This window comes from Limanda limanda, chromosome 2, assembly GCF_963576545.1.
Source record: "Limanda limanda chromosome 2, fLimLim1.1, whole genome shotgun sequence".
NCBI lineage: Eukaryota > Metazoa > Chordata > Actinopteri > Pleuronectiformes > Pleuronectidae > Limanda > Limanda limanda.
Window position 1 is genome coordinate 1,360,001 of NC_083637.1, and position 138,940 is coordinate 1,498,940.

Consider the following 138,940-nt stretch of genomic DNA (forward strand, 5'->3'; position numbering starts at 1 on the left):
TTAAAAAAACATATGGAATTGGGTGAAATAATTCAAATTAAAATAGAATAAAATACTCGATGGTAAAACCGTGTCAAAGAGTTAAGTTCCTTGGTTTATTTACTTCTTAGCATCAAAAGACAAAACTATTAAGAAGCCAAAGAGAATTAGAATAAATAAACCTTTTCATAGAAGAAAAACAAAGAAACTTCAGGACCGTAACTCTGCTAAATCGTTAATAAAGAACAGGTTAGTTTCAAGAAAAAAAAAAAAAAAAAGAAGAAAATATCGATTTGCAGGAGGCCTTTGTATATATGGTTGTATGATGGGTATACTGTCTGTTGATGCTGTTATAAATATTGTTTTTTGAGTTTTATTGTATGTTTTTATATACATGAATAAATTAAAAAAAACTTTAATGACAAAAAAATAAAGAACAGGTTAATGTGTGCATAATTATTAAAACGATTTCAAATCAAAAACATCTCTGCTCACTGGGTTTTCTCCCTTGTGGCTCCGCTGCTCAGGGAGATGGGGAGCAACGTGGACGCCGACCTGCCAGATGTAAGTATCCGGTTCACGATCAGCCAGTCGATCCACCGTCGGTTCTCCTGTACCGACCCGGTTCTCCTGTACCGACCCTGTGTTCTCTCCTCCAGCCGCCCATGCCCAGCGACCCAGAGGACGAGTCCGACGAGGAGAAAGGCCTGAGGAGGCTGTTCGAGCAGCTGGCCGGTGACGTAAGAGCCCCCCCCCCCCCCTGGAGACAACTGCTTGATAATATTGTACTTTATAAAATGATTGGAGGTGTTTCACCTGGTTTTATTCTGCCCCCTAGTGGCCAGAAACGTGTGAATCCAGCTTTAATATTGAATTGAATAACTTCCTACAAACTAAGTATTGTTTTCACCTTGAAGGAAAATGTGAACGTGAACCTTGGAGCTTTTTACTTGAGGCATCATATACTTATGATATTCACACAATAATAAGTCAGAGTGGTTTATTAACAGGACGAGGCGATCTCTGTGAACGAGCTGCAGCAGATGCTCAACGGAGTTCTCAGCAGACGTAAGTAAATTCAAAGTTTGTTTTTATTATAGGTCCGTATTGATTCTGCGTGGACATCTACTGTATGAATGCTCAGTATGTTTTTAATTAATGGAATTATACATGTGATTATTTCCAATTGTCGAAAATAATTAAGTAGCAGCTTTACATAATCTGTATTCTATTCTACTCTTAAACATGTTTCATAATTGTATTTGTTGGTTTGACTAAATAACTTCTGTCTTTGACTGTTATTTAGTTGAAGTATAATTTTCTGTTTCAAACCTTTGTTTTCAGGAAAAGAGATTAAATTCGACGGCCTGAGTCTCAGCACCTGCCACAGTATCATCAACCTGATGGACGTATCCTGCAAAACTACTGACCACAATATTAACTCAATAAACTGGGACACTTTTAAATTTCATGTTTATGTTTTAAATGTAAGAGATCCAGATGTTCTAGCACCAACACGAAGTTGGATGGAGATTCCGAAGAATTTCATTTTAAAACATCATCCAGAATTAACAAATCTTTTCTCCTGGACTTAACATGGATAGGTTGCTGTTATTTAAAAGTCAATTTTGTCTTAAAATCTATTTTTGTGTTAAACATTTCACTTCATGTAAAAGAAGCATGATGTTGAGTTAAAGCATCAGTGGAACGTTTGTGTTCAAGTTGAAGCAGCTTCACAGTTTTTACAGTGAAATGACCGCGTTGCTTCTCGAGTGTTTTTTTCTTAACGCAGTAAAACAGGTCGACAACACCGGCAAACTGGAGTTCCAGGAGTTCAAGGTCTTCTGGGAAAAGATGAAGAAGTGGATTGTACGTGTTCATTAATGCAATAAAAAGAGAAGTGACTGGAGGTGTTGGAGTGTGAGGTTGAACCTGTGTTGTCGTTGCAGATGCTCTTCTTGTCGTTCGACACCGACCGCTCGGGGAAGATGTCGTCGTACGAGCTCCGCATCGCGCTCAAAGCTGCAGGTGAGAGGCCACTGAGAACCAGAGAACTCTGTGTTCCACTGAGAACCAGAGAACTCTGTGTTCCACTGAGAACTCGTCCTCATAGAACCAGAGAACTTTATGTTCCACTGAGAACCAGAGAACTCTGTGTTCCACTGAGAACTCGTCCTCATAGAACCAGAGAACTTTATGTTCCACTGAGAACCAGAGAACTCTATGTTCCACTGAGAACCAGAGAACTCTATGTTCCTCTGAGAACTCGTCCTCATAGAACCAGAGAACTTTATGTTCCACTGAGAACCAGAGAACTCTGTGTTCCACTGAGAACCAGAGAACTCTGTGTTCCACTGAGAACCAGAGAACTCTGTGTTCCACTGAGAACCAGAGAACTCTGTGTTCCTCTGAGAACCAGAGAACTCTGTGTTCCTCTAAGAACCAGAGAACTCTATGTTCCACTGAGAACCAGAGAACTCTGTGTTCCACTGAGAACCAGAGAACTCAATGTTCCTCTGAGAACCAGAGAACTCTGTGTTCCACTGAGAACCAGAGAACTCTATGTTCCACTGAGAACTCGTCCTCACAGAACCAGAGAACTCTGTGTTCCACTGAGAACCAGAGAACTCTATGTTCCACTGAGAACCAGAGAACTCTGTGTTCCACTGAGAACCAGAGAACTCTGTGTTCCACTGAGAACCAGAGAACTCTGTGTTCCTCTGAGAACCAGAGAACTCTGTGTTCCACTGAGAACCAGAGAACTCTATGTTCCATTGAGAACCAGAGAACTCTGTGTTCCACTGAGAACCAGAGAACTCTGTGTTCCACTGAGAACCAGAGAACTCTGTGTTCCACTGAGAACCAGAGAACTCTGTGTTCCACTGAGAACCAGAGAACTCTGTGTTCCACTGAGAACCAGAGAACTCTGTGTTCCACTGAGAACCAGAGAACTCTGTGTTCCACTGAGAACCAGAGAACTCTGTGTTCCTCTGAGAACTCGTCCTCACAGAACCAGAGAACTCTATGTTCCTCTGAGAACTCATCCACTTTGAACTCGTCCGCACAGAAACAGAGAACTCTGTGTTCCACTGAGAACCAGAGAACTCTATGTTCCACTGAGAAACAGAGAACTCTATGTTCCTCTGAGAACCAGAGATGTCTATGTTCCACTGAGAACTCGTCCACTGAGAACTCGTCCTCATAGAACCAGAGATCTCTATGTTCCACTGAGAACCAGAGAACTCTGTGTTCCACTGAGAACTCGTCCACTGAGAACTCGTCCTCATAGAACCAGAGAACTCTGTGTTCCACTGAGAACCAGAGAACTCTATGTTCCACTGAGAACTCGTCCTCACAGAAACAGAGACGCACTTTATGTTTCTCACCACAAAACGTTTGACATTTCTTACAAGAGTTTGTGTTTGAATTCCTTCACCTAATAGACAGCTGTTCTTTATACATGTAGGTTTTCTCATATAGACATTTATTGAAGATATGAATAAATTGACTAATTCAATATATTTAATTTAAGAAGAACATCCAATCGAATATATTCAAATGTGTTTTTGAATATATTTGATTTCCAGTGTCAATATGTTTGTTTCACATGTTTGTTGTGAAGCAGTTTGATTATTCAGTTTAATTATTTTATTATAATTTAGCAGCAGCAGAATGGTTACGTCTAATGAAAATAATAATAAAGAAAATAATAGACTCAACATGGTTTGGGCCTAAATCTTGCATCTTTGAGTCTTTGAGTCTTTGTGTCTTTGGTTTGAAGGTATGCATCTGAACAACCAGCTCCTGCAGCTGATCGGCTTGAGGTTTGCTGACGACAAGTTCGACATTGACTTCGACGACTACCTCACCTGCATCGTGCGCCTGGAGAACATGTTCAGTACGTTGGAAACAACACATTTAAATACGACCTCTGAGTTTACAGTCAGCTCAGAACGATTTGTGGTAAAATGTCTTTCACTGACTGAATCTCTCTGAAACAGGAGTTTTCCAGGCTGTGGACAAATTCAAGAGGGGCCGTGTGAAGATGAACATGATGCAGGTAAAACAACTTCGACGTCATGTTGATGATCTGCATATGAGAGAGTTGGTTTCAGATTATAATGTTGTGATGTTGTGCGACTCCATTTTAACCCAGTTCTTTTGTGATTTAATAACACAGTTCCTGATGTTGTCGATGAACGTCTGAGGAGAAGCTGGGACCAAACACGAGCCACAGGAAGAACAAAACCATTTTAAATGGTTGTTGCTGACTTTTGCTTTTGGAAAATATTTGTTTTTTTCTCCTCTAAATTTAATGGAAATAAATTTTGAATAAAAATGTTGTCTCAAAATCAAAGACAAAGAAGTGTTTGTCTGTTTTTAATCCACCTGTATAATACATTGCCTGTAAATAAAGATGGACGACATGTCTTCACCTCCACCCACTGGACAAAGTGATGCACTCGACCAATCAGGAGTCAGTCTCAGCCGTGACATCACAGTCCAGTTTTATATTATCGAATAAGCAAACCAAACTAATTTTGTTTTATTTGGTCCAAGTCCCATCTGCTAACATGGAGGAGGATGAGGTTTATTATTCATACTGCAGCCAGCCACCAGGGGGCGATCCTCACTTACAACATATCTGTTCCATGGGACCGTCCTGGTTAAATAAATAAGATATACAATTTATGGTTAAATTTTTAATAATTAAATAAATCACAAATAATAAGAAAAGTATAAATCGGAATACACTTTCTCTGGATAATAATGAATGAGCACATTAATGTTCTGTATGTTTGTCTGTTCACTGCGCTGTTTGCTAATAAAGTTAATTCAAGAAAAGGTCGGTTTGGACTAAACCAATGGAGGGAATACAGGCGTGTGACATGAATTATATCATCACTATGCGACACATTAATCTGTTGTAGATAACCTGTTAATCATGGAAATATCCATACACATAAATATCAGTTTGTGCTCGTGTTAGCTCATTAGCATAGTTCTAACCACCCCTGTTGTTTCTCCGGCATGGCTCCTCCCTGTCATGGCCGCACCATGAGCATCGTGGTGGGTGAAACCATCTGAACGGGTCCGGGGGTGAAACGCTCTCCTGCTCGGTGACCTGCGGATCAGCTGCTGGACCTGAGAGACTCTTCAGGGAACTGGTTCCGATCCACTGATCCAACATGGTGAGCGACATGCACAGAGCTAACGCTGCTAGCTAACCCTACTGTTAGCTAACGCTGCTAGCTAACACGGCTAACTAACCCTACTGTTAGCTAATGCTAGCTAACACTGCTAACTAACCCTACTGTTAGCTAATGCTGCTGCTAGCTAACACGGCTAACTAACCCTGCTAGCCAACGCTGCTAACTTACCTAGCTAGCCAACACGGTTAGCTAACCCTACTGTCAGCTAACCCTGCTAGCCAACCCTGCTAGCTGACTAACGCTGCTAGCTAACCCTACTGTTAGCCAACGCTGCTAGCTTATCGCTGCTAGCTAACGTCCTCCCTGTTTATCCGATGTAAACAACGTGCTGTGAAGTTTGTGGTTTTAAAACTCGACTCGATAAACTTCTTAACTTTTTTTGGGGGGGGGGGGGGTGACGGGTTCGAGTCCACGAACCACGTGTGGAGTCTCCAGGGTAAACAGCGTCAGAGCCGAATGCAAAACAACGGAAGCAGCTTGGGGACAGATTCCTCTTGCTGCTGTGGGTTCGTCCAGGTGTCCACAGGTTGTCTACCTTCATGTCTCTGGAGACACATGAGGACAGGACAGGACGAGCCTCTAACACAGGGGTCTTCCACTGGTTCTGTCCCAGGGACCATTCTGACTAGAGAGTGATCCGCGGTCCACTGATGTGCCGACGTGTGTGTGTGTGAGTGCATGTGGATAGAAGGGAGCTTTAACATTTGGTTTTCCATGTTGGTTTTATTTAAAAACCTCAAACAAATCTAGAAAAATCTGTGTAAAAAACAACAAAAACGGTTGATTTTCAGTGCTTAAGAATTGGAAACAAAATTAAAATGCAGTTTGTAGTTGTACTGCATCTCAGAACCATATTTACATCAATATATAACGTTCATGACTTAAATGTGCAGACATGTAGCTGACATGTTGAGAGAAGGTTAAAGTAACGTTGATCAATAATAATCATCACAAACTGGGGCTACAACTGAAGAGAGAAGACGACAAAGTAATGCAGAATATGTCACAAATGATAATCATACAATATCACACAAACAATTGAGGCCTACTTAAGTTTAACCTCATGATCACCAGCACCTTTATATTATTTTAGACATATTTTTCTTATTTTAGAGTAATCTGGAAATGTGTTGAAATATCAAAGCGAATTTTGCGGACCCCCTGCAATGCTGTCGCGGACCACCAGGGGGCCGCGTACCCCCGTTGAAAACCCCTGCTCTAACAGTCCCAAGTGATCACATCTACACCGGGTTGAAGACTCGAGCTCCATATCTCAGCTCCACTGGAGAAACCCCAGGTCGCTGCCTTGCTCAAGGGCAGCTCAGCCAGCGGAATGAGGATCTGCCCCGGAGCTCAACCCCCAGTCCTCACTGTTGTGTTATCCTCAGCGAGTGTGTGTCCTAACCTCTGTGTTGTGTTGTGTCTCCCGCAGCCTCATCGAAAGAAGAAGTCGTTCATCGAGAAGAAGAAGGCGGTGACCTTTCACCTCGTCCACAGGAGCCAGAGGGATCCGCTGGCCGCTGATGAGACGGCGCCGCAGCACGTCCTCCTGCCCGCCGCCACGGTACAGCCCGACCACGCCGTCTGTTTCTCCAGCGACAGGAAACGAGCGGGACGACTGGTTTAATTAATGATCACCTCATCGTTTCCTTCTCGTAACTGAGAAGAGCCGAGAAACAAATCTGAGCCAACGATGAGAAGAGTTGTCCTGGTTTTTATAAATGTCCCGTGTAGACGTGACATGAGGATTGACCTCCGGTTCTTAAACCCTCATGTGACCCATTTAGTAAAAGTCAGAAAGATAAACCTGTTGGTTCCTGAATTAGTTTAATGAACTTGAAATTCCTTCTTTTCTTTTTTTACGTTGTCCAGGCGGAGGCGGAGAAGAGGCGTGAGGAGCAGAGGGATTTTGGTGTTTTCTATGACGACAACTACAATTACCTGCAGCACCTGAAGGAGGCGGTGGGCCCTACTGAGCTGGTGGTGACCAACCCCCCCCACTCCAACAGACGTCCTGTGCCCCTCCATGATGAAGAGGAGGAGATGGAGGAGGAGGAGGGTGACACGGACAAGGCACTTCCTGTGAGTTTAAAGCTGCATCCACTCCACTACGTTTTAACGCTCATCCCTGTTGCTACGGTTACGCCTGCAGTCAGAACTACTCGACAAAAACGTGATGTACATGATGAGGCCCAGGTCCTCTTCCTGATTGGTTGTTATCCGTCACATGACTCCACTCCCAGCGATACCCAGGATATGTGAGCTGACACTTTGCAGCATAGATATATATATAAAGACTAGATGTCTCGTCCGTTTTGCCGGCCAACGGAGTCAAACGTCTGCACATGGCGGCCATCTTGCCACAGGCATCTCGCTCACACATAACATTGTGTTGTAGTGGTAAATAACCATAACTTACTCAATTTTCAACCAATTTTTAAACGGTTTGGTTTGTTATAAAAGTCAGAGATGTAGTTATGACACTGCATAAATTATTCAATTTTTTAGAAAATAACTTGATTATTCATTCATATGCAGTGTCATGACTGCGTCTCTGACGTTTATAACAAACAAGATCGTTTAAAAATCGGTTGAAAATTGAGCAAGTTATGGTTATTTAAAAAGAACGCACCACTACAACACAATGTTGTGGGCGAGCGAGCTGACTGTAGCAAGATGGCCGCCATGTGCGGACGTTCGACTCCGTTGACTGAGACATCTAGCCTTATATATATATATATATATCTATGCTTTGCAGGACATAATTTGTGTGTTTCTTCTGTGGTTGTTCTGAAAGTGGAGACAGGGGACAGTTTCTTTAGTGGGTGGCGCCATCAAGTGGTAATTTATGAAACATTTTGTCTTGCATGTTTTTCTGTCTATGATTAAGAAGCAAAATAATACATGTCTTGAGTTCTTCAGTGCAGCTGGTCACTGATTTCTCTCTCATGTATTTTATTGTTAATGATTTGAAAACGGTCTCTGAAGTGATTTTTGTTTTTCAGGCCGCCAGCATCCACCTGCCGTCGTCTGTGTTCGCCTCCGAGTTCGAGGAGGAGGTCGGACTCCTCAACAAAGCTGCTCCCATCTCAGGTAGGAGAGGAGAGGGGGCGTGTCCACACCAGTGAGAGACTGATCCAGAACCACAACACTCTGACACAGTTAGAACCCGTCCTTGTGTGGATGAAGCCTGAGATCTGCTGTTTGTAAACCAGAGGACAAAATCCTCATGTCCTCAGAAACCATCGGATCAGACAACAAGCCTGGCTCCGCTCCACCAAGCTCCAGGTTCAGTTTGACCTCCGGCCTCTGTGTGATGTCACATCCTGTTTCCCTCGTTGCTCCTTCAGGACCTCGTCTGGACATGGACCCCGACATCGTGGCGGCTCTGGACGAAGACTTCGACTACGAGGACCCCGACAACATCCTGGACGATGACTTCATGGCCAAAGCAAACACAGCCAGCGCAGCAGTGGACGCAAAGTGAGAAATCTTAATATATTGTGACCTGCGTGGAAGGAGGTTGTGTTTTCCTTGTATTTGTTGGTTTGTGAGTCGGATCAGATTCAAACTACAGATCCGATGCCATGAAATGTTTTTGGAGGCCACGAGCCGAGGAACCAGACGATTGAATTTAGGTTTGGCTCCGGATCAGGAGACAGATCCAGGAGATCTCACTTCAGTTTCTTTAACATTGAGAGATGTGGATGTTTTCTCAGTGAATAATTCATAGAGGTCTGATATTCATGAGTGTGATCTGGTGCAGATCCAAATAAACATCTGGATCTCTCTGAGACTGTTGGACCTGGGTGCAGGTCTGAGCTCTGCTGAGACACTCGAGTTGTTTTTAATGAGTTATCTGATTTGTTTTCACTATAAATCAGAATCAGAATTCTTTTATTTGCCAGATAGGTTTGCACATACAGGAAATTGCCTTGGTGTCATTGGTGCACTGAGCATAAAACAACAATATGAAAAACAACAATATATAAGAAATAAAATAAAATAGAATAAAGTATATACAGTAACAGAGTTAGTAACAGTAATGTTCTGAACAGTTTCATTTTCTACATGAATACATAGAAATTAAATTCTGAATATTATTCCAGTTAATTGTTTAATTTTCTTTTTTGAGGACAAATCATAAATGTACATCAACGTAATGCAAGTTAACCACATATTAGTCTTTTAGTGAATTTTAAAACCTACTCAGCAAAGTTTTGCAATGATAATAATAACTTTTGAAGACATTTTCTCGCTCTGTGGCAAAATATAACCAATGATTTTATAGGATTGAACAGACAAATCTGTTTTCAAAAATATAACAACTGCTTTATTTATTGATCATGAAAGTTTCTGTTAGTATCGGCCCTAATGTTGATTTCCTGTTTGTGTGCGACCTGTGACAGAGGGGACAAGGATGAAGACGATGAAGACGAGTGGGAGGACACGGACGAGGACGGAGACTGTGACTCTGAAGGAGGATTTTCGGGCGACGGCGCCGGGCGAGAGTTTCTGTTCATGGACGAGGAGACGAAGAGTCGCTTCACGGAGTACTCCATGACCTCGTCTGTGATGAGGAGGAACGAGCAGCTCTCCCTCCTGGACGACCGCTTCGAGAAGGTGAGCTCCAGCCTCCGGGCTTTCTCCAGAGTTTCCCCTGGAGATCCGCTGCAGGAAGGCCGAGTGGGAGAGTTGGTGATGAGAATTAAAACGTTCCATCCTGCCTCTTAGCCACGCCCCCTCCCCTCACCTCTGGAGATTAGTGTTGTTGTCCCATCGGAGGACAACATGTTCATGTGTGAAAGACGAACTCTGGGGAAAGTTTGGACCCGATTGTGTGAACGTTCTCCAGAGTCTCTGTCTCTCTTTTTGTTATTTGTCTGTTTCTATTTCAAACCCATCATCTGTATTTTGTTGTTTTAGTTTTACGAACAGTTTGACGATGACGAGATCGGAGCTCTGGACAACGCGGAGCTGGAGGGCTTCATCAACCCGGACAGCGCTCGACTGGAGGAAGTCATCAAAGACTATTTCAAACAGAAGCAGAACGAGTGAGTGACGTTTGTTTCTCTGTCGTCTGGTTGTTCTGACGAAATTGAACCTGGTGCTGAAGCTGTGTCTTGGTCCTGGTTCAGCTTCCTGAGGCCTGATGACTTGGGTCCAAAGGAGCTTCCTGCCGTGAGAGAGGAGGAAGAGGAAGAGGAGGAAGAGGAGATGGAGACTTTCGTTGTCCAGGCTCCAGAGGAGAAATGGGACTGTGAAACCATCATCAGTGAGTTTCATTTTCTTTGCTGTACGCTCTGAAGTCTGAGAAGCTCTTTAGTGGAGAGGAGTAAGATCTGATGTTTGTGTTCTTCTGCAGGTACGTACTCCAACATCTACAACAGACCCAAACTCATCGAAGATCCACCAAAGGTATGAGAACCCTTCAAAGGGCAAAGGTCACTGTGATTTCACTAAACGACCACAAGGCGGTGAGTGCAGTTTTCCTTCTGTCCTCAGCCGAAGACCATCCGTGTGTCCAGCAAGACGGGCATCCCTCTGGACGTCCTTCCGGCCAGAGGCCTGACCGCCAAGCAGGCCGAGCGCATGACCATGATCAACGACTCGGACCTCCCCCGGGTCTCCACCCAGCCCCGGAGCAAAGAGGAGAGCAAGGAGGAGAGGAAGACCAGGAAGCAAGGCATCAAGGAAGAGCGCAAGGTGAGAGACAGAGCAGCTACTGGTCCGAGGTGTGACCTGCTCGTCTGGACCCGAGGCCTGGTTTGATCCCATGTAGGGTGGCAAAGTTCTGGGAATATTCAAAGTTAACGGGAATATACGGGAATTAACGGGAATTAACGGGAATAAACTGGGAATGTTGTTGGTAATTTATACTAACTGTATTTACCTTGTCATATACAGACATAAATATAAACATTTTGTTTTGTCATAGGCTGATTTGAGCCCTGAGGAAACTTTGGGCACTTGACTATATGCTTCTGCATCGTTGTGTCATTCTTAACATAGGTCTTTGCACAGTATTTGCAAATGTACACAGCCTTTCCTTCTACATTGGATGAGGTGAAATGTCTCCACACATGAGAGAGTGCACGTGGCATTGTTCTGTAGAATAAGATGAGAAACAAGTTTGTAAAAAAACACTAATGCAATGCCAGAGATATAAATAGTTAGCCAAACAATTGGAATCGTCTGTAAACATATTTTACAATTGATGGATAAATGAATGGAAATAGTCTAGATGAACAGATGAACAATCCTCAATCAGCATGCTAATATATTTTCCCCAGTAATATCATGGAAACTTACCTGACTAGTCCTTCACACTACAGCAGGCCTCAATAGCCCTGCTGTAGAGTGAAGCATGCTGGGAGTTATCTGTGCATGTGATGGAAGAATGCACAGTGGAGGGTTGAAACTCAACGTTCCATACATCTTTAAAATAGAGTTTTGAATGATGTTTTTATTGCTCAGCGTTTAATTTGCGTATTTTTTTTTTCAAAATTCCCGAGCTAAACTTCCCATAAAAAGTTTCAGGAAAGTTTCCGGTTCCCAGTGGGGGGGGGGGGTGCATTCTTCTCTATTGGTTGATAGTGTGTGTATCAGCAGGACCTTAATACTGTGGCAGCCCATGTACCCTGGATGATATATCATATTGCGTGTGATATCATGTGACCTGGACGTTGTGTTGAACTGTGTGTTGTGTGTTTGTTCAGGAGCGGCGAGCGGAGAAGAAAGCCAACACGGTGGCGTTCAAGGAAGAGAAGCTCCGACAGACGAAGCAGATGCTGAACCTGAGGACTAACATTCAAGGCCTGAAGCTTTAGACACGGACGGGCGGAGCTCCGCCCACACAGACTCTTAACCCGTCGATGATGATGTCATCAGTGGACAAGATGGCGAACACCCGCCCAAACAGGACAGGGGGGGGCGCTGTGAGGCTCTGGATTTATCGACTGGAGTGGAGGAGTTTTCTCAAATCACCGCGAGATGAAGTTAATTTACCTTCATATAAAAACCAGCTGAGGTGAAACGTGACTGTTTGAAAAGCAGGATTAATAAAACGCTTCGTGTCCAGCTCATGTTTTGTTCTTATGATACAAAGATAAGTTTTGTTTTTTTGGTTGATCCTGTTTGTCCGGTTTCTTTCTTGGCTCTCGTCACAACCTGTCCCTCAGTGTCTCTGCCAACAGTCTCCTTATGAAACCACATTTACATTCAATAGATCCACATTTTAACATATCAGTCCTTTACTGTATTTACATCAACATCCATGACTTATTAGCTGAGAAGTCAACAAGGGCAAAAACCGTTTTCTCACGTTAATAAAGAAAGAGAAGAGAGGAATCCTGGATTCTGATCTGGATCATGTTCCGTCCGTCCACGAAGGTTCAGGGACAGTCGTTCAGTAGAAACACTAAAGTATGATTTGTGCAATTCTCCTGTTAACCTTCAGGGGGAGTTGATCTACCTGAGCGTCGGGTGCAGTGGAGAAATGATTCAAAACTCAAAATCTATCAACGTGTTTAATAAAAAAAGATAAAAAATGTATTAAACCAAGAAACAAATTTCACATTTACTTTAGAATTAATTTATTTAGATCAAAGAATTCATAAAAACAAGCGATGATGCAAATATTAAAAATAAGAACCTGAGCATTTAAGTTAACAAACACACGATCTTCACGACCTGTTTATCAAGTCGCGATATGGAATTTATGACGCCTGCAGAAGTCAAAGTCCAGGAATGTTGAGGTGCTCAGTTTAATGTACGACATTATGAAAGCACTTCAGTTCTCAACCACGTAGGCGGTTCAGATTTATTTACCTGGCTCCTGAGAACAATGAGGTTTTAAATGCTGTTCTGTGTTTGCTCTGGAAAACCCACAGGCATCAGGTGTCATAACAAGGTTTTAGATTTGGGACGAAACCTGAGAAGTGAATTACATTCGGGCAAATAGAAGGACGACTGCATCTGGGTGAACTGTCCCTTTAAGAGAGAAAAGAGCCATAACTACTGCCAGCTCTAAAATGATCCTGAGATCCTTTGAGATGTAAAAACCTCTCTGACTGTAAACGTCCGTCTGATCGTCTCCGTGGTGACGGATCAGCTGGAGTCCAACGAACCGGCCACACTCGTAAACATGACGCGTTAGAAACGTAGGGTTCGGTGACAGAAGATGGCAGAAGAGGGGGGGGGGGAACACCCACCTCCAGCTGTCCTCCGGTGTCTCTCGGCCTGGTTTGGACCGGCCTGGGTCGTCGGTTATTAAAACAGTCATCGAACCAACTTCAGTCCTGAACCTCGGACAGTTTGTTCTATCCCTCTCTGTAAGCATCGGTCATTTCTCCGTCCCCTAAGTCGACCTTCACATCTAAGAGGACGTGGAGGCGGTCATAGTTCCCCACAGCTGCAGGCTCCTGGTCTTCAGGCTCCTGGTCTTCAGGCTCCTCCAGGTCCCCTCTCACTGGCCGTCCCTCATACTCCGAGCTGACCGACGAGCTGCAGCCGGGTTTCACGCCCTCAACCGGGCTGAAGACTGCTTCAACGTTTTGCAACAGTGCAGGCTCCTGGTCTTCAGGCTCCTGGTCTTCAGGCTCCTGGTCTTCAGGCTCCTGGTCTTCAGGCTCCTGGTCTTCAGGCTCCTGGTCTTCAGGCTCCTGGTCTTCAGGCTCCTGGTCTTCAGGCTCCTGGTCGGCGTCCTCCGAGCTGACCGACGAGCTGCAGCCGGGTTCCAGGACCACAGCCTGGCTGAAGACTTCTTCATTGTTTTTCAGCAGTCCATACTTTTCGTGGTTTGGATCAATATCCTGGTGGACGAGAAGCCGAGGACACGCGTCAGGTTTCACAATAAGATGGAAGTCGAGGTTAATTACATTTGTTTTTTTGTCTAAAGCAGAAAAGTTACCAGAGCTTCCGCCTTTGCCTGCTTTATCGTCAGTGTCCAGGCTCTCACTTTGTAGATGGCAATTGATAACCCACTGATTATGAGGACGAGGGCGATCAGCAGGAAGACGAACGTGAACACACGTGCGTCTGCAGAACAAGAAGAAACAAACCTGCGGTCAGTAGAGCTCACACCTCCGCACGACTTTAAATCACAGTGAAACCATCAGTCCCCTAAACGTGTAAAACCCGTCTACTGAGTAGATGTTGCCTTCCAGGTCACAAGATCACAGGTCACACTTAACAGGTACTTACTACACATGTATTCATATTATTTAATTTAATATTCCCCACTCCTTCACCCACCAGCTCCTCCCAGCAGAGCAGGACACAACAAGAAGGATTCAAAGCCCGACGCACACGAGTCCTGGGACACGTTGGCCCAGCCATAGACAGATATAAAGACTAGATGTCTCGTTCGACGGAGCCGGACGTCACCACATGGCGGCCATCTTGCTAGGGGGCAGCTCGCTCACCCATAACATTGTGTTGGTAAATAACCATAACTTGCTCAATTTTCAACCGATTTTGAAACGGTCTGGTTTGTTATAAACGTCAGAGATGTAGATATGACACTGTGTACTTATGAATAATTATGTTCTTTTCTAAAAAAATGTAATAATGTATGCAGTGTCATAACTACATCTCTGACGTTTATAACAAACCAGACCGTTTCAAAATCGGTTTAAAAATGTAGTAAGTTATGGTTATTTACCACTACCAACACAATGTTATGGGTGAGCGAGCTGCCCCCTAGCAAGATGGCCGCCATGTGGTGACGTCCGGCTCCGTTGGCCGGCAACGCAGACGAGACATCTAGTCTTTATATATGTCTATGGGCCCAGCGGTCAACAGGAACCTGGGTTCTCTGAGATGAAAGGAAGCATCGGACAGCTTTTTAAGTGGAAGACTGACCGCTGGTGTTACTGGGGCAGATGAGGCCGGTCCGTATGAAGTCCACTCTCTCGACTTTGTTCCCGCCGTCCAGCCATCCCCCGACCCGGACACACGCCTCCTCGCCGGGCGGGAGGTCGAACCTGCACTCGCGGACACTCTGACTGCACTCGGTGGAGGTGTAGTTACGCTGGAAGTCAGACAAACATAGAGATAAGGAATTCTCTTCTGATTCAGTTTAACTTTATTCTCAAAGTATTCTTGACATGACGCCAATAAAGAACAACACAACAATTCTACATATTCTCGAGTTGCAAAACTAGAATAAAATCTCCTCGGTATTTAGTTTGAATACAAATATCTTCTCAGTTTTCTGATGCCTTCTGAATCTCTGAGATGTTCTTCACCTGATCTGAGGAGACGTTGAATGTGAAGGAGGCCTCCTTCTTGGGCTTCAGCTTTGTGTAGAAGTGGTAAGGATTCGGGAAACGGACGATGTTTCCAGAGTCTCCAGCCACGACCTCGACAGGAGGGAAGTCTAACAAACCTGTGGACGAGAGATGGGTTTGAGTCTGTGAGGGAAACGTCCGACCGGAGTCACGGAGCAGGAAGTGACGGAGCAGGAAGTGACGTGCTACTCACACTGTTTATCGACCATCTTTCCCTTGTTAAAGCTGAAGCTCTCAGACGGGACCGGGGTGGACTCCGCCCCCTCCTGTAGAGCTGTCACTTTGACTGCGTGGAAATTCATGTATTGATCCTGAGACTCCCAGATGAACCCACTCAGATCAAACTGGTGCTCGGTGGTTACATTCAGAAGATGCCTTCACACAGGAAACAGCACTTTTTAGACATAAATACAAATATACACAAACCTACTAATTCCAAAAACTGTGTGAGAAGCGTTCATCTCAACAATTGTTCATCTGATCATCTTCACAACGTGTGGGTTGTTAATTATTGATGATTATTACTAGTTCATCATATCGGATGCTGATGTCTACAGTCCCTGACAAAAGTCTTGTCGCTTGGGTACAAGTTGACCTTAAGTGCCCCCCAAATATATTAGTTATCAATTTTTTTTTACAAGAAATGGCTAATTTCAATCCCAACAGCTTTTGAAATAATGTTTTGGTGCCAAACGAAACTGCTGAAAAGAATTCTAACGTTCACAGTTTGGTAAAGCCCACTGAGTCAGTTTTTGCAAAGACAAAAGTCTTGTCTCCTTGTCATATGATGCACCCAATCCTAGATTACAGCCTCACCTGTGATCAATAATTGATCAATCAATTAGTGGGGGTGTATAAAAAGAACCCCAGCACACCAGACCTTCACATCAACTGCAACTTGACCTCTGACAACATGCCTAAGATTCACCCTGAGACCAAAGCGTTGATTATCAAGAGGCTGAAGACCAGATCCACTGCTGAGGGGGCTGACACCTTCAATGTTTCTCAGCATCAAGTACAAAGAATAAGAACAAGATTTGAGGAGACTGGAGATGTTTTTGACAAGCCCAAGTCCGGCAGACCCCTTCTCCACTGCAGCAGAGCTCCACCAGGCCTGGTCACCTCAAGTCCCTGTGTCAACCAGGACAGTTTGTAGAATTCTGTCTCGAAATGGCCTCCATGGTCGAATCAGTGCCCAGAAACCAGCACGAAACAAAAGGAAATTAAAAAAACGTGTGGCCCACAGCCTGCTGAAAGGATGGACGCTGGAAAAGTGGCAGAAGGTGGATTCCTCAGATGAATCATCGGTTCAATTACATCACAGCCGCCGCAAATATTGCAGGAGACCTACTGGAGCCCGCATGGATCCGAGATTCACCCAGAAAAGAGTTAAGTTTGGTGGCGGAAAAATCATGGTCTGGGGTTACATCCAGTGTGGGGGTGTGCGAGAGATTTGCAGGGTGGAAGGCAATATCAATAGCCTGAAATATCAAGAAGTATTAGCTACCTCTTACATTCCCAACCATACAAGGGGTCAAATTTTGCAGCAGGATGGTGCTCCATCGCATACTTCCATCTCTACGTCAAAGTTCCTCAAGATGAAGAAGATCAAGGTGCTCCAGGACTGGCCGGCCCAGTCACCAGACATGAACATCACTGAGCAGGTCTGGGGTCGAATGAAAGAGGAAGCATGGAAGACCAAACCAAAGAATCCTGATGAACTCTGGGAGGCATGTGAGCTTTCTTTGCTATTCCTGATGACTCCATCAATAAATTGTATGAATCATTGTCGAACCGCATGGATGCAGTCCTTCAAGCTCATGGAAGTCATACAAGATATTAAATATGGATCTCACAGCACCACTACTTAATTCACTGATGTTATGCAACATATTTTTGTATTTGAAGTAAATTATTTGTCCAATTTTCACATTACTCTTCTGTAGGCGACAAAACTTTTGTCTTGCCAAAATCTGACCTTTCTGTGTTCATTAAATGATCAATCTTTCTTCAGTGAGGCAAATTTATTTTAGTATATTAAACATAATTTGGAAGGGTTTTAGCTTTCATATGAGCCATTTCTAAAACCAATGGATTAATAAAAAGTCAGGTTATAGGCTGTTGTTTCTACAAAATAGATAAGTGACAAGACTTTTGTCAGGGTCTGTATATCTTCAAAGTAAAAGCACAATGTTTGTTCTGTTGCTGTAATGCTTAATATCGAGCTGAACTACTTTTATTTTTGAAAAGTTGTGAACCACGGTCCGAGGGTTGTGTCGTCGTTTAACAGACTCGGAAACAGTCGACATTAAAAAGAATAACTTCAGTGATTCATTCAAACTTATGTGATAAAGAAAATTCAGTTTCATGTGATGAGCACGATCACATCTTCAGTTCTATAACTTCACAGAAGAGTTTGAGGACGACTCACTAATGACAAGGAAGAATTCAACACAACATTACAAACATACACATTTACTATATAATCTAATAAGAGAACACAACATGGCAAACACAAGGGCTGTACTCGTATATATACTAGTGTCAGGGTTCATACACATTTTGACCAATGGATTTCCATGACTTTTCAATAACTTTAAACCAAATTTCCATGACCGAACATCTTGTGAAATCTCGGTGTATACGCGAAAAAGTGACAAAATGTAGTATTCAAACTAACAATGAGAATTCCAAGGCATACAGTATACCTTAAATGACACAAACCCAAGTATGCCTGCTTATATTTTGAGCGTATTTCTTTAGAAGCATATGAATTATTTAAAACTCAGCGTAACGACATAAAAATATGAATATAACAAAATTCCATGACTTTTCCAAAACTTTTGGGAGATTCTTTTTTTCCATGACTTTTCCAGGCCTGGAAAAACACATTTTAAAATTCCATGACTTTTCCAGGTTTTCCATGACCGTACAAACCCTGTAGTGTATATAAATATGTGTCTGTCCAACTTATAACAATACAATCAAACAACACATATTTAAGATACTTTTTGGATGAATGAGTGTAGCTGAGCAGGAGGAGCCTCACCCGTCGTTGCTTTTTGATTCCACTCTGAAGCTGGTGTGTGGCTGCTGGTCGCTGAACTCCCAGTTCACCACGACTCTCAGATTCTTGCAGGTCACCTTCACGTTGGTCGGAGGCGGAACTGAAACAAACCCGAGAGCAGAGTTAATAACCGTTAGTGCTGAGCCAATGAGAGAGAGAGACGATGGGAGGGAGACTCCACAACCTGAGCTGGGTTCTAGACCAGGGGGGGGGCAAACTGTTTGACTCGCGGGCCACAATGGGTTCTAAAATTTGACAGAGGGGCGGGGCCAGGAACAGATGGATGGAGTGTTTTTGTGAACTAATATAAATGACATGGAAAAATCATTACATGAAAGGATTTGGCCTTTACCAAGTAGCAAAGCACTTATTTGCAAGAACATTTAACAAAAACCCGCCTTCAGAGAAAGGCTTGCTAGCCTTTGCTATTTCGAATGCCCCCAAAAAACATGCCTTGGTAGATGAGTCTTTAATCGCAGTTTGTCTGTGAAAAAAAATGTTGCTGAGTCTGTAAATTAGTCGCCAACCTCTGAGCTGCAGCAACCCGCGATGACTGCTTGCTAGCGTAGTTAGCATGCTTCGTAGCAAAGTGACGGCTGATGTTGTACTCCAGGCAAACAGCCTTCGATTGGACTTCAGTGAAAAAGTATTTTGTTGTCGACTCCGTGTTAAACACTCGGCACTCATTGTCCACTTTTCGTTTCCTTGATCCTCTCATTTTACAGAAGGGCTCACAGGGCAAAGGGACGCACTTATTGTAAGTCGCTTTTATCCAAAGCGACTTACATTAAGTTCTTCAACCCCGAGGGTTCAAACCCAGAACAACAAGAATCAAGAAAGTACGATTTCTTAAAAAATAAAGCAAAACTACAAAGTGCTATAAGTACGTGCCATTTAAGTGCTACTAAATTGTTCTTTTTTTTAATTATTTGGACAAGTTCAACGGGCCGTACTTGTCCCATGTCTGTTCTTGCCCCAAACTGGAGTTTGTCAGTTTATTAGGTACACCTGACTCAAACTAACCCTCAGGGGACGGATCCTGGATTTTTAAAATCTCGTTCATTCTGATGGTTTTAAAACATTTTCCTTGATTTCCCAGAGAATGATTCATGGATTGGGATGGAACACACGCAGACATGTTCAGAGGACGAGGTCCATGACATCCTGGAGTTTGGTGCAGATCCAAATAAAGATCTGGAGGTGGTGAATTTAAATGTGGTTTCTTGAGGAGACTAGTTTTAAATACAGCAGGATAATCAGGGATTAATAAAGAGGGATCAATAACTGATCATAATCACAGTCTCACTTCAGAATGTTGCAGCTCATTCATGGCGTGAGGATGGAAACACTGAGGGAAGAGGGAAGTGATGAAGAGGAAGTGATGAAGATCTAAAGAGACACGACTCGTGTGCAGGTGAACGAATCCCACGTGCTTCAGTGAACTCTGTCAGGACAGAAGACAGTGGGAGGAGTGTTTGAGGGCGAGGTGCATTCTTTTCAACAGAGCCGCTCCTGCTACGCATGTCTCTGACGCTTCACGCCCCCTCCGGCCCCCCCCGGCCCCCCCCCCTGACAGCACCATGGTCACCGGAAGCAGCGAGGGAGCAACTCTACGACGACAACAGGTTCAAACAAACCGAAGACGAGCTCCGGCTGCTCGGCAACATTCCAGACAGCACCTGCCTCAGCAGCTGGATTCTGTGGAAGAAGCAGGAGTCACTGCTCCTGTCTCCACTCACACACTCATCAACCCACATTAAATTCACTAGATCCAGGTTTTTATTTGGACCTGCACCAAATTCCACACACTCATAGACCTCCGTCTCTCAACAGGTCTGTGCGTGTCTCTTCAAAATCCAGGAATTGTTCTCAGAAAATTCGACGGAAATGTTTGTTTTTTTAAATCCTGGCTCCGTCCTCTGATCCGGATCAAACTTCCAGGAGGTCTCTGTTGTGTCATACCCAAGGAATTGTGTGTTCTTTATTAGTCAATATCCACAAACTCACAATTAAAAACAGAGTCAGGCTCCACTAACATGATCGTGGTTGTTGATGTGTTAACGCTCCCTGTGGCGTTGGAACTGGAACAAGTCCGAGAATAGACTTTCTCCAAATTGAAAACGGAAATTAAACTTGAACACGTCCTGCAGGACGGACAGGTTGGACTGCTTTAGTTAGAGTCAGGTGTACCTAATAAACTGACAAGCTCCAACTTTGGGGTGAGAAACAATCAAATCTAAATATGTTGGATTCTTGAATCCACCAGTTATCGGTTTGTCAGCAGGATCGTACGAGAACTAGTGGACTGGATCAGTCTCCATGTTCACAGAACACAAACCACAACGAATCCTCCTGATGCTTCACAACTCAGACGCACAACTAAAGAGGATACGACACAATCAAGAGACGACACAAAGAAACGTCCTGTAACCTCCAATGAAATCGTCTGAGCTTACTTGGAAACATTCAAGTCAACAAAGTGTCCAGTTGTTTTCAGACATTTCAATGGAGAATTCTCACCTGTTATATCTTTTGAAGGGAATGTTTTCTCTATGCACTCATTGTGTAGCTGTTGTGTTTCTATATAATATCGTCATAATACAGGATGTGATTTGGTTCCATGCAAATAAAACTGAATTCGATGGAATGTTTTGCCTCCTGTGAGAAACACAGGTTTCTAACATGATACAGGTTTAGTAAGTTATAGAGAGGAGATGGTTCTGCTTCCGGGTTAAATTAGATTAGATTAGATTAGATCAAATCCTTCATTCAGTTAAAGTTCATATGGATCTTTGTTTATAAATCAGTGACATGACTTAAAGCAACGAGACACTTGAACCCGAAACCCAGGACGTGAATGGAATGAACTTCAGTTCCTCAAGATCTGGAATAAAAAACTGTCACCGACCAGACAGTTCAATTTATTTTCAACATCTGCACAGAAAAACTCTCCACTATTAATACTTTAAAGCCTCCAGATGTAGAAATACTGTGCGGTCGGTTACTGATTAAACTGAACAAATAAATGCAAACAACCAGAGCAATAACTCATCCTGCACCTTGACCCCGAGATATGTTATCACAGTCACACACCCGAAGATTATCAAAGATTAAACGTGTTTGTAGCAGAAACCAAACAGCTACTGTCATCACTTCGGAATCCACCTGTTTATCATTTTATATGAATTCTATAAGTTCCCAGAGGTGAACAGGTGTAGAGGTGTAGTCAGTAATAATACGTCAGTTGGATTATTCTTTATCTAAACTACTAGTTTTAAATTTACACTTGGAATTAATTTCACTACAGGAAATTGATAACTTATTGATCTCTTATTGATTTTCTTTAGATGTATTTTCATACGATTTAAAAGAGTCCGGCTGCTGCTTTCAGAGTATTGTTAGTATTGTTAGTATTGTTAGTAGTGTTAGTATTAGTAGTAGTATGTGTAACTCACCAGTCAGAGCTGTCACTGAGCTGATCAGCAGCAGGACCCTGAACGCACCGTCCGGCCACATGACTCCAACCTGGACCTCCTGCCGGACCCTGGGAGCCCAGAACCGACCGGAACCGACGAGGATCACAACCTCGCACCGCTTCACTTCCGGCTTCTGCGTCTCACCTGCACAGGAGCCGGGGGTCACGTGACTCGCCTCCCGCCGGGGGGAGGAGCCGAGCATGTTGGGAAACACCTGGAAGACGTCGGCGGATGTGACACAGACCACGCCTTTTGTTTTTAATGCACAAAACTCCCACAGGGTTTATTGGAAATGTTGCAATCACCTGCAAGAGAGAGAGAGATAGAGAGAGAGAGAGAGAGAGAGAGAGAGAGAGAGAGGGGGGGGGGTGGAGGGATGGATGGATGGATGGATGGATGGATGGATGGATGGATAGATAGATAGATAGATAGATAGATAGATAGATAGATAGATAGATAGATAGATAGATAGATAGATAGATAGATAGATAGATAGATAGATAGATAGATAGATAGATAGATAGATAGATAGATAGATAGATAGATAGATAGATAGATAGATAGATAGATAGATAGATAGAAGGATGGATAGATGGATGGATGGATGGATGGATGGATGGATGGATGGATGGATGGATAGATGGATGGATGGATAGATAGATAGATAGATAGATAGGGAGAGAGATTGAGAGAGAGAGAGAGAGAGAGAGAGAGAGAGAGAGAGAGAGAGAGAGAGAGAGAGAGAGAGAGAGAGAGAGAGAGAGAGAGATGACTGCAGCTTTTATTGTGAAGCCATATTCAGTGGACCTTCACAGGTGAATCAGGCCAGGAAAGGTGGTCAATGTCGCCACCTACAGTTCACTTTGTGACATTACCACATGACAGAATCTATAAATAATATTCATCAGTAATTACTTCCTCTCCTCTCCTCCCCTCCTCTCTCCTCTCTCCTCTCTCCTCTCTCCTCTCTCCTCTCTCCTCTCTCCTCTCTCCTCTCTCCTCTCCTCCTCTCTCCTCTCTCCTCTCTCCTCTCTCCTCTCTCCTCTCTCCTCTCTCCTCTCTCCTCTCTCCTCTCTCCTCTCTCCTCTCTCCTCTCACCTCTCTCCTCTCTCCTCTCTCCTCTCTCCTCTCTCCTCCTCCTCTCCTCCTCTCCTCCTCTCCTCCTCTCCTCTCCTCTCCTCTCCTCTCAGTAAAAGTCTGCAGCTGTAATCTGATAAGAGGCTTTAGCCTTTAACTCTGAAGTTGGATGATTGTTGTCACGGTGACACACTTTATCAGTAAGTTACATAACTGAAAGTTACTTTATCGATTTACTCTGATGCCTGAATGAAGAAGAAGATGATGATGATGATGATGATGATGATGATGATGATGATGATGATGATGATGATGATGATGATGATGATGATGATGATGATGATGATGATGATGATGATGATGATGATGATGATGATGATGATGATGATGATGATGATGACGACGATGATGATGATGATGATGATGATGATGATGATGATGATGATGATGATGATGATGATTTAAACTCCTCTGAACTGCAATAACTCCACCAAACCAGCACCCTGGCATATCTGCATATTTGCACCAGCACCGTAATAAGCATATTTGAATATTTGCACTACTGCACAAATTTAACTATTGTTGCTCTATTTTTCTCTTCATCTGTAAAGATATATATTTAGATATATTTTTTTTGATTTTCTATTTTAAATTTTTGATATTCAATTTTATTGTTATTCTATTTTATTCTTTTTTATTCTATTTTATACTATTTTTATTTTTATTTTATTTTTTTGGGTTGAAATGACTGAGCATTGCTAAGAGAGAGCCTGTGACCCAAGTATTTCATTGACAGTGACTGCTTCATGTTATCTCTGTGCATTTGAAAATAAAAAAAATCTGGAATCTTGAATCTTGATGAAGATGAATCCAGTGAGAAGTAGAATCATTTCTCAGACTCTTTAAACCCCTGCTGGTCATTTGAGATATTACAGGTTTCACTTCTGCTTTGGCTTTTCTTTTTGGATTCACAGTCTACAACACTTTTATAAACACTCTATGTTTAGAATCACACACACACACACACACACACACACACACACACACACACACACACACACACACACACACACACCCACAAGGTCCTGAAGAGGAAACACAAATGAGTACACACGCACAATGAAAATACAGATATTGAATTCCTCGGTGTCTCACTGTGCTGACACCAAATCCTCTGGAATCATAAATGTGTGGTGGTGACGTGGCTCCGTCTCTTTTCACACACAACACCTCTGTTTTACACACACACACAGACACACACACCACTCTGTTTTACACACACGCACCAGGAGGAACACACACTTTTCTTACAAACGTTTTCAGACAAACAGCAGGATTCACTGTTTATTCTACTTGAAGGCAGGAACTTCACATTCCAATATTATCACAGACAAAAACGTGCTGCAATGAGTGAAACATGTTTTGCTTCATATTGGTGATCAATCCGGTTGCTAAGCTGGGAAACACTCAGAGAAGTACTCGCTGGGTGTCTTCTCGATGCACTCCGGTTGGTACATGATCATTTTGGCCCTGCAGAGAAACAAGAGAGATGAGCCGACTGCACTGATCAGGACGAAGAGCAAACTGATGAAGATGCTCAGGAACTTACATCTTTCCCACCTCCTCCCAGTGCGGCGCCAGGAATCCCAGTTTACTGTGGAAATATTTTGATAAACACTTTTAATTTGAGCTGGAGAGACATTCACTTCACATGATTAATCTTTTTGAAATCCACAATATTCGCATTTTGATAAATCCACGGCGGGAGAAGCAGTATGGGAATTTTTTCGGGAAAATCTAAAAGGAGGAGGAGAGGAGGGGAGGAGGAGAGGAGGGGAGGAGAGGAGAGGAGAGGAGGAGAGGAGAGGAAGTAATTACTGATGAATATTATTTATAGATTCTGTCATGTGGTAATGTCACAAAGTGAACTGTAGGTGGCGACATTGACCACCTTTCCTGGCCTGATTAACCTTATATACTATCTTTATACTTTATACTATCTTGTAGTATTATTTATATTATGGTCACTTACTTTTAATTATTTTTTCTGTATCATGGTCACTACTGTTGCAATATTACTTATAATACTTTTGTTTTCATTACAATAACACTTACATCACTCCACTTTCTCCCCAGTACCTGCTTTTGCACAGTGTCTGTTTTGCAGGTTGTTTTTGTTTTCTGTATATTTTTACTCTCATTATGTGTAGTTTAGTAGTGTATATATTTTGATCTTTCTTTTTTATTGTTGCTTCGGCACTGTTATTTAAATTCTGTTTTTCTCTTTTTTGCTGTAACAAGTGAATTTCCCCGTTGTGTGGATAAATAAAGAAATCTAATCTAACCCGTGAAGGTCCACTGAATATGGCTTCACAATAAAAGCTGCAGTCCTCTCTCTCTCTCTCTCTCTCTCTCTCTCTTCCTCTCTCTCTCTCTCTCTCTCTCTCTCTCTCTCTCTCTCTCTCTATCTATCTATCTAAAAGAGAATCCGTCCTGTCCATGTATGTTCATTGGTTTAAAAATCATGCATGTACATTTAAAAACAGCGTGATAGACGATGGAAACACAAAAGAGAAATAGAAAAGCTGTCGATTAGAAAGTGAACTCACATGAGGTCGAGCAAGGTCTCCAGCAAACAGTCGATGTCATCGCTGATGTCGCTGTCCAGCAAGTCTGCGGAGACAAGGGAACAGTTCCCCGGTTGAGGACACAAAAGGTTTTTACTTTAAGTCACGTTTCTCCTGCAAGTTTCACATTGACAAACACAGAGGTGTAAAAAGTACTGAAATATTGTACTCAAGTAAAAGTACCTTTACTTTGATGAAATTTTACTTAAGTACAAGTAAAAGTACCCATCTAAAAATCTTCTCAAGTAAAAGTAAAAAGTAGTCCATTTAAAATGTACTTTAAGTAAAAGTTACTTAGTTACTTCCAACAACTTGATGGGGGCCGCTCCTATACAGAGCCAAAAAGGACAAGGGGTCATAAATCCAATCCAAAAACAGTTATTTTTAATCTGGATCTTTACAAATATAATTACAATGACATTAAAGATGTCAAACATTAAACATTTAACATGTCAACACAACATTTAAGAACTTTTGGGAGGACACGTCAAGACATGAACCACATGACCTTGCGCCTTTTTTTTTTTTACTCAGTAACGAATGTAATTTCCAATGTAGCGAAGTACAATACTTCAGTCAAAATCTTCTTAAGTAAAAGTAAAATTACCCATTTCAAAAGCTACAAAGTACACAAAAAAACTACTCAATTACAGTAACGTGAGTAAATGTAATTCGTTACTTTACACCTCTGGACAAACACAGTGAGGACGTTAGAATCTGAGTTGAGCTGACGTCTGTAGAACGGGTCCTTCAGGCTGTTTGGGGCGAGTGGGTTAGGGTTAGGATTAGGGTTAGGGTTAGGATTAGGGTTAGGGTTAGGTTTAGGTTTAGGGTTAGGGTTAGGGTTAGGGTTAGGGTTAGGGTTAGGGTAAGGGTTAGGGTTAGGGTTAGGTTTAGGTTTAGGGTTAGGGTTAGGGTTAGGGTTAGGGTTAGGTTTAGGGTTAGGGTTAGGGTTAGGGTTAGGGTTAGGGTTAGGGTTAGGGTTTGGGTTAACCCTGGACCCACGAACACTGGCTTGAGTCTGAGAGTCGAACACGAAACTCACCCGTGCAGCCTTTGCTACATTTGTTGAGAGATGGAGTTTTGCCGTCGCTGCAGATCAGGTGATCGCTGAGCTGGAAGATCCCGTACAACGTCCAGGTTTCGCTCCCGACCTTCTTCTCCTTCACGGCACTGGTGTTGAATCCAGACGTCTGCTCCACATAGCAGACGACTGAGGGCGAAGCAGAGGCCACACATGTCAAAGTCGTCTTTGATTTAAACAGCGGAGGACATTCGAGGTCCCCAGAGGATAATTCCTCATGATTTTTCCGACTCGCTAACATTTCTTCATGGCTACTAAATAACTAAAATAAAATAAAATATGTAAAATAAGAATAAAGCAATACAATAAAATACAAATAATCACATAAAATATGAATTCTAGACTAAAATAAAATATATTAGTGAATAGAAAGATGAGGTTTCTAACTCGTGACCGACGTGAAACTGGAAGATACAAATATCTCAGGATGAAGAAGACGAACCCACTTGAGAGAATCAGATGTTGTTTCACCGTGTCACTTAGGTTGATTAAGTTTATTAATATTGGACATATCACGTTTCATTAACGACACACAGTTTATTGTTAATGCTCCAAGGAAGTCAAAACATCTTGATCCCCCCACTCTGGTGTTCTTATCCAATGTTTCTTTATACTTTAATTTATCCAAGAAATGACATAACATACATCAACACCTGTAATATTAAAGTAGAAGTATTGGATTACATTAAAATAAGATCTGAGCTTCTGATGTGCAGCTCTTACTTTTGGCTTGTATCTCCAGGCTGTCTCCCAGACCCGGATCTCCCAGTTTGTCGATGGCCTCCTTCAGTTGCTCCTTCAGTTGACACTTTGTCAGGATGGTGCATCGGGCCAGACCGCAGCCGACCAGCAGGAAGACCAGCAGCTCCTTCATCTTCACTCGTCTCTGAGAGGACGCCCGGTGTGTGTGTGTGTGTGTGTGTGTGTGTGTCTGCCGAGCTGACACATCACAGAGGAACCTGCGTGTTTTGTGCTGCTGGGATAAAGGCCGCTCCCCTGGCGCCGGGAGCCTGGCATCACCTGGGTTCAGGTTCCTGAGCCGGGAGGAGGTCGAGAGGCCGGATGCAGGCAAATGATCCGTCAACATGAAAACATCTTTTCTCATTTCCAGGCGACGCCTCGGTCCCGGTGAAAAGAGACGGAGCCACGTCACCACCACACCTTTATGATTCCAGAGGATCTGGTGTCAGCACAGTGAGACACCGAGGAATTCAATATCTGTGTTTTCAATGTGTGTGTGTACTCGTTTGTGTTTCCTCTTCAGGACCTTTTGTGTGTGTGTGTGTGTGTGTGTGTGTGTGTGTGTGTGTGTGTGTGTGTGTGAGGCCAGTGGCTATCATGTTAAAGCCAACACAAAAAGAAGCACAGCAAGGGAACAGGAAGATGAAAGCTGAGCTGGAGAAAACATCCTTTTTATTCAGGGTTTAATACAAAAACTGTTGCAGAGATTGAAAAAAGGAGAAGAAACCAAAATTAAAAAAGGTTATTGTCATCGCAGAAATGCAAAATACCATCATTTGTAGGTACTGCTGAATAAATATTGTGAAGTGCCCCGTTGTAAACTATTCTTAATTGTCACCTGAAGTAAAGACCTGCTGCTGGACTCCTCAGAACCTGAAGTGAAGACCTGCTGCTGGACTCCTCAGAACCTGAAGTGAAGACCTGCTGCTGGACTCCTCAGAACCTGAAGTGAAGACCTGCTGCTGGACTCAGTCCTCAGAACCTGAAGTAAAGACCTGCTGCTTGACTCCTCAGAACCTGAAGTAAAGACCTGCTGCTGGACTCAGTCCTCAGAACCTGAAGTAAAGACCTGCTGCTTGACTCCTCAGAACCTGAAGTAAAGACCTGCTGCTGGACTCCTCAGAACCTGAAGTAAAGACCTGCTGCTGGACTCAGTCCTCAGAACCTGAAGTAAAGACCTGCTGCTTGACTCCTCAGAACCTGAAGTAAAGACCTGCTGCTGGACTCCTCAGAATCTAAAGTAAACACCTGCTGCTGGACTCAGTCCTCAGAACCTGAAGTAAAGACCTGCTGCTGGACTCCTCAGAACCTAAAGTAAAGACCTGCTGCTGGACTCCTCAGAACCTGAAGTAAAGACCTGCTGCTGGACTCAGTCCTCAGAACCTGAAGTAAAGACCTGCTGCTGGACTCAGTCCTCAGAACCTGAAGTAAAGACCTGCTGCTGGACTCAGTCCTCAGAACCTGAAGTAAAGACCTGCTGCTGGACTCCTCAGAACCTAAAGTAAAGACCTGCTGCTGGACTCCTCAGCACCTGAAGTAAAGACCTGCTGCTGGACTCAGTCCTCAGAACCTGAAGTAAAGACCTGCTTCTGGACTCCTCAGTACCTGAAGTAAAGACCTGCTGCTGGACTCAGTCCTCAGAACCTGAAGTAAAGACCTGCTGCTGGACTCCTCAGAACCTAAAGTAAAGACCTGCTTCTGGACTCCTCAGCACCTGAAGTAAAGACCTGCTGCTGGACTCAGTCCTCAGAACCTGAAGTAAAGACCTGCTTCTGGACTCCTCAGTACCTGAAGTAAAGACCTGCTGCTGGACTCAGTCCTCAGAACCTGAAGTAAAGACCTGCTGCTGGACTCCTCAGAACCTAAAGTAAAGACCTGCTGCTGGACTCCTCAGAACCTGAAGTAAAGACCTGCTGCTGGACTCAGTCCTCAGAACCTGAAGTAACGACCTGCTTCTGGACTCCTCAGAACCTGAAGTAAAGACCTGCTGCTGGACTCCTCAGAACCTAAAGTAAAGACCTGCTGCTGGACTCAGTCCTCAGAACCTGAAGTAAAGACCTGCTGCTGGACTCCTCAGAACCTGAAGTAAAGACCTGCTGCTGGACTCAGTCCTCAGAACCTGAAGTACAGACCTGCTGCTGGACTCCTCAGAACCTAAAGTAAAGACCTGCTGCTGGACTCCTCAGAACCTGAAGTAAAGACCTGCTGCTGGACTCAGTCCTCAGAACCTGAAGTAAAGACCTGCTGCTGGACTCCTCAGAACCTAAAGTAAAGACCTGCTGCTGGACTCAGTCCTCAGAGCCTGAAGTAAAGACCTGCTGCTGGACTCCTCAGAACCTGAAGTAAAGACCTGCTGCTGGACTCAGTCCTCAGAACCTGAAGTAAAGACCTGCTTCTGGACTCCTCAGCACCTGAAGTAAAGACCTGCTGCTGGACTCAGTCCTCAGAACCTGAAGTAAAGACCTGCTTCTGGACTCCTCAGTACCTGAAGTAAAGACCTGCTGCTGGACTCAGTCCTCAGAACCTGAAGTAAAGACCTGCTGCTGGACTCCTCAGAACCTAAAGTAAAGACCTACTGCTGGACTCCTCAGAACCTGAAGTAAAGACCTGCTGCTGGACTCAGTCCTCAGAACCTGAAGTAACGACCTGCTTCTGGACTCCTCAGAACCTGAAGTAAAGACCTGCTGCTGGACTCCTCAGAACCTGAAGTAAAGACCTGCTGCTGGACTCCTCAGAACCTGAAGTAAAGACCTGCTGCTGGACTCCTCAGAACCTGAGGTAAAGACCTGCTGCTGGACTCAGTCCTCAGAACCTGAAGTAAAGACCTGCTGCTGGACTCCTCAGAACCTAAAGTAAAGACCTGCTGCTGGACTACTCAGAACCTGAAGTAAAGACCTGCTGCTGGACTCAGTCCTCAGAACCTGAAGTAACGACCTGCTTCTGGACTCCTCAGAACCTGAAGTAAAGACCTGCTGCTGGACTCCTCAGAACCTAAAGTAAAGACCTGCTGCTGGACTCAGTCCTCAGAACCTGAAGTAAAGACCTGCTGCTGGACTCCTCAGAACCTGAAGTAAAGACCTGCTGCTGGACTCAGTCCTCAGAACCTGAAGTACAGACCTGCTGCTGGACTCCTCAGAACCTAAAGTAAAGACCTGCTGCTGGACTCCTCAGAACCTGAAGTAAAGACCTGCTGCTGGACTCAGTCCTCAGAACCTGAAGTAAAGACCTGCTGCTGGACTCCTCAGAACCTAAAGTAAAGACCTGCTGCTGGACTCAGTCCTCAGAGCCTGAAGTAAAGACCTGCTGCTGGACTCCTCAGAACCTGAAGTAAAGACCTGCTGCTGGACTCAGTCCTCAGAACCTGAAGTAAAGACCTGCTTCTGGACTCCTCAGCACCTGAAGTAAAGACCTGCTGCTGGACTCAGTCCTCAGAACCTGAAGTAAAGACCTGCTTCTGGACTCCTCAGTACCTGAAGTAAAGACCTGCTGCTGGACTCCTCAGAACCTAAAGTAAAGACCTACTGCTGGACTCCTCAGAACCTGAAGTAAAGACCTGCTGCTGGACTCAGTCCTCAGAACCTGAAGTAAAGACCTGCTGCTGGACTCCTCAGAACCTAAAGTAAAGACCTGCTGCTGGACTACTCAGAACCTGAAGTAAAGACCTGCTGCTGGACTCAGTCCTCAGAACCTGAAGTAACGACCTGCTTCTGGACTCCTCAGAACCTGAAGTAAAGACCTGCTGCTGGACTCCTCAGAACCTAAAGTAAAGACCTGCTGCTGGACTCAGTCCTCAGAACCTGAAGTAAAGACCTGCTGCTGGACTCCTCAGAACCTGAAGTAAAGACCTGCTGCTGGACTCAGTCCTCAGAACCTGAAGTACAGACCTGCTGCTGGACTCCTCAGAACCTAAAGTAAAGACCTGCTGCTGGACTCCTCAGAACCTGAAGTAAAGACCTGCTGCTGGACTCAGTCCTCAGAACCTGAAGTAAAGACCTGCTGCTGGACTCCTCAGAACCTAAAGTAAAGACCTGCTGCTGGACTCAGTCCTCAGAGCCTGAAGTAAAGACCTGCTGCTGGACTCCTCAGAACCTGAAGTAAAGACCTGCTGCTGGACTCAGTCCTCAGAACCTGAAGTAAAGACCTGCTTCTGGACTCCTCAGTACCTGAAGTAAAGACCTGCTGCTGGACTCAGTCCTCAGAACCTGAAGTAAAGACCTGCTGCTGGACTCCTCAGAACCTAAAGTAAAGACCTACTGCTGGACTCCTCAGAACCTGAAGTAAAGACCTGCTGCTGGACTCAGTCCTCAGAACCTGAAGTAACGACCTGCTTCTGGACTCCTCAGAACCTGAAGTAAAGACCTGCTGCTGGACTCAGTCCTCAGAACCTGAAGTAAAGACCTGCTTCTGGACTCAGTCCTCAGAACCTGAAGTAAAGACCTGCTGCTGGACTCCTCAGAACTTAAAGTAAAGACCTGCTGCTGGACTCAGTCCTCAGAACCTGAAGTAAAGACCTGCTGCTGGACTCCTCAGAACTTAAAGTAAAGACCTGCTGCTGGACTCAGTCCTCAGAACCTGAAGTAAAGACCTGCTGCTGGACTCCTCAGAACCTAAAGTAAAGACCTGCTGCTGGACTCAGTCCTCAGAACCTGGAACTAGGATCAGTTGTTGTGGATGTTCTGTCATGATGTTCCTGTGTTCTTTATCAGTTCAAACACTCGTCAGTGTTACTATGGAAACGCTCTCAAACAGAGTAAAAGATGTTTATTGAGAGAAGCAGATCACACACATCTCGTCCCACTGCTGAGACACATCATCACTTTAACTTTTACACTGAGAAATTAATTGATTGATGAAAGTAAAAATATAAGAAGCTCCACATAGACGAGCATCTTGTTTAAAGAGCAGGAGCTGAGAGGTTGTTGGTTTGAATCCTCCACCGACGGCTGCTCATTCACATTCCTTGAAGTAGTTGTAGGATCTGATTCTACGGCATCTGCGAGAAGCTTTCCTCACCAACCTCCTGTTCGTGGAGAAGAGACAGTTTGTCAGCAACACACACAAATCTACATTTTTATATCATTTTACATTTATCACACTTCAGCTTTGTTATGATTCATTCTTATGTTTGTACAAGATGGACGACGCAACAGCTCCAAAAAACAGTGAAGCCAAAATGTCCCGGTTGACCCCTAGTGGCTGGTTACAGTAGAGCTTGTAAACCCTTGTCCTCCATGTTAGCAGATGAGACACGAACCTCAGTAAAAAGATGAAGTTATTATAGAGACAAACAATATGAAGTAACGTTTGGTTTTAGTTGTTTGATGATGTAAAGATGGGCGGAGACACTCTTTATTGACAGGCTGGGATCTGAACCTACCTCCAGTAACCAGACCTGACCAGGCACTCGATGTCGTCCTGGAGGTCGTCATCGGTGAAAGCTTCAGGGGACAACGAGTCACAGTTATTGATTTGCAGAATGTTTAATTCCTGTAATTACCGAGGAAGACTCTTTTCTCTGTGATCTCTGTGATGAAGACTCACCTGAGCAGCTCGTGTTGCACTTGTTTCTGGACGGACGGTAACCTGAGTCACAGAAGACGATGTCCGACAGCTGGAACAGACCATAGAACCCGAAGGACTGACGGAGGGCTCTCTTCCTACGATTTCCACCTTCCTCAACGTCCACCTCATCCTCGTCCCCCGTTTGGCCGTCTTCCTCCTCAGCGTCCACCTCATCCTCGTCCCCTTTTTGGCCGTCTTCCTCATCAGAGTCCTCCTTACCAATCATGCTGATGTCTTCCTCCTCAGCGTCCACCTCATCCTCGTCCCCTTTTTGGCCGTCTTCCTCCTCAGCGTCCACCTCATCCTCTTTTTGGCCGTCTTCCTCATCAGAGTCCTCCTTACCAATCATGCTGATGTCTTCCTCCTCAGCGTCCACCTCATTCTCGTCCCCTTTTTGGCCGTCTTCCTCCTCAGCGTCCACCTCATCCTCGTCCCCTTTTTGGCCGTCTTCCTCCTCAGCGTCCACCTCATCCTCTTTTTGGCCGTCTTCCTCTTCAGAGTCCTCCTTACCCATCATGCTGATGTCTTCCTCTTCAGAGTCCTCCTCATCCTCGTCCCCTTTTTGGCCGTCTTCCTCCTCAGCGTCCACCTCATCCTCGTCCCCTTTTTGGCCGTCTTCCTCCTCAGCGTCCACCTCATCCTCGTCCCCTTTTTGGCTGTCTTCCTCATCAGAGTCCTCCTTACCCATCATGCTGATGTCTTCCTCTTCAGAGTCCTCCTCATCCTCGTCCCCTTTTTGGCCGTCTTCGTCTTCAGAGTCCTCCTTACCCATCATGCTGACGTCTTCCTCCTCAGAGTCCTCATTACCCATCATGCTACTGTCTTCCTCCTCTTCCTCTCTCATCGCTGCCTCGAGGCTGTCTGACGAGTCCGCCTCGTCGCTGGTTGAGTCGGCCGCCCGCTTTCGTCTGGAGATAACCTTTGTTTCGGTTGGTTTGGTTGGTCTGGTTGGTTCTACTGGTTTGGTTGGTTCTACTGGTTTGGTTGGTTCTACTGGTTTGGTTGGTTCTACTGGTTTGGTTGGTTCTACTGGTTTGGTTGGTTCTACTGGTTTGGTTGGTTCTACTGGTTTGGTTGGTTCTACTGGTTTGGTTGGTTTGGTTGGTTCTACTGGTTTGGTTGGTTCTACTGGTTTGGTTGGTCTGGTTGGTTCTACTGGTTTGGTTGGTTTGGTTGGTTCTACTGGTTTGGTTGGTTCTACTGGTTTGGTTGGTCTGGTTGGTTCTACTGGTTTGGTTGGTTTGGTTGGTTCTACTGGTTTGGTTGGTCTGGTTGGTCTGGTTGGTTCTACTGGTTTGGTTGGTCTGGTTGGTTTGGTTGGTCTGGTTGGTCTGGTTGGTCTGGTTGGTCTGGTTGGTCTGGTTGGTCTGGTTGGTCTGGTTGGTTGGACTGGTTTGGTTGGTCTGGTTGGTCTGGTTGGTTCTACTGGTTTGGTTGGTTTGGTTGGTCTGGTTGGTCTGGTTGGTTTGGTTGGTCTGGTTGGTCTGGTTGGTCTGGTTGGTTGGACTGGTTTGGTTGGTCTGGTTGGTGGTTTGACTGTCGTAGTTGTGCGTTTGCCGAACACCCTGACCAGAGCCGTGTCCAGACGCGATCTCCTGGACGCTTCACAGACGACTGCAGCGAATCAGACGACAGGAAGCAAAGAGAGATGATATTGAGTTTCTGTCTAGATACAAGTGCATGTACATTTGTGACTTTTGGATTATTACAAATTAAAAGTGGGCCCCTGGTTTATGGACGAACTCTTAGTTCAGACAAATGAGACACTACAACAGGAGGCTTGAAGTGTGGGGGGGGCTGCGGAGGCTGCAGCTCCTCCAACTGGTGGGAGGCAGCAACTACGAGGAAAAGAAGTTTTCAAAACCAAACTCTCATTTAATCAACCCTTTTGATATTTGTTTCAATATTTGATTTAACTTCTGACATGACCTGAAAGGATTGTGGAGTTTTGTTGGTAGTGGGTCTAAAGATAATCTCTGAGGCTCTAAAGCCAAGTTTGCAGATTGTTTGCTTTTCTAAAACTGGTATAAAATATTGTTGGTCATTAAATTTAATAGGAATAATCATTATATCAGGTGAGGATTAAGATTAAGATTTCTTTATTGGTAATAGACCTATAGAGCTTGCTTCATAGACCTGAGCTCCGCCCTGCAGCCGGACTCAAACTGACGTTCAAGGCTTTTTCCATCTGCATCTTTTTGTGGTAAATCTCCAGGTGTTTTAACTTAAAATCTATATTTAATCCCCTTTTTCATTTGTATTAATTCATCACGTCTTTAGGGTCATTGTCTTTGCCTCTTAAGTCGCTTTGCATCCTTTATGGTTATTTATTTATTGCATGTGTTTTCATTTTGCCCCTCTCCTTTACCATCTTGTCTTGGGATCTGTTTTCATCGCCTTGTGTTTAAAACGATATTTTATCCACGTGAAACCACTGAAGCTGAAGCTCACCTATGGCCATGATCCTCTGTTTGAGTCGTTGAAGCCGTCTGGGCAGAACCAGCGCCTCCTCCAGCTGCTCCTTCAGCTCACACCTGTCCACGGTGCGGCCCTCGGACAGACTGGGAACCATGAGGGCCACAGCCACCACCACCATCACTCCCAGCTTCATATCAGCTCTGTAGGCATTAAGGGGGGGGGGCTGCGTTAAACAAATAGCCAACAGGGTTCAGCTCACAGTAAACAGGGCCCTCTATGGAGGACCATACATGACTTAAGTATTCATAAATAAATACATAAATAAATAAAAAATAAAAATAAAAAAGGCTAATTAATTAATTAATACAGAAATATATAATTAAATACGTAAATAGGAACATAACTGTCTAAATAAATAAACTGAAGTCGGGACATCCTACGTTATTTACATAAGGACACTTAAATGTTTAATTAAATAAATGATTAAATAAATAAATGTGGAAATAGATACAGAAATAAATGAATACATGTGGACATCAATACAGAAGTAAATTAATCAATGTGTTAAACTTATTCCCACATTTATTCAAACTTTTAATTATTTCAACATTTAAATTTTTTCTTATGTAAATGAGGTAGGAGGTCCCAAACTCAGTCTCGAGCAGGATTGGTGAACTGCTTGGTCATCCCAATAAAAAATAATCTGAACTAACCCTCTGAACTTGAACTAGTTCATTTTAAGTGTGAACCGGCTCAACACTGCAAACAGCTACTGACACCAGTCAGCATTGAAAGGCTGGATCATCACACTCCTGTGACCAATCCTGCATGAGACAGCGGTTAGGCCCGCCTTTCTCATTAGCATAAGGACAATGAAATGAGGGAATAAATAAATGAGGAAATAAAAAAATGTGGAAATAAAAAAATGTGAAAATATATTTAAGACATTTATTTAGACATTTCTGTTCCTATTGACGTATTTATTTTTTATTTATTTTTTTATTAATTAATTAATTTCCTTTTTTATTTATTTATTTTTATATTTATTTATACATTTATTTATTTATACTTAAGTCATGTATGGTCCTCCATAGCCCTCTAGTGGTGAGAGCGCGTTAAAGCAGGTTCTCAGATGAGCCGCAGGTGAAACGTCAGATAATCACTCGTTGTCAATCACAGAAAAAACACGTCACACTTTACACACTTCAACATGTTCACATCGTCATTAACAAGAACTTTTTACATTACATCTTAATTAACACGTTGTCTTCTGTTTTCAATACTGTTTTTGTTTTATATATTGTTATACAATGCACAGATTTTTATATTTTTATTTATTTATATTTATTTATTCTTTATATTTCTATTCTTGGCTGGAGCGACTGTAACTAAACATTATTTCTGCCCTGGCATCAATTCATCTGATTCTGAATATAAACATTTAATAAACAGTTTAAGTCAAACTATAATGTAGTTATAAGCGGATCTAAATATAAAGATAATGTTTATGTAGTTCATGTAGTTTTTAATAGTGCACAATATTTTAAAAAATTTGACTAAAACTTATGTTTTAGAAAAGTTTTTATGAAAGTGAAAAGGCAGAGAACAAGTGGATTCGTCTTAATCCATCACCAAATATCTAGAAATCTAGATTTTTGGGGATATGTATTTGAAAAATATATTCACAGAAACACGATTAAAGAACTCTAATAATATCCATATGGTCTTAATTATCTACACACAACAATTTACACAATGTAATTTATGTCCCAATCAGATTTACGAGACAAACTGATTCTGTCTAACATTAAAACACATCATTTAATTTAACTTAAATAAAAATAACGTAAATATCAAACATCTGGAGGACGAGTTGAAACAAAAGATTTAAAAGTTTCTCACCAAGTTGTCGTTCTTCAGCCGTTAAGGTTTTCTCTCGTGGGAGTTCGTCCCCTGATGCTCGTCTGAGTGTGGAGACGAGGGACGGGGGACGGAGGTTATATGGACGACCTCCAGTGGAGCAGCCGGTTCGACTGCTCCACCGAGTCAACGTGAGAAAACACAATCTCAACTATGCACAAAGTTAGCAATTAACTGAGTAACCAGGAGAGTGACTCCATCAGGGGCCAAACCTGTCACTCTTATTCTCGCAGGTGTCACATCAAAAGTTTTCCTCATCACATAAAACAACAATGTGGGAATAAGCAACAAGTTAAATGTGTGAATATGGATTTATCAGGATTTTGATGAGACTCGTGAGAAATGACGGCACAAACACGTCTGGAGCCTCTAATCGTTTGGCCTTTTTACAGAAGAGAATAAGACTGTAAAAATGTATTTTGCTATGTTGTGTTGTGTTAATATTGTTTTATATATATTTATATTGTTGTTTAATGTCTGATTGTTATTTATGTTCAGTGCGCCAACCACACCAAGGCAATTTCCTGTATGTGCAAATATACTTGGCAATTAAAATAATTCTGATTCTGATTGTGTTGGCTTGTGTTGTGTTATGTTGTGTTATGCATATGCAAGCAGCAGGTAGAATAAGATTTTGGAACAAATGAATAAACAGTTGTTGTGTTTGTTCTGGGACCATGAGCAGGTCCAGGTCAGATGTCAGCGAGCGACTCGTTTGTCAGGGTTTTTTTCAGCTGTGTCACAATCACAATCCGAACACAGGCGCTGGAAACACATCGTTCATCATCACGTGTCAGGGAGGCGGAGCCTGACAGGTCGCAGGGAAACTCCGGTTTCACAGGTTTATGATCACACAACGTTCACTTGAAGGTTTGAAACTCACATTCTTCTCATAAACTAAATCACTTCTCCTCTTCGACAGAAAAACAAGTCGTCAGGAATCTGTTGTGTGAGCTGAACAACACGTCAGCAACACTCGAGAAACTGTTTCCTGAGAGAAAATCATTTATTTTATTATTTAGGGACAGTGGTGATGGATCAACAGAGAAAATGCTGCTGTGCAGATTAAAGTTTTTAAAAGGCAACCTGAAATAAAATGGAATAAATGAAATGACTTGTCACATAATATCTATCTATGGCAGATACATGTACAGTTTATACATCAACACTAACTGTTTAGCAAACTCATGATTAAAACACTGCATCCATGAACAAGATAAGATAAGTTAAGATAATCCTTTAATAGTCCCACAGTCATACAGCAGCGAGAAGTAAGGAACATGCAATACTTCAGTGTAAGGGATATTCAAACTATTGAAATATGAATCAATCAATTCCATCTCCTGTGAGAAGAACTGACTGAGAGTCACAAACTGTCACAATCAGCTGCAGGTGAAGAGTGAAGCTGAACTGAGATCAGTTAAAAACACTCTGAAGTTATTAACAACCAGAGTTTATCTCCAATATTCAGCAGGAAACTGTTAAAACATGAGGGATTCGGAGCCGTTTGGTGGATTTGTTACAGCTGCAGGTCTTCAGGTTCAGGAAGCAGAGGATCATGGGTAATATGCACCACGTGAATCTGTGCGTTCACGTGCTCCTCTGAACGTTCTCTGAGCTGTGAAGTCGATGTTCTGACCTCGTTCGTGTGCTTCAAAATCTGAGTGTGGAAGAATAAAGATATGTCTCTATGTGTTGAAATATTTATATAAAACAAAGAGCAAGGAAGACGGAGCCGGTTTGAAATCCTTCAAACTGTCGGTCGTGGATCAGAAGTGACGTTGGAGCTGGTGAGAGACGAACAAACAGCCTGAAGTGACAGAAGTTCAGAAGCTTTTAGATCCGACAGGAACATTCTGTTCCTTTGGTTTCACGTGACGACGTTAGCAACTTGTGTGTCAAGATTCTTGTCGACTTTCAGAGTTGTTGTTCTCACTTAAGACCACGTGAACACACAATAAGTGCTTTTTGTGTCACTCACTGCCAGCGGCTCAGTGTCTCCCCCATGGACACTTCAGCACAGGGACAGGGTTCGATCCTACAAACCTTCTGGTTAGTGGACGACCCGCTCTACCTCCTGAGCCACTAACCCAACACTCAGCAATCATATACTAAATAACTTTACAAAAGTAAAAGTGTGAAAGTTGTTCATGAACACTATTGTGTGTTACGTGTTAAAAATGTTGCTGTTTCCCCTTTATGCAGTCCTCTGGGACTTTTTGCTGTTTAAATACAATAAAAGTTGGTTAAATGCAAGACTAGTTTTCATTTTTTCTGTCTTATAAGAAGTAGTTAATGTCTTGAATCTAGAACAGTATTGATTTTGTAGAGCTTACATTAAGTTAAATACCACTTGAGATGATGACAGGATGGTAAATTACGGCTTATTATGGCAAAAGAGCACTGCCTAATACTAGTCAGGAATACTAACTTCAAGACATTTTGTCTCAAAATGCCAGTTTCTAATCTTATTTCAAGTAGGTGGTGGACTTAAATCTAGAACAGTGTCACAATTATAAAACTAAAAATTAGTTAAATACGCTTGAAACAAGCAGGATGACAAAAAAAAGATGCTACTTTTGATGGGAAAAATACTATTTTTGAGCATCACAAGCTTATTATGAGACACAAAACATCACAATACTAGTAAAATATAGCTAAAAATGAGTTTTCCCAGCTAATTTCAAGATAACTCTTATCTTGTAAGGCTTAAATATAAAGTCTTATTTCAAGAAATCTTACCAAGCGAATTTTGACTTGTTCCATTGGCAGATTTTTTGGCTTATTACAAGCAAAAAATAACTTGAATTAATTTTTTTGGGCTTATTTTTGGAGTGGCCTTTTTTGCAGTGCATGAGGCAGATAACTACAGAAAGAATCTGGTTCCTCTGATTCCACCTGCTGAAGAATCGCATATTAGCTGCTCCCTTTTTTCTAGTTGTGTTTATTTATGTTTTAAATTCCTAAATTGTCAAATAGATGAATGTGAAGGATTCATGATAATTTGTATTTGACAGTTAATCGTTAACACAACGTCCTGAGGAGGGAGATGGCGCCTGTTCAGCAGAAAGTCTTTCCAGCTGGAGATGAACCAGTCAGCTGTGACTGAGCTCAGACCTGTGGACACGTGTGTTTCCCCTTCAGTCCCATCCTAAGAACACGCCAAGCACATGTGTGACACGGAAACAGGTTCTGCAGCTGTTACAGGAACGAGCAGAAAACACGTGTCACACTTCCTGTACACTCGTTGTTTCAAAACCAGAAACTAAAAAGCTGATGAAATTCTCTAAAGGTGAAGAAAAGGTTTTCAGTGCTTCCCTCCTTATCTCCTTTATCTTAGGATACTCTGAACCTTCCTTTGTTTAAGGAAATAAGATCGTCCCACAATTCCTTGCAGCAGCAACATTAACAATAACTTGATTTGTACTTTGACGTCATTCTGTTCCAAGAGAATCTCAGAGTCTCTTTCACCTGGTGACGTTTCTCCATCGAGGTCAAAGAAGAGACTTCGACCACAGTCAACTTCTTGACATTCATGTTCTGCAGTAGCGTCTTTTTGCCCCAAGTTGGCGCTGTTATCTACAGAGTCCATTGAGTCCTGACAGGTGATGTCTTCTGATCTCCTGAGCATGTGATTCGTTGATGTACAATGAGTCTCAGAAGCAGACAGACGCCACGTTGCACTTTGTTCACCTGAAACTATCCTGGGAGTGGTTTGGAGCGTCGGTGAGGAAAGAGAGGGACTGAGGACCGAACTCCTCCTGGTAGGTGGTCTGCAGGGGGCGCTGTTTGGGGACAGCTGGACTGAGACAGAGGACAGTCGGTGGTCTGAGGGTCCGGATGTCAGAACTCTGCTGGTGCTGATGGTTTGGAGACTCGTCACAAGACTTTCCACTGTGAACACGATACCTGGAACACGGGGACAAAAATAAATCCGATATTTTATATTCAGGATAATTACTTTATGTGTTCACCTCTGTCTGTTTGTCTGTAGGACAGATTACTCAAAACCCAGGTGACGGATGGTGGAAGGAAAAGGTCTGAGTCAGGAAAGAACTCTGATCCAAGACACTTTCACCTCTTTCCTCAGGGTTTTGGAATAGGACGTGTCTTCCACTGATATCTGTGAGTGAGTAATCTGGTGCAGCTGCTTGTGAAACCTCTGCTCGGTCCTGTAATGTGTGATCCAGATTCCAGACTCTTATCATCCTTCACACCTTGTGAATCGTTGGTAGAAAACAGGAAGAAGATACTTATGACACATTCAGGTTTTGAATGTTTTGAGCTCCTTCTCTTACCCAGAGTGCTTTGCGTGGACGGTGTGGACTCGGCCCAGCTGCCCTGGATACAGACCCCGAGCGTCTCTGCCCTGACGCGTCGTCCTGCAGGGAAAAGAACGAAAAGTTTCATTCTGGATTATTCTCAGTAAGTCGCAGGTCGTCCTGTTTGACTTCCACCTGCGTTTCTTCATCGTGTTACTGAAGGAAAAGGTCTGAGCTCTTTCACTCACTGGGGTTTTAACAGGTTTGATCCGTGTGCGTCTCCAGACTCTCTGAACTCATGCAGCCTCACAGCGACTCCAGATCCTGCCATCACTGACCGCTGCAGTCCGAGTCACACCCAGACCTGGTCCAGAGAGGATCCAGAGCCAGAGAGGATCCAGAGCCAAAGGGAATCTAGAGAATGAACAAATCCAGACCCAGAGGGGATCCAGAGTCAGAGAGGATCCAGAGCCAGAGAGGATCCAGACAGAGACAGAGTCCAGAGCCAGAGAGGATCCAGAGCCAGAGAGGATCCAGAGCCAGAGAGGATCCAGACAGAGACAGAGTCCAGAGCCAGAGAGGATCCAGAGCCAGAGAGGATCCAGAGACAGAGAGGATCCAGACAGAGAGGATCTAGACAGAGACAGGATCCAGAGCCAGAGACAGGATCCAGACAGAGAGGATCCAGACAGAGAGGATCCAGACAGAGAGGATCCAGAGCCAGAGAGGATCCAGAGCCAGAGAGGATCCAGACAGGGACAGAATCCAGAGCCAGAGGGAATTCAGACCCAGAGAGGAGCCAGAGCCAGAGAGAATCCGGAGCCAGAGAGGATCTAGACAGAGATAGGATCCAGAGCCAGAGACAGGATCCAGAGCCAGAGAGGATCCAGAGGGAATTCAGACCCAGAGGGCATTCAGAGACAGAGAGGATCCAGACAGAGAGGATCCAGTCTCAGGGAGAATCCAGAGCCAGAGAGGATCCCGACAGAGACAGAATCCAGAGCCAGAGGGAATTCAGACCCAGAGGGCATTCAGAGCCAGAGAGGATCCAGACAGAGAGGATCCAGAGCCAGAGAGGATCCAGACAGAGACAGAATCCAGAGCCAGAGGGAATTCAGTTCCAGAGAGGATCCAGACAGAGGGGATCCAGACAGAGAGGATCCCGAGCCAGAGAGAAAATTCAGATCCAGAAAGGATCCAGAAAGAATAACAGATCCTGTGGATTAACACAGATGCTGATTAAACCTTTAATATTTTTCTGATCACTACATTCAGAACTTTAACATGTGCAGATCTTCACATATGAAATGGATTTTGCTCAGTTGTCGTCATGTCTACATCATGTCTGCAGATAGTGTTTGATACTGTACCTGCAGATGAGTCACATGTTCCCTCTGCTGACCGGGAGTCAGTCTCCAGTCCTGTTTTAGAAACTTGCTCTTGAGTCTTTTTGAATAAATGTGTTTGATTCTCTCCACCTGCAGTAAGCGTATCGACGTCCTCGTCACATGCGTCCACCACTTGATCTGTGCAGGACAACCTGAGGACAGAGACACTCGACACTGAGACGACCGAGGGAACTGACACCGGTCACCAGGATCTCTCGTCCTCTTTCCTCCTCAGTTCACTTCAGTTCAAATGGATTCATCAGGACTGAGTGAAGACTGACATCAACTGACACAAATTAAATTCCCTTATTCTAGACTGGCTGAAGTAAAACATATTCACTGTGTATGTGAGCTTTTAAAAATATTATAAATATCATTTTTGGGCCTGATGATGGCAGAGCTACAGCTCACCTCAGAACAACAAGGTGCACAGATCGACTGATTCTACTACTGATATAACAATCATTTGAATCATAATATATATATATATATATAATAATCCGTTTCAGCTGTTCATAATAAATACCAAAAATGATTTGAATAAAATCATAAAATGTGTGTGGAGATTGGAAAGATATTTACTGAGCACAGATGATTAACAGTACTTTTATGATTCTTACTTTACATTTTACTGATACTGATTTTACTGATACTGCAACAAAAAAGATATCCATAAATTGATCCTGGTGGATTTCAGAGAGGCTGAATTGTTGATTAATGTCAGTGATTAATGTAAAGAAGCAGCAGCAGCAGCCAGACTGGAACCGGGATCCTCAAACAAAGACTCCATTCACAGGAAGGAGGGAGGGAGGGAGGGTGGGGTGGGGGGGGTGGGGGGTGGGTTACATTTTGTTAAACCTAAATAACAGTTAATAAAATGTTCTATTGTCTGTGTGCATCTTCAATCTGCTGGTTCACAACGACAGGATAAACATGAAGAGCAGGTTCGATCAGACAGAAGTGAATTATAATTAAACTGAGACAGAGAGAGAGAGAGAGTGAGAGGGGGGGCAGAGAGAGAGAGAGAGAATGAGAGACAGAGACACAGAGAGAGAGGGATGGAGATACAGAGAGAGGGGGGGGGCAGAGAGAGAGAATGAGAGACGTAGACAGAGAGCGAGGGGGGTGCAGAGGAAGAGAAAGAGAGAGAGGGTTGGAGATACAAATAAAGAAAGAGGGGGGGGAGAGAAAGTGAGAGAAAGACAGAGAGGGAGGAGGGAGGCAGGGGGCGAGAGAGATGGGGGTGCAAAGAAAGACAGAGAGAGAGAGAGAGAAAGATAGAGAGAGAGAGAGAGAGAGAGAGGAGAGAGAGAGAGAGAGAGAGAGAGAGAGAGAGAGAGAGAGAGAGAGAGAGAGAGAAAGAGAGAGAGGGGTCAGAGAAAGTGAGAGAAAGAGAGAGAGAGAGAGAGAGATGGGGGTGCAGAGAAAGAGAGAGAGAGAGACAGACAGAGAGAGGGGTATACAGAGAGAGAGAGAGAGAGAGAGAGAGAGAGATGGGGGTACAGAGAAAGAGAGAGAGAGACAGAGAGAGGGGGGTACAGAGAGAGAGAGAGAGAGAGAGAGAGAGGGAGAGAGAGAGAGAGAGAGATGGGGTGCAGAGAAAGAGAGAGAGAGAAAGAGAGAGATGGGGGTGCAGAGAAAGAGAGAGAGAGAGAGAGAGAGAGAGAGAGAGAGAGAGAGAGAGAGAGAGAGAGAGAGAGAGAGAGAGAGAGAGGAGAGAGAGAGAGAGAGAGAGAGAGAGAGAGAGAGAGAGAGAGAGAGAGAGAGAGAGAGAGAGAGAGAGAGACAACAAAAGCCCTGGATGCCATGAGGAGAGAGATGCTGCGTTCAGGTTCTCCCAGGAAAGTCCTGCCTCGCAGCTCCAGCACTCACTTGTACCCTGAAGGCACATGAGCCCAAAGAGCCTTGTTCCGTCTTGTTATTGTTTATTTCACCAAATCACAACACACAATATCTCTGGGTTCTTTACATGTTCAGCTCCAAATCTGACAATATTACAGAGAAACACGCCGGTTCCCACGGTAACTCTGGTACGGTATTTTATATCTAAATACTTTATATTTAACCACTATGTTTTCTACAGTAGCCCAGACTGGACAAACTAAACCTTTTGAGTTTTAATGACAACTGAAGCTCCCACAGGTTCTCTGTCTGCAACTTGACACTTCCCCACAAGAGGTCACTAGATTCTACAGACTGCACCTTTAATTTACAGTTAACGCTTTAGACCCAATTGGACAATGTTTGTGGTTTTAGATGTTTTATTAGATGTGCATGAAATCTACGACAGATTTAAGCATACGTTATGTCAGTGTTTTACTAATGTATGAAATATACAGATGGATTGATGGATGGATGGACAGACAGACAGATAGATAGATAGATAGATAGATAGACAGATAAATAGATAGATAGATAGATAGATAGATAGATAGATAGATAGATAGATAGATAGATAGATAGATAGATAGATAGATAGATATCAGTAGCACATAAAACTGTTAAAAACAAGAGCATAAGAATAATACAAGGTCAAAATGAGTCCACTGTAAACACATGTGTGCTTATGGAGATATCGACAATACAGAGATTTTAAGTATCAGTTTATTGAAAGACACAAGTAACCGAGGTAGAGTATTGAAGCCAAATATAAATAGAGATATAACGATAAATAACTGAAGCTTTAGAAAGTTGTGCAGCAGATGTTTAAAACAGTGCAAGAGTAAAACTTAAAATACAAGATACAAGAAAAGGTGACTTGTTGATCTGTTCAGTGCACACACACTTCTGGCATCTTGGTTAAAGTTATTCAAAACAACAATCGGACATAAAACAACAATAAATACAGTAAGAACTTTTTTTAATCATACATAGATATACATCTAAAAGAAGACAAGGAGTGAATAGGAAGTTGTTTTAATAAATCAATTAATAAAAAATACAGGTCCTGAGGTGGAACATGTACAAAGTGTTTTTCTCCTTTCAGGTTATTTTAGTGTACAGATTCTTGTCCCTGTAAATGAACCAATATTGATATCTCGTTAAAATTGAGGTGTAACGTAGAAATATAAGATCACGTGCACAGAAATGTCACTAACGCTTCAACGTCTTCACTGATTCACAGTCCAACACAAACTCCATCAAGGTCAAAATACAGTGATTGTGATGGAGGAGCTGCCAATGGGAGAAGTTCAGCAGGTAGTAGAACGGCTGGTAGGATAAGTGTGTGTGTGTGTGTCTGTGTGTGTGTGTGTGTGTGTGTGTGTGTGTGTGTACACCATGGGCCCAGTGACCCCCCTGGATGTGTCCCGCTGACTCGGCCGGTGCTGCGATGCCCGACCGCCCCTGAACGCAGCAGCGGTCCTCCCAGTGACGGTGACGCGAGCCGAAGCGAAGCGACGTTTCCTGGCGGAGCTGCGGAGGAGCAGAGCCGAGCGGGTCCGTCTGTCCGTCCGGTCCTTCCGTCCGGTCCACCGCGATCTGCTGCCCGCCAGCCGAGTGTCCGGGGCCCGCAGCGCACCGCACCCGCACCGCCCGCATCCTGTTCCGGCTTCACACGCACCGCGGCCATGGATCCAGCGCCGGGCTCCTCCCGGGGTCGCCGCTGAGGGACGTCCCTCCGTCGGATGCTCCAGAGCCCGTAGCGGAGCCGCGGAGCACCGGGAGGAGGAGGAGGAGGAGGACCGCGACCACCAGGTGAATATTCCCCGCTGAGCTGCTGTCGCTGTGCGGGTGTGGATGTGGAGGTGGTGTGCGGGGAGGGAGGCGGAGGGGCCGGGGGCCGGGGGTCGAGGGGAGCGGGTTCGTGTCCGGGTGGGAGCGGAGCTTAGCTCGCTGGCTAGCCGCCGTTAGCTGCTCGTCCCCCGGCCGGCGGGAGGGATGCTGCCGCCGGGAGGGAGGCGAGGAGGGAGGGAGGGAGGAAGGGAGGGGAACCGTCCGTCTGGCCTCGGCCCATCTCCCCGGTGGACGACCTCCCCCCAGCCGCCACCTCCCTGACCTCCCTCCGCCCCCCCCTCCTCCTGTCGCGGTGCCTCCGGAGGCGTCGCGTCTCTGCCCGGGTTCGGTAGAGAAACCCCCGGGAGGATGAGCACGGCCCGGCCGCCTGCCTGCTATGCTAACCCGCCTCCAGCCGGCTAACGCTAGCTGTAGCATCCCCCCCCCCAAGCGGCAGCACCCCCCGCTAGCATCCCGGGCTCCGGCCGGCCTCGCACCCCGGTCCCCGGTTCCCGGAGCCCGGCTCCCGGGTACCGGGGACCGGGGACCGCTCGGTACCGGGACTCCGCGCCTCACGTCCCGCTCGCCGTTAGAACATCACGGACCAGCGAGCGGATGTTGTTATGTAACACTTAATGACACCACACGCCCTTGAAACAAAAGCTGTTGTGTCGGTGTTTGTTTGTTTGTGTGTTTGTGACGAGCCGACCCGCGGCCCGGGGCCCGGAGGCCTGCTGCCCGGGTCCGGTGCTCCCGGGTCCGGGGGTGTGGGTCGCACCGAGGGCCGCCGCCACCGAGCCGGCTCCGGAGAAGCGGCTCCCCTGTCAGCCATTGTGTTTGTTGTCATCGGCCCCCCCCCCATTGTTGGAGAATGTGTCTGCCACCGTAACACAACATGTGCAGCTTCCACCGTAACACAACATGTGCAGCTTCCACCAGCCTCACGGTCTCCTCAGGACTCTCAGTCCTCACGGGGAGGTTCAGATCAGACAGGAACCGTGAGGGAGATGGAACCAGCTGGACTGAGAAGATCCAGGTTTCATGGTGGACTCTGAATGTGATGAAGGATCTCTGAAGGTCCATGACTCCCTGTGGAAACATCTACCTCCTAAGTCCTTTCAGAACACGTGTCATGGTTCAGAGCCTGAGTAGACCAGACCTCCAGGAACCAGAACTTACCGACCAGGGTGTGGACGTTGCTCCTCCCACTTCGTCATTCATCTGTTTATGAATCTCATATTGTTGGTGAAACCTGGATCTGTCGAGTCGTGGAAATGGTTTTGTAGACGCCGTCTGACGTCAGTGTATGGTCCTCCGGGCGTGAAGAAGACTTTCTGTTAGAAGGAAGTGCTTCAACTGGTTGCCACGGTTACATCCTGATGGTATCACTACCAGCATCAGCACCCTCAGGCACATTACTGCACATTACTGCACAGTACTCCACAGTACTCCACAGTACTCCATAGTACTACAGTACTCCATAGTACTCCACAGTACTCCACAGTACTCCACAGTACTCCATAGTACTACAGTACTCCACAGTACTCTACAGTACTACAGTACTACAGTACTACAGTACTCCACAGTACTCAACAATAGTTAAAATGCACCTAATGAACGTCTCTTCTTCTTCGTCTTTTTCTTCTTCTCTGGTTTAATTCTGTCTCTACTTCCTGTGATTGGTCCAAAGTCCAAACTCTCCAACAAAGTGTTTTCACTGCAAACCAATACTACAGTACTCCATAGTACTCCACAGTACTACAGTACTCAACAATAGTTAAAAGGCACCAAATGAACGTCTTCTTCTTCTTCTTCGTCTTCTTCTTCTTCTTCTCTGGTTTAATTCTGTCTCTACTTCCTGTGATTGGTCCAAAGTCCAAACCATCCAACAAAGTGTTTTCACTGCAAACCAATACTACAGTACTCCATAGTACTCACAGTACTACAGTACTCAACAATAGTTAAAAGGCACCAAATGAACGTCTTCTTCTTCTTCGTCTTCTTCTTCTTCTTCTCTGGTTTAATTCTGCCTCTTCTTCCTGTGATTGGTCCAAAAGTCCAAACCATCCAACAAAGTGTCTTCACAAGACCAAACCAACAGAACCAGGTTCAGTTGGATCCAGACCCAGAACTCCTCTTCTGCTCTGAGGAACCTCAGATGTTCAGGTTCAGACTGAACTGACGAGTCTGAAGCTCTGAACCAGGTGTGAAGGTTTCCTGAAACTCGTCTTAAAACACTGAGATGATGTTTGTCTGAAGCGTTTTAAGAATGAGTCTGAGGACCGTGCTGATGTTTAATTGTTGGTTTTGGGGCCTTGGCTCTCAGGTTCCTGTCCTCGGCCTCCAGTGAAACAGATTCATCTCATGTTTCCCTCTATATGAACACAAATAATCACCGAGTCAGCAGCTCTCTGGTTGCTGACTGCTGATCTGTGAGTCTCTGGATGGAATGACCTGATCTTTCATGTTGTGTTCAGCTCCAGAGAGGTTTGAGGAGATCCTCTCTGAGGGAAACATTAGAAACACAGAGGTGTGTTCTGAGCTCGAGGGCGTTTGAGGGACATGTGACTGAGAAGGTGAAGAGGAGAAGTGTCAGAAGGTTGTGAGAGGAGTGAGGAAAGAGAGATGGAGGGAACAGGTCATCAGCAATGAGGGAGAACCAGGATTCAAGCAGGTGAGGGGAAGGAACCCCCCCCCCCAGCTGTTGGCAACATCACTAACAACTTTCGACAAATTAGAGATACAATTACAAATCCATATGTCGGTTATTCTTCTGATTAATCGACGAGTCGTCATTGCAGTCAGTGAACGTCGCCCGTTGGGATGTCTTCAAGATATTTATTTCCAAGTTCGTTGTCATAGAAACCAAAAAACCGTGGAGATATGACTCTAAACAAACGGAAGATTATTATTAAAAGAGTTGCATATTATTTCTCGGTCAATCTGTTGAATTTATGGAGTGATGAACCTGCATCGGTGATGATCTGATCTTTAGCACCATGGGTCCATGTAGCCTTGTGGTTATCAGCTCTGTTTCCCTGTGTCCTGTGTGTGTGTGTGACGGGGGGGGGGGGGGGCGAGCGACAGATATTAAATACAGATGTGACAAAGCAGCCAATGGGGTTTCTTCTTCTGCTTTTGGAATACTACAGAAATGTTAAATCGCTCACAAACAAAACAAAACCATGTCCATCGATTGGGATTGGATCAAAAATATACAGCTAATGCCACATTTAAACAGATTGATCATTTCATGATTTGCATGATTTACAAATTGCAAGAGGTCGCGAGGTCCTGTTGACCTGTTGACCTTTGTCATGATACAAGTTGTGTCTCAGAATCAGTGTGAACACAACCAGGCCGCTGACAGGAAGTAGATTTGGTATTTCTGTTGAAGGTCCTGTCGTCTCATTTAGCCACTCCCCTTTTAAACAAAGTAATTCGCTGTGTGTGTGTATTTAGACGTTTGGATCCAGATGATACATTTCTTGCGCAAATCAGTCAAACACACATAACTTAGAAAATGATTCCATATGATCAATGATGTCATGAAGAAGTCAGGAGGGGTTTCCAGGAAGATGAGTGAAGGAAGAAGTCAGGAGGGGTTTCCAGGAAGATGAGTGAAGTTATATAGTGAAGTTATGCATTAAATATGCAACCAATAGGCTTGGAGACAACATGTAGAGCTTAGTTAGATTTATCATTCATCATCCTGTGGTATATAAATGACGTCACGATGATGTCATGATGAAATGACATCATTACAATATAAAGAACATGTGGTTCATACAGGAGGTGCAGAGTCTCATCCCTCCTATTGTCCCTTTGTTTATTTCTTTAATTGAGTTATTTTTTTACATGTTATTGTAAAACTGTATTTGTTGTCTTTTTGTTTTTACCTGTTTGTCTGTGGGGTTGTGGAGGAGAGAAGGAGTGAGTGAGGAGAGTAGGTGCTAGTGAAGGAGGGAGATAAATAAAGAAGGAAGGAAGGAGAAGAGAGGGAGGTACTGGACTTTTACGAAGGATGAAATGATGAGTGGAATGTGACAAAGAAGGAAGGAAAGTAGGAGAAGAAGAGGTCAAAAGTGAGGGAAAAGTAGTTTGTGAAACACTGATGGGGAGGAGGGAGTGAAAGAAGGAGCTAGTGAAGAAAGGAGGGGACAAAGGGAGGATAGAAGGACAGGAGGATGTGAAGAGGAAAGGAAGGAGCCTACTGAAGGAGGGAAGCAAATAAGGAAGGGAGGAGGAGAGGGAAGCAGGGGGGTAGGAGGAAACGAGGGAAATTAAAAGGGAGCCAGACAAGGAGGGAGGAGAAGAGGTGGTAAGGAAGGGAGGTAAGGAGTCAGGTTAAGGATAGATGGATGTGAAAAGAGAGTGAGGAAGGGTGGCAATGAAGGAAGGAAGGAAGAATGATGAAAAGGTTATAACGCTGGAGGAGAAGTAGTTGATAGTGAAGGGCTGATGGAGAGAGGGAAGGAAAGAAAAGGGTGAGTGAGGTGAGGAGGAAAAAGGGGAAGGAGAGATTTTAGGGCAGGGGGGAAGGAAGAAGGTGAGAGAGGGAGGAGCTAGACTTGTGAGGAACGAGGAAAAGAGGTTAAAGACCTTGTGAAGGGAGGAAGGAAGGAAGGAAGGAGATGAGGAAGTAAAAAAGTTTACGGAAAAGAAGTCATGACAGACAAGTGAGGAAAAGAAGGAAATGGGGGAGGCAAGATGGAGGGAGAGAAGGAATGAATGAGGACAGAGATGAGGAGGATGTGAACGAGTTGAGGAGGAATGGAAAAGGAGGTAAAGAAGGAACGAAGGAGGGACAAGAGGAGGTCAAATATTGGGAAAGGAAATGTCTAGAGAAGAAAGGAGGGATTGGAGGTATGAGGCGACAAGAAGGAGAATGGAGAGATGTAGGTGAGGTCAGGCGAAGGGGCGAGCTAAAGAAGAGGGGGAGAGAGGGAATGAAAGGAAAGTGGAGGGAGCAAAGGAAGGATAGAAGGAGGTAAGGGGGCAGGAAGTGTGTTAAGGCTCCGAAACAATGAAACCATCCACTGACCCGCTCTCTCTCTCTCTCTCTCTCTGTTTTCACTCCTTTCTCTGCCTCCGTTTCCTTCCAGGCTGACTCACCACCGGAGCGCCTGAACACACCAGGAGGAGGAGAAGAAGAAGAAGAAGAAGCAGAAGAAGAAGAAGAAGTTGGAGAGAGCGAGGGACTGAGAAACAGAGAGCAAGAAGGAGGGAGGGAGGGAGGGAGAAAGAGAAGGGGGGGAGTAAGACAGAAAGCATCTAAAGGAAAGTGAGGTTGGGTCGGCGGACGAGAGGAAGAAGGAAAGAGAAAGTGATAAAGAGAGAGAGAGAGAGAGGCCGAGAAGCTACAGACTCAGAGCAGACAGATCTGAGGTCAGGGGAGGTCAGAGGTCGGAGGTCGAGCGGTCAGACGGACAGCTGACTGAGCTCCACCCGAACCCCACTGTCCCCCCCCCCGCCCAGCTGACCCGCCCCCCCCACCACACTGGGAGAGCTGGGAGAGCGGGCGCCCGGGAGAAGCCACCATGAGCGACCAGAGCGTCGTGAAGGAAGGCTGGGTCCAGAAACGAGGTGAGGAGGTTCTGCTCTGTGAGGAAGGTTCTATCCATAGATATATATATAAAGACTAGATGTCTCGTTCGACGGGGCCGGACGTCACCACACGGCGGCCATCTTGCTACAGGCAGCTCGCTCACCCATAACATTGTGTTGGTCAATTACCATAACTTGCTCAATTTTCAACCGATTTTTAAACGGTTTGGTTTGTTATAAACGTCAGAGATGTAGTTATTACACTGCATACTTATGAATAATTATGTTATTTTCTAAAAAAATGTAATAATTTATCTCTGACGTTTATAACAAACCAGACCGTTTCAAAATCGGTTAAAAATTGAGTAAGTTATGGTTATTTACCAACACGATGTTATGGGTGTGCGAGCTGCCCCCTAGCAAGATGGCCGCCATGTGGTGACGTCCGGCTCCGTTGGCCGGCAACGCAGACGAGACATCTAGTCTTTATATATGTCTATGGTTCTATCGCCCCCCCGCCCGGGAGGCCGTGTTTCCCTTTCAGCAGGAAACCACTTCACGGGTCAGAAGGATGTTCTATCGGTCAGGAGAGAACTCGTTACATTTCCATCCCAGTAAAATGAGCAGATCCAGGACTTGAGGTCACTTTGTCCGCGGCGTTTCCCACAGAATTCATTCAGTCTCGGGCTCACGAGCTCAGCTGCAGCTACGAGGTCTGACCGTCTGCGTGGACGGTAAAAACATTGTTGAGGATAGCATGAGCGAGCACATGGTAGACAAACATCTGTAGCTCACTCTCATCAGTCTGAGTGAACGGAGCCGTCGGTATCTGACGGATCAGAGACGGTGACCATCACTGACCACTAGAGACGGGAATCAGCAGGGACCTCCCGATACGATACTATCACGATACTTAGATGGCGATACGATATGTATTGCGATTTCTGTGGGTATTGAGATTTGACATTACGATTTCCTGGGATTTCTTTTGGTTATTTTTTTTTTTTTAAATACTGGACCATGGAAGAAAGTTGAATCATTCCTTCAAATACAACACAGTCAAATTCACTTAGAGCTTTACAAGTTTTATTTCAAATATTAACATTAACTTAATGACTGCCAGGCAGCCAATAGAGAAAATAAATAAAAATGTGCCCTATTATTGTATAGCCCCTGTTAACTGCACACAAACTGACAGATTAAGAAATGTAAGCCACTTAGGCTATTTTTAAACAATTAATAAAAGGGAAATTAAATAGAATAAAAATTAAATAAAATAAAATAAAAGTTTACTTAAAATATAAACTTTGAAATAAACAAGAAGTAGGCTATTGTTGTTAGCATGTAGGCGATGCAAAGCTAGTGCTTGGGTGTGTTTAGATTCTTGTGCAAAAACAAGAGCTGGTCAACATGCTCTGGGGTGATGTTGCTCCTCCCATATATCCCCCCGGTATAAACCAAGAAATATGTTTTTTTTTAAAAAACAATTTTTTTTTTTTTTTTTTTTTTTTAAAAAGCGATTTGGGAGGCAGCATGGCGATTTAAAACTGAATCGATTTTTCCCCCCATCCCTACTAACCAGTTCTAGAAAATCTCCGTCTTTGTACGGATGGAATAAAAACGTAGATCTAGAGAATTCAGATGTGGTTTCAGGAGTCATCTGCCCTCCGGAGTAGCAGTGTAGTTTGCGTGTCAGCAGAATTAACACAAAAACTACGTAGAAGGAAAGAAAGAAATCGTTAACTTCATCACTTTCTTCTATATCGTGAGAGGTTTTTCTACATCTTCACAGAGAATAATTCACTTGTCTTGATGACAAAGGTCCGACAGGTTCAGAGGACTGATGTCAGTGCAGTCCTTGGGCCTCGTGGAGGTGTGAGGTCTGTGTCATGTTGCTCGGTATAAAGCACAGATATGATTCTGGCTCACGAATCCGATCTGAGCTGCTCTGATGTGATGTGGATCAAACAGAAGAAGGATTGTTGAACTGGACAGAAACAGATTCGGGTTGAGGAGGAATCCTGCTCGACCCGGTTGATTCTTCATGACAGGATCATTTGGGAATAACACAACCTGCATGTTCAGATGCAGTCACTCAGAAGGTTGTGTAGTTGTTGTCCAACCTCAGTGTGGACAGGGCCTGAGCCAGTGTGAAGAACAGCTCTTCCAAACAGTGCGTGTTGACCTGGGAGCGGAGGAGGCTGCAGCCGAGCCCGAGCTCTTGGCTGGTGTGTTATTTCCCACACTGCTTTCTGTGTGTGTGTCTGTGTGTGTGTGCATGTGTGCTGGAGGTGTGTTTGTCTGCTCAGGGCTGTGTTGGCTGGCACAAGGGGAAGTTTCTCTGCGCCACTATGAGCACACAGAGGATGACCTCACTCGGGTTCCTTCCTCTTTGGCCCTGGATTGTTTATTGCACCTTTGTGTGCTCTTGTAACTCCGTCCCCAGTGAAACAGCCGTCGCACAAACACGGACCCCAAAGTGTCTCTGTGCTGGTTAACGTCTGGGATGTTTTATTATAGAAATGTGACTTTGACTGCAGAGTTTATTTTTGTAATGGTATTAAGACGACTGTATTACCACTAGGGTTGCAGAATTCCGGGAATATTCAAAGTTGGAAACTTTCCATGGGAATTAACGGGAATAAACTGGAAATGTTGTGGGTAATTTATACTAACTGTATTTACCTTGTCATATACAGACATAAATATAAACATTTTGTTGTGTCATAGGCTGATTTGAGCCCTGAGGAAACTTTGGGCACTTGACTATATGCTTCTGCATCGTTGTGTCATTCTTAACATAGGTCTTTGCACAGTATTTGCAAATGAACACAGCCTTTCCTTCTACATTGGATGGGGTGAAATGTCTCCACACATGAGAGAGTGCACGTGGCATTGTTCTGTAGAATAAGATGAGAAAAAAGTTTGTAAAAAAACACTAATGCAATGCCAGAGATATAAATAGTTAGCCAAACAATTGGAATCGTCTGTAAACATATTTTACAATTGATGGATAAATGAATGGAAATAGTCTAGATGAACAGATGAACAATCCTCAATCAGCATGCTAATATATTTTCCCAGTAATATCATGGAAACTTACCTGACTAGTCCTGCACACTACAGCAGGCCTCAGTAGCCCTGCTGTAGAGTGAAGCATGCTGGGAGTTATCTGTGCATGTGATGGAAGAATGACCAGTGGAGGGTTGAAACTCAACGTTCCATACATCTTTAAAATAGAGTTTTGAATCATGTTTTTATTGCTCAGCGTTTAATTTGCGTATTTTTTTTTTTTTTTTCAAAATTCCCGAGCCAAACTTCCCATGGAAAGTTTCCGGAAATTTACCGGAAAACTTTCCGCCCCTTTGCAACCCTAATTACCACTGATGAATCTGTTTTAGGTTTTGACCACAGACTGTAAATAAAGATACGAAGACACGTCGTCTCTTAGTATCTGGGACACGCTGTCCACTCGTCCTTTGGTCCAGAGTCTGTGCTTCCTGATTGTGGGATGGATCTGTGGCATCGACCAATCAGGAGTCAGTCTCAGCTGTCAATCACGACATCTCCGCCTGAAATGACAGAAACCATCTTTGAGGAACCTGTGAACAGTTTGAGCTCAAGCAGGAGAGAGGGAGCTCAGTGGATGATTCCTCTCTTGTATAAAGAGGAAAACATAAATAATGAAATGAAAGATAATCAGGTCTGAACTGCAGCAGGATGTGACCTGTCCGTGTCCCCCCCCCCTCCAGGTGAGTACATCAAGAACTGGCGGCCGCGCTACTTCCTGCTGAAGTCGGACGGCTCTTTCATCGGCTACAAGGACAAACCCCAGGACTCGGACTTGGCCTATCCGCTCAACAACTTCTCTGTAGCAAGTAAGATCCTCAACGGTCCTATGGTCACCAGTCGTTTCTGTACGTGTGAAAGTAGAAGTCTGCAGCTCCTCCTCCGCTCTGTGTGACCTCCGTGTGACCTCTGTGTGACCTCCAGAATGTCAGCTGATGAAGACGGAGCGGCCCAAGCCCAACACCTTCATCATCCGCTGTCTGCAGTGGACCACCGTCATCGAGAGGACGTTCCACGTGGACACGCCCGACGAGAGGTGAGCCTGGCACACATCAGTCTGATTTAAGATCATTTATTCTATAAAACTTGTTATTTAAATCTTAAAATAAATAAAACATGTCTGTGCTACCAAGTGTTAGAAATACTGGTAAAGAACTACACACTACACTGTTTATAGATATAACTTATACGTGTATTAAAAGTAGGGCTGGGCAAGTTAACTCGTTTCAATCGAGTTAACTCAAGTGATGAGTTAACTCGATTAATTATTTTATCTCGCATTAACTCAGGTTTAATTATTTATTGTTTTATTGTGAAAGTCAGGCTTTTATTTTGTGAAACTCTGTTGCTGACTGCTGCAGAACAGGAAAAAAGAAAATAATTGGCGGATAAACAATCGAGTTAACTCATCACTTGAGTTAACTCGATTAAAACGAGTTAACTTGCCCAGCCCTAATTAAAAGATACTAAATCCTATTTCAATTCATATTTTTTCCAGTAATGTTGTGAATCAGGTCTTGGATTTTAAAATCTGTGAAACCTGCAGAAACCTTGTGATTTAATTTAGCTCAAGAAAATAAATAAAAAGACGCAGATCACTGTTGTTTTATAAGCTAACGACAAATAGATAAATGTCGATCATCCAGTTAAATTAAGTTTTCAGGTCGTTTGTCCATTTTCTTTTATTTTCTCAACTGCTTTCCTCACGCTAGTGTCGCTGGCGAGAGGCTACTTGTGATTTGACCTAATAAATACAGAAGTAAAATGCAGTCGGACTGATTATCAATACATATGGAAGGTCGGACATTAGAGGCAGATAAATTCAGAATATATCCCGGCCTCTCGGTGTGTTTTAAATTCTCTTCAGTCAACACAGTAAGAAGAAAGACAGGAAACGGGGGGGTGGAGCCGAGGCTGGACGCCAACTGTCCAACGGTTTCGTTCCACAACTCGACATAATGTGTAATGAGTTATTTATCATTAATACTATTGTACGTACAACATATGCACGTTTCTTCCAGATGTTTTCCTTATTGATATATTATATTACTTATTGAAAATACAGAAACAGCAGAAAGAGAAGAGGCAGGAAGTTCTCTGCTGTGGAATCCACAGAGTTTTAGTTTTAGTTTTATTCTCACGTCGGCTCATTCGGACATTTTCCAAAGTTCAACAGGAGGCTGTGATAACGTCCAGGGGGAAACAGACCAGTGTAGACGACACACATCGGGTTGTGTATCACCACGTGTGTGTTTCCTGTTGAATCCGCTGGACGTGTCTTTGTGTGAATTTGTGAAAACAGTAACACACGTGTGCTGGTGCTTGACCCTGTGACCTTTAGGGACGAGTGGGCCGAGGCCATTCAGACGGTCGCAGAGTCTCTGGCCAAGCAGGAGGAGGAGGGGATCCTGAGCAGCCCCACGTCCCAGATCGAGAACGTCAACGAGGAGGAGATGGACACGTCCATCGGCCACTACAAACGGAAGGTGAGGGACCGCGCAAATATAACATTTCACACAACAAAGAGAATTCAGGATTTCTTTAGTTTGGAATCGAGATCAGGATCAGCAGGTTCTTCTGGATTCATCGGGTTGATTTTTTGATTTTGATTTATTTATTTCTCTCACTCTTTCACCACTGTCTCTCTCGCTCTATTTCACCGCTGGTTTTCTGCAACTCTGCGTCACGTGGGCTAACGCCGCGTCGTCATTGGTTGAGAGAGAGAACATTGTGTGGTGCTTGAAGAAAGTCGGAGCGCTTGTTTTGATGCAGCTGACGTCCCTGTTCTAAATGCAGCAGAATCGTGGTCAATCAGAAATTAGATTAATATCACAAATACTGTAAATGGTGCAGTTATCGTAGATCCATCAAAACAACAACGTCTGAAAACATCAAACGTTCCAGCTACACAAATCACAGGTTGAAGTGAGTGTGATGCTTCTCTGATGGTCAGGACCTCACGGTGAAGTGAGGAGAGATGGTGAGTGTTGGTTTCTTCACGTTTCCTCTGTTTCTCTGTTTCTCTGTCCAGACGATGACTGACTTTGACTATCTGAAGCTTCTGGGCAAAGGCACGTTTGGGAAAGTCATTCTGGTGAGAGAGAAGGCGAGCGGCACCTACTACGCCATGAAGATCCTGAAGAAAGAAGTCATCATAGCCAAGGTCCTTTTTTTGAATCTTTCATCAGCTTCTATTTGTTGTTTCTGCTGGTTGTGTAAGTTTTTTCCTTCTGGTTTGAAAAGTGATTTTCACCTTCTGTCGGTTTCTGCTCCGTCACATTTTTACTCTGTGGCCTCATTTTTATCTGCGACAGAAAATCCTGCAGCTCAGGTGAAGCAGCAGAGTCACGGCTGCAAACACGGATCATGTGAAGTGGAATAATAACTATAATGATCATTAAAAAAGAAAATATTATTATTTAGCAAGAGTTAAATATACAGACAACATGACAGCTCCCAATGACGTGTCCTGTCTCTGGCTGATGTGTGGTGACATTTTTTTTAAGAAACCATCATTTCTTTCAATCTCCGTGATGAGTTTTTGGTTTCAGAGGAACAATCATTTTTTTGGGTCGCAAACAATCAATTTCAAAAAAAGAAATCAAATTTGAAACTCATATTCCTTCAGTGTCTAATACCTGGGATGTGACTCTAAAATCAGTTACCTGAGCTGCAAAGTTGGTGAACTCGCCCGCGGGTGACTTAGAACTGGTGCGGACCAGGGGAACCCGACTGTTTAATTAGTATCGGTATCGGATCGGTATCGGCCGATACTAAACCTCAGATATCGGCATCGGTATCGGAGGTGAAAAAAGCGGATTGGTGCATCCCTACTTATAACTATAATGATCATTAAAAAGAAAATATTATTATTTAGCAAGAGTTAAATATACAGACAACATGACAGCTCCCAAAGTTTTCTTTCAATCTCCCTGATGAGTTTTTGGTTTCAGAAGAACAATCATTTTTTTGGGTCGCAAACAATCAATTTCAAAAAAAGAAATCAAATTTGAAACTCAAATTCCTTCAGGGTCTAATACCTGGGACGTCCGCCTGTCAGCTTCCATCCTGAACCTCCAGCTGATCTCTCTGCCTCCTCTTCTCTTTTCTCACAGGATGAAGTCGCTCACACACTAACAGAAAGTAGAGTATTAAAAAATACCCGACATCCATTCCTAACTGTGAGTATCTCTCCTGAAGCGCCGAGCTCAGAATGTACACCATGTTTTGGAGGATTCGGTGAAATCAGATCATGAAAGGAGTTCTGAAGTGTTGACGTGATGTGTTTCAGTCTCTGAAGTACTCGTTCCAGACGAAGGACCGGCTGTGCTTCGTGATGGAGTACGTCAACGGAGGAGAGGTGAGATCTCCCTGACCTGGATCCTGGTGCTGGGGTTTAAAGCTGGTGGAAGACCTGGTGTTCACCTCCGTCTGTTTTCTGTTTGCAGCTGTTTTTCCACTTGTCAAGAGAGAGAGTTTTTTCCGAGGACCGCACCCGTTTCTACGGCGCCGAGATCGTCTCCGCTCTGGACTACCTACATTCTGCCAAGATCGTTTATCGTGATCTGAAGGTAAAGGACGCCCAAGGTTTTTTATTTTAAACATATAAGATGTAAGAGGCATTTCATGTATTCCACTTGTCCTCCTCATCAGCTGGAGAACCTCATGTTGGACAAAGACGGTCACATCAAGATCACCGACTTCGGCCTGTGCAAAGAAGGCATCACCGACACTGCCACCATGAAGACATTCTGTGGAACTCCAGAGTACCTGGCTCCTGAGGTCAGAGGTCAAACCCAGAGGAACAACATGCATGCTTGTTGTAGGAGTTTCCTGAACTTGACTCGAACAAAGACACCAGTGGTTCAGACACATAAAACCGAAGTGGAAGTTCCTTCAGACGGGGTTCCTCTGTGCTTTCTTTAGAACGTCTGTAACTGATTTCACTTCTTCTAATCTGGAGCTTGGTGAAGCTCGTGAGGTTTTGTTAAACATTACGAGGATTCGAGAGAGAAACTTGGTTTTAAAAAGTCCCTCAGTCTGATATTCACTCACTCAGAAGATACGTGACGATCACATCCTGTTCACAGAGTTTCAGGAGGAGAAACCTAGAGCGAACGTAATGTGAACCTCAGCAATATGTTAAAAATAATAATAATATGTCTGTTTCCCATGTTACCAGGTGCTGGAGGACAACGACTACGGCCGGGCGGTGGACTGGTGGGGTTTGGGCGTGGTGACGTATGAAATGATGTGCGGCCGCCTGCCGTTCTACAACCAGGACCACGAGAAGCTGTTTGAGCTCATCCTCATGGAGGAGATCAAGTTCCCTCGAACCCTGTCGGCCGACGCCAAGTCGCTGCTGTCGGGGCTGCTCATCAAGGACCCCAACAAACGGTACGCTCACGGAGAGAAACATGTGGAGAACAAACCACCAGGAGAGTGTGACACTGTGCAGAGACGAGAGGAGAGGAAACGACCCCGATCAGACTCGAGCTCAAGACACGTGGTTACACACCGTGGCCATTAATAACAATCCAGAACCGAGTTTACAGCTTCTTTTTATTTAAATTCTCTTTTTATTTAGAAAGGCACATTTCCATCACATACATTAAATACAGCTTTAGTCTGTCAAGGACATAAGAAAGGATGGATGTAGTAAGTTTGGGTGATTTTGTTCATACTGCCTTTCTGGGGTTTTTTGTTTTATGGACCTAAACGACATGTAGGAACAATAACAGAGGTAAAGAGAACACAACCGGGGAGTGCCCTTCACAAAACACAAGTCTATTCAAATAAAATCAGATCTAACTGGTTTTAAATACTCAGTCCATTTGGTCCAGGTCTTATAAAAAATGTCTTTCTCGACCTTAAGGGAAAAAGAGATCTTTTCCATAATCTCACAGCTTTAACACAATGGTTTACTAGTCACAAAGCTTCTATATGCCAAGGTAATTTAGGGTGCAGCCGGGAATCAAACCACCGGTCTTCTGACTGGTGGATCAGACGCTGACAGTTGTGTGTTTCCCCCCCCGATGAGCCCGTTGTGTAGTCAGAAGAGGTTTGTTGTGGTTACTTGAAAACCTGACGTCCACAGCTGTGACGTGTGGAGGGGATGTCTTGTATCGTAAAGCAGACGAGACCCCGAGGAGCAGCAGCTTCCACACGCTGTAATAACAAAACATAATAATGGTAATAACAGGCTAAATATCATTGAAAACAGGAATATAATCTGAACATTAAAAATAATAACAAGGGATATTTGAATAGGATTATAGAGGAAGATTGATGTGTGGGGAGAAGAACCCAACACCAGAGTCTTCCTCCGCTGCATTTTAAAGATGAAGATGTTGTTTAACCTCTCGTCATGATCAGCTGGTGCCTGATGACCCGTGGGTGGGGTCAGGGGTCGAGTCCGGAGGGCGGTGACTTCACCTCCAGGGGGCGGTGTGGTGCCCCAGGTGCCTGATGGGAAACAGAATCTCCCCCAAATCAGATACACTAAACCGTGGAGGTCCTGGAGAAAGTGATCCCAGGTCCCTTCATGGTCAAAGCAGCCATCTTGATTGTTCTCCAGTGAACTGGCTGTTAGTTCCCGCCCTGATTCTCCTGAGGCTCGTTCCGTCTCTAACGAGCAACGCGGCGTGAAGCGGCGACGCCTCCTTCACGCAGCGAACTCGCTCACCCCACACAGTTATTTTGGGATAAGTAGCAGGTGGATATTCTGGTCCCATTGATGGAGACTTTGTTAGAGCAGCGTTTGATGTCTGACTTCAACGTCTTCTCCTTCTTCTCCCCCCCCCCCCCCCCCCCCCCGCTCGCTGGCAGACTGGGCGGCGGACCGGATGACGCGAAGGAGATCATGCGACACAGTTTCTTCAGCACAATCGACTGGCAGGACGTCTACGACAAGAAGGTGAGAGCGGGCGTCGTCTTATCTTCGCTGGTAATTTATTCAGACAGTGTACCTGAGATATTCTGGGATCAGGGTTACCTCATTTATCAAAAGAAGTCTGGCTGAAAACTCCAAAATAGACTGGAAAAGAAAAAACCTCATATTTATAAAAACCTTCCTCCAAACACGACTGAGTCCAAGAACAGACTCGTTTCTGTGGAAACTTCTCAGAACTTTGCTCCGGCCTGTAAATCCACATCCGATGTTCAGAGAAGAATTCAGGCGCTGAGTGCATCTACTCAGATTTCACTTTATTTAACCAGGAAGATCCCGATGAGTTTGAACAATTATATGTTATTTTCCTTATAAAAAGTCTCAGACAGAAAACAGAAATTGACTTTTGACTGTGTTGACAAAGACCAACGTTCACTGAGCTACTTCCTGTCTCCTCCAGCTCGTCCCCCCCTTCCAGCCCCAGGTCAGCTCGGAGACGGACACGCGCTACTTCGACGAGGAGTTCACAGCACAGACCATCACCATCACTCCGCCGGAGAAATGTAAGCACGTCGGAAAAGCCTCCGTATGGTTTTAATTGGAACCATCTTAGCTTAGCACGTTAGCACGCGGACATTTTCTTCTTAGCGTGCTAACGTAAGTCAGGTCGTTAATTATATTAATGCTCATTTAATGCTTTTTCTGTCGCACCTTAAAGTGAGTTTTCCAAGAGGAATGTTTTTTGGCAGCATGAACAGTTCGTCACATCAGAGACACAACGTCAGAGGCTCATCCTCTGGAGCCCGGTCGTTGTCATGGTGATCTGATGCAAACAACCTTTAGACTCAATGAATCTCTGTAGATATTACGAATTATCAGCAAATTCAATCCAAATATGGATCCTTTAGTAGCCAGACCCGATGTTGTTCTTCTCAGAGAACTTCAGACGGGAAGTGTCCGTTAGTGGTGGGGGAAAAATCGATTCTGTTCAGTATCGCGATTTTGCGCCCGCGATTATATCGATACTGTAGCACAAAGTATTGCAATATTTAAAAAATGCCAATATTCCCAAATGAATTTAACATTTTGGGTCATGACCTTGCAGCCAACTGGACTGGACTCTAGTAGTACACATTTGTTTATTTTTCTCAATTTGATTGAAGCTCTAGGTTACTCTTATTTATATGATTATTCTCAGGTTTATGTTACTCTATTATGTCTGCTTGATGTTACTGAATTGTATTTAAATAATTGTAAGTTATGTGCTGGGAGCTCAGTGTTCATGTGAGAGGTCTCCTATTCAGAAAATAATTACAAAGGTCCTGTGTCCTGAATGTTCAAGGACTAAGTCTTTGCACTTCAGTGAATGTGTAGAAGACAATGTTGTTCACAGAATGAAATGTGACATTTGAAGTGAGGTGAGCAGTCTTATTGTCCTAATTTATTGTAATAACATGGGGGACATGAATCGCAATATATCGCAGAATTGAATCGCAATACTTGCAGTATCGCAATATATCGGGGAATCGCAATACTATTGAATCGTCACATTTTTTGCCAATTCCCACCCCTAGTGTCCCTGAGGTTTTGTGTTGACGTGTGAGGTTTTGTGTTGACTCTGTGAGGTGTTGTGTTGACTCTGTGAGGTTTTGCGTTGACTCTGTGAGGTTTTGCGTTGACTCTGTGAGGTTTTGTGTTGACTCTGTGAGGTTTTGCGTTGACTCTGTGAGGTTCTGTGTTGACTCTGTGAGGTTTTGTGTTGACTCTGTGAGGTTTTGCGTTGACTCTGTGAGGTTTTGCGTTGACTCTGTGAGGTGTTGTGTTGACTCTGTGAGGTTTTGTGTTGACTCTGTGAGGTGTTGTGTTGACTCTGTGAGGTTTTGTGTTGACTCTGTGAGGTTTTGTGTTGACTCTGTGAGGTTTTGTGTTGACTCTGTGAGGTTTTGTGTTGACTCTGTGAGGTTTTGTGTTGACTCTGTGAGGTTTTGTGTTGACTCTGTGAGGTTTTGTGTTGACTCTGTGAGGTTTTGTGTTGACTCTGTGAGGTTTTGCGTTGACTCTGTGAGGTTTTGCGTTGACTCTGTGAGGTTTTGCGTTGACTCTGTGAGGTTTTGCGTTGACTCTGTGAGGTTTTGCGTTGACTCTGTGAGGTTTTGCGTTGACTCTGTGAGGTTTTGCGTTGACTCTGTGAGGTTTTGCGTTGACTCTGTGAGGTTTTGCGTTGACTCTGTGAGGTTTTGCGTTGACTCTGTGAGGTTTTGCGTTGACTCTGTGAGGTTTTGCGTTGACTCTGTGAGGTTTTGCGTTGACTCTGTGAGGTTTTGCGTTGACTCTGTGAGGTTCTGTGTTGACTGTGAGGTTTTGCGTTGACTCTGTGAGGTTTTGCGTTGACTCTGTGAGGTTCTGTGTTGACTCTGTGAGGTTTTGCGTTGACTCTGTGAGGTGTTGTGTTGACTCTGTGAGGTTTTGTGTTGACTCTGTGAGGTTTTGCGTTGACTCTGTGAGGTTTTGCGTTGACTCTGTGAGGTTTTGTGTTGACTCTGTGAGGTTTTGTGTTGACTCTGTGAGGTTTTGTGTTGACTCTGTGAGGTTTTGCGTTGACTCTGTGAGGTTTTGCGTTGACTCTGTGAGGTTTTGCGTTGACTCTGTGAGGTTCTGTGTTGACTGTGAGGTTTTGCGTTGACTCTGTGAGGTTTTGCGTTGACTCTGTGAGGTTCTGTGTTGACTCTGTGAGGTTTTGCGTTGACTCTGTGAGGTGTTGTGTTGACTCTGTGAGGTTTTGTGTTGACTCTGTGAGGTTTTGCGTTGACTCTGTGAGGTTTTGCGTTGACTCTGTGAGGTTTTGTGTTGACTCTGTGAGGTTTTGTGTTGACTCTGTGAGGTTTTGTGTTGACTCTGTGAGGTTTTGCGTTGACTCTGTGAGGTTTTGCGTTGACTCTGTGAGGTTTTGTGTTGACTCTGTGAGGTTTTGTGTTGACTCTGTGAGGTTTTGTGTTGACTCTGTGAGGTTTTGTGTTGACTCTGGTCTTCTCTCGGCAGACGACGAGGACGGGATGGACGCGGCGGACAACGAGCGAAGGCCTCATTTCCCACAGTTCTCCTACTCAGCCAGCGGGCGGGAGTGAGCGCCCCGGCCCAGCCAGCCAGTGTCGTCCCCATTCGAGGCCATTTTGAGGAAAACACGTAGCCATTTTAGGAAAAAAAGAAAAAAGAAAACCAGTCTCCCCTCTTTTTCTCCTTCTCTGCCTCCTCGCAGACGGGGAAAAGTCTTTCTAGGGACTTTAAAAGAGGTTTTTGCACAGTGGGAGAGACTCCAGCCGGTCTCCCCACACTAAAAAATAAGTCTCCTACATTTTCAGCGCAATTTACTGCAGAAGGCAATGTTTTTGTTATTTATTTTTTTCTCTCCGTCAGTATTAAGTTGTCGACCCAGGTTGCGTTCATCTGTTTTTGTTTGTTGTTTCTGTCCTCTTCTTCCTCCTCCTCTTCTTCCTCCTCCTCTTCTTCCTCCTCCTCCTCCTCCTCTTCTTATTTTGACTTTTTGCACTTGGTTTGAAAGAGCCGTTTTAGGGAACAAAAAAACCAAAAATGTTGCCTTACGTGTGCAGATGTTTCGTATCATACCGACAGGGTGTTTTGTTTCTTTCTGGGAGAGGGAGGGCGGGGGGGGGGGGTCCGGGGTTGTGAGGGGTCATTCTTTGTCCAGAATAAGTGCATGGCTCGTGGTTCGCTCAAAAAGAAAACTACAAACAAACAAAAAAAAAAGAGATTTTCTTTCTCATCCATTTGCCATGGCAGCGCACATTCCCCCCCCCAAACCCACGGCGATGAAAATCACTACAGATCGAAAACAGGAAAGACGGGAACGGAGGAAGGACGAGTCTGTATCATTCCTTTCATCGTTGCAGTGTTACTACTTTGCTCTCTTGTCTTTTCTTTAACCCGTTTCTTTTCTTCTTTTTTTTTTATATTTTTCTTTACTTGCGCTTTACTTTTAAGTTGTTCTTTTATTTTGAAACAGGAAACACTAAACTGCCAGAAACTGCACAGTTCACTCAGGCGCCACAGAGCACAACCGCAGACTCAGCTAACCGCTCCAGCTCTCCACAGCCGGCAGGGGAACGAGGCCTTTCTCTGCTTTCTCACCGCTTCTCCTCCACATCCTCCTCTTCTTCCTCCTCTTCCTCCTCTTCTTCCTCCTCTTCTTCGTCGTCCTCTCTTCTGTTTCCTCATCGTAGCTGTAGGACTAGTGGAATGGATGTTTACACAGGGAAACGTGACTTAATGTACGTATGTACTGTATGTATGTGGGACATGGGGGTGAACATTATGCTGTCATCACACACACACACACAGACACACACACACACACAGACACACACAGGAAACAGCTGTAGGTTCTCTGCACTGATCAGACTGCAGTTTACTCTGAACAACTGGGATCTGTCTCCTCAGACGTCTGTCCACACGCCGTCTCTCCACACGTGTGCGTTTGTTGAAGTTTCAGCAGTTTCTGATTTATTTATGCTACGAAGCTTTGGCTTCCTGCTCGCTGGCTGTCGTTAGACCACGCCTCCTCCGGGTGAATCGGCTCCGTTATTCTTTCTCTACGTTCCATCGATGGTCCGAGTGCTGCTCTCACAAACGGAGGATCTTTGTGTCGCCGCCAGTTGTGTGTTAAAACCACTGACTGTGAATACAGACGGACGACGCCACAATGGTCAATGTGCTGAGGTCCCAGATGAGATGTGGAGCTCCTGTACAGACGCGTCTCTACGTCCTCCCACTTTTCAGAAGAGAAGCCTTCTGCGTATAAAATGTCTCGTATACAAATCGTGGCGCCGAGCCGTTGAGTCGAGGTTCCACCCGACCAATGAGGAGTCAGTCCCAGCTGTCAATCATGACGTTAAAACCAAACTGATCAGAAACACGTGAACAAACATCAGAGAGAGAAGAACGACCTGAAATGACAGAAACATCTTTGACAAACTTTCATTTAACGTCTACTCTGATTTTTCGTGTTTAGTCCATGTTCCATCTGCTAACACGGAGGAGGAGGGGTTTAGGACATGTGCAGCAGTCAGCCACCAGGGGGCGATTGTTTGGCTTCCCTTTTAGGGATCTATCATGTCGTCCATCTTTATTTACAGTTCGTATAGAAGTGGGAGGGACGAGACTCAAAGAGCAGAAGTGACTCGGGAGTAAATATGAAAAACGTTAAAAAAACAAACCAACAAATTGCAAACGAGCAAACTGTCGACTCTGAGTTAGAATCCCGGTCCTCAGGGTTCCTCGGGGTTCCTCGGGGTTCCTCGGGGTTCCTCAGGGTTCCTCAGGGTTCCTCAGGGTTCCTCGGGGTTCCTGCAGCAGAGGCTCGGACCAAGAGTTCTACGTCTTCCACGTCTTTTGGGTTCTGACGCCCGGTTTCATCTCGTGCTGTTGAAGATTTTTGTTCATGATTGTGCGTAAAAGTGACGAGAAACGTTAAACACATCGAACAGCGAGTTAACAGAAGTCTGTGTCGTAACCCTGAGAGAAATATTCATACACACAAATACACAAATACTGTAAACAAGTACGGAGTCAAAGAAGTGCCGTAGAAAATTAGGTGTAAGAAAACGAATTTGGAAAACAAAGAGCAACACAAAAAAGAAAAGTCCATCGAGAAATGTGTAAATATAAAGAGCAACTTTAATAAATCAATTTGTAAACATAAAGACAAGTAACAAAATCTAAAAGAATAACTAGCATTTTAATTTATTGTCCCATTTATTTGTGTCTGTATGTTTTAAATATATCATCAACAGGGATAAAAGGATCAAATTAATAATTAATTAATAAAGTAAATATAGGCAAACATATTTGAAATTATTTACAGGAATGAACAACTGAAAATAAATCTGTTATTTGTATCTGGATTTCTAAATTGATCTTATTAATTCCTCTTTATATTTTCACATTTTATTTCACCTGTATATTCTTTTTATGTATTCCTCTTGTCTTTTACACATATAGTTTGTATTTTAATTCTTCTACAGATCGTTTTTTATGGCACTTCCATGACTCCGTATGAGAAGACTGTTTAGAAGATAAATCAGAGTAAAAAAAACTTTAATTTATTACACAAACAGAAATGAGGCTTCCAGCTCAACTCTCAGTGTTATTCAAAAACAAAAACTCATTAATACACAAACATGTTGTTAGATCTGAGCCGAGGGAATCGATGAGTCACGTTCAGCATCAGGAGACACTCGTGAAAACTGAGGACTGCCAGAAAAAAGCCGAGTCGCCCTAAACGTCTCGATGTAAATATGCAAATCCTTCGTTTTCTCTTTGTCTTTCGCGACGTCTCGACAAAAACGGGATTTTCTTTCTCTGCGACTTCGTGAATCGAGAAAAGAGACGGAAAAACAAACAACTCTCTAATAAATCATTTCAGGAAGGAGAAAAGTCAAACACCCTTCTATTGGTTTAGAAAAAAGAAATTGTCTGTCTCGGGTTGATAACTCATCTGCGTCCATGGAGGATGTTTCCATGGAGACAAACCCCCCCCGCCCCCTTGAAAGTGGTCTGGTCCCAAACGGCTGTGAGGACGTGACTCCAACCGTCTGCACTGTCGTTTCTGTTCCTCTTTAAAAACTTAAAATGACAAAAAAAAACAGTGGGACTGTGGATGAACGTTTTCCTTTGATTCTGTTTGCAGTGCTGGTTCCATCAGGTCGTTCCAGTCCCATCATCCCTCCATCATCCCTCGCTCCTCCTCCCTCTCCTCCTCCTTTTGTACCATAGTGTTTGTTTTATTTATGTTGGTCATTCTACGCAGTGTTACCTTGTATGTCGTTAAAAAAAAAGGCACCTCTTGAAAGTCTGTGAAGGAGGATGATGATGATGCTGATGTTGATAATGATGATGATGATGATGATGATGGATGCATTAACTGAAGTCTCTTTTTATTTGGTTTTATTTTATTTAAAAAATTTCATTTTGGATCGTTTGCTTGTTTGTTTTCTTACCAAAACGTTAGGGCAAGAACCCAGTAGTGGACTTGCGTTGCCGCCGTGGTAGTATTTATTTTGAATTAAATTAAAAGAAATACATTTCAGGGTTTCTGCTGTCGTGACTCTTCATTTCTAAAACGTTTCACTCTAGCTTACATACAACTGTTTGAAATCTAATAAATACATTGTGTATAAATATATATCATGTAATAAGTCCTCTTGAATCCTTTGTTTAGCAGTAGCTCTGGTTCACGTTCCAACATAGTAAGTTTTAGTATTTGTAGTATTAAGTCATTCATTCAACATATATATAAATAAATTAAACAAAACACAAAGTAGTTTTATTTTGACCGATGGTATATTTGGAATTAAATTGTCTATAATTCAAGCTTTAATATATAACAGCCCCAAAAAATGTAAATATGGAATTAAGTTTCAGTAGCAAAATATTAGTTTTTTAACTAAAAGACTCAAGAGTGATTTAAAGAAAAGGAGAATAAGTACAACTGCAAAAACACTTTGGTAAAGTTGCTTTATTGATTCCAACAAAAAAAAACTAAGGGTTCTCATAAATAAGATCTATTTGCTCAGTTATCGGAAATCATATCAGTGGCAGGAAGTGTAACTGCCTCCAGTTGTGACCTCAGCAAAAAGATCTAAATATTACATTTTATCCTTGAGTGGAAATATGTTAGAAATAAACAGATGGACACAAATGTTTTTAAATCTGAGGTTCCTTGAAATGATGGAAACAACAACCTGCTGCTGGAACATGTAAAAGAAAAATAATGACTGAGGTTCTCCTGAAGGATCAGTGAACACGTCACAAACGTCCCCGAGCAACTGTCCTCTTCACAGCCAATCAGCATTCACCATCGCTGTCACGTGACCTCGGCGGTCGGTTCGATGCAGCGTCCGAACGGGTCGAGCGGCGCTGAGACAGAACCATCGAGACCGAACCCGCCGGCTCTCGGGTCCGGGACCAGGTCTGAGGCCCCGGGGAGACCTTCACTCTGGGATGGCAGGAGGCCAGTCCACATCCACAGACTGAGAGAGAGAGAGAGACACAGAGAGAGACAGAGAGAGACACAGAGAGAGACAGAGAGAGAGAGAGAGAGACAGAGAGAGAGACAGAGAGAGACAGAGAGAGACACAGAGAGAGACAGAGAGACAGAGAGAGACAGAGAGAGAGAGACAGAGAGAGAGACAGAGAGAGAGACAGAGAGAGAGAGACAGAGAGAGAGAGACAGAGAGAGAGACAGAGAGAGAGACAGAGAGAGAGAGACAGAGAGAGAGACAGAGAGAGAGAGACAGAGAGAGAGAGACAGAGAGAGAGAGACAGAGAGAGAGACAGAGAGAGAGAGACAGACAGAGAGAGACAGAGAGAGACAGAGGGACAGACAGAGACAGAGAGAGAGACAGACAGACAGAGAGAGACAGAGAGAGAGACAGAGAGAGAGACAGAGAGAGACACAGAGACAGAGAGAGAGACAGAGACAGAGAGAGAGACAGAGAGAGAGACAGAGAGAGAGACAGAGACAGAGAGAGAGACAGAGAGAGAGACAGAGAGAGAGACAGAGGGACACACAGAGACAGAGAGAGACAGAGAGAGAGACAAAGAGACAGAGAGAGAGAGAGAGGGACACACAGAGAGAGAGACAGAGAGAGAGACAGAGGGACACACAGAGACAGAGAGAGAGACAGACAGACAGAGAGAGAGAGACAGAGAGACAGACAGAGAGAGACAGAGAGAGAGACACAGAGAGACAGAGAGAGACACAGAGACAGAGAGAGAGACAGAGAGAGAGAGAGACAGAGAGACACAGAGAGAGACAGAGAGAGAGAGAGAGACAGAGAGAGAGAACGAGAGGACGATTATTATCTACAAGTGTCTCTGAGCTCATCTGTCCAGAGTTCACCGGGGAGACAGGAACCAGAGGAACAAAGGACCAGACGCCGCGAGACAACAGGAACTCAAAGAAAACCCCTGTGGTCCCAGGAGAGAACCCTGAGGGACACACAGAACCTTCAGATGAAAACCTTCGTGTGTGAGACAGCGCCCCCCGGTGGCTGTTTCTGGTCTCACCTCCACGTCCAGCTCCAGGATGTCCGTGTCCGTCTGCAGCAGCTCACACAGGTTCGGCTTCGTGCGGCCGAAGTCTCCGTGGACGAACTCTTTGATGTAGCTGTCGCTTCGCGTTAAGAAGCAACGACACAAAGATCAATAACTCATAACTCCTCATGTTCAGGTGAATGAGGAATAAAGAGGATTCATTAAAAACATCTGAAGAGAAATGAATTGATTCAAAACAAGAAATTCAGTGCAGAACAAAATCACTTAAAAACATTGTTTTAATCCATTCATCCAACTATTCCATCCAACCGTCCGTCCATCATTGCATCCAACCATACATTCATCCTTCCATCCATCCATTCCTTCAATCTATCCAACCATACATTCATCCAACCATACATTCATTCATCCATCCATTCATCCAACTATTCCATCCAACGTCTATTCATCCATCCATCTATCAATCCATCCATTCATCCAACCGTCCATCCAACCATCCATCCATTCATCTAACCATCTATCCGTCCAACCGTCAATCCATTCACCCATCCAACAGTCCATCCATCCATTCATCCAACCGTCCATCCATCCATCCGTCCATCATTGCATCCAACCATCCATCCTTCCATCCAACCATACATTCATCCAACTATTCCATCCAACCGTCTATTCATCCATCCATCTATCGATCCAGCCTTCAATCCTACAATCCAACCATCCATCCTACCACCCATCCATTCATCTAACCATCTATCCATCCAACCGTCAATCCTACCATCCAACGATCCATCCAACCGTCCATCCATCCATCATTACATCCAACCATCCATCCATCCTTCCATCCAACTGTCCTTCCATCCAACCGTCCATCCAACCATCTATCCATCCAGCCTTCAATCCTACCATCCAACCATCTATCCTTTCATCCAACCGTCCATCCATCCAGACAACCGTCCATCCTTTCATCCAACCGCCCATCCATCCATCCATTCATCCAACTGTCCATCTATCCAACCGTCCATCCTTTCATCCAACCATCCGTCCATCCAACCATCCATTCATCCATCCTTCCATCCATCCATCCATCCATCCATCCATCCATCCATCCATCCATCCATCCATCCATCTTGGACACAGGACGTGAGGATACGTCCCGGCCTGTGTCTTCAGCTCCAGGTGGAAGTGATGCGGGTCCAGGAAGCGAGCGCTCATGCTGTGGACGACTCTCTGTCGGACGGCGAGCGCCCGGCGATGTAAAACCCTCAGAGGAGTTTTCTGATCCAGAGTCAGCTCCTGAACATCAACAAACTCAAATCTTTACTTCCTGTTTGACTCTTTTGTTCAGTGTCTTACTGCTGACCACTAATACAGTGTGTGTGTCTGTGTGTGTCTGTGTGTGTGAGTGTGTAGTGACCTTGATGTCACCAATGAAGATGATATCGTCGCTCTGAATCGGTTTCCTGGTCCAGACAAGCGCCGTGTACGACTTCGTCTTATCCTCCTCGCCCTCCTTCATATGACTCATGGCGTCTCTACACACACGGACACACACGCACACACACACACACACACACACACACACACACAGTAATGAATAGATTTAGATTAAGAGCAGGGGCAGGTTATTCCTGTCGAGCTGAACTCTTCTCACCTGGAGACGATCTGCAGGTCTCGTACTCGGATTTTGTCTGAAGACTCGTTAATCGTCTAAAAACATTCAAAAAGATCAAGTTAGGAACACGTGGAAACATCAAAGTGTTGATCCGTCGGCAGTGAACAGTTAAATTAGTCCTGTTGCCGTAGAGGCGTTTATTGTGTCATATTATTTACATCCTGTGGGAACTTCATCCTGATGAATTCCAACTTAAACGGGACCAGCAGCAGAATGTGTTTTCATATGAAAACGTTCTCGTGTTCTGAAGCAGACTGAAGAATTCTCACCTCCTGCAGCTGCTTCATCTCCGCTCGGCTCAGTCTGGTTCTGTGAGGATTCAGCAGCTCCATCGCAAACGGACGACCTGCCGCACGAGACAGAGACACAACATCAACACAAACCTTCAGTCTTCACGCTTCAGGAGAAAAGTTCGTCTGCAAAAACAAAACAAAACCGAGCGTCTCACCGTTTCCCAGAGTCCGGACGTCGACGTCCTCTCTGCCGGACGAGGAGAAGTTAAAACCTGTGAGAAGAAAGAAGAGAGGATCAAAGAGCAAAGATCAAAGAGGAGCCGAACACGTAGAAGACGAAGACGAAGAGGTTCCAGATCTTCTGGTGATGAGGCCGACGCCGTGTGAAGGAGCTGGAAACCACAACACTGATCTGTCCACAGCAGAGTTTATACGTCATGTCCCGCCTCCTGCTGCTCTACAGCATAGATATATATAATAAAGACTAGATGTCTCGTTTGACGGAACCGGACGTCCGCACATGGCGGCCATCTTGCTAGGGGGCATCTCGCTCACCCATAACATTGTGTTGGTAAACAACCATAACTTGCTCAATTTTCAACCGATTTTTAAACAATCTGGTTTGTTATAAACGTCAGAGATGTAGATATGACACTGCATAAATTATTAATTTTTTTATAGAAAATATCATAAATATTCATAAGTATGCAGTGTCATATCTACATCTCTGACGTTTATAACAAACCAAACCGTTTAAAAATCGGTTGAAATTTGAGTAAGTTATGGTTATGTACCAACACAATGTTATGGGTGAGAGAGCTGCCCCCTAGCAAGATGGCCGCCATGTGCGGACTTTCGTCTCCGTTGGCCGGCAACGCAGACGAGACATCTAGTCTTTATTATGTAAATCTATGCTCTACAGGCTCAGCCCCTGCTGCTCTACAGGCTCCGCCCCTGCTGCTCTACAGGCTCCGCCCCTCACCTGGATGTTCCCACATGTTCCTGTTTGAACGAGTCGGACCCGACAACCTGCTGCTGCTTCACAAACACTAACTACACGCGATATCTGCGTGGACTCACCCTCGGCTCTGAAGGACGACAGGACGGACGCACCGATCAGCTCCTCCACTGACGACTCCATCCTCCGCTCGCCGTCGATCACCCAGGGCGTCTGAGGCAGAGTGCGGGAGAACTTGTTGTATCGCCCTGAACATCAGGAAACTGAGGTCAAACCCGATCGTTCAGACACCGACTCAAACCACTGCATGTTTTTATCAGTGGTCTACGATACCTGCGATGAAGAGGGACACGTGGAGACACTGGACGCCCTGAAGGCTGCAGCAGCTGGAGGTCCGCGTCGGAGGACACGGGTAGTGTCTGAAGAAAATCAACAGTCGTCATTTCAACCGGCGCCGTTCAGGAGGAATCCAGAGCTGAGAGATCAAGAGATGCTCACCTGAGGAATTTGGCTTCAGAGATTTTTTCCAGAGCTTTGACCACCGCCATCCTGGTGAAGACCGACTGGAGGGGGGGGGGAGAGAGAGGGAGAGAGAGAGAGAGAGAGAGAGAGAGAGAGAGAGAGAGAGGTAGAGAGGTAGAGAGAGAGAGACAGAGACAGAGACAGAGAGATAGAGAGAGAGAGAGACAGAGACAGAGAGAGAGAGAGAGAGAGAGAGAGAGAGAGAGGAGAGAGGAGAGGAGGAGAGGAGAGGAGGGGAAGTAATTACTGATGAATATTATTTATAGATTCTGTCATGTGGTAATGTCACAAAGTGAACTGTAGGTGGCGACATTGACCACCTTTCCTGGCCTAATTCACCTGTGAAGGTCCACTGAATATGGCTTCACAATAAAAGCTGCAGTCATCTATCTATCTATCTATCTATCTATCTATCTATCTATCTATCTATCTATCTATCTATCTATCTATCTATCTATCTATCTATCTATCTAGCGAATGGACGAGGTGAAAAAAGAGAAGCTGACGACCTGATCTTTACCCCGGATATTTCACGGGTCAAAGGTCACAGTGAACTAATTTTTAAACTACAAATGGAGGAAGTATCTTTTTTTAAACCGCAAATTGAAATAATTAAAACATGAAGAAAGGTTATCGTGAAGTTTGAACAGACGACAGGTTTTAAGACTCGTTCCTGATTATGTTGAAAGGTAATTCATTAAACATGTGACGTGTCCACTCACCTGTTTCTTCTTGGCGGGTTTGAAGCAGTCGGGACACACGGAGGCACTGGGAGGTCGACAGAGGTCAACAAAGGTCAGAGGTCAGCACAGCAGTAAACTTTATCAAATCTTAAAAAGCCTCCTAAGTTTTATACAATGTTCTATATTTTATATTTGTATATTCATGCTCAGCACACATACCACACCAATGTCCTGTTTCGCTTTGAGAATCTTTTAACGTTGAAGTTGCCACATGACTCTACTTCCTGTAGCCGTAGTTTCAAATTAAAAGCTCTATGCAGAGTCGTGTAATTCTGATGATTTAAAAGAAACTGCTCAACTTTGGTCGACCTAACAATGCGTAGGAGTGTTTTATTAAATCTTAATTTTCAAACAGTGGTTCTGAAACACAGGAACAGTTTACTGGTCGGAGACTGAAGAACAAACTTCCAGCTTCTTCTTCTCTCAGAGCTCGTTACTCACAGGAAGTGGCAGTCGGCGTCTGTAGCTTCGTGGGTGAACTCCACTCCGACCTCCAGCCCCCCCTAAGAACACACGAGAAACATCCTGCAATTATCAATCACGATTCATCCCCCCATCTAACCATCTATCCATCCAACCGTCAATCCTACCATCCAACGATCCATCAAACCATCCATCCATCCGTCCATCATAACATCCAACCATCCATCCATCCTTCCATCCAACCGTCAATCCTACCATCCAACGATCCATCAAACCATCCATCCATCCGTCCATCATAACATCCAACCATCCATCCATCCTTCCATCCAACCGTCAATCCTACCATCCAACGATCCATCAAACCATCCATCCATCCGTCCAGCATAACATCCAACCATCCATCCATCCTTCCATCCAACCGTCCATCCTTCCATATATTCATCCAACCATCCATCTAACCATCTATCCATCCAGCCATCAATCCTACCATCCAACGATCCATCAAACCATCCATCCATCCGTCCATCATAACATCCAACCATCCATCCATCCTTCCATCCAACCGTCAATCCTACCATCCAACGATCCATCAAACCATCCATCCATCCGTCCATCATAACATCCAACCATCCATCCATCCTTCCATCCAACCGTCAATCCTACCATCCAACGATCCATCAAACCATCCATCCATCCGTCCATCATAACATCCAACCATCCATCCATCCTTCCATCCAACCGTCCATCCTTCCATATATTCATCCAACCATCCATCTAACCATCTATCCATCCAACCGTCAATCCTACCATCCAACGATCCATCAAACCATCCATCCATCCGTCCATCATAACATCCAACCATCCATCCATCCTTCCATCCAACCGTCAATCCTACCATCCAACGATCCATCAAACCATCCATCCATCCGTCCATCATAACATCCAACCATCCATCCATCCTTCCATCCAACCGTCAATCCTACCATCCAACGATCCATCAAACCATCCATCCATCCGTCCAGCATAACATCCAACCATCCATCCATCCTTCCATCCAACCGTCCATCCTTCCATATATTCATCCAACCATCCATCTAACCATCTATCCATCCAGCCATCAATCCTACCATCCAACGATCCATCAAACCATCCATCCATCCGTCCATCATAACATCCAACCATCCATCCATCCTTCCATCCAACCGTCAATCCTACCATCCAACGATCCATCAAACCATCCATCCATCCGTCCATCATAACATCCAACCATCCATCCATCCTTCCATCCAACCGTCAATCCTACCATCCAACGATCCATCAAACCATCCATCCATCCGTCCATCATAACATCCAACCATCCATCCATCCTTCCATCCAACCGTCCATCCTTCCATATATTCATCCAACCATCCATCTAACCATCTATCCATCCAACCGTCAATCCTACCATCCAACGATCCATCAAACCATCCATCCATCCGTCCATCATAACATCCAACCATCCATCCATCCAACCGTCCATCCTACCATCCAACGATCCATCAAACCATCCATCCATCCGTCCATCATAACATCCAACCATCCATCCATCCTTCCATCCAACCGTCCATCCAACCGTCCATCCATCCATCCAACCGTCCATCCTTCCATATATTCATCCAACCGTCCATCTAACCATCTATCCATCCAGCCGTCAATCCTACCATCCAACGATCCATCAAACCATCCATCCATCCGTCCATCATAACATCCAACCATCCATCCATCCTTCCATCCAACCGTCCATCCATCCATCCTTCTATCCAACCATCCATCCATCTAACAATCTATCTATCCAACCGTCAATCCTACCATCCATACATTCATCCAACCGTCTATTCATTCATCCATCCAACCGTCCATCCTTCCATCCAACCATATATTCATCCAACCGTCTATTCATTCATCCATCCGACAGTCCATCCTTCCATCCAACCATCCATCCATCCTTGCATCCAACCATACCTTCATCCAACCACCCATCCTTCTATCTATCCATCTGACCGTCAATCCATTCATCCAACCATCCATCCATCCAACCGTCCATCCTTCCATATATTCATCCAACCATCCATCTAACCATCTATCCATCCAGCCGTCCATCCATCCATCAATCCTTGCATCCAACCATACCTTCATCCAACCATCCATTCATCCAACCATCCATCCATCCATCCATCTAACCATCCTACCATCCGTCCTTCCATCCAACGTCCATCCTTCCATCCAACCATACCTTCATCCAACTATCCATTCATCCATCCTTCTATCCAACCATCCATCCATCTAACAATCTATCTATCCAACGGTCAATCCTACCATCCATACATTCATCCAACCGTCTATTCATTCATCCATCCAACCGTCCATCCTTCCATCCAACCATACATTCATCCAACCGTTTATTCATTCATCCATCCGACCGTCCATCCTTCCATCCAACCATCCATCATTGCATCCAACCATACCTTCATCCAACCACCCATCCTTCTATCTATCCATCTGACCGTCAACCAATTCATCCAACCATCTATCCATCCAACCATCAATCCTACCATCCAACCGTCCAACCATTCATCCATCCTTCGTTCCATCCATCAATCCTTGCATCCAACAATACCTTCATCCAACCATCCATCCTTCCATCCAACCATCCATGCATCTAACCATCCTTCCATCCATCCTTGCATCCAACCATACCTTCATCCAACCATCCATTCATCCATCCTTCCATCCAACCATCCAACAATATATCTATGCAACCGTCAATCCTACCATCCATCCTTCCATCCAACCGTCCATCCTTTCATCCAACCATACATTCATCTAACCGTCTATTCATTCATCCATCCAATCGTCCATCCTTCCATCCAACCATACATTCATCCAACCCTCTATTCATTCATCCATCCGACCGTCCATCCTTCCATCCTTGCATCCAACCATACCTTCATCCAACCATCCATCCTTCTATCTATCCATCCGACCGTCAATCCATTCATCCAACCATCTATCCATCCAACCGTCAATCCTACAATCCAACCGTCCAACCATTCATCCATCCTTCCTTCCAACCACCCCCCCCACCCAAGTATCCATGAGCAAGGCACTCAGTCTTCATCTTTCCCTCGACCGGTAAAAGTTCAAATCAAAGCACGAAAGCCAAGTTTGAAAGAAATAATCTTTCTTTAATCTAAATCTTCTCTTCTCTCATCGTGGAATGTGGCTTACCTTGGTAACCACGGCAACCCCCCCCAGCCCCTTGGAGACCTGGCCCTGCACCACCCACTTGAAGGCCTCCTTCAGCGGGATGATGTCCTCCTTGTCCAGCACCAGGCCCTTGTCTCTGAAGGTGGAAAGAGTTGCAGTTTAACCTCAGGATCCACGAGACGCCTGAGTGAGGTCAAAAGGTCAAGATTCACTTTACCTCACTTCCTTCTTCACGTGCAGCCAGCAGGAGTGCTGCAGGGCGCACACACAACATCAGTTCAGATTAGATACCACAGCAAGTTTAAACTTGAGCTTAAAGTATTAGTCAGAGAATCAATCGAAAAATAATCACAACAAATTTGAGATTTGATTATTTAGCCCCTCGGAGGAGGTTACGTTTGTCAGCGTGATGACACAACGACCACGGAACAGAGTCCATGTAACTTAACAGAAGGAAGAGACACGAGTCAACGCAGAACTATTTCCCTTTCGGTGACGATCGTGATTGTTTACGACTTTCTTCAACATCGCGGGATGTGATAATCTTTTACATTTTCAGGTTTTCACACAGAATAATCCATGGATCTGGGACGGATATACAACAGTGTAGCATTAGGGCCATAGTGAGAAAGAAAAACAACATTCTACAGAACAAGTGATGATCCATTAATTAGATATAGGTGAAAAATGTGTGTAGCCATGAGTTGCAGTCAGACAGACACACAAACACACACAAACACACACACACCTCACGGACACACAGCTGAGCCGGCAGAGACACGGAACACATCACAGAGTCAAACTCATATTTTTCAGCTTTCACTGCCTCTGCAATCTGTGAAGATACAAACACATAGATTCATGTCAAACACCACACAAACTCACACTGATCGTCACAGACACACACACAGACACACACAGACACACACCTTTACAGCCTGAGCGGTGTCACAGAACTCCTGCAGGATTCCCAAACACACCACACACACACGTGACTCGGCAGCAGCGTCTTCTTCTTTCTCCTCTGACCCGGCGTCCGTCTCGGTTGGTTCCAGTTTAGCTCTTTTGCTCGGTGGGTCCTCAGGTGCATCATGGGACTTGTTGTTCCCAGTGGACTCGGACCCAGCTGCATCATGGGACTTGTTTTCCCCAGCGGACTCGGACCCAGCTGCATCATGGGACTTGTTGTCCCCAGCGGACTCGGACCCAGCTGCATCATGGGACTTGTTGTCTCCAGCGGACTCGGACCCAGCTGCATCATGGGACTTGTTGTCTCCCGTGGACTCTGAGGCTGGTGCATCTTGGGATTTGCTGTTTTCTGTGCTGCTGATGAAAGCTCGAAGCTCCTTCAGCGTTTCCTGGGTGAGACGAGACAAGGACAACTGGTGTAAAGAGGGGACACTGGACATTCAGAGACGGTGATGAATGAGCAGGTGCTGTGGGCGTGTCCCACCTGCTCGGGCTGGCGGTAGGCCGCCTGGACGCGAGTGCAGCAGAACCTGAGGACGCAGCGAGCGCAGCAGCCGGCAGAGAGCAGCTTGTGGACGATGGGTTTGTCCTTCTCCTTCAGAGGCAGCATGACGACAGCTGCAGGACGAGGACAGACACAACACACTCTGTTCATTCAACCTGTTCAGATCCGCTCAGTCTCCGTGTGAGAGTGAACCATCGTCTGATCGTGTGAGCAGGATTCTCATTCGCCAGGATCAGGACTCACAACTAGAGCCTGAGCGATTAATCAACCAGGCTCATATCTGGATATTAGGTTGTAAAGATAAATCTGCCAGTAAGTAAAAGGCCAACGATCAATATGATGATCATAGAGATGAATAAACGTGTCTCTGCTCTCTGGTGGACAAACTGTCCTTTTCAATACACAATGAATAAAAACAAACAGTCCTCGGTTCCAGTTCCTTCAATGTGAGGATTTGCTGCATTTTCTCTGAAGAATTTTGATTTGTTGTTGTTTTTATTTGTAATGTGTAGATGTTACTTCAGGTTCTGTGGAAATGTGACAATATTTAAGGAGAACAAACACAAATCTATTTATTTCATGCAAACACAACAGTTAAAGTGCACATTCATGTAATAATAATCTAAAGAGTCAATAGAGCTTCTACTCGTCCTGAATCATTTGATTCTGCAGCTTATCCTTATACTTTATATATATATTAAACTTCCACTCAGGTCACATGTGAGGACTGGAGACAGTATTGTTACTCCTGCCACAGCATGAGGCTCTGGGGATGCTAAGCTAACGGAGCTAACACGGATGCTAAGCTAACGGAGCTAGCACGGAGCTTCCTGCAGCCTCAGGGGGAAGATGTGACCTGGGGCTCCGGGTGAAGGTGCGAGAGAGGAACCTACCTGGCGGAGGATCGGTTCTTCCACTCGGGTCTCAAGTGGAGGCAGGAAACACGCTTCAACTTCCTGTTAGCATGCTAGCCCCCGCTAGCATCTGCAGCCCCAACAGACCCAACCAATCGATCCGCAGTCAGCGTGTCGCAGCTAAATGTTTAAATTCACAAACCAGTGAAATCAAAAACATATTAAAATCCTTTCACCTTTGATGATTGTTGATTACTCGGTGAATTTAATCTGGTTTTTAACTGTTTTGTTGAGGTAATGGATTAATCCTTTCAACTCGGTGATTGACGCGTTGGGTCTGGATACGTCATATCCAGTGGCCGGATGCTCCTTCTCTCTACGCAGGCTGCCGTGCTTCTGGAAGCTTCTCTCCGGCACCGGAACGATTTCACCCGAATCCGAGTCCATCCGCCGCCGAACCGCGTCCCTGAGCCCCGCGGTGCCCCCGGTACCGACCCGAGCCCGAACCCGAACCCGCTCCGTCCGCTAGTTGGCCGCGATGCCCGAGATGATGGCGGCACCGAGACTCTCCCTGGGAGGCAGAAACAAAGCCGGGGGCGCGTATGTGGACCGGGACAAGCCGGCCCAGATCCGCTTCAGCAACATCTCCGCTGCTAAAGGTGAGCTACATGCTAACTGGAGCTAACGAGCGGGCCCGGGCCGAGACAAAGCCCCGGGGATGGGCAGGGAACCCCGGCTAGCAAGAGCCCAGATTACCGTTACACCACACAGCGGTATAACAGGCGTGTCCGTACTGCGCAGGTCCTCTACGTCGGTGGTGCACATGTCGGTGCTCTCTCTCTACAACCAGGCTCTTCCATTATATACAGTCTGTGGCTCTTCCCTCATATATACAGTCTATGGCTCTTCCTCTATGGAGCCTGTGCGTTCTGCAGCCCGCCAGCAGCGTGACTCGGCAGATTCCAGATCTGCGAGCCGAGCTGGGTTCGGTTGGTTAAAAGATGCTGATTCATGCTGAGGCTGATCTGAGATCCGCCAGGGAGCCGGTCGAGGTTCTGATGCATGATGGGAAACTGGGTTTATTGTTCTTTCTCATAACTGAGGCGTCGTTAGTGAATTATTCATGTTCTGGGTTCATTTTATCATCCTGACGTACATCCATCTGTCATCCATCCATCTATCATTTATCTATTTATCATCCTTCCATCTGTCATTCATCTATCTATCATATGTCCATTTATCTATCATCCATCATTCATTCATCCATTCATCATTCATTTATCTATCATCCATCATTCATTCATCCATTCATCATTCATTTATCTGTCATCTATCTATTTATCATCTATCTATCATCCGTCCATCATTCATCTATATATCAATCTGTCATCCATCTATCCATTCATTCATCTATTTATCCATCTATTTATCATCTATCTATCATCCATCCATCATTCATCTATTTATCATCCATCTATTTATCATCTATCTATCATCCATCCATCATTCATCTATTTATCATCCATCTATCTATCATCCATTCATCTATTTATCATTCATCTATCTATCATCCATCTATTTATCATATATCTATCATTCATCTATCATTCATTCATCTATCTATCATCCATTCATCTATTTATCATCCATCTATCATAAATCTATCTATCATCCATCATTCATCCATCTATCATTCATCATTCATCTATCCAGTCATTTATCTATCATCCATCAATTTATCATCCCGTCATCCATTCATTTGTCCTATTATCCATCCATGTATTTATCATCTATCTATCATCCATCCAACATTCATCTATCTTATCATCCATTCATCTTTCTATCATCTATCTATCATCCCTCCATCATCCTCTCTCTCTCTCTTGATCTGATTTGGACTCGTGCTGGTTCCATGTAACAGAGTCAGTGACTCATCATTAATCTGGTTCCTCACTGAGCTGATCCAGAGAAGTTCTCCTCAGTTCCTCCACTGGGGGGGGGGGGTGAAACCTCTGGCTGGCGTCAGCATGTGAGGACACTGCAGGAGATGATCAGAGGCCAGACAGAAGCAGTAGAGGACAGACTGTCCCCTCTGCAGGACACTGATCTTCTTCTCTGACTCTGTGCTGACGCTTCACCTTCTTGTTTCACAGCCGTTGCAGACGCCATCAGAACCAGCCTGGGACCCAAAGGAATGGACAAGATGGTCAGTGGACAGATTGTGTGTCTGTGTCTCTGCTCAGCTCGAAGCACGTGTGTCTCTAAGCAGAAGCTGTTGTTCCGTTTCAGATCCAGGACGAGAAAGGTGACGTGACCATCACTAACGACGGCGCCACCATCCTGAAGCAGATGCAGGTGCTGCACCCTGCTGCCAAAATGGTGCGTTCACAAACCGTGTGGTGGAGGGATCCCCTGGAGAGGAGAGGAGGTGTGTGAGTGCAGACTTTGTCTTGTCTCCTAACTTTGAAACGTGTGTCCTTCAGCTGGTGGAACTGTCCAAAGCCCAGGACATCGAGGCCGGGGACGGCACCACCTCCGTGGTGGTGATCGCCGGAGCGCTGCTGGACTCCTGCTCCAAGCTGCTGCAGAAAGGTGAGACTGAAGAACATCCACCTGATCAACAGCGTTGTTTGTTGGATGGATGGGTCACTGGTCTGAACGCTGCTGTTCCCTCTCGCTCCCGTCAGGAATCCATCCCACCATCATCTCCGAGTCCTTCCAGAAGGCGGTGGAGAAGGGCGTGGAGGTGCTGACGGCCATGAGCCGGCCCGTGCTGCTCAGCGACCGCGAGACGCTGCTCAACAGCGCCACCACCTCCCTGTGCTCCAAGGTGGTGTCCCAGTACTCCAGCCTGCTGGCGCCCATGAGCGTGGACGCCGTCATGAGGGTCATCGACCCGGCCACCGCCACCAACGTGGACCTGCACGACATCAAGATCATCAAGAAGCTCGGGTGAGAACTGGGATCCAGCTGTTTCTGAGTCTCTAGTTTTGTGTGTGTAATGTTTGTTCAAAAGCATTTTAAACCCGAGTGTTTGTGTGTTTGTGTGTTTTCAGTGGAACAATTGATGATTGTGAGATGGTGGACGGCCTGGTGCTGACCCAGCGGGTGGCGAGCACCGGCGTGTCCCGGGTGGAGAAGGCCAAGATCGGCCTCATCCAGTTCTGCCTGTCTCCTCCAAAAACCGACGTGAGTGATCTGATCAGCTGAGAGGAAATAGAGGAGTTCTTTGCCTGAGTACGGTTCCTGACCTTCTGCGTGTTGGTTGTGTTCATGGTGCAGATGGACAACCAGATCGTGGTGTCAGACTACGCCCAGATGGATCGCGTTCTCCGGGAGGAACGTGCGTACATCCTCAACCTGGTGAAGCAGATCAAGAAGGCCGGCTGCAACGTGCTGCTCATCCAGAAGTCCATCCTCAGGTACACGCCCACACCGGTCACATGACCACAGAGTCTGGGTTCTACAGCTCGTCAGAACTCTTGATACGAACGTGTTTGATACTGACGACACAACTTCCTGTGACAGAGATGCTCTGAGCGACCTCGCCCTGCACTTCCTCAACAAGATGAAGATCATGGTGATCAAGGAAATCGAGAGAGAAGACATCGAGTTCATCTGCAAGGTGAGTTCACAGATGTTTCACACTCAGAAAATCAATGTCTTCCTAATAAGTTTGTTGAATATGAAATTAAAACACCAGAGAGGAACGTTTCCATATGAATTGTAATCAAACAATCAACTGCTGGAATTAAATATAAACAAGAGAACCGGGACATTTCTGTAGACGGAAGAATAAACTCCTGATTGATGACAAGAGTAGAAAGATAACGTCCAAATACTGTAAATTATTCCTACGTCTACTTCCTGGATATTGAACGTACACTCTCACGTTCCCTCTTATCAAAGGCGCTCCTGCAAAGCTTCATTGTGTAGGAGCGTAACAAACAGAGGAACATTAAAGTGGAACGCTCCCCGTTACTTCACGCCCGGTTGTCTCAGCAACCAGGCGGGGGAGCGTTCACACACTTGTTACATTTCCCAGAAACACTCCCATGAATACAATTTCTGCCGACTCATCGTACTTCTGAATGAAGCTGATCTGTGACAGGAAAATGAAATGAAGTCTCTGCTCCTCTGCAGACGATCGGCACCAAACCCATCGCTCACATCGACCACTTCCTGCCTGAGATGCTGGGCTCAGCTGAGCTGGTGGAGGAGGTCCACCTGGACGGGTCTGGCAAACTGGTCAAGGTAAGACATCCTGGATTCTTCAGTCTGGATTAGGGATGGGCATAATTAATCGACGATCGATTAATTGATCATTAAGAATTTCCTCGATGAAATAATGTATCATCGATTAATTGGGTAATTACACATTTGACCACTGGGGGCAGTGTTTGAAAAAAACCCGCCACAGACCTACTCAGTTACCTGCGAGTTACCGTGTTACCATTTCCAAAGTAAACACGAAGAAGTCACGGCGAAGTTTAGCTTGGGACCATTTAGAATTAAACAATGACTTGGTTCACTGCGAAGCTGTGTTTAAGAACAACTCGGCCACGACTCAAAGGATGTTCCACTTGAAGAACGCACATCCGACGCTGGTTAATGGCGGCGCGTCCTGCTCTCGGTCTCACTCTCAACCTAGCATCCACTCGGTGTTAGCACGGAGGAGCTGCGATGCACAACGAGCAGAGAATAACGTTCCCAAGGCTAGCCGAGTTAGCATAGCCACATAGTTTATATAGCCTATAAATAGTGAAATAAAAATATTAGCGATTAATCGAAAATTCGTCATTAAATCTCCCGACGATCGATTAAGACAATTTAATCGAATGCCCATCCCTAGTTTGGATGTTCTAGCTGTGAAAGGACGTGTCTGACGCACCTGTGTGTTCCATCTCCACCGATCCCCTCTGCTGCCCCCTGCAGGTCACAGGCTGTGCCAGCCCGGGGAAGACGGTGAGCATCGTGGTCCGAGGCTCCAACAAGCTGGTGATCGAAGAGGCCGAGCGCTCCATCCACGACGCCCTGTGTGTCATCCGCTGCCTGGTCAAGAAGAGGTCGGTCCTTTCTGTACACGGAAGAATAAACTCCTGATCGATGACGAGAGAGTAGAAAGATAACGTCCCAATACTGTTTATTATTCCTATGTCTACTTCCTGGATATTGAACGTACACTCTCAGCTTCCCCTCTTATCAAAGGCGCTCCTGCAAAGCTTCATTGTGCAAGAGCGTAACAAACAGAGGAACATTAAAGTGGAACGCTCCCCGATACTTCACGCCCGGTTGTCTCAGCAACCAGGCGGGGGGGGCGTTCACACACTTATGTTACATTTCCCAGAAACACCGCTAGACAACTGAGGAATCTCCAAAGAATAAAATGTTAAATAATAATGAATATATAATGGTTTCTGTCCCTCAGGGCCCTGATCGCCGGCGGTGGCGCTCCTGAGATCGAGCTGGCCGTGCGTCTGGCCGAGTACTCGCGCACCCTGGCTGGCATGGAGGCGTACTGCGTGCGGGCGTACGCCGACGCCCTGGAGGTGGTCCCCTCCACGCTGGCTGAGAACGCCGGCCTGAACCCCATCTCCACCGTGACAGAGCTCCGCAACCGGCACGCCCAGGGAGACAAGATGGCGGGCATCAACGTCCGTAAGGTGGGTTGGACCCTGTGGTGACTCACGCTGATGGTTTTAGTTTCTCAGCTTTTTTCTGTTTTTTCTTTATTGTTCTATAATTTCATAAATGCAATAATCTACAGATTAGTATAGTGAAACTTTATATAAGATTTTATCAGCTTTGTTATCAAATATGTTTTGCGGCTCCAGACAAATTTTATTTGGGGGAAGAGGGGGCAAAATGGCTCTTTTGATAGTAAAGGTTGCCGACCCCTGCTATAGACCTATAGGAGGGACATCTAGTGGACAACTTAAGTACTGCAAGCTGGACTAGTACGCAGTTGTAGACACAACACAGGGGGGGGGGGGGTCCCTGGACCTGAGAAGGGAAGAGAAGGAGTTTAATGTGGCTATTAAATGTGACTAAAACTAGACTTAAATGTAATTAGTTTGTCGACTAAAACTAAGAAGGATAAAAATGACTAAATTTGACTAAAACTAAAATGCATTTTCGTCAAAAGACTAAGACTAAATCAAAAAAATGCTGCCAAAATTAACACTGATTGGAGACGTGTTTTTTCAGCCTTGTACCGGATCGGTTAGGGAAATGAAACTCCTTTGTTCTTGCAGTGATCTTTATGAAAGCAGCACATGTGATGGTGCTGATTCTTCACCACTGGTTTACTGTGTGTGTGTGTGTGTGACAGGGCGGGATCTCCAACATCCTGGAGGAGCTGGTGGTGCAGCCTCTGCTGGTTTCCATCTGCTGCCTGACCCTGGCCACGGAGACGGTCCGCAGCATCCTCAAGATCGACGACTTGGTAAGACCCCCCCTCACCTCAGTGGTCTTCCTGCTGCTCAGAGAACCGGAACCTTCCTTCTGCCTGGAGGTCTGACCTGAACGTGTGTTTTCTTCTTGTGTTGCAGGTGAGCGCTCGATAAGGGATCTGAGTTCGTCCTGTGAGTTCTGTGACGAAGCCTGTTCGCACTGCGAGGGATCCACGGCCGTGTTGACTCCTGTCTGTTCAGATTCCCACTGTAGCTGTTACGTTGCATAATTTAATAAAAAAGGCTTGTTTTTTTTTGTTGACACTCCAGCTGTTGCCTGTGTCCTCATTCTGCTGAACACTCGGGTCATTTGTCTCAGATTTTCTGGATTTTTTAAATTTCTAAACCTTTACTAAAGAGTCCATTAGATTATTGAGGCCTGAAAATGCCAAAATTACAAATGTACTCAATATTACATAAATTAAATGCTGAAATATATGCATTTAATATCTAAAATTCTGTTTGTAGTGTTGTGTATGCGTTGTTGATTTAACAGAGCTGGTTTAATAATTATAACATTTTAATTCATCCATCCATCATTCATCTATCATCCATCTATTTATCATATATCTATCTGTCATCCATCATTCATCCATCCATCGTTCATCTATCATCCATTCATCTATTTTTCATCTATAATACATCATTCATCCATCTATCATTCATCTATCCAGTCATTTATCTATCATCCATTAATTTGTCCTATTATCCATCCATCTTTTTATCATCCCTCCATCATCCATCCTCTCTCCATAAATTGAATGCTGAAATACATGCATTTAATATCTAAAATTCAGTTTGTAGTGTTGTGTATGCTTTGTTGATTTAACAGAGCTGGTTTTAATAATTATAACATTTTAAATCAGTCATGTGTGACTGAGTAGCAGAGCAAACATTCAAGAATATAAATGGAAAACAAAAAAATACAAGTTTAAGTAGATTTTTAAAACTAAAAAAATCAGTAAATGTCTTTCCTGGTGAAGATACTAAGGAATAAAAATGACAAATACAATGATTTTCCAAAAGACTATAAGACTAAAAGTTATGTCGACAGAATTTACAGAGTCACTCTGGGATTTGCCTCGTCACAGGAAGTGATGCATTCACTTCCTCACTTATACAGATTGATATATTCCTGTATGTGACCTGGACCTTAATGGTCAATACACTGGAGCTTCACGATTAGTGTCTTAAGATATTTTATACATAAATATATATATGATATTGTTTTATTTAGTTTATGTAAATTCACTCTTGCTGCCCTCAGGTCTTCAGGGAGACTGGTCCAGAGAGCGTTCAGAAATAAAATCATAACCCTTTTCTTTCATATGCCACTTTCCAAAACGGATAAGCAAGAGTAACATCCAATTTAAATAAATCAACATTAATTTTATAGCACGGTTTGAACAACAGTTTACAAAGCAATACAATTAAATATAAGTTATAACAATGAGCAGGATTGAATACTTAATATTCAAATTATATGAATTATCACGTGAAAGCAGAAAAATAAAAATAAAGGAACGAGTAAAACAACAGGTGCAGCTCAGACTTTTATTTTGTCAAAGAGGCCTGACTTCCTGTCCGGCTGCGTCACTTCCTCCCAGCGCTGCCCGTTGCCTGGTAACCGACACCTTGTCCCTTCTGATGAAACAACTCGATGGATTCTCACCGGACTAACGTGCTGGTGACGTCGTGTCTGAAGACCCCCGTGGACCCGCTCACCAAGGCTCCGCTGGCGTCGTACGAGCGGGACCGGGACCACCGGGGACACCGGGACCACCGGGACCACCGGGGACACCAGGGACACCGGGACCACCGGGACCACGAGGCGGAGGTGAGCCCCGTTAACGTCCCCAGAGTCTGACTCAACTAAATTAACTCTACGTTTTACATTCTCAAAATTACAAGCTGCCAAAAACATAAATAATGATTTAATTCAAAGTGAGTTAAACTTTATTTATTTTGTGTTTAACGTCTTAAACCAAACTGATCAATAAACGGGTTTTTAAAATGTAACAGCAGGTCAAAGGTCACATCCGGAGGTGTTCGCTCTAACTTCTCCTTCTACTTTATTGTCATTATTGGATCATTTGTTTTAAAATGGTGGATTTAAATTAATTAGTTAATTATTTTTTATTTTTTTTAACAATCTGTTTATTGAATTTTTTACATAATTGACAAACAAACAATACTGTTCCATCAATAACAATTACAGATGTAATTTAAACATACCACAGAACAGATACCCACCCCCCACCCCCCTCCCTCCGGCACCTAGCCCCCACAGATGAGCACATATAGTTGAAAAATAAAGAATTTAATTAGTTAATTTTAACAAGTTCTGCTCGTCCTGAATTAGCTGACTCAGCTGAAATGAGATCAGGTTTATGGACTCTAGGGAAATTCACTTGTTATAGCAGCTGACGTCAAAACCAGGTCGACAAGAGAACGTGTGAAAAAGTATTACATATCATAGAAATAGGCAATACAAAATACTGAAAGTCCTGAGTGTGTGTACTTTAACTACACACAGAGTATTATGGGTAGAGAAGAGAAGTGGTTCCTGAGCTGCAGGTCTGATGGACGTCCCGCGTCCAGGTCCGAGTGCTGGAGGGGATTTGACCTGCACACTGTGCTGACCGGACTATTCTTAGACCAGATTATCAGGCGTCTTGTTCACTTTATAATCCCCATCACTTCATTATGGTTTGGACGAGGTTCCCTGTCCCGTGAAGCTCCTGAAGGAAACGCCTGGTGATGGCGTGAGCGGCGGTGGAGCCAGACGCCCGAAGCAGAACGTGAGGCCCGGCTTCCTGCTGAGCTGTTCCACCATCTGTCCCGTGTGTCTGGGGCGGCAGGATAATGAGCTTAGTGCTGCAGGAGCCTGTGAGCCTGAGAGCCTGTGAGCAGGGCAGCAGGACACCAGCACACATATTACTCTCTGGAAACTTCTTAATACAAGTATCAGCCTTAGAAGTTCTGGAAATCATATAATTCTTATATGTACTGATATATGGGTGGATGACATGACGCATCATTTTTAGGTAATTAAGTGTGAATGTTTATTTAGAGGCATTTAACCACTTAAACAACACATGGATGTGATGCATATTATGGTACTTTGTTTTAAACTTATGATTTTGTATGAAATATCTGTTATGTTTTGATTATATTTTAAGCTGAATACGCAAAATGTCCTGCTGTGTGATCGTAACATAGCTGAAGCATTAAACTTACATATTAACAAAATATACCAGAAATATCTGGAGCAGGTAATAACTGCCTTGGCATTATATTGTATATAATGACTTTATTAATATTAGGTTTTAATATGCACAAAACTAGTATATTAGTATTTGCAGTAAAATAACTTTCGTAACACAAATAATGTCCTGTGGCGTGACATGGAAAATCTGATTTTTGAAACGGCAGTTACATGGACAACTATTGGGGCCCTTAGTTTATTCCACTACCAGGAAGCCCCCCAGATGGTTGAATGTACTGTGTATGTTGAAAGGTGATTGTTAACCTCTGATTCATTTCATAAATTTCACTCTTTCAATCAGAAAATGAATGTGTGATTTTTTGAGAGTGACGGCTGTAGTTAAAAATTTGTTTAAAAAAAAGTGTAAACAAAAATTTCCATTTTTTTTTTTTTTAAATTGAATTAAGCATATTAAGGTTAAACTGTGTTATTCTTCAGTTAGCATAATAGCTAAGGTCAGTCTTGTATAGCAATGACTCAAAATGATGAAAATGTCCTGCGGTGTGACGGTCACACCACAATGAAATTATACAAAAAATCTGAGGAACACTAGCAGTTTAAAAAAATTCAGCATTTGAACATTATAATTTCATAAAACTGTAATCCTCATTAGAACTTTATTAAAAAAATACTGTTTCACCCTTATTTGTCAACTACCCATATACAGATCTTATTTATTTACATTTTCACTTTAATATGCACGATACTCTGCACTTTTACTGCCTTTTTTGCACTTCAGGTTAGACGCTAAACTGCATTTCGTTGTATAAGTACTTGTACTGTGCAATGACAATAAAGTTAAATTTAATCTAATAATTCAATCTGATGTAGAAGGAACTCTCCCTCATTCCCTTTCCATACTAATGCCTCTTATTGTGACATTCACCTATTTATATATTAATATTTACATACCATTCTTTATTCATATCATAATGCATAATGAATACCCTAGTGAACTTATTTATATAGATCATTTGTATTGATATATGTACAAACATCTTTATTTAGTTATACTATATAGTATACTTCTATTTAATATTCTATGGTGATATTATACCCATATCTATCCATCTATCTGTATAAACTTATATAGTCATATTCATATAACAATGAACACCATAACTTCTTAATATAAGTATCAGCCTCAAGAAGTTCTTGAAATCATATAATTCAATCTGATGTAGAAGGAACTCTCCCTCATTCCCATTCCATACTAATGCCTCTTATTGTGACATTCACCTATTTATATATTAATATTTACATACCATTCTATATTCATATAATACATAATGCATACCATAGTGTACTTATTTATATAGATCATTTGTATTGATATACGTATACTATATATATACTTTTATTTAAATTATACCCATATCTATCCATCTATCTGTATAAACTTATATAGTCATATTCATATAACAATGAAAACCATAACTCATATATACTTATAACATGTATAGGTTTATTTCCATATCTCCTGATACACATGATCAAACACATTTTACATTCTTTACTCGAGTACGTTTCTGTAGAAATAATATTTCTGCCTGTAGTTAAAAGTGTTTCTCTGTATTTTTAGATAGATAGATAGATAGATAGATAGATAGATAGATAGATAGATAGATAGATAGATAGATAGATAGATAGATAGATAGATAGATAGATAGATAGATATAGATAGAAATTAAGTCGTCATAGCAGCCGGTATATTTGAATACAATAAAATACAATACAATACAATAAAATAAAAAATATTGAGGTAGAAAGAATAAAAACAGAAACACAAGATAAATAGGTAGATAAGGTGCAGTGGCAAGATGATGGTAATAGTACTGATGATATGATGGTAATGTTATTGTTAGACAGTATATAAAAATAGTACAGTATATATAGTATGTAATATAACATAATATATATTTATATATGATAGTAATTATACCAATATAATAGCAGAATATAGTAATAATGGCAGCAACAGTATATATAATAATAATAGTAAATATATAATAATAATAATAATAATAACATGTACACATGTATAAATATGTGTATATAGACTTATATATACAAGGAATATACAGAGAGTATGATATAATATGATATGATATATAGTAGAGGTATACATTTAAGTATTTGACTATACAATAGATAATATAATATTATTTAATTAAATTTTCTATTTTGTTTTGTTCTTTCCAAGGTTCTCTCTCTAACCTCATTCTGAACATCTGCTCCTGTAACACGTGGATTTCCCTGTAAAGTAAAGATCTTCTCTTGTCCTTTAGCACGAGGACTCGGGCTCTGACTCCTGTGACGATGAGCGTCTGGCGAACGGCGTGATGAACGACCACGTGGCGTCGGGAGAACGCCTCGACCTCAGCGGCATCTTCTTCTCCAACGAGGAGTACTACAGCAAGCTGGAGGAGCTGAAGAAGGCCCACCTCCGCACCATGGCCGAGCTGGAGAGCATGTACCGACGGAAGCTGCAGCTGAAGTTCATGGAGCCTTCAGACCTGACGGCGCTGGAGGCGGGGCTAAGGTCGGTGGATCGACTCTGTGTCATCGGACGGTTCGAACCTCAGACTGTAGATAAAGATGGACGACATCACAGCTCCCAGAAGTGAAGGAGAAACATCTGGATCGCTGTGATGTTTGTTCAAGTGTTTGGTTTTAATACGTTTCTTGATGATATATTTCTCTCTGTGGTTTGAACACAGACAGAACGTTTACAAAAGTCAAAAGGTAAAAGGTAAAAGGTAAAAGGTAAAAGGTAAAAGGTAAAAGGTAAAAGGTAAAAGGTGTGACTCCTTCCTCCTCCTTGAAGGCCAATTTATGCCTCTCCGTCTTTTCTAAAACGGACAGATAAGACCGCCCTATCCGTCGTGGAACGCCCTCTCCGAGCGCCTCGGAGAGCTTTTCGTACACCTCTGATTTTTCTAACTGTCCGTCTTTATTTCGGAGACCCAACGGACAGACCTTGGCTGTGATTGGTCCGCGAACGACATCATTTCCGTATGACGTCATTTCCGTATTTCACATTTCTGGACCTCAAACTCCCTGCTTCCTTCCCTGTGTCACAAAAACACGAACACAACTATGATTCTACGATTAATGTGACGTGTGTGTTAAGCCAGCGGAGTTGTCCGGCTGACGGTGGCTCGTTAGAGCACTGAGGGCATGTGTGCACGGTCACATACGGTTATAACGAGCTTTCATAACGGCGCTAGCATGCTAGGCTAGCCACCATGCTAACTGCGGTGGTAACGGTGCAAAAACCCGCCGTCACGACTTTAATTCCACTTCTATCATGACACTGTTTCTATAATACCGTCAGGTTAGAAGCAAACACTGGGTAGTAGTTAGTGTCGGGAGTCCCTGCTGACTGTGTGTGGAAGCTGGGGGGAGCTAGGTCCGTGTAGCTTCTAGCTACATGTAGCATCAAGCAGATTCAAGCTGTGGAATCAGCAACACAGTTCGGAAACAAGACCGGGGAACCGCCGCGCTAAGAAACGATAACATCAGCATCTTGACCCGCTGGGTGTCACTTTATTTAGTTCTGTTAGTTGCCATGGTTCAGTGTGTGGGAGGAGCTAACATGTCAACAGAGACACGTGGACTTCTTCTTCCCAGAAATGGGGTAGGCTTCTCTGAGCTCGTCTTCCGTTGCGCCACCTATGGGTTTGGCGGTGAATTGTTTTCAACATACAGTCGTCGGAGAAGTAAAAATCAAAAACTCTTTGCCCCCGTGCAACCCTCTCCGAGAAACGGATACGTAGAAGCATACTGGAGCCTTTAGTTGGTGCCATGTTGATATTCCCAGCAACAGCCTCAAGCTCCTGTGTGAAGGATTTACTGGCCTCTAGTGGTGAATCTCCCAAGTGGGCGAATCTACGGTGGCCATCAGGGGACAAACAGGCCAGAGATATGAAGGCTCATTCTAAGGAAACAAAGTCACAACAACTCTTAGTTTCAGGTCAACTAATGACAACACATGATTTAGATTCCTCTTCCTCACTTTGAAGATTGAATATCTTTGGGTTTTGGACGTTTTCAAGTTGTCGCCCTGAGAAGCTTTGATGGACAGTTTGAGAATTCTGTGAAGACGGAACGATGGATCAGCTGAAAAGACAGATTCATAAAGATGGAGTTACATGAACACCAGCTGGAAATGTCAATGTTAATTTCTTACAAAAGGCAACTTCTTCCTCGGGAACACTTCATTTTACTGAGTGCAGGTGCTTATTAATATTATCTGTGTATTTCTAATTAGGCTTCCGTGGTCGAGCAGCAGCCCAGCAGAGTCCCACCGCCTGAGGAGGTCCCACTCGGCCGTGGAGCTCCGGAGGAGGAGGAGGAGCTCAGGACACTTGGACTCGTCGGACGAGGATGAAGAAGTCAGCAACGAGGTGGAGACCGGCCGGCTCTTCTCTCCCAAGGAACACATCAAGAACATGTGGAGGGACTTCAAGCTGTCACCGAACACCCGTCACGTGACCTCCTCCTCCCTCCAGAGTCTGCCGGGAGACCAGACGAGATCAGGAGAGAGAAACGCCAAGAAGAGGGAGACCTGGAAGCACCGGGTGACCATCCCGAAGCCTTTCCACATGACCCTGCGTGAGGCCGAGAGACAGAAGCTGGGCGTCAGGTCTGTTGAGAAAACACAACAGCGTGTTCTTTACTCCTTTAACGAGAAGATAGAGCCAAACTCAGTTTTGCTCAATTTAAGAATTTATTTAGGAAAAAACAATGAACAGGTTACGGCAAAAGACAATGGGTTCCGGTACATTAAGTGTGTCATAGCGCTTCGAACATCCGGTGTCTGTCCATTTGATACAGTAGGTCTTCGTTCCTCCCTCCTCGGAAGTGCGCACGCGTAGGCCATCCTCCTGGCTTTTGGATGACGCTACAGTTGCTAGGCAAACTGTTAACTTCATAGATGTCCTTCACCCACAGATGCAATATGGGCCAAAAGTGTTGAACAGCGAAGCAAAGAATATTATGTTTTCAGCTTCTTCAAAACATTCCTGACTGTGTAAACGTTCGCAACAACTTCACCAAAACAAAATACAGAATTAAGTCAACAACGTCACTCTGTCTGACCTCCACGACTTTATCAGACAGCTGTTCGACCAGTGGTTCTTAACCTTATTGGAGGTACTGAACCCTGCAAGCTTCATCAGTGCATTCACCGAACCCTTCGTAATTGGAAAAATAAAATATGATTTCTTCAAAACATAGGTATATAATTTGTTAGTGCACAAAATGAACCATGCATCAGTTTCACACAAAATCAATGTGTTCAAAGAACAAAACCAACCATAAAAACCAACAAAAACATAACTCAATGACTATTTACTGCAAATCAATGTGACTTTTGCTGTTGCCTTTCAGATACAAGTTCAGGAATGCGCGGCTTCGCCTTGGCAAGTGCCACTCTCATATCATTTTCGCATCAAAGTCTGTTCCTTAATACGAGTAGCCTGAATTTCTTTTGTGTAACACATTTTTACCAAGCAACAAAATGTTTGCAATCTGACACGGCGAAGAAAAATTGTGTGTTACCAAATTGTGGGCAGCCAATTTTTTGACGGCCGACAAAAACGGCCAGACATTGCTAGTGTGAACCGGGCTATACTGTGTGTGTTTGACCCCTGCCGAACCCCTGAGAGTGACTCACCGAACCCCTGGGGTTCGATCGAACCCAGGTTAAGAACCACTGTGTTAGACTGACCATCGTCCTGACGCACACACAGTTCTAGCTTGTAGATTAAACATTAGGAGAGCAAAAGGTTATTAAAATCATTTGTATAAAGCATAATATCTAAACTAAAAATACCTCTAGCTTTATTGGATAAAAAGTTCAGTCTAAACCTTTAGTTAAAAGTTTGAAATTCCTAACAGGTCGCGTGCCGAGGTCGAGCTGGAGAACGCCGAGCTGCGGCGGCAGCTGGAGGAGCTGAGCGAGTGCCAGAGGAAGTTCCGTGCCAGCCCGGTGCCGGCACACGTCCACCTGCCGCTCTACGAGGAGCTGCAGGAGCAGAAGGACGAGCGGCAGAGGAACCAGCAGCAGCTCCGAGCCGTCCAGAAGCCCTTCAGCTTCCTGGAGCGGGAGCGGCTGAAGAAGGAGCAGAAGCAGCTGCGTGTCCCACCAGCGTCCCACCAGGACCGGGTCACGCCCTTCAAGGCCAAGCCGGTGCCCAGGGCCGTGTACGCCGCGGCGTCGGGGGGGCAGACGAAGGACGAGCAGCTGTATCGCTCCATCAGGACCCAGATGAGAGCTGAGGAGCTGCTGCACGCCGCCTCCATGCCCCCCAGCATGCTGTCACCACGCCTCAGCCAGCGGAGGAAGACCCCAGCAGCCGGGGGGGGCAGCAGCTTCCCCCACAGACCCCAGATCAACAGGGAGGTCCCGGACCACGACGCCAGCTACAGACGCTTCCAGAAGCACCTGGAGAAGCGGAAGGAGGTGAAGCCCACGACCACGTGTGAACCCTTCGACCTGAAGACGTCTCGGATCCCCTCGCAGCGCCAGCGCCTCCTGCTGGAGATCCAGAAGGAGCAGAGCAGCCCCCCCCGGACGCTGCGCTGGCCACACATCACCTCCGGGGGGACTCGGACCCCGACCTCCAGCCTCGGCTCCTCCCTCTCCGGCAGCCTGGAGCTCCTCCCCACCAAAGGCACAGACGCCACCAAGAAGCGCCACGAGGCCGTGAGGTATCACCGAGGGCTCCGACCTCTGACCTCTGACCTCCTGTTCACACATGTCCACCACAGCAGATGTCTTTTGAGTTTGAAACCTGAATCCTAGTGGAACTCCTGATCCCATCATCCCACAGCAGAGTAGTGTGTTAGTCCCCCCCCACCCCCACCCCCCCCCATGTCCTCCACTAGCTGCCCCTGCTGTCCTGAAGTCCCCACCCCTCCTCCACCTGTGACCCGTGTGTCTCCCTGAGCAGGAAGGTGCTGGAGCAGAGGAGGAGGGCCGGAGAGGAGGAGCAGCAGTGGAAGGAGAAGCAGCAGCAGAGGGAGAGGAAGCTGCAGCGGCTGGTGCTGAAGCGAGCCCAGGCCAACGACCCCCACACGGCTCTGTCCCAGGCCCACCCGACCAAACTCCACCAGTTCAGGTCCGGTGACACCAGCGGCACAAACCTCCTTCCTCCTGTTTGTCAACCAGTTGTGTTGTTTTAAGGAAACCGGGTCGATTCACCGTTGTGTTGCGGTCACTCTGCAGGAAGCGAGACCTCCAGCGCCGGAGGGAGTACCAGCAGGAGGTCCAGGAGAGGCAGCAGCGGGTGGAGGGCCGGCCGCTGCTGCTGGAGCAGGCTGCTCAGGTCAGGAGGTCAACTTCATAAACTGCTGCTGAATTATTACTACTTTCACTCAAGCTCATAAATGCTGAGTGTACTAAAAATGTAAGTCGCTTTGGACAAAAGCGTCAGCTAAATGACATGTAATGTAATGTAATGAGACTGAACATCTAAACTCTGAAAGATGGAATTGATAAACACTTGTTATGTTGAATATAGAACCTTTGGTAACATTGTTTAAAATCTTCTCAATAATCGTAAAATCATGTACAGGAAAAAGATTATCAAGCACAAACTGAATAGATTCAATTCAATTTTATTTGTATAGCACCAGATCATAAAATACATCATCTCAAGGTTCTTTACTTACAAAATCAAGACCTTAAATGCAAATGAATAGATGCAAACAGAAAGGAAATAATAGTATTAATATGAACAATTACTCTATTACATTACGTTATATCACATCATAAAGCTAGAAATATAAGCAAAGACTTAATGAGGTGACCTGGGGGAGAATGATGAAGAGAGGGATTTGTTTTTAACAATATGTTTATTAGTTTTTTTCAGGTTATTAAGGAGAAAGAAAGAAAAAAACAGTCAATTGAAATAGAATAAAATAAAAGGCATAAAAACAGAACAAAAATAAAATAAAAACAAACAAACAAACAAACAAAACTAACAAACAGGGTCGACAATTCAAGACAATGAAATGTATTGATGCATCACTAGTATACAAAATACATTAAAAAAAAGAGGTGAGTGGCATGAAGAGAGTGATGAAGAGAGTGATGAAGAGAGTGATGAAGAGAGTGATGAAGATGTTTCAGAGTCTGTCTCTTCTTCGGCTTTGATCTCCTGTTCCTTCACGCTGAGCAGCTTTCTGAACCTGTGCTTCATCACCAGAGAAACGCCAAACAGGCGGCGGAGAAGCGCTTCACCGCGGCCGTGCGGGGGTGTGACGTGACGGAGGAGTTCCTCTGCAGCCGAGCAGCCGGACCAGGGTCCGCCCGAAGCCCCTCCCAGTCCAGTGACAGCAAACACAGGTGAATCTGTGACCTCATCACGACAACACAAAGATCAAAGGATGACGCAGCCAATCATCACTTTACGGATAATAACTGTAAACCTTGTCATGTTTTTAGATTCCCCTAAATCACTAATATGTAATTAGTCTTCTGACAGAAAACAAATCAAATCCAATGTCGCGTGAAACAACCACACATCAGCTTTTATCTGTTTCATCTGTTATCACAGAGCGTAGATTATCAAGTCACTGATTATGAAATGTGTCGATGCTGGGAAACAGGAAGTGCTCATTTGGAACCTGTAAATAAAGATGGACCACATGCTCACAGAAGGGAAGCCAAAGCGTCTCCATCGCCCCCTGGTGTCTGGCTGAAGTACAGGTTTTAAGTCCCGCCTCCTCCATGATAGCAGATGGGACCACATTAAAAAAATGGAAGTTCATCTCTGTGTCATCTCAGGTCGTTCTTATCTCACTGAAGTTTGTTCAAGTGTCTCTGATCAGTTTGGATGAATGAGTTCTCTGATGATATGAACCGGGCTGAGACGTCCCGGTTGGTCGAGCGGGTGTACCACCAGCGTGACCTTGACCCCGCGGTTCAATCCCCCCCGATCACCACTGCACAGACTCTGACTCCAAGAGACGTCGTTGGCACAAGATGTCAGCGTTCGTTCTTTAGACAGTGGGAGGAAGTGGAGATGTGTCGTCCATCTTGAGAAGCTGGAGGAGTAAAGCCAGGCACGTGCACAGACATGTTGAGGGGCCGGTACCAAACCAAAAAAAAGGGCACCCATCCCCAAAATTATTTATGATATTAAAAATAAAATAATAAATAAATAAATAAATAAATAAAACAAATTATATATTTATTTTTATTAACAAACTAACTCAAATTATAAAATTTAATAACAGGCAAAAACTGACAAAACAAGGCCATATTGTATAACCAAATAATATGTTAAATAATCAAAACATATTCTAACTTAAAACTTAACAGAAATCTGTTCTGAATAGATTAAAGGATCTTCACAGAAGCATCCTCCTTGGTGCCATCTCTTGGAAGATTTGTATTACTTCACTGTGATTTATTTCAATAAATAAATAATAAATAATATACCACAATATACCTCACCAGACTGTCATGTAGCTCAACTTAAGACCTACCTTTCATTTCAATAATTACGATTTTAAATTAAACAAAACTCGTGAACTTGTCTAATTTGTAGAACAGTAAACTGCCTTTCTCACAAGAACTCAAATAAATGCCCCGTCAGATATCAAAACACATTTGGGGGGAATTGATGAGAGAGAGAGTAATTTTTATTCTTAAATATTGATGAATGAGGAAAAAATTGGACTCCAGCAGAAAGGGCACTTTCTCATCCAGGGCAAAAGGGGAGGAGCTTGAGCACCACTCGGGGTCTATCTGTGCACGTGCCTGCTCAGGACGTCTGGTCTGGTTTGGTTTAGTTTGGTTTGGAAGGTGAATGTGATCGTCTGGTTTTCAGCCTGCGTCTCTTCAGGGAGGAACAGATGCTTCCTGGTTTCTCTGGTGTGTCAGGACACAATTGTACAAAGTAATTCAAGCCTTGGATTTGATAACTGGTCAAAAGTCATTTGGCAGCAACAAGCTCACACAGACAAGAGACATGGTTGTAAAATAGCTGCTTGAATATGATCGTGATCTGATCAGTGTTCAAAATTCAGAAGTCGTTTTGCAAAAGTCAAAGTGAGAGTTAAGTGCGGGGGTGGGGGGGGAGTCTGTGACGTAACTGCAGAGCTGAAGTTTCATTAAAGAGACAGAAGCAAAATGCAAACAAATGTACACAAGTTCAGAAAATTAAAAGAGGGTTTATAAAATTCAAATCAGCTCAAGTTTTCTTATTCATGTGTGTGTGATTGCAGAAGGGCACTTTTCTCATCCAGGGAAAAAGGGGAGGAGCTTGAGCACCACTAGGGGTCTATCTGTGCACGTGCCTGAGTAAAGCCCGACGTGGATGTGAAGTCAGAGAGTTTCTACCTTCCTGAAGATCTCAGCAGTTCAGTGACCGAGAAGACGAAACCTGTTCTGAGGGACAGTTGGTTTTATATTTCAGGTCTAACGGTGAAAGTGTTTCCTTCTGTTCATCAGTGACCAGGAGGACGCAGACATGGGATTCCAACCCGTCCGCTACAGGAAAGTCTTCCTGGACGACGAAGATGTGGACGATCCCACCGAGAGGCGGCGAGGGACGGAGGACGAGGACCAGGCCTCATCAAACCGCCACGCTGGGGACGACCCCGGCGGTCACCATGGAGATGATCAACACGGTTCTGATGATGGTTACCACTACTCTGACGACCATGAGAACTACTCGGACGACAGCGAGGGTCACACTCAACGGCCTGAAGCCACGGAATGAAGTCAGCAAACCTTTGATGGAGAAAACTGAGGAAACTGACAGAGTGGCGAGGAGGAAGGAAACTGACAGAGTGACGAGGAGGAAGGAAACTGACAGAGTGAAACCTGTTTTGTTGTCATGCTGTGAGGTGTCTGAGAATTGTTAAAAGTGCTCGACAAACAAAACTAATTAAGAAAAGATGGATCCTCCGTGTGAGGACATTCACATTTGACAGAGCAGCACGAGGAAGGGGACAATGTAGTAAAAGCAAGAATATAAACACTACAAATAATAAAAGTAGAAATATCGAAATATAGACAGGATTGTTCCTCTAAATATGCAATATAAAGATAGAGGTAAAGGCTGTGTATTGTGAAATGTGTCCAATTCTTTGTAAATATTCAACTGTACGACATGTGGAGAAGTTCTTTCTTGATGTGTGTATTTCAGTGTTGGGACAGGGGGTGCTGTGGCATTGTGCCGTTTATTATTATATAGTTTTGTTATTTGGATCAATAATAATTATAACAAACGTTTGCACTGTGCTGTTCATGACCTCACAGAAACGGACTCGGATTAATTGCAGATAAATTGTTTTGGAGACATGATGATGCAGTTGTTGTGGTTTGCACAGTTTCTTAAACCACTGTGGTTTGCACAGTTTCTTAAACCACTGTGGTTTGCACAGTTTCTTAAACTGCAGTATTAATCTGAGTCCATTTCTGTGAGGTCATGAACAGCAAACTGTGGTTTGCACAGTTTCTCAAGTTTCCTAAACAGTCGTTTAAGAAACTGTGCAAACCACAGACGCAGTCACAGACGCAGAAGAGTTTCATAACCTCCTTTCTGGAGCCTTAAACCTAAAAAATGACAGAATCCTGCTCTGTGTATAAATACAGCTGCACCGGTATGAACCTCTTGCGTCTGCGACAAGAAACCACGAAGACAAGATGAGGAGAAGAATGGAAGATTATCTGGAGCAAACTTACTTCAACCGGACACTGGATTTTGTGGATTCCCTCTTACGGATAATACAAGAACACATACTGTAAGTGATCTTATTCAAGACTCAAGATTTTTATTTTGTTAAAATGCACAGAGATAACATGAAGCAGTCGCTGGCATTGAAATACATGAGTCACAGGCTCTCTTTATAGTACAGGTCCTGGGGAAGATTTGTATGCGTTTCATTTAGCGGAGAAAATCTCAACTGTTATAGACTAATATGACCCCACTGAACAACGTGGGATGTGTGCTAAAATCTCTATCCGGGACGAAAGTCCTGAACAAGACCACTATAGGTGACACTATTATCACACCCCATGTGAATGGGACTTTTTTTCCCTTTATATATATCCTCATCAATTTCTACCAGGTTAACGTTCATATAAAGAGAAATACTTTTTGTATTACACTTTGTCTAAAAAATAATATTAAAATATGCAAATGAGGCGATATCTCATTATATATGCGTACATTAACCCTTGAAGCTACAGATTTTCTGAGGTGATCACAATGTTCACAATGACCATGATTATAAGGTCATAGAAGAGTGTAAGCATTCTGATTTGATATAAATAAAATGGCTAAAAAAAGTTACAACTATTACCTATTACATACAACTAGCAACATACAGGAATTGCCAGTTATTTATTAACCTAAACATTAAAAGCTTACATTTCCTAGCTGTTCTAAATATCGCTGTCATCACGTCATCATCTCCAACTTTTCTTTCAACAAAAGTTTACTTGGCAGCCATAGTGACCTGAGGTCATAGCAGAGCACATGGCTGTCCAGCAAAGTTCCTCCCAGCACTACCTGCGCTGACTGGCTGTGATACAACCAGCAACATTTAACTAAACTTGCAGCTCTGAACACTGTCCACAAACTATATATATCTAAATATATATCTTTACAGATGAGGAGAAAGATAAAACAACAATAGTTCAATTTGTGCAGTAGTGCAAATATTCAAATATGCTTATTACGGTGCTGGTGCAAATATGCAGATATGCCAGGGTGCTGGTTTGGTGGAGTTATTGCAGTTCAGAGGAGTTTAAAAGTCTTATGACCTGGGGGAGGAAGCTGTCTCTGAGCCTGGTGGTGCGGGTCCGCGCCAGTTCAGGATCCACCCATAGAGGGCGATGTTGAGCCGAAGGTCTCTGAGCCTGGTGACGCGCTTCCGGGTGTTGAACTGTAGAACTTATTCTGTTGTGAAGCAGATCTTGATCTCACTGTGACTCCCTGGTTGAATAAAGATAAATTAATGAATAATAAATAAATATAAATAAATAATTTATTTGATTATTTTATCTCATTTATTCCAGTTTCATGTGTTTGCTGAGGGCAGAGCAGGGGGAGGGACTTTGAGGGGGAGGGACTTTGACGCAGATCGACAGCGTCATCGGGCCAATGACAACGCGTGACGACAGCACGGGGGAACCAATCACAGCGCGCGGTGGGCGGGTACATAGTCCAAATTTTACGCGGCGCGCGGCGGGCCGGAGCACCGAGAGTGAGAATCCCGGTTTGAACCGGATTGAACCGGTCCGAGGCTGAAGCATGAGCGGAGAGGACGCGCCGAGCCTCACGCCGTAGAACCGGAGCGGACCCTCACTGTGTGCGACCACTGACCCGGAACCAAGCCCCTCACTGCGGGCTGACGAGCCGCCACACCGACCCGGGGCTGCTAGCTTAGCATCACGCTAGCCGCCAGACCCGAATCCTCATTGACTTTGCCATTAGCACGCTAGCTGGCTGCTAGCCCGCTGCGAGTCGACTGTAGTGACAGGTAGAGACCCCCATGGTCCCCCGCGGCTGAGGAGGAGACTCGACCGGTGGGAGAGGATCCAACACGCCGACCAGGACCCGAGCGGACCCGGGGCGGACGGTGCAAGCTGCCGCGGACGGTCGCTGCCGGTGTCACCCAGGACGGCTAGCGTTAGCTTTATGCTAGCGAGGGTTAGCAGCGGAGGAAACGTGCCAGGAGAAGCGAGTGGTTCGGTCCTGTCGGAGCGGTTCGGAGATCCGCACCCTCGCGGTCCGGCCGCAGCTCGCACCGGGCCACGGAGCCACGGACCCTCGCTCCAGACGAGCCGGACGGAACACACCAGGTAAGCGGAGCCTCGGCTCGGGCACCCGGCGTGGGGCGAGCTGCAGCCGGCGGAGCCCCGGGGGTCGACCCGCCGGCTTCAGTACCACCATACACCCGCTCGGCTAGTTCCCCCCCCCCCCACGGGGTCCCATCGCACGACCAACTGGGTCCGAACTGGTTTCTGTGTGTTAGTGAGGATGCTGCTCAGGTTCCCCCGGTGACCGGCTGGTGGCGCTGTTTCACGCGTCTCCAGCCCTGGCTCGAAGCCTGTCGTAGTGGGACCACGTGGGCCCGCTGCCCTGACTCTGAGCAAGAGGAACTCGTTTCTGACACGAAAGGGAATCGAACCTGTGACTCACTCGTGTGTTTTATGACTGGTTTCCATTAGTGTGTCACGTGTGCTCAGCCTGAACTGGGTGTATAAGTATAAGTACTCAGTTATCAAGTACAAAGAAGAAGAAACGAGTCACAAGTTCTCATTCAAGTTTCAGAAATCCAACTTATGAGCTTTTAAATTAAGTTACCGGTCAATTTCAAAATAAGACGTACCTGTCTTCATTGTATGTACTCTACACACTTCAGAGAGTAACACACACTTACAAGCATGTTGCACAACATTAAAATCAATGTTTTAAACCTCTTCACTGCATATGAGACGGATTGAACTTTCGTTATATTGCTATTAATGAATATTGAGAAAAAGTTATTGATTAGTGGCCAAGGCCTAGCTAAGTCACACTAATATCCACTGTTTCAGTTCTTAATGCTGTGACCTACTTTGTGTGTACACCATCCTGTGTACTTTGTGTGTACTTTGTGTGTCGGCAGTGCGCTGGTTAATGTTGATAATTCCCTCTCCACCCAGAAGCTCTATGCCAGCAGAAATGACGATGTTGGCCGACCACCCAGCCAGACAGCTGCTGGACTTCAGCCAAAAAATGGACATCAACCTGCTGGACAATGTGGTGAACTCCATGTACCATGACATCGGTTCCCAGGTGAGACTGAGCTTCACTCAGCTGGAGAGGATTCAGTGCAACGCTGGGAATGAAGGTCTCATGGGTTAGATCAGGGGTCTTCAACTGGTTCTGTCCCAGGGACCACCATTCTGACTAGAGAGTAATCCGCGGCCCACTGATGTGCCTACGTGTGTGTGCGTGTGGATAGAGAGGTTTTAACATTTGGTTTTGCATGTTGGTTTTATTTAAAAACCTCAAACAAATCTAGAAAAATCTGTGTAAAAAACAACAAAAACGGTTGATTTTCAGTGCTTAAGAATTGAGAAACAAAATTAAAATGCAGTTTGTAGTTGTACTGCATCTCAGAACCATATGTACATTAATATATAACGTTCATGACTTAAATGTACAGACATGTAGCTGACATGTTGAGAGAAGGTTAAAGTAACGGTGATCAATAACAATCAACATAAACTGGGGCTACAACTGAAGAGGGAAGAGGACAAAGTGATGCAGAATATGTCACAAATGATAATCATACAATATAACACAAACAATTGAGGCCTACTTAAGTTTAACCTCATGATCACCAGCACCTTTATATTATTTTAGACATATTTTTCTTATTTTATATATTTTTCACGATATTCAAGAGTAATCTGAAAATGTGTCGAATTATCAAAGCAAATTTCGCGGACCCCCTGCAATGCCGTCGCGGACCACCAGGGGGCCACAAACCCCCGGTTGAAAACCCCTGCGTTAAATGTATCTGTCCAATATATCCAGAAATCAGAAAGTTGTCTGTGTGTCTTCTCTTGTAGCAACGGGTGGCTCAGGAGGTGCTGACCAACCTGAAAGACCACCCAGACGCCTGGACCAGGGTCGACACCATCCTGGAGTTCTCTCAGAACATGAAAACCAAAGTAGGAGCCCGACACACACACATACACACAGTTATTGTGTCGCTGCTGTCAGTTGTGTTGGGTTAAACTGTAGCTTGTGTTCATTGATTTCAGACTTTATTTTAGAGCAGCACTGACATTTATGTGAAATGATAATCGGCAAATTGGTATTTTCATAAATGGACACTCTTATGACCATGCTTACTGGTGTGTCCATATATTTTGGATGCCATGCTCTATATGGATGAGGTCACATGACAAGTGCACATACTCCATTGTGGTTCCTCCCTGTGTGTAGCTGCTTGTCCGAGCTCTGAATGTGTGTTTCTCTCTCAGTATTATGCGCTGCAGATCCTGGAGGTCGTCATCAAAACTCGCTGGAAGATTCTCCCGAGAAATCAATGTGAAGGTAAATAAATCAGTTTAGTGACATTAAACAATCAATAGATTTGGTCTATCTTGAGGTTTTTTGGTGTTTCCAATAAAACACATTGGTATGTTTTCAGGAATCAAGAAATATGTGGTCGGTCTGATCATCAAGACGTCTTCTGATCCTGCCAACATGGAGGTGAGGTCACACTCCTACAGGATTCTGATCTTCTGGCTGCTTTGATGTGAATAGGGTTGCAAAATTCCAGGAATATTCAAAGTTGGTAACTTTCCATGGGAATTAACGGGAATAAACTGGAAATGTTGTGGGTAATTTATACTAACTGTATTTACCTTGTCATATACAGACATAAATATAAACATTTTGTTTTGTCATAGGCTGATTTGAGCCCTGAGGAAACTTTGGGCACTTGACTATATGCTTCTGCATCGTTGTGTCATTCTTAACATAGGTCTTTGCACAGTATTTGCAAATGTACACAGCCTTTCCTTCTACATTGGATGAGGTGAAATGTCTCCACACATGAGAGAGTGCACGTGGCATTGTTCTGTAGAATAAGATGAGAAAAAATTTTGTAAAAAAACACTAATGCAATGCCAGAGATATAAATAGTTAGCCAAACAATTGGAATCATCTGTAAACATATTTTACAATTGATGGATAAATGAATGGAAATAGTCTAGATGAACAGATGAACAATCCTCAATCAGCATGCTCATATATTTTCCCCAGTAATATCATGGAAACTTACCTGACTAGTCCTGCACTCTACAGCAGGCCTCAGTAGCCCTGCTGTAGAGTGAAGCATGCTGGGAGTTATCTGTGCATGTGATGGAAGAATGCACAGTGGAGGGTTGAAATGCAACGTTCCATACATCTTTAAAATAGAGTTTTGATGTTTTTATTGCTCAGCGTTTAATTTGCATAGTTTTGTTTTTTTTCAAAATTCCCGTGGAAACTTTCCGCCCCTTTACAACTCTAGATGTGAAGCATCTTTGTGCTGCTTGACACTGATGCTGCTGTTTTCATGTTTATTTTGCAGAAAGAAGGAGTTTACATTTCAAAACTCAACATGATCCTTGTTCAGGTGAATTATCAAACTGAGGCTTTTTTTTTATACATTTGCTAACACCAGACATGAAGTGGTTAATAACACAGAGCTCCTGGTCTTCTCTGGTCTAGATCCTGAAGCAGGAATGGCCCAAACACTGGCCCACGTTCATCAGTGACATCGTGGGTGCGAGTCGGACCAGCGAGAGCCTCTGTCAGAACAACATGATCATCCTCAAGCTGCTCAGCGAGGAGGTCTTTGACTTCTCCAGTGGCCAGATGACCCAGGTGAAGGCCAAGCACCTCAAAGACAGGTAACTGGAAACATGAGGATCTGCGTGTGGTGAAGTGTTGTTGAACGAGCTCGCACCGTTTCACAGCGTCTGGATTGTTCCTTCTCTGTGTTTTATATGCAAGCAGTAAAATAACAAAAGTATAGTTTTGAGGCATTTTCAGCTCCTTGCAGTAACTAAGACTTTACAACAACGTGTTATTAACAGCGTCATTCATCTTTATGTTCCTATCTTTCAGCATGTGCAACGAGTTCTCCCAAATATTCCAGCTGTGCCAGTTTGTGATGGTAAGACAACGTTGACCAATCCGTCGTCAGCATCTGCCTCCAGTCGTTAATAAGCTGTTCTCACGCTCGCCTTCTTCTTCTGAGCAGGAGAACTCTCAGAACGCTCCGCTGGTGCACGCCACGCTGGAGACGCTGCTCCGCTTCCTGAACTGGATTCCTTTAGGTTACATCTTTGAAACCAAACTCATCAGCACGCTGGTCTACAAGGTAAACCACCTCGTGTCCCTTCAGCTCATCAAAACCTCAAATGTCTGTTGAATTACACTGTATTGTATATCAAGTATTTGTCAAATTGTTATAATTTGTTAAACTTCCAAATAATTTGTCATCTGAAGAATATGAATTGGTTTCAGCTTCTTATATTTTTTTTTTTGAAGAATATATTTATTGAGTTTTACATATAAGGAACATACATTCAAACATTTATAAACATACAAACGTTTATGAACACCCCCCAACCCACAATCAAACACTCAGGGTAAAGAAAAAGAGGCAGAAATCAAATAACTTAAAATAAGATTAAATAAGATAATAATAAAAAAAATACATATATAAAATATAAGAATAAATGGAAGTAAATAAAGACATAATTATACAAATACAAATAAATAAATTCCAATCAATCAAATCAAAAGCCTAGATAAAATAACGTTCTCTTATTCATAATATTAGTTAGTTACAAATAATATACATCCTATTAGGTGCTGCTATTTTATTCTGTTTCCAGCTTCTTATATTTGTTTGTTTTCAGTAATATATTCTCAGGAATTTTCAGTTTGACAAACTGAGCAATTTCAAGAAGTCACTTTTCATTGTTTTGATTATACAACAGTTTATAGACCAGACTCAATAAATTACTGGTATATCAAATTGTTTACAATCTCTAGTTCCAGCCCTAACTTGCTTTGAATATTGTCCGACATCTGAATTGTACACAGCAATTTTTCACAGTAGAATTTCTTCCCGATGTTCAACTCATCAGTGGACCTGAGTCTTCATCACTGACCTGCTCTGTTCTTTGTGTTTCAGTTCTTGAACGTCCCCATGTTTCGCAACGTGACGCTGAAGTGTTTGACCGAGATCGCTGGCGTGACCGTCAACCAGTACGAGGAGCAGTTTGTCAACCTGTTCACTCTCACCATGTCCCAGCTTAAACAGGTACACACACAATCACTCTGAGTGCGTCCTACTTACGTTAACTGCACTCAGTGTGATTATACACAAGCACATTTCCTCTCATTGCACACATTGACACTCTGTGGAAGCCCTGTCCTCCCCCACACACCACATGCACCACGTCTGCAGGAAGCACAAACGTGTTGTACAATTCAGGGTTGTGTTAAACTCCTGTGGAAAAAAAAAAAAGATGAAATGTGTTGTGTTTCAACCGACATCACTACTGAGCCAACGCAGTGCGACAAACGCACACAAATGTTATTTACACAAAGAAAGAACTAACTTTATGTATAACATTTGCCAAATTTACAAGAAGCTTCAAACCAGCAGCTGATATCATGATGATGCAACTCAACAGAGAGGAGGAGAGAAGCGAGACGTCTCACTCATTCGCTAGTTCCACCATCAAATAACTGCCTCCTCTGATCGGAGGTCTTTACACCGGGGGCTGATCAGACGGAGCACCCGTAGTATTGTTTGAAAATTGTAACGTTTAGAATACTGCGTGTTTGATAGATAGATAGATAGATAGATAGATAGATAGATAGATAGATAGATAGATAGATAGATAGATTACTTTATTCATCCCCGAAGGGAAATTAAGTTGTCATAGCAGCCGGTATATTTGAATACAATAAAATACAATACAATAGAATAAAATTAAAAATATTGAGGTAGAAAGAATAAAAAAACAGAAGCACAAGATAAAATACAATAAAATAGGTAGATAAGGTGCATTGGCAAGATGATGGTAATAGTACTGATGATATGATGGTAATGGTATTGTTACAGTATATAAGAATAGTACAGTATATAAAGTATATAATATAGCATAATATATATTTATATATGATAGTAATTATACCAATATAAAAGCAGTATATGGTAATAATGACAGCAACAGTATATATAATAATAGTAGTAATATAATAATAATAGTAATGGTGATATAATAATAGTAATTATAACATGTACACATGTATAAATATGTGTATATAGACTTATGTAAACAAGAATATACAGAGAGTATGATATGAAATATAGTAGAGGTATGAATATGAATATAAGTATTTGACTATACAATAGGTAATATAATATACTATGAGTCTAAGAATATGTAGACCGAGTGTGCAAAAGACAGGTTTGTCTACGTGTTTTAAACATGTGTATTGTTGAGTCTTGTTTTTAAACATGTAGTGTGTGTTGTTGAACTAGCTAACATTGTTTCAGAGAATCTCAAGTTGTTTTGAGACAATTACTCTGAGAAGGAAACTGTCTGGACCAATCTTAACAAAATACAGTTTATAGATAATGACGAGTTGATTTCTCGTCTGTTCAGATGTTGCCTTTGAACACCAACATCCGAGTGGCCTACGCCAATGGAAAGGACGACGAGCAGAACTTCATCCAGAACCTCAGCCTGTTCCTCTGCACCTTCCTCAAAGAACACGGCCAGCTCGTGGAGAAGAGACCCAACCTGCGCGAGTCACTGATGGAGGTGAGAGGACGAGACGACTTCCTGTTGTAACAGAAAATAGATGTTTACAGAACATTTCCACTGTTTAAACAGAGCCTTGTTTATCAAGTGGAAAGGTAAATTTAAATAGCTGTCCGTGTGCATGAGTAAACAAAATGGCCGATCTCATTTGGTGGCTTTAAGTCCTTTTCTCTTCTGCTTCAGTTTGTTCAAAGTGAAACTCCCTTTTCTCTCTAGTGATCTTCTTTTCCAGCCTCTTCTGTGGTGTCCACTTTTATAAAGACATGTATTTGGGACGGATTGCAGTGAGAAGCCCCGCCCCTCCCTCGGCTGTTTGTCCACCTACACATGTACAGACTGAGACTGGGAGGAAGACTGCAATTTAACCAAGAAAAGATTGTGGCATGTTCCCTGACCGTTAGTGTAGTTCGTGTTTGTCCTGTGAAGCAGCAGCAGCAGGTTGTCGGGTCCGACTCGTTCACAACAACAGGAATATGTGGGGAACATTCAGGCGAGGGGCGGAGCCTGTAGAGCAGCAGGAGGCGGGACCCTTCCTGAGATATTTGTATTCTTCCAGTTTCACGTCAACACGCTCAAGAAAATTAAGAAATAAATGATTGTTGGCTATTATTGCTCTCGTTAAAGACAAAATAAAGTGAATAGCATTTACAAAGGGAATCATCTCGTGATGCGACAGGTGTTTGAGCCCGAGGTCACAAACCAACTCAGGTGGTTTACAGATCAATCTCTGCAGGTGTCATCATGTGACCCCTCTGCACTTTGTCTCCAGGCCCTGCACTTCATGTTGCTGGTGTCCGAGGTGGAGGAGACAGAGATCTTCAAGATCTGTTTGGAGTATTGGAACCACCTGGCGGCCGAGCTGTACAGGGAGAGTCCCTTCTCCACCTCCAGCACCCCCCTCCTGTCCGACGTCCCTCCACGGAGACACCTCTACCTGCCCGTGCTGTCCCAGGTACGCCTGTCATCCAGCGCACACTCACAGATCACAAATGTATAAACTGATTAACTGCACAATAGTTGTGGATTATTGAAGTGGGAATTTTCTACAGTTGTAGAACGAGCTTGCTTCATATTACAGAGTCCTCCTCCTCTTCTTGCAGGTACGTTTGCTGATGGTGAGCCGCATGGCCAAACCAGAGGAGGTGCTGGTGGTGGAGAACGACCAGGGGGAGGTGGTCAGGGAGTTCATGAAAGACACGGACGCCATTAACCTCTACAAGAACATGAGGGAGACTCTCGGTTAGTTGCTTCCCATCTGTGGTCATCAAATGTTCAGTTTCAGATCAAAACATTATAAAATGAGATGGAGCTCAATTGAAATGGCCACAACGCAGATCCTAATCCACCTGTCTCCCTCTGTGTTCAGTGTATCTGACTCATCTGGACTACGCAGACACTGAACGCATCATGACTGAGAAGCTCCACAACCAGGTGAACGGCACCGAGTGGTCGTGGAGGAACCTGAACATGCTCTGCTGGGCCATCGGCTCCATCAGCGGTGCAATGCACGAGGAAGACGAGAAGAGATTCCTAGTCACAGTCATCAAGGTGCAACATGTGACAAGTGCTTTAATATCCCCTGACTTCTCTCTCTCTTTCTCCAAGAGCATCTTACCCAGCCAGTTATTGATAAAGTAGTTGTATGTTCTCAGGATCTGCTCGGCTTATGTGAACAGAAGAGAGGGAAAGACAACAAGGCCATCATAGCCTCCAACATCATGTACATCGTGGGACAGTATCCTCGCTTCCTGCGAGCCCACTGGAAGTTCCTCAAGACTGTCGTCAACAAGTTGTTTGAGTTCATGCACGGTGAGAAACTCTAATCACTTTGTGTGGGTCGGATGTAATGGTTTCTTTTAAGTGTTTAATCTGTGAATGAGCAATGAGTTAATTCTTCAACCTAACTCTGGGTAGAAACTGTGTTTTCTGTCAGACTGATGATGCGTTTCCTGTTCCTCCTCACGCAGAAACACATGACGGCGTGCAGGACATGGCGTGTGACACCTTCATCAAGATTGCTCAGAAGTGCCGTCGTCACTTCATCCAGGTTCAGGTGGGAGAGGTGATGCCCTTCATCGACGAGATCCTCAACAACATCAACACCATCATCTGTGACCTGCAGCCACAGCAGGTCCGTCCCTCACTTCTCAATGTCGTCATTTTATGTGTTATGCCCTTGTGCGTTTTGGAGGTCAAGGTCAGGTTTGCTCTGACGTCACAACACATTTTCTCGTCCATAACTCATTCTGACAAAATACTCTTATCCCCTTTTTTGAATAAAATGTCTTCTTCTTCACTACTTGTTTACTTGAGTCTGGACAGACATGGATATAATCTGTAGCCTAACTTGTTGGCCGAGGCTACAACTCTTTATATTTACACTGTAGATGTAACTTCCTGTCCCTCGGCTCCACAGGTGCACACATTCTACGAGGCGGTGGGCTACATGATCGCGGCTCAGACCGATCAGGCGGCTCAGGAGCTTCTCATAGAGAAGTACATGCTGCTCCCCAACCAGGTGTGGGACAGCATCATCCAGCAGGCCACCAAGGTGAGGAAGGGTCCATTTATAATCTGCATTTAATGGCTCCAAACATTCAAACATTAAATGCAGCCTGAAGCGTGGTTTATTTAAAAACTGCTGCTTTTGCTAAACTGGGTGCTGTGTTTCAGAATGTGGACATCCTGAAGGACGCTGAGACGGTGCGTCAGCTGGGCAGCATCCTGAAGACTAACGTCCGAGCCTGTAAAGCTGTCGGTCATCCCTTCGTGGTTCAGCTGGGACGGATCTACCTGGACATGCTGAACGTTTACAAGTGTCTGAGTGAAAACATTTCCTCGGCTGTCCAGACGAATGGTGAGAGCTCGTCTGTCCCTCTCTGTGTGACTGTCTTAACTGAACTGTTGTCTCTGGGTCTGATTTAACTGTTGTCTCTGGGTCTGGAGTTAAAAGAAAAATAGTGCTGAACTGGTGAAAGAAGAATGACGTTTCTAATATAACTTAACCAGTAAATCCAACTTATAACATGTTGAAGCACAAAACCTCTTTCACTTTTTCATTGAACAGTACTGACTTTTTTTTAAATCTGAGACCTGATACAGTTGTGCTTTGTTTTCTTGCTCAGTGTCTGTTTTCATAATGGAACTTGAGTCTGTGGATCTTTGTTTGTTTGTTTGTTTGTTTGTCGGCTTCAACCATTTATTTTAACTTTCTCTCTCATTCAGGAGAGATGGTGACCAAGCAGCCGCTGATCAGGAGCATGAGGACGGTGAAGAGAGAGACACTGAAGCTGATCTCGGGTTGGGTCAGTCGCTCCAACGACCCTCAGATGGTGAGTGTTGCACTTTCTTGATTTTCTCCTGTCTCTCCTGGGCTGAGGAGTTTTAAAACACTGGTCCTGTGATCTGATAACTGGCCTGAGACGCATGTGGACACACACACATAAACAAGGACATGTTACACAACTCAAACTGGATTAAACACAATGTTATTGGGTCTCTGTGAAATGCTCATGTTTTCTTCTCCAGGTGGGAGAGAACTTTGTGCCCCCCCTGCTGGAGGCCGTGCTCATCGACTATCAGAGGAACGTCGCAGCTGCCCGGGAGCCCGAGGTCCTCAGCACCATGGCAACCATCGTCAACAAGCTGGGCGTGCACATCACCGGGGAGATCCCCAAGATCTTTGACGCTGTCTTCGAGTGCACTTTGAATATGATCAACAAGGTGTGTTAGACGTGTGTAACTCTACCTGGCACCGGGTGGAACAGTCTGAAAAAAACAAAGGTAAACAATGACCTGGTGTTTTTTTTCCCTTCTCTGCCGTCAGGACTTTGAAGAATTCCCAGAACACAGAACTCATTTCTTCTACCTCCTCCAAGCCGCCACATCCCAGTGTTTCCCAGCCTTCCTGTCCATCGCCCCGGCCCAGTTCAAACTGATCCTGGACTCCATCATCTGGGCCTTCAAGCACACCATGAGGAACGTGGCCGACACAGGTCCGAACCGACACACACTCGTCCTGTCACAGACACTTCACTGTTCTTAGAGAGCGTAAAGGACTGGTGAAACAAGTGGTTAGAAAGTAAATTGAATCCATTAAATCATTGGTTCTTTCTCTGAATCTGTAAGTGAAGCCGTATTTGTAGGTTTATTCATTTGTTAATTTGTCTAAACAAGTAAGACACAAGTTACTATTACAACTACAGGAGATGAATGTTTTAGAGCTACGATTTATCTAGGTTTTTTCAAACATCTGTTTAGATTGTTCCGGTGTTTTTCACTGACTTTGAATGAGTTCCGGTCAGTTAGTTTCTCGGTCTAACGAGTGTGTTCTGGTCTCAGGTCTGCAGATCCTCTACACGCTCCTGCAGAACGTGTCCGGGGAGGAAGCGGCGGCGCAGAGCTTCTACCAGACGTACTTCTGTGACGTCCTGCAGCACATCTTCTCCGTGGTCACCGACACCTCTCACACTGCAGGTGAACAGGCGGATCTGCTGCCATCACTGTGTTGGCTGTTACAACACCAGCACATTCACATTAAACCGAGCCCTGCTCCCTGTCTGCAGGTCTGACCATGCACGCCACCATCTTGGCCTACATGTTCAACCTGGTGGAGGAGGGGAAGGTGAGCGTGGCCCTGAGCGCCGCCAGCCCGGCCAACAACCAGGTGCACGTCCAGGAGTACATCGCCAACCTGCTGAAGACGGCTTTCCCCCACCTGCAAGAGTAAGGAGAAGTGTTCTGCTCGTGTTTCCAGGGATTCTGTGGCTGCTGGTTGAAGATGTTTAACATAAACACACACAAGGATTAAAGGAAACCGCTGCTCCAGTAGAAGCTGTGCACTTACACTTTGAGGTGAAGCTGCTGCTGAGTTCATAGTTTTCAGTCCTAGAACTCAGAAGTGAGGCAGCCCTTTAAAATGTTCTTGCCTTCTTTGAGTTAGATAGAAAAAGAACTTCTGAGAACTTCAGAAGCTTCAGAGAGAGTGTGTTGGATGTAAGGGTTAGGGTCTATTAGCTTAAGGAACATACTACTTGTGTTTACGTTTGTGTAACTTCACCTGAAACTAGGAATCCATCGTGTTCTCGTTAACTTAGAATGAATCATCTCGACTCAGGGAGCAGGTTGTTCCATGTTTCTGAGAAGAGACAAACTCATCCATCTGTATTTAAAGTCTATGGTTCAAACTACCTTCAACTCAAAATGGAATTACATCTGCTCCACTTTTGTCAAAGAGCATTCTGGGAAATTCTGATGTAGGAAATGTTAATGTTGTGCGTTCTCAGATGTGTTGCTAATCCATTGTGTTGTGTTCAGTGCCCAGGTGAAGGTGTTTGTAACGGGTCTGTTCAGCCTGAATCAGGACATCGCTGCCTTCAAGGAGCACCTGAGGGACTTCCTGGTGCAGATCAAGGTGAGGCTCCTTCACCAGGACAGATGTGGATTTATTACAACAACAATAATGATGAACAACAACTGCGTATGGATGCAGCCTTAGCAAGTGAATGAGAACAAGAGCAAATGAGGATGTGGATGAGTTCTGTTTTTTGAGGGTATTGGTTTGATTGAAATTAGATTGTGCCCTAGAAGCAAAAGATCTCATTTATTTTCTGTAAAATAACTGTTCATAGTTAGCTCAATATGTTGATGCATTAAATAGATGCAATAGAAACAAGTCTTCAAAAGAAAACAACTATTATGTTGCATTTGAACAAATAGTATTAATTCTTTGATTGTATTTTGCAAATACCTGAGCTCAGACAAATCATAACTCAAAAGACTAATCTGATTGGAGGCAGTTACTATAAACTGAACTGTAATCTGCATCAGATTAGTGTCCTTGTTGAGTGTCGGGCTGAGCAGGTGTGTCTCTGTGGGAACATGGTGGTGTGTCTCTGTGGGAACATGGAGGTGTGTCTCTGTGGGAACATGGAGGTGTGTCTCTGTGGGGACATGGTGGTGTGTCTCTGTGGGGACATGGTGGTGTGTCTCTGTGGGAACATGGAGGTGTGTCTCTGTGGGAACATGGAGGTGTGTCTCTGTGGGAACATGGAGGTGTGTCTCTGTGGGAACATGGTGGTGTGTCTCTGTGGGGACATGGTGGTGTGTCTCTGTGGGAACATGGAGGTGTGTCTCTGTGGGAACATGGTGGTGTGTCTCTGTGGGGACATGGTGGTGTGTCTCTGTGGGAACATGGAGGTGTGTCTCTGTGGGGACATGGTGGTGTGTCTCTGTGGGGACATGGAGGTGTGTCTCTGTGGGGACATGGAGGTGTGTCTCTGTGGGGACATGGTGGTCGAGCTCTGGAGCCTGAAGCTTCTTCCTGTGTCTCTCCTGCAGGAGTTTGCCGGCGAGGACACGACGGACCTGTTCCTGGAGGAGAGGGAGGCGTCTCTGCGTCAGGCGCAGGAGGAGAAGCACCGCCTCCAGGCGTCCGTGCCCGGGATCCTCAACCCCCACGAGCTGCCGGAGGAGATGGGCGACTGAAGGACGAGGAGTGGCGGCGGCGGTGGCGACCGGCGTGTACAGAACAAATCTGAAGGGGGCGGGCGGGCGGGGGGGGGGGGTGAAGGTCAAGAGAGAGCAAGGACGCTTCCTGTCGATACATTTTCTTTTCAAGTGTTTGTGTGCAAGTGTGTGTGTGAAGAGAAGAATCCGGGGCCAGAGAGAAGGACCCCAGCACTCGGTTGTACATCGACCAAATCTATGTCAATATGTAAATGAGAAAAGACCCTCGACCCCCCCCCCCCCCCCCCCCGATTTCCTTTTTTCCCCCACAAACCTTTTTTATATAAATTTTGTTTAAGCTGCCATCTTTTGTAAATTCTTTTGGTGATTAAAGCTTTATGTTTGGTTCTGTTCCACCTGCATGAAGTCGAAAGAATTAAAGGTTATTTTTAATCTCTCTCCACTCCCCCCCCCCCCCCCCTCACTTGTTAATATGTATTATATGATGTTGAGACACTTGCAGTGGACGGCCCGCTCGGCCACCTGCACGCTGCAGAATGAATGTGACGCTCGAGGGGCAGACGTGTTCCTTCCTTCCTTGTTTTGGTTTGGCCGCGTGTTGAATGTTTTTTTTCCTTTCCTCCGGCTCCATGAGTGAATCCATCGGAGCTTTGGTCGGACCGCTCTGCGTTTGGATGAGAACGATGGCTGAGTGCATCATCATCCTGTTTGTAAAGCTGTCTTAGTACTCTGAGAATATAAAGTTGGCTATTTTTACAAATTTTACGGTGTGATTCTGCTTCTTACTTGAAAAGAGAAACCTGGGAAATACAAGAAGGGTAAACAGCTGTGCTGCCAAGACCTGGATTTTACAAGGTTTTGGAAAATATTAAATTTTGTGCATAACAGACTGACAGTTCAAATTAAGAAAAATAAGCGTCATACATAAACACCTATTCTATTTATATGTAAAAAAAGGATATAATATAAAAATGTTTAACTGCATCATACTTTACTAAATCGGTGCATTCTATAATACATTTTATTTATACAGCAGCTTTCCTATTAAAATTAAGCTTAAAGGGCTTTACAATAAAATCTGAGACAGAATAAGACCAATAAGAACATGTTAATATAACAAAGATAAAGCATAAAACTAGTATATAAAGAGAAGTAAAAACAATATAATTAAAATGAATTGAAAGCCACATAGAAAAAGGTCTTGAGCTGTTTGTTAAAACTATCGACAGCTTAGCTTGTTACTATACTATGTACAATATATATGGGGTCCCGTTTGTAAAGCAGCTAACGCTGAAAATAACATTTTGTCACATTTAGCTTCAAACCATGTTTAAAAAACTGGTGTGAATTTTTGAGTCACTTTTTTGCACATTTACAACAATATTTGTCAACTTAGAGATATTTTAAATATTTAAATCCAAATGTTAAATGTTACACTTAAATGTTAAATGTTAAATTTAAATCTAAATCTAAATGTTAAATTTAAATCTAAATGTTAAATTTAAATCTAAATGTTAAATCTGAATCTAAATGTTAAATTAAAATCTAAATGTTAAATTTAAATCTAAATGTTAAATCTAAATGCTAAAGCTAAATGTTAAATTTAAATCTAAATGTTAAATCTAAATGTTAAATTTAAATCTAAATGTTAAATTTAAATCTAAATGTTAAATCTGAATCTAAATCTTAAATCTAAATGTTAAATTTAAATCTAAATGTTAAATCTGAATCCAAATCTAAATGTTAAATCTAAATCTAAATGTTAAATCTAAATGTTTCGGGTGAAACTAAATATTTAACTAATATGCAAATTCAAATGCCGGTAACAGGAAGTAACAAACTAAAAGCTCCCCCTTGTGGCTGGCTATAGTGGCTACAGATCATAGGTCCGTAATAAAAGTGACACTAAAAACTCAAAGTACTCTTCAAATAAAGTTTTTCCAAACGTGTTTGTTATTTTATACAGTTAATATCACGATAATCCATGTCCAAGACTAGCCAATTTCCCCGGATAAGATGTATTCGTTATTTGCCACTATAAACACACTCTGACCTCCTCAAGCTTTTATTTTGTTACTACTTCCACGTCCATGTATGTCTGCGTTACAGAACATCGTGCTTTGATGGCGTGTTATCAAACTTTGACGCCACGCCACAGTCACACCGTGTGACGAAAAATCGATCTATGAATAACTTTGTATCTCCATCTTGTTTTGATGACACTCATCTCAATTTGAAGTTGATCTGATGAATGCAAAATTCCTCCAGAATACATGAATTTCACCAGTTTCTAACTTTCTGCAAATTTTGGTAAGAATTTGAGCATGGTAAAGCCGTCAAAAAGCCAATTCTTTTGCCTGAATAATAATAATAATAAAGAGACTGGACCTTTGACATAAAGATTCCTTTGATCTTTGACCACTGACACTGCAGGAGTGGAGTTGTGTGTTTACGGCTCAGCATCATAGGATCAATGGTCCATGTATGTCCGCGTTACCGAACATCGTGCTTTGATCTATGGCTTTGATGGCGTGTAATCAAACTTTGACGCCATGCCACGGTCACACCGTGTGACGAAAAATCGATCTATGAATAACTTTGTATCGCCATCTTGTTTTGATGACACTCATCTCAATTTGAAGTTGATCTGATGAATGCAAAATTCCTCCAGAATACGTGAATTTCACCAGTTTCTAACTTTCTGCAAATTTTGGTAAGAATTTGAGCATGGTAAAGCCCTCAAAAAGCCAATTCTTTTGCCTGAATAATAATAATAATAAAGAGACTGGACCTTTGACATAAAGATTCCTTTGATCTTTAACCACTGACACTGCAGGAGTGGAGTTGTGTGTTTACGGCTCAGCATAAAAGGATCAATGGTCCATGTATGTCCGCGTTACAGAACATCGTGCTTTGATCTATGGCTTTGATGGCGTGTAATCAAACTTTGACGCCACGGTCACACCGTGTGACGAAAAATCGATCTATGAATAACTTTGTATCTCCTTCTTGTTTTGATGACACTCATCTCAATTTGAAGTTGATCTGATGAATGCAAAATTCCTCCAGAATACGTACATTTTCACCACTTTCTAACTTTCTGCAAATTTTGGTAAGAATTTGAGCATGTTAAAGCCCTCAAAAAGCCAATTCATTTTCCTGAATAATAATAATCCTTACAATTTCAATAGGGCCTCACCTGACCTTTGATGTCAGTGCTTTGATGTTATATATTTGAAGACCAATGTCATCTGTATGAATATGAGAACGAGAGAACAAGGAAATGTTTTGGACAATCTGAAGTGGTACATAGCTGTTAATATTGAGGTGATATAATATATAGTAATTGTTGATTTTTTAATCGTGAATACTGACGTCTGTAAATACACACTTAAATATATTTGCCACATAATAACACTCATTCTTGCCAGAAGTGCCTTTTGAGTACTTAATGCTTTATGTACTAATTTCTAGTTTCTAGCACTACAGTGCCTGTCAGTGCTCGGGCCCTAAATATGAATGTGGAATGGTATGTAGATAGATAGATAGATAGATAGATAGATAGATAGATAGATAGATAGATAGATAGATAGATAGATAGATAGATAGATAGATAGATAGATAGATAGATAGATAGATAGATAGATAGATAGATAGATAGATAGATAGATAGATAGATAGATAGATAGATAGATAGATAGATAGATAGATAGATAGATAGATAGATTACTTTATTCATCCCCGAAGGGAAATTAAGTCGTCATAGCAGCCGGTATATTTGAATACAATAAAATACAATACAATAGAATAAAATAAAAAATATTGAGGTAGAAAGAATAAAAACAGAAACACAAGATAAATAGGTAGATAAGGTGCAGTGGCAAGATGATGGTAATAGTACTGATGATGATAATGTTATTGTTAGACAGTATATAAAAATAGTACAGTATATATAGTATATAATATAACATAATATATATGTATATATGATAGTAATTATACCAATATAATAGCAGTATATACTAATAATATGCTTCAAATATATTCCTACATTTTGCTGTGAATTTCACAATAAGAGTCATACATATGGGATATAATGTTAAACTGTTGAGTTTATTAATAATAATAGTGTAGAACTTTACATTGTTAATGGTTTTGTATTAAATTATATATTTCCCATTGTTGTGAATCTGTTGCAGTTGAGAACTCGTCAACGTGACTTCGCTCGGTGAGATCTCGCGAGAGCAGCGGAAACAGCCGAGCGGCCGGAGGAGACTCGCCGGAAACAGCCGATCTGTCCACACGCTGTCGCCCCCCCCTGCTGATCCAACATGGCCGCTGTGTCCAGTCTCTCCAGTGACGCTCGGCTCGGAGACTGACTCGCTTCCTCCGTCCTGAGCCTCGGGTCGCCGCCGGACTTCCGCCGCACTCGGACACTCGTCGCCCGCTGGAGCAGCCGTTGGTGCCGGTTGTTTTTAACGGAATAACCTTCAGCCACCACCCCCTCCTCTGGGCCTTTTCACCCCGAAAACAACCGCTCCCGGGGCCATGGTTTGAGCCGGAGCTCCCCGGGTTCCTCTTCATGAACAATGTGTGAAAACTGCGCCGAGCTGGTGGAGGTGTTGAATGAAAGTAAGTGTTTCTCCGCGGGCTCCCGGGCGGCTGTTCGCCCGCTGCAGCCGGAGCACAGCCCGTTAGCATGGCGGCTAGCTGGCTCCGGCTCCGGGGTTCGTGTGTGTCCGCCCGCGGCTGCTGTGCGTGCGGCCGCGGGACGGTGGAGGCTCCGGGGGGGTTCGGGTGTGTGTGTGTCTGTGTGTCTGTGTGTGTGTCTGTGTGTGTGTTGTGTGTCTGTGTGTGTGTGTGGCGGTGACAGCTCCGGGTCGGTGTCACGGGTTCGATCCCGACGCGAGCCGCTGGTTCCCGTGCAGCCTGGCAGCAGCTCCGGGGCCTGTCTGTCTCCAGCTAGCCGCCTGGAGAGCGAGCAGCTCCGGCAGCTGGGAGCCGGACCCCGAGCCCCGGGGCGCCGGACCCTGGGGCTCGGCAGCCGGGGGTTCGGGGTCCGGCTCCCCGGCTGCCGAGCCCCGGGCTCCGGCGCTGGATGCTGGGTGCTAGCGGAGTTAGCATGTGGAGCTAGCGAGCAGACTTTGTTTGATGTGTTTGTCAGGTCAGGAGCTAGCTGTCCCTCCGCTGACTCCCCCATTGTTTTGCGGATCAACCTGAAAACGGCCTAAAACTCTCCCGGTAGTCCGCCGCCGGCCCCTGGCACCGGGGGGACCGGGGGACCGGGGAACCTGGTCCGGGCTGGTTCATGTTAAAGCCAGCGGCGGCACCGCTTAGACCCGACAGTTAATGGCTGCATCGAGGCTCATGTTGTGGCTCAGCGCTCCGGTAATCCCCGGTAGCAGATGTCCGGTTCCTCTCCGGTTCCTCTCCGGTTCCTCTCCGGTTCCTCTCCGCTCGATTCGACGGAGACGATTCACCTGAATCTCGCCGTTTATTCCCCCTTTCCCCCTGGAGGGCTGCGGGTCCGCTGCAGCCTGACAGCACCGGGCTGCGGCTCGAACTTCACCGGGGACCGAGCGAGCTGAGCAGGCCTGCTGCCCGCCACCGGGTCCGCTGCTCCCCGGACCAAGCAGCTCGGTGGGGTGCCTCCACCCGGGAGGAGACATCCCTCTACCCGGGTGGAGGCAGCTCAGAGGGGTGTCTCCACCCGGGTGCATGTAGGGCTCGGTGGGGTGTCTCCACCCGGGTGCATGCAGGGCTCGGTGGGGTGTCTCCACCCGGGTGCATGCAGGGCTCGGTGGGGTGTCTCCGCCCGGGTGGAAGCAGCTCAGAGGGATGTCTCCACCCGGGTGCATGCAGGGCTTGGTGGGGTGTCTCCACCCGGGTGCATGTAGGGCTCGGTGGGATGTCTCCACCCGGGTGCATGCAGGGCTCGGTGGGGTGTCTCCACCCGGGTGCATGTAGGGCTCGGTGGGATGTCTCCACCCGGGTGCATGCAGGGCTCGGTGGGGTGTCTCCACCCGGGTGCATGTAGGGCTCGGTGGGGTGCCTCCACCCGGGTGGAAGCAGCTCAGAGGGATGTCTCCACCCGGGTGCATGCAGGGCTTGGTGGGGTGTCTCCACCCGGGTGCATACAGGGCTCGGTGGGGTGTCTCCACCCGGGTGCATGTAGGCATGCAGGGCTCGGTGGGGTGTCTCCACCCGGGTGCATGCAGGGCTCGGTGGGCTGTGCAGGAGTCCACTGCACCTGCATCCTGGACTCAGTCCTTCACACGGAGACACATGTAGACCCAGCTGCTTCTGACAGGACGGTGTGTGTCTCTGAGACACTCGGGGACATGCTAACTCTGATGATGAGTGGAGACCGGTTTGTAGGCATGTGTTGTACAATATGAGGACGAAGACATCAGGACACATGATGAGGGTTCGGTATCGTTTGGGTTTTTCAGATACCGCTGCTCGATCGATACTTTTAAAACCAGAACTTGTTTTCCTTCCTAAACACAAGCACACAACCACAGTTTAAAGTGCACATGACTTCATTCAACAAATATAAATGAGATATGCAAAAACATTCATCAAATCTAAGAAACAATACTTAACCCATCTGCAAGTATTCAACACTAAATAACACTAAATCTAAACAATGCTCCAAACATCGATTGTCTCCACACTGTCACCTGATGGACATGGAGTCATGCAACAAGTCAAACCCGGGACATCCCTCTGGTTGTTGTCCTTCCTTCCTTCTTCTTCTGTGGTTTAGTGGAGGATCACAACAAGCTGCAGCCTCTACCAGGGCCCTGCTCTGGTCTCTCGTCTCTTGACTACCTGCTCTGGGCTCTTGTCTCTCGGCTCCCTGCTCATGTCTCTCGGCTCTCGGCTACCTGCTCTGGGCTCTCGTCTCTCGGCCCTCGGCTACCTTCTCTGGTCTCTCGTCTCTCGGCTACCTGCTCTGGTCTCTGGTCTCCCGTCTCCCGTCTCTCGTCTCTCGTCTCTCGTCTCCCGTCTCTCGTCTCTCGACTACCTGCTCTGGTCTCTGGTCTCCCGTCTCTCGGCTACCTGCTCTGGTCTCTGGTCTCCCGTCTCTCGGCTACCTGCTCTGGTCTCTCGTCTCTCGTCTCTCGGCTACCTGCTCTGGTCTCTGGTCTCTCGGCTACCTGCTCTCGTCTCTCGTCTCTCGTCTCCCGTCTCCCGTCTCTCGTCTCTCGGCTACCTGCTCTGGGCTCTAGTCTCTAGTCTCTCGTCTCTCGGCTACCTGCTCTGGGCTCTGGGCTCTCGTCTCTGGTCTCCCGTCTCCCGTCTCTCGTCTCTCGACTACCTGCTCTGCGCTCTAGACTCTCGTCTCTCTGCTACCTGCTCTGGTCTCTGGTCTCTGGTCTCTCAGCTCTCGGCTCTCGTCTCCCGTCTCTCGGCTCTGGTCTCTCGTCTCCCGTCTCTCGACTACCTGCTCTGGGCTCTCGTCTCTCGGCCCTCGGCTACCTGCTCTGGGCTCTAGTCTCTCGTCTCTCGGCTACCTGCTCTGGGCTCTCGTCTCTCGTCTCTCGGCCCTCGGCTACCTGCTCTGGGCTCTCGTCTCTCGTCTCTCGTCTCTCGGCTACCTGCTCTGGTCTCCCGTCTCTCGTCTCTCGTCTCTCGGCTACCTGCTCTGGGCTCTTGTCTCTCGGCTACCTGCTCTGGGCTCTCGTCTCTCGTCTCTCGGCCCTCGGCCCTCGGCTACCTGCTCTGGGCTCTTGTCTCTCGGCTACCTGCTCTGGTCTCTGGTCTCTCGTCTCCCTGCTCTCGTCTCTCGGCTACCTGCTCTGGGCTCTCGTCTCTCGGCTCTCGTCTCCCGTCTCTGGTCTCTGGTCTCTGGTCTCTCGGCTCTCGTCTCTCGTCTCTCGGCTCTGGTCTCTGGTCTCTGGTCTCTGGTCTCTGGTCTCTGGTCTCTGGTCTCTGGTCTCTCGTCTCTCGTCTCTCGTCTCTCGTCTCTCGACTACCTGCTCTGGGCTCTGGTCTCCCGTCTCTCGTCTCTCGTCTCCCGTCTCTCAGACACTCGCTGCCCGTCTCAGTCTCACATGGAGTTCACCCACATGTTGTCCAGTTAGACCCTTTGTTGTGGTGTAGACTTGTGACTGATGAAGCTCCTAGTGGACTGTGGGTGCTGCCCTGTGGAGAGTGTGTTCCACCAGAGTGAGTTGTGTTGTCAGCTGGACACGTGCAGTGATGTTTGTGTTGTTGTGTAAGCAGAGCGACGTGTGTGTGTGGCGCTGTGGCCTGGGAGGACGTGTCTGTGTAGGAACCGGTGCCGGGTTGGATTTCTGTACCCAACCCTTCACATGACCATTACACACTATGCTAAAGTTGAACATGTCATATCCAGACCCTGAGCCGTGTGCTCCCACAGCAGCCTCCTCTCCTCCTGCAATGATTTAAAAACCTGGCTAAGGAATTCATCCACAGGAGAATTCTAACTGTTCCCTTCAGACACAACGACATGAATCTGCTGACGTGCAGCTCGTCTGCCTGGATCACACCGAAAAAAACTACCTTCAGTATTTGTTGCAGCGGACCTGCTCTCCATGGATAGGGCCCTATGAAATCCGTTTTGTTTTTTTCCAAATTCCGTTTTGTTTTTTTCCAAATTCCGTTTTTTCCGTTTTCATTTTCATGAATTCCGTTTTTACACTTTAAGCTATTTAAATCATCAGAACGAGTGTCAAATAAGTGCGAACAAATACATTTATTAAAACATCACAACATTGCACTGTTTTCAGTGCTTCAAATAAGAACATTACATAAATAATAAAGTGCTTATAAACTTTTCACATTGTCCTTAAAGTGTAAAAAATGCATAACTGAGGACTTGAGGACCCTTTTTGTAACAATAAAAAGTGCTTATAACCTGTCCTTCATTTTAACAAATCATAACTGTGAATAAAAACATTTAGTCAAAGCACTGTTTGAAGAATACATCAAACCAGGGGACAAACAATGCAGAATTAAATTAAACCTTAACCTGCAATAATTTTAATTTAAAACGGCAGTCATGTGTTGATCAAACACTCGAGGCAGGTGAGTCTGGCGGAGGCTGCTGGCATTTTGGGGGAGCGCTCCTCCGTGTTTACAGTGTTTGACTAGAAACGGGCGTAACTTTTTTAGCTTCTCAAGGGGGATGTCAGATGCGGCGCACACAGCCAATAAACTCCACTCTTGAATCTGCTGAGCTGATTGTAGACGTAATTGTGGTTTGTAGGGCCGTGCCCTGGCTACGGCTTTCACTGTTTTTTAGATGGATTTTTGACTTCAAGTGGTCATCGCACGTATCTTTTCTTTTCCAATCAATAGTATGTTGGCATACTCGGCAAAACAGCTGATTACCTGATTACCTTGTTTCGGGTATTGTTCCGCTCTGAATTTTGGGGTTAAAACCGAATTATTAAGCTTTTTGGAAGTTTTAGGCATTTCCGCGGTCAGCCGCGGGCGCTTCAACTTCTTGTTAGGAGCGGGGGCGGGACCTATTGTTTGCATCCCCGCTAACTAGGCTGGAGTGGTGGACCGGGTGTTTTTAGCATTGTTTTGGGAGTGACTGCTAAACATTCAGTGAGGTTAATGTCACCTGTATTGTTTCCCTTTCTCTCGAAACTGAATTTCACCAGAATAATGGCGAATTCCGCTGCATTCCGTGTTAACAGTAGATTCCGTTTTTATTGTCCGATTCCGTGATTCCGTCCGCGTTTTCGTTATCGCGGAAATCATAGGGCCCTACATGGAGGCAGGACACGTGCATTTGAGGAGGAGGAGTCACGTGTGACATCATAACGGAGACGATGCGACTCGCCTCTGTCAGATGTTATATATACACGTATTTACCTGTGCGCAGGATTCTAGCATCCATTACAAAAATATGGTTTAAACTTTTTATTAACGAGTTGAAAAGCGAAATGTTATCCTATTGCCTGACAAACGCCTTTTATTAATCATAATTATTTAGTCCGAAGAAGACTGTAGTTTAGTTTGTTGATGTTTTTATTGCTGTTACTTTCCCTGTCATTTTTGTTAACAGGAAAAATGAATACTTGATTTTTAATTTATTTGTTTTATTAGCACTTTGCCTGTCCTTGCTTTTAAATGGACAAAAACTTGATTTGTCTTTGCTTTTGTGTCAGCAGTACCCTTATATGAAACAAAGTTTATTAAAAGACATTTTTTTGGAATGAAGTATCAATATTTATTGCCTTTATTTTCAGTCATCACATGCCTCGAACAACCTCAAGCTAAATTTAAAAGCTGTTTGCTAAATAAGAGCAATTGAGAATTTGTGTCATTCATAATCCGATTAGTCGATTAATCGTTTCAATAATCGGTGACTAATCCACTATCAGAATAGTCGTTAGTTGCAGCCCTAGTGTCAACGCGTTACTCCTCAGGGTGTTGCTGTGTCGCCGGACACCTTTAGGAAGTTAGAATTACTGGAGTACTGTGGAGTACTGTGGAGTACTGTGGAGTACTGTGGAGTACTGTGGAGTACTGTGGAGTACTGTGGTACTGTGGAGTACTCGCGTGAAGGTGCTGATGTTGGTAGTAATACCATTGTGATGTTACCATGGCAACCAAATGAAGCGCTTCATTTATAGGGACTAAAATCGATCGTTGTTATTTATCAGATTTCAAAGTGTCAAGGTTTGATTCGTGTTAATCAACAGTGACTTTGAAGTTGAGGTTAAACGATCCTGATTTATCACGGATCAAAGGAGACTTGAGGTTTTCCAGTTGGTTTCCAGTTGGTTGAAGGTGAAGGTTTCACTCCGCTGCCGTGTGACTCGACTCTGACTCAAACTGGTGAAGCTGGTGAAGCTGGTGAAGCTGGTTTTATTGTCGAGGACTCGATGGGTTTGAGATTTGTTTCCCAGCTCCACAGCCCGGGGCCCGTCAGCTGTGACAGCTCTGTCTACCAGACGGGCAGGCCCATGTGCTGTGTCTGTCGGGGACCTTTGACCTCAGGTTTGCTGCAGCAGCATGTGTGTGTGTGTGTCAGTGTGTGTGTAGGAGAAAGAATCCCCCTTTACCACAGGGAGCTGTGCTCGGCTGGTGTTTCCCAACACATGACTAATCCAGTTTGGTTTCCAATAATCTATATTGTACCGGATGGTGCACACAGACAGAACATTAGGGGTAAAGTCAACAATGATCCAGATTCTGGATCTGACACCGTAGATTAATAACTAAATACATGTGATGCCAGTTTGTGTGAAGAGCAGCACACACACACACACACACACACTCTAAAGTACAATAATGTAATACACAGTTGAGCTGTGTGTGTTCACGTCCGAGCCTCTGCAGAGCTGAGGAGTGTGAACCCACATTAGAGACGTCCTCCCTCTCTTTGTGTTCATACCCACGCTGAGCTGCAGCTGTACACTGGGTTTAATGATGGCACCGGGTTCCTGTTCCCAGACGAGATCACAAAGTGGAACCAGCGAGACCTCACTCAGCACCCCCGCTGCCGGCCCGTGGCCATCGGGCCCGGGCCGACTGACCTCTGGTCCCGAAGCCGCTGAGGAGCTTCTGTCCACACGTCACCAGAGAGAAGAAGAGTTGTGGTTTGGATTCAGGGAGGAAATCCTTCTGGTTCCTTTTGAATGTCGTTGTTATTCCATCTGTCAAATTCAGGTCAGCGATTCACTTCATTCCTCTGAGCTGGGCGTGACCGCGCGGATCTTTGAAGGCCGAAACCACAACAGTAATTTGAGACATGCATGCAGAGCTTGTTGGGGTGTCTCCACCCGGGAGGAGACATCCCTCTACCCGGGTGCATGCAGGGCTTGGTGGGGTGTCTCCACCCGGGTGCATGCAGGGCTCGGTGGGGTGTCTCCACCCGGGTGCATGCAGGGCTCGGTGGGGTGTCTCCACCCGGGTGCATGCAGGGCTCGGTGGGATGCCTCCACCCGGGAGGAGACATCCCTCTACCCGGGTGGAGGCAGCTCAGAGGGGTGTCTCCACCCGGGTGCATGCAGGGCTCGGTGGGGTGTCTCCACCCGGGAGGAGACATCCCTCTACCCGGGTGCATGCAGGGCTTGGTGGGGTGTCTCCACCCGGGTGCATGCAGGGCTTGGTGGGGTGTCTCCACCAGGGTGCATGCAGGCGTTGGGGTGTCTCCACCCGGGTGCATGCAGGCGTTGGGGTGTCTCCACCCGGGTGAATGCAGGCGTTGGGGTGTCTCCACCCGGGTGCATGCAGGGCTCGGTGGGATGTCTCCACCCGGGTGCATGTAGGGCTTGGTGGGCTGTCTCCACCCGGGTGCATGTAGGGCTCGGTGGGGTGTCTCCACCCGGGTGCATGTAGGGCTTGGTGGGATGTCTCCACCCGGGTGCATGCAGGGCTCGGTGGGATGTCTCCACCCGGGTGCATGCAGGGCTCGGTGGGGTGTCTCCACCCGGGTGCATGTAGGCATGCAGGGCTCGGTGGGGTGTCTCCACCCGGGTGCATGCAGGGCTCGGTGGGGTGTCTCCACCCGGGTGCATGCAGGGCTCGGTGGGCTGTGCAGGAGTCCACTGCACCTGCATCCTGGACTCACTCCTTCACACGGAGACACATGTAGACCCAGCTGCTTCTGACAGGCCGGTGTGTGTCTCTGAGACACTCGGGGACATGCTAACTCTGATGATGAGTGGCCACCGGTTTGAAGGCATCTGTTGAGGGACGAAGACATCAGGACACAGGATGAGGGTTCGGTATCATTTGGGTTTTTCAGATCCCGCTGCTCGATCGATACTTTTAAAACCAGAACCAGGGTCAGAACTCGTTCTCCTTCCTCAACACAAGCACACAACCACAGTTTAAAGTGCACATGACTTAATTCAACAAATATAAACAAGATATGGAAACCATATTTATCAAACCTAAGAAACAATACTTAATGCATCTGCAAGTATTCAACACTTAATAACAGTTTCAGAATTTAATACAGCAAAATGCTCCAAACATCGATTGTCTCCACACTGTCACCTGATGGACATGGAGTCATGCAACAAGTCAAACCCGGGACATCCCTCTGGTTGTTGTCCTCCCTTCCTTCTTCTTCTGTGGTTTAGTGGAGGATCACAACAAGCTGCAGCCTCTACCAGGGCTCTCGTCTCTCGTCTCCCTGCTCTCGTCTCTCGTCTCCCTGCTCTCGTCTCTCGTCTCTCGTCTCTCGTCTCTCGTCTCCCTGCTCTCGTCTCTCGTCTCCCTGCTCTCTTCTCTCGTCTCCCTGCTCTCGTCTCTCGTCTCTCATCTCTCGTCTCTCGTCTCTCGGCTCTGGTCTCTGGTCTCTGGTCTCTCGTCTCCCTGCTCTTGTCTCTCGGCTACCTGCTCTCGTCTCTCGTCTCTCGTCTCTCGGCTCTGGTCTCTGGTCTCTGGTCTCTGGTCTCTGGTCTCTGGTCTCTGGTCTCTCGTCTCTCGTCTCTCGTCTCCCTGCTCTCGTCTCTCGGCTACCTGCTCCGGGCTCTCGTCTCTCGTCTCTCGTCTCTCTGCTACCTGCTCTCGTCTCTCGTCTACCTGCTCTCGTCTCTCGTCTACCTGCTCTCGTCTCTCTGCTACCTGCTCTCGTCTCTCGTCTCTCGTCTCTCGGCTCTCGGCTCTGGTCTCTGGTCTCTGGTCTCTCGGCTCTGGTCTCTGGTCTCTCGTCTCTCGTCTCCCTGCTCTCGTCTCTCGTCTCTCTGCTACCTGCTCTCGTCTCTCTGCTACCTGCTCTCGTCTCTCGTCTACCTGCTCTCGTCTCTCGTCTCTCGGCTCTGGTCTCTGGTCTCTGGTCTCTGGTCTCTGGTCTCTGGTCTCTGGTCTCTCGTCTCTCGTCTCCCTGCTCTCGTCTCTCGGCTACCTGCTCTGGGCTCTCGTCTCTCGTCTCTCTGCTACCTGCTCTCGTCTCTCGTCTACCTGCTCTCGTCTCTCGTCTCTCGTCTCTCGGCTCTGGTCTCTGGTCTCTGGTCTCTCGTCTCTCGTCTCCCTGCTCTCGTCTCTCGGCTCTCGTCTCCCTGCTCTCGTCTCTCGGCTACCTGCTTTAGGCTCTAGTCTCTCGGCTCTCGGCTACCTGCTCTGGGCTCTCGTCTCTCGTCTCTCGTCTCTCGTCTCTCTGCTACCTGCTCTTGTCTCTCGTCTCTCTGCTACCTGCTCTTGTCTCTCGTCTCTCGTCTCTCTGCTACCTGCTCTGGGCTCTCGTCTCCCGTCTCTCGACTACCTGCTCTGGGCTCTGGGCTCTCGTCTCTCGTCTCTCGTCTCTCGTCTCTCTGCTACCTGCTCTTGTCTCTCGTCTCTCGTCTCTCGTCTCTGGTCTCCCTGCTCTGGTCTCTGGTCTCTCGTCTCTCGTCTCTCGTCTCTGCTCTCGGCTCTGGTCTCTCGGCTCCCGTCTCTCAGACACTCGCAGCCCGTCTCAGTCTCACGTGGAGTTCACCCACATGTTGTCCAGTTAGACCCTTTGTTGTCTATAGACTTGTGACTGATGAAGCTCCTAGTGGACTGTGGGTGCTGCCCTGTGGAGAGTGTGTTCCACCAGAGTGAGTTGTGTTGTCAGCTGGACACGTGCAGTGATGTTTGTGTTGTTGTGTAAGCAGAGCGACGTGTGTGTGTGGAGCTGTGGCCTGGGAGGACGTGTCTGTGTAGGAACCGGTGCCGGGTTGGATTTCTGTACCCGACCCTTCACATGACCATTACACACTATGCTAAAGTTGAACATGTCATTTCCAGACCATGAGCCGTGTGCTCCCACAGCAGCCTCCTCTCCTCCTGCAATGATTTAAAAACCTGGCTAAGGAATTCATCCACAGGAGAATTCTAACTGTTCCCTTCAGACACAACGACATGAATCTGCTGACGTGCAGCTCGTCTGCCTGGATCACACCGAAAAAAACTACCTTCAGTATTTGTTGCAGCGGACCTGTAAGCAGGACACGTGCATGTGAGGAGGAGGAGTCACGTGTGACATCATAACGGAGACAATGCGACTCGCCTCTGTCAGATGTTATATAAACACGTTTATACCTGCGCGCAGGATTCTAGCATCCATTACAAAAATATGGTTTAAACTTTTTATTAACGAGTTTAAAAGCGTTATGTTATCCTATTGCCTGACAAACGTCTTTTATTAATCATAATTATTTAGTCCGAAGAAGACTGTAGTTTAGTTTGTTGATGTTTTTATTAATGTTACTTTCCCTGTCATTTTTGTTAACAGGAAAAATGAATACTTGATTTTTAATTTATTTGTTTTATTAGCACTTTGCCTGTCCTTGCTTTTAAATGGACAAAAACTTGATTTTTCGTTGCTTTTGTGTCAGCAGTACCTTTATATGAAACAAAGTTTATTAAAAGACATTTTTTTGGAATGAAGTAACAATTTTTATTGCCTTTATTTTCAGTCATCACATGCCTCGAACAACCTCAAGCTAAATTTAAAAGCTGTTTGCTAAATAAGAGCAATTGAGAATTTGTGTCATTCATAATCCGATCAGTCGATTATTCGTTTCAATAATCGGTGACTAACGACTATCAGAATAGTCGTTAGTTGCAGCCCTAGTGTCAACGCTTTACTCCTCAGGGTGTTGCTGTGTCGCCGGACACCTTTAGGAAGTTAGAATTACTGTAGTACTGTGGAGTACTGTGGAGTACTGTGGAGTACTGTGGAGTACTGTGGAGTACTGTGGAGTACTGTGGTACTGTGGTGTACTCGCCTGAAGGTGCTGATGTTGGCAGTAATACCATGGTGATGTTACCACGGCAACCAAATGAAGCGCTTCATTTATAGGGACTGAAATCGATCGTTGTTATTTATCAGATTTCAAAGTGTGGAGGTTTGATTCGTGTTAATCAACAGTGACTTTGAAGTTGAGGTGAAACGATCCTGATTTATCACGGATGAAAGGAGACTTGAGGTTTTCCAGTTGGTTGAAGGTGAAGGTTTCACTCCGCTGCCGTGTGACTCGACTCTGACTCAAACTGGTGAAGCTGGTGAAGCTGGTGAAGCTGGTGAAGCTGGTGAAGCTGGTTTTATTGTCGAGGACTCGATGGGTTTGAGATTTGTTTCCCAGCTCCACAGCCCGGGGCCCGTCAGCTGTGACAGCTCTGTCTACCAGACGGGCAGGCCCATGTGCTGTGTCTGTCGGTGACCTTTGACCTCAGGTTTGCTGCAGCAGCATGTGTGTGTGTGTCAGTGTGTGTGTAGGAGAAAGAATCCCCCTTTACCACAGGGAGCTGTGCTCGGCTGGTGTTTCCCAACACACCACTAATCCAGTTTGGTTTCCAATAATCTATATTGTACAGGATGGTGCACACAGACAGAACGTTAGGGTTAAAGTCAACAATGATCCAGATTCTGATCAATACATGTGATGCCAGTTTGTGTGAAGAGCAGCACACACACACACACACACACACACACTCTAAAGTACAATAATGTAATACACAGTTGAGCTGTCATGTACACGTCCGAGCCTCTGCAGAGCTGAGGAGTGTGAACCCACATTAGAGACGTCCTCCCTCTCTTTGTGTTCATACCCACGCTGAGCTGCAGCTGTACACTGGGTTTAATGATGGCACCGGGTTCCTGTTCCCAGACGAGATCACAAAGTGGAACCAGCGAGACCTCACTCAGCACCCCCGCTGCCGGCCCGTGGCCATCGGGCCCGGGCCGACTGACCTCTGGTCCCGAAGCCGCTGAGGAGCTTCTGTCCACACGTCACCAGAGAGAAGAAGAGTTGTGGTTTGGATTCAGGGAGGAAATCCTTCTGGTTCCTTTTGAATGTCGTTGTTATTCCATCTGTCTCTGCCGTCAAATTCAGGTCAGCGATTCACTTCATTCCTCTGAGCTGGGCGTGACCGCGCGGATCTTTGAAGGCCGAAACCACAACAGTAATTTGAGACAGAATCAGAGTGTTTGTGTGAGTCACAGTTAAATCTGGTCCGATGCTGTTATCAGTGTTCACTTCTGATCCTCACCAACAGAGGGCGGCATTCAGAGCTCTACACTCCAGGTCACATTCACACCAAACACAGGAAAGAAAGATGGAGGACACGTCTCCACTTCCCTCCACCGGACAAAGATCAGGCTGAACAGTCTGAACACAGGGGGCGCCATCTTGAAGTTGAGTCAGTGCAGTAGCGAATCAGCTGTGGTGCCACCGATACTCCAGCTCGACCAATCACGAGTCAGTCTCAGCTGTCAATCATTCGCCTCACGGACACTTGGACTCGCCACCGACCTTTACACTTGATGACCTGCTCTCTGTTGAAGTTATAATTGGCTGTGACCATGAAATCAATTCATGATAAATATAACAAATAAAGCAAAATTTCATTAGAACGAAGAAATTACTTACAAACAAAGCCTATATGTTTTATATGTAAATTTATGGTAAACCAGTAATCTCAGCTTGACTGGGAATTGTTTCATCTCCAAAATGAATGAGTAACTTTAAAATATCCTTCAACCAGCGTGAGAAACAGATTGTAGCTGTTGTGATGTTCCCTTCATCGATGAGGATGATGATGTGTCTTCAGTGAGAGTCTTGTTGTCTCACTGTGGTTTTGTCTCCTCCTCAGTATCGGACGCAGACGGCAGTGAAGGCGGCTTCCAGCTGAAGAAGGAACATGCGCTCCGAGTGCTGGGCTACATCAGCTCCTGGACGCAGAGGTGAGCGCCGCGGACATTAGTCCCGTCTGAAGGAGTTGTTGTGACCTGTGTGTTGTGCGTGTGTGAGCTCCTGTAAGAACCACCTGCTCCTCCTTGTGTTTCCAGGCAATGTCTCTGCTGCTTCAAGGAGTACAAGCACCTGGAGGTGTTCAACCAGCTGGTCTACGCCCTCATCAACCTGGTCATCACCCAGATCAGCAGCCTGCGGGACCGCCTCTGCAGCATCCAGGGCCACGCCCACAAAGGAGGCGCGCCGGGGGCCGAGGGGGCGGGCTCTGAATGGAGTGGGGGGGAATCTGCACCCGGACCCCTCCCACGGCCGTCCTCACCTGGGGAGGACGAACCTGTGAACGTGGAGAGAGACTCTGCGGAGGAGGACGCTGACACAGCAGACCTGAACCAGAACCAGACCCCGGGTCTGGGCCAGCAGGGTGAAGCCCCCCCGATGGAAGCACTGGGGCCTGTGGAGGGCGGGGGGGTGTGCGGGGGGGGCTCCGGGGCCGATGGGCCCGTCGGCAGCGACAGTCAGGACCCGTTCAGCTCCTGGAGCACAGAGGAGAGGGAGAAGCTGCTGCTGTGTGCTGCCAAGATCTTCCAGATCCAGTTCCCTCTGTACACCGCCTACAAGCACAACACCCACCCCACCATCGAGGTAGGTCCCAGCTCCTCACAGAGCAGGGTCTCTGAGGGGAGGGTCCGCCTCATGAGTCTGACTCCACATCACTGCTCAACACCCCCCCCAACGGCCGCTCACTTACGATTGGTCACTTTGAAACGCCTCTCGCTGATCTACCTAGCTCCGCCTCCTTCTTTCTGTAGCAAGTAGGGTTGCAAAATTCCGGGGAATATTCAAACTTGGAAACTTTCCATGGGAATTAACGGGAATAAACTGGAAATGTTGTGGGTAATTTATACTAACTGTATTTACCTTGTCATATACAGACATAAATATAAACATTTTGTTTTGTTATAGGCTGATTTGAAAAAATAGAGTTTTGAATGATGTTTTTATTGCTCAGCGTTTAATTTGCTTTTTCCTTTTTTTTTTTCAAAAATTCCCCAAATTCCCGAGCTTAAAGGGACTCTTACCTTTGTTGCATTTGAGAATTACAGCACATTCAAATCATCCCGCCTTCCTCCAATGCCCCACCCCCTCGTTCCCATCCGCGGTGTTGTTTTGAAGAAACTTTATTTACAAGCAGACTTAGAACCTACTGCCTCCGCGCACGCACGTGAGTTTTTGTTTACCAAAGCAATGGATTTGGTAAGTTATATACATTTACATTCACATGCCTTGATGACGCGGGCCCGAATGCGCCACAAGAAGCAGACGGAAAACCTGCATGTCCACGCAGCAAACAGACAGGTCTGTCGGCCAATAAGGTCCTTCGGTCCGAAGAATTTTATTGGTTGTAGTTTTCACTAAATATTATGAGAGTGAAATAATTGTTTGTTTTTACTCCTGGTGGGTCTGTCTTGCATTTTAGAGTGTCATTACCTTATTAATACCAATTTAACCTTATCCAAAAAAAGTGTAAAAATGCAACAAAGGTAAGAGTCCCTTTAACTTCCCATGTAAAGTTTCTGGAAAGTTTCCGGAAATTTAATGGAAACTTTCCGCCCCTTTGCAACCCTAGTAGCAAGTGTAAACTCTGTAGATCATATAATCCACTGCTGTCGACACCAGCACGTGTTGCTTAGTGTTTATGTTCAGTGGTTAAGGGCGTTAGAGAAGTCGCTGCTTCACTGTTTCTTCTTTTCTCCGATGAATCCCCGACATATTAATGCTTCAGCTGTGAGAAGGTGGGGAGAGCCTGGATGGGTGAGCGGCTGTCGGGGGGGGGGGTTGAGCTCCTGGTGATGAGGACGTGCTTGTCTCCGCCTCCTGTCTCCTCAGGAGTCTGATTTCAGATGGAAATGTGTTTTTCAATGTGTCCTTTAATGTCTCTTTTCTTTCAGGACATATCCGCTCACGAAAGCAACATCCTCGGCTCCTTCTGCGACATGAACGTAAGAAACCAGCTTCTCCCTCAGTCTGTGCTTCCAGTTACTTTTGTCTTCTCTGTCACCGGCAGCAGGAAATAATCCTCCAGATAGAGACCGGCAACTTTAGAGCAGCAAACAAAGACGTCCACGTTAGTGAATCTCCTGATAAATCAGTCAGGTGCAGATCCAGGGGCGAGGCCAGGGGGCGCTGAAGAGACCCTTTCTGTAAACAAGAAAAAGAGTCTCTTACGAACAGGATGTGGCCCCTGTTATTGATAAATTATAGTGATAGGGGGGTGAAGAATATTAGATGTAGACCTGAGGCATGTCAGGATAGGCAGTGAGAAACCAGGACATCGGGGGGGCGAGCGTTTGTGCCCCACAAGCCGTCTTCAGACATGAAGAATGTCCAGATTTTATTTGAATCTGCAGCAAGTTTAGATTAGATTTCTTTATTTATCCACACAACGGGGAAATTCACTTGTTACAGCAAAAATAAGAGAAAACAGAATTTAAATAACAGTGCCGAAGCAACAATAAAAAAGATCACAATATGTACACTACTAAACTACACATAATGAGAGGACAGAAACAAAAACAAAAACAACCTGCAAAAACAGACACTGTGCAAAAGCAGGTACTGGGGAGAAAGTGGAATGATGTAAGTGTTATTGTAATGAAAACAAAAATATTATAAGTAATATTCCAACAGTAGTGACCATGATACAGAAAATAATTAAAAAGTAAGTTACCATAACATAAATAATACTACAAGATAGCATAATGGAAATATAAATATTGCAATCTAACCATTATAAGTGACCATGATATAAATATAGATGTAAAGTGTTGAATATTATTGTGCATGGTAGTGATCTGAGTAAAAATTAAAAATAAATAAGAAAAATAAAAATACAGCTATGGTGAGAGGTTGAGTGGAGATAGAGATAATAGACAGGACTACAACATTATCAGGTGGTGCTGGTGTTGTAGAGCCTGACTGCAGCCGGGATGAAGGACCTGCGGAACCTCTCCTTCTTACACCGTGGGTGTAACAAGCTGCACACAATCGTAAAAATCTGTCCAAATCTGACAACTTACTGAGAAATCAATGTTCATTTTTTCAAATAGTTCGATCTCACAAGGCTGAAGTGAGATAAAAACATTCCTGGATCTGCACCAAAACTCCTCTCTGACCTAAATCACATCCTGGACCCGAGTTT

The 138,940-nt window shown here is 44.9% G+C and overlaps 9 protein-coding genes across 10 annotated transcripts in view; 7 read left to right on the top strand and 2 right to left on the bottom strand.

Annotated features, from left to right (window-relative positions):
* Positions 1-4,290, top strand: part of capn9 (calpain 9) — a 14,492-nt gene extending 10,202 nt beyond the window's left edge. Inside the window, exons 12-20 of the mRNA XM_061089241.1 lie at positions 507-543; positions 639-719; positions 990-1,047; positions 1,324-1,388; positions 1,780-1,848; positions 1,929-2,007; positions 3,761-3,877; positions 3,981-4,039; positions 4,160-4,290. Coding sequence (XP_060945224.1) covers positions 507-543; positions 639-719; positions 990-1,047; positions 1,324-1,388; positions 1,780-1,848; positions 1,929-2,007; positions 3,761-3,877; positions 3,981-4,039; positions 4,160-4,186 — 592 coding nt within the window. The 3' untranslated portion in view covers positions 4,187-4,290. The remainder of the gene's footprint in view (positions 1-506; positions 544-638; positions 720-989; positions 1,048-1,323; positions 1,389-1,779; positions 1,849-1,928; positions 2,008-3,760; positions 3,878-3,980; positions 4,040-4,159) is intronic.
* A 721-nt stretch (positions 4,291-5,011) lies between these two features.
* Positions 5,012-12,272, top strand: ltv1 (LTV1 ribosome biogenesis factor). The gene is made up of 11 exons (XM_061084282.1): positions 5,012-5,171; positions 6,625-6,756; positions 7,065-7,274; positions 8,198-8,285; positions 8,543-8,675; positions 9,602-9,815; positions 10,119-10,246; positions 10,331-10,467; positions 10,558-10,610; positions 10,698-10,898; positions 11,912-12,272. Exons 1-11 carry the CDS (start codon positions 5,169-5,171, stop codon positions 12,020-12,022), a joined length of 1,410 nt encoding a protein of 469 aa, XP_060940265.1. The 5' UTR covers positions 5,012-5,168; the 3' UTR covers positions 12,023-12,272.
* Positions 12,273-13,406: 1,134 nt separating this feature from the next.
* ifngr1 (interferon gamma receptor 1) lies at positions 13,407-22,067 on the bottom strand. Its single transcript, XM_061066956.1, has 7 exons — positions 22,007-22,067; positions 18,534-18,651; positions 15,678-15,859; positions 15,443-15,582; positions 15,057-15,225; positions 14,104-14,231; positions 13,407-14,005 (listed from the first exon to the last, which is right to left on the bottom strand). The coding sequence occupies exons 1-7, from the start codon at positions 22,065-22,067 to the stop codon at positions 13,514-13,516; spliced, it is 1,290 nt and encodes a 429-aa protein (XP_060922939.1). The 3' UTR covers positions 13,407-13,513.
* Positions 22,068-52,345: 30,278 nt separating this feature from the next.
* On the top strand, positions 52,346-65,967 carry akt3b (v-akt murine thymoma viral oncogene homolog 3b). Its single transcript, XM_061089081.1, has 13 exons — positions 52,346-52,406; positions 56,120-56,245; positions 56,361-56,472; positions 57,778-57,922; positions 58,468-58,599; positions 59,552-59,617; positions 59,728-59,796; positions 59,885-60,007; positions 60,090-60,218; positions 60,619-60,833; positions 62,265-62,352; positions 62,786-62,888; positions 65,365-65,967. Exons 1-13 carry the CDS (start codon positions 52,361-52,363, stop codon positions 65,448-65,450), a joined length of 1,440 nt encoding a protein of 479 aa, XP_060945064.1. The 5' UTR covers positions 52,346-52,360; the 3' UTR covers positions 65,451-65,967.
* Positions 65,968-69,841: 3,874 nt separating this feature from the next.
* Positions 69,842-81,687, bottom strand: pus10 (pseudouridine synthase 10). Of its 2 annotated transcripts, none has more exons than XM_061088615.1 (18): positions 81,565-81,687; positions 80,651-80,784; positions 80,127-80,555; positions 79,946-80,032; positions 79,415-79,449; positions 79,219-79,333; positions 75,967-76,028; positions 75,505-75,550; positions 74,759-74,823; positions 74,594-74,679; positions 74,383-74,508; positions 73,518-73,574; positions 73,339-73,415; positions 73,049-73,104; positions 72,812-72,929; positions 72,548-72,690; positions 71,410-71,509; positions 69,842-70,370 (listed from the first exon to the last, which is right to left on the bottom strand). In XM_061088615.1, the coding sequence occupies exons 2-18, from the start codon at positions 80,774-80,776 to the stop codon at positions 70,332-70,334; spliced, it is 1,767 nt and encodes a 588-aa protein (XP_060944598.1). In that variant the 5' UTR covers positions 80,777-80,784; positions 81,565-81,687; the 3' UTR covers positions 69,842-70,331. The 2 variants fall into 2 exon arrangements, with proteins under 2 accessions (XP_060944598.1, XP_060944591.1); XM_061088608.1 differs by lacking the exon at positions 69,842-70,370 and adding an exon at positions 71,142-71,331.
* A 203-nt stretch (positions 81,688-81,890) lies between these two features.
* On the top strand, positions 81,891-88,244 carry cct4 (chaperonin containing TCP1, subunit 4 (delta)). Its single transcript, XM_061083638.1, has 13 exons — positions 81,891-82,184; positions 83,679-83,731; positions 83,815-83,904; positions 84,009-84,117; positions 84,213-84,477; positions 84,582-84,714; positions 84,808-84,947; positions 85,054-85,150; positions 85,669-85,779; positions 86,461-86,591; positions 86,954-87,188; positions 87,857-87,970; positions 88,077-88,244. The coding sequence occupies exons 1-13, from the start codon at positions 82,064-82,066 to the stop codon at positions 88,089-88,091; spliced, it is 1,614 nt and encodes a 537-aa protein (XP_060939621.1). The 5' UTR covers positions 81,891-82,063; the 3' UTR covers positions 88,092-88,244.
* Positions 88,245-89,637: 1,393 nt separating this feature from the next.
* fam161a (FAM161 centrosomal protein A) lies at positions 89,638-101,984 on the top strand. The gene is made up of 9 exons (XM_061067449.1): positions 89,638-89,814; positions 93,534-93,791; positions 94,644-94,657; positions 95,537-95,893; positions 97,150-97,962; positions 98,205-98,372; positions 98,480-98,579; positions 99,462-99,601; positions 101,714-101,984. Exons 1-9 carry the CDS (start codon positions 89,638-89,640, stop codon positions 101,982-101,984), a joined length of 2,298 nt encoding a protein of 765 aa, XP_060923432.1.
* A 2,509-nt stretch (positions 101,985-104,493) lies between these two features.
* On the top strand, positions 104,494-118,152 carry xpo1a (exportin 1 (CRM1 homolog, yeast) a). The gene is made up of 25 exons (XM_061087241.1): positions 104,494-105,076; positions 105,923-106,055; positions 106,838-106,939; positions 107,255-107,327; positions 107,425-107,486; positions 108,352-108,396; positions 108,492-108,673; positions 108,891-108,939; positions 109,027-109,146; positions 109,969-110,097; positions 111,455-111,613; positions 112,383-112,565; positions 112,714-112,852; positions 112,980-113,161; positions 113,266-113,422; positions 113,581-113,744; positions 114,030-114,164; positions 114,287-114,470; positions 114,839-114,945; positions 115,142-115,336; positions 115,440-115,608; positions 115,955-116,089; positions 116,179-116,338; positions 116,930-117,026; positions 117,953-118,152. The coding sequence occupies exons 1-25, from the start codon at positions 104,913-104,915 to the stop codon at positions 118,097-118,099; spliced, it is 3,372 nt and encodes a 1,123-aa protein (XP_060943224.1). The 5' UTR covers positions 104,494-104,912; the 3' UTR covers positions 118,100-118,152.
* A 4,246-nt stretch (positions 118,153-122,398) lies between these two features.
* Positions 122,399-138,940, top strand: part of usp34 (ubiquitin specific peptidase 34) — a 71,457-nt gene continuing 54,915 nt past the window's right edge. The window contains exons 1-4 of the mRNA XM_061083532.1: positions 122,399-122,713; positions 135,641-135,731; positions 135,837-136,383; positions 137,691-137,741. Coding sequence (XP_060939515.1) covers positions 122,671-122,713; positions 135,641-135,731; positions 135,837-136,383; positions 137,691-137,741 — 732 coding nt within the window. The 5' untranslated portion in view covers positions 122,399-122,670. The remainder of the gene's footprint in view (positions 122,714-135,640; positions 135,732-135,836; positions 136,384-137,690; positions 137,742-138,940) is intronic.

Coding starts and splice junctions, on each gene's coding strand:
- xpo1a (XM_061087241.1), top strand. CDS start 104,913: ATGCTAGCGAGGGTTAGCAGCGGAGGAAACGTGCCAGGAGAAGCGAGT. Junction 113,423..113,580: donor GTTGTTTGAGTTCATGCACG/GTGAGAAACTCT, acceptor CTCCTCACGCAG/AAACACATGACGGCGTGCAG. Junction 115,337..115,439: donor CTTTGAATATGATCAACAAG/GTGTGTTAGACG, acceptor CTCTGCCGTCAG/GACTTTGAAGAATTCCCAGA.
- ifngr1 (XM_061066956.1), bottom strand. CDS start 22,067: ATGTGGCCGGACGGTGCGTTCAGGGTCCTGCTGCTGATCAGCTCAGTG. Junction 15,583..15,677: donor AAAGATGGTCGATAAACAGT/GTGAGTAGCACG, acceptor TCTCGTCCACAG/GTTTGTTAGACTTCCCTCCT. Junction 15,226..15,442: donor TCAACGTCTCCTCAGATCAG/GTGAAGAACATC, acceptor TCTGACTTCCAG/CGTAACTACACCTCCACCGA.
- fam161a (XM_061067449.1), top strand. CDS start 89,638: ATGGATTCTCACCGGACTAACGTGCTGGTGACGTCGTGTCTGAAGACC. Junction 95,894..97,149: donor AGACAGAAGCTGGGCGTCAG/GTCTGTTGAGAA, acceptor AATTCCTAACAG/GTCGCGTGCCGAGGTCGAGC. Junction 99,602..101,713: donor TCCAGTGACAGCAAACACAG/GTGAATCTGTGA, acceptor TCTGTTCATCAG/TGACCAGGAGGACGCAGACA.
- akt3b (XM_061089081.1), top strand. CDS start 52,361: ATGAGCGACCAGAGCGTCGTGAAGGAAGGCTGGGTCCAGAAACGAG. Junction 60,008..60,089: donor TCGTTTATCGTGATCTGAAG/GTAAAGGACGCC, acceptor CCTCCTCATCAG/CTGGAGAACCTCATGTTGGA. Junction 60,219..60,618: donor CAGAGTACCTGGCTCCTGAG/GTCAGAGGTCAA, acceptor CCATGTTACCAG/GTGCTGGAGGACAACGACTA.
- pus10 (XM_061088608.1), bottom strand. CDS start 80,776: ATGCTGCCTCTGAAGGAGAAGGACAAACCCATCGTCCACAAGCTGCTC. Junction 76,029..79,218: donor GGGTTGCCGTGGTTACCAAG/GTAAGCCACATT, acceptor GTGTGTTCTTAG/GGGGGGCTGGAGGTCGGAGT. Junction 73,416..73,517: donor CGTCCGGACTCTGGGAAACG/GTGAGACGCTCG, acceptor CTCGTGCGGCAG/GTCGTCCGTTTGCGATGGAG.
- cct4 (XM_061083638.1), top strand. CDS start 82,064: ATGCCCGAGATGATGGCGGCACCGAGACTCTCCCTGGGAGGCAGAAAC. Junction 83,905..84,008: donor TGCACCCTGCTGCCAAAATG/GTGCGTTCACAA, acceptor TGTGTCCTTCAG/CTGGTGGAACTGTCCAAAGC. Junction 86,592..86,953: donor CGCTGCCTGGTCAAGAAGAG/GTCGGTCCTTTC, acceptor TCTGTCCCTCAG/GGCCCTGATCGCCGGCGGTG.
- ltv1 (XM_061084282.1), top strand. Junction 8,286..8,542: donor CAAAGCTGCTCCCATCTCAG/GTAGGAGAGGAG, acceptor TTGCTCCTTCAG/GACCTCGTCTGGACATGGAC. Junction 10,899..11,911: donor GCATCAAGGAAGAGCGCAAG/GTGAGAGACAGA, acceptor GTGTTTGTTCAG/GAGCGGCGAGCGGAGAAGAA.